The sequence below is a fragment of the Peromyscus californicus genome, unplaced genomic scaffold (assembly GCF_007827085.1).
Source record: "Peromyscus californicus insignis strain IS unplaced genomic scaffold, ASM782708v3 Scaffold_23__1_contigs__length_62951481, whole genome shotgun sequence".
NCBI classification, from domain to species: domain Eukaryota; kingdom Metazoa; phylum Chordata; class Mammalia; order Rodentia; family Cricetidae; genus Peromyscus; species Peromyscus californicus.
In genome coordinates this window covers 46,724,263-46,868,441 of record NW_026294534.1, presented here as the reverse complement: position 1 = coordinate 46,868,441, position 144,179 = coordinate 46,724,263, and the positions used below count along the sequence as shown (strand labels likewise).

At 38.5% G+C, this 144,179-nt stretch overlaps 2 protein-coding genes across 13 annotated transcripts; one reads left to right on the top strand and one right to left on the bottom strand.

Moving 5' to 3' along the window:
- Window positions 1-78,420: 78,420 nt before the first annotated feature.
- Window positions 78,421-122,814, bottom strand: Fbxo8 (F-box protein 8). Of its 5 annotated transcripts, XM_052752319.1 has the most exons (8): window positions 122,574-122,814; window positions 122,250-122,321; window positions 104,163-104,499; window positions 100,622-100,748; window positions 85,031-85,072; window positions 83,371-83,489; window positions 80,959-81,155; window positions 78,421-79,431 (listed from the first exon to the last, which is right to left on the bottom strand). In XM_052752319.1, exons 2-8 carry the CDS (start codon window positions 122,257-122,259, stop codon window positions 79,244-79,246), a joined length of 1,020 nt encoding a protein of 339 aa, XP_052608279.1. In that variant the 5' UTR covers window positions 122,260-122,321; window positions 122,574-122,814; the 3' UTR covers window positions 78,421-79,243. The 5 variants fall into 5 exon arrangements, with proteins under 5 accessions (XP_052608279.1, XP_052608280.1, XP_052608281.1 ...); XM_052752320.1 differs by lacking the exon at window positions 122,250-122,321 and having other exon boundaries at window positions 122,574-122,813; XM_052752321.1 differs by lacking the exon at window positions 85,031-85,072 and having other exon boundaries at window positions 122,574-122,812.
- A 296-nt stretch (window positions 122,815-123,110) lies between these two features.
- Cep44 (centrosomal protein 44) lies at window positions 123,111-138,649 on the top strand. Of its 8 annotated transcripts, none has more exons than XM_052752313.1 (12): window positions 123,113-123,402; window positions 124,671-124,851; window positions 126,649-126,789; window positions 128,295-128,442; window positions 130,036-130,182; window positions 131,209-131,334; window positions 133,405-133,599; window positions 134,563-134,769; window positions 135,836-135,908; window positions 137,253-137,380; window positions 137,635-137,672; window positions 138,441-138,649. In XM_052752313.1, the coding sequence occupies exons 3-12, from the start codon at window positions 126,701-126,703 to the stop codon at window positions 138,481-138,483; spliced, it is 1,194 nt and encodes a 397-aa protein (XP_052608273.1). In that variant the 5' UTR covers window positions 123,113-123,402; window positions 124,671-124,851; window positions 126,649-126,700; the 3' UTR covers window positions 138,484-138,649. The 8 variants fall into 8 exon arrangements, with proteins under 8 accessions (XP_052608278.1, XP_052608273.1, XP_052608272.1 ...); XM_052752314.1 differs by lacking the exon at window positions 123,113-123,402 and adding an exon at window positions 123,460-123,476; XM_052752312.1 differs by lacking the exon at window positions 124,671-124,851 and having other exon boundaries at window positions 123,113-123,387.
- Window positions 138,650-144,179: the final 5,530 nt, after the last annotated feature.

Genomic DNA, 144,179 nt, shown 5'->3' with positions numbered 1-144,179 from the left:
AGCATATATTGCAAACCCAAGCAAGTAAAGCTAAAAAGTATTTTATTTTACTTTTATGATTCCATCCAGAAGACACATGGCAGATAACTGACACTGAATTTCTATTAATTTGTGCAAAGGCTGATACAGACTTAGATAATTTTTGCGCTCCAACATTATGCTAAAGTAACAAGTACAATTTTCTTTCTTCAAGATATGCATATCTAAAGTATTTTTTATTGTTTGTTGCCTTCTTTTATCGAATAAGGTGTAATACTAAGGAGCAAATGGCATTTATGGCTGTTTGCTTAATACAAATTCTACGAAGCCGGCCGCTTCTGTCACTTCTGTGATCTCCTAGAAGTCTGGACAGCAATGCTCCATAGTTCTAAAATAATTTCCCTTCAAGTTGTTTATTGATGTTTAAATTGTTACAAAGATGCACTCCATGAGAAAACTCTTTAGATGATAACTCAATAAAACAACACACCACACAGGAGCCTGAAAGCGCTGTTTTGGATTAGAAAATTCAGTTTTAGACTCATAGTTTCGATTTGCAGTGAGAATGGATGACTCAGCCTGGAAGACTGTTCAGCTCAGCACAGTTGGGACTATGGCAGAAGTGACTGGCTTGCTTAGTGAAATATCAGAATCTTTCCTTGCCCAAGACTACAGTCTAGTGCAGAAACAAGGATCATTCTTATCCGTAAGACAGAAGTCATCGTTCATAAGAAACCAAGTAAATACATTAAGCAAATAATCAAATGACAGAACATCTAAGGGATAGATTCATTTCAGGCAAGTAAGAAAGAATAGCAACCATTTAGTTTCTGTAGTGTGTTTCAATAGATGAAATGATTGACTTTTTTCTCTTAGATTTTTAGTTTGAAAAATAGCAAACCTCTAGATATTGATAGAACATACAAAGAATACCAAATACTTTGGGGCACCCATTTTTAAATATTTTGCTCCATTTATCTTCCCCCTCTCTCTCCTTCTCTTTAAGAGAGAGAGAGATTGAAGGAGCGAGAGGGAAGGGAGAGAGAGTTCTTTTTCTGTTGACGTATTTGAAGCTTCCCTGAAATTGATGTAACTAACAGCACCCTGCTATAAAACCATCACATTGCCGTTTCCCCAAGAAATTTATCATCTAATTACAGCCCTTCCCTGATGCTTTGTGGATTTATTTTTAAATTTAGAATCCAATCAAGAATTACACAATGTATAGGACTATACATTTTTGTGAGCCTTTAGACTATTTTAATCTGAAATAAGTTGTCACCTTGATAAAATGAGAATATGCATTCTGAAAATTAGTCCTGAGACTCATCAGCTAATACTGGCAGCAGATAATTATGAAAGCAACTTTTAAGACATGTCCTTATCCCTAGCCCCCAAAGTATATATTTTATCGTATCACCTGGAACACTCCAACTCAACTAATCTCAAGGGATGTGAAGCAAATAAATAAACAAATAAAAATAAGAACAGCATATTTGAAACTCACTTGGAGCTTAAGGCAAAAGACCCCCTATATCAAGTTTTGCACTTAAAACTCAAGCCCCAAATAAACCGTTGATTAGGCTCCTGTGTGTAGCTCACAGCTAACAGTAAAAGTATTGAAACAGAAGAGGCAGCCAAGCATGTACTATTTGTTCTGATTGGCTCCTCATTGCTCAAACCCTCTGCCTTTCTTTCTCTCTGACGGTCATCTCTGTAACGATTTGAACACAGTCCAGCAGAGGTTTCGTAGATATCATTAATGAGTAGTTATATTAAATTTATATTCCTTCTCAGAATATTTCCCTTCCTCCCAGTTGTCAGATTTTAAGAAAAGTGCATGTTTGTCGAAAATTAGCTCACTGCTTGCAAGAAAACCTTCACATTCCTAGAAATGTGGTGCTAACGCTCTACCAACCCCTCACATTATAATCTTACAGATTTAATGTTTCACGTTCAGATGTGTCCGTAACACATACATCTCAATTTTGGGCGATAAAATGATGATTCATTTATTAACATTCATGAACAGACACGTCAATACTATTCCATAACTAAATACACATGTATATATAATGAATCTACTGAATTTATTTTCTAAATCTTGTAACACGTAGATGAAATGTTTTGTTTCACTTAAAATACAATTTTTCTTTAAAAGGGACAATTGTGTTGAAAGAGAAGTAATGAAAATATCACTATTTTCCTGCTTCTAATTTCTCCATGAAACTCATGAAGTCAATCAGAATAAACTATTTCAATGTAAGAGTAACAAAGACCAAAGCTTGTCCAGTAGGGGGATTTCTATTGCCACCTAGTGTCTAACTTTATAATGGACTGGTTTCTGAACATGACAACAGTCCTGCAAACTGGAACAGACCCTTTGAAAGAAAAAAGTAACACTTTTCAAATGAAGTCATTTCTTAGTTCTTTCATTAGAAACATCCAACAACCACTGATTTCTCTATGAATCAGTAGGAATGTGAAAATATTTTTTAAAATCACATAGCAAAGAGGAAAATTTATTTCAACAGTGCGCTCTCTCTCTCTCTCTCTCTCTCTCTCTCTCTCTCTCTCTCTCTCTCTCTCTCTCTCGTGTGTGTGTGTGTGTGTGTGTGTGTGTGTAGCTGCATGTGAAGGTATGTGTACAAGTGCATGCATGTATGTATATGTGGAAGCCAAGGAACAACCTAAACAGTCATTCTTCATATGGCTTCAACCTTTCTTCTTTTCTTTTTTGAAAAAGTACCTGTCATCAGCCTGAAACTCAACAGTAGGCCATGGATCTGCATCTCTCGGCCTCCCCACACTTGGATTATAAGCATGTGCCACCGTGCCTAGCATTTCATGTTTTAGCATGGGTTCTGAGCATCAGACTCAGGACCCTGTGTTTATACAGCATGTACTTATTGACTAAGATATATCTATAGTCATCAAAATTAACATTTTATTATTTTGAATCAGCATAAAGATCCCTAAGATATAATATTCCAATGAAATTTTAATATATACCAAGATTGTACCATGATTAACACTGACTTTACTCATTTTCTAAATTTATTTCTTATAAAAACAATTTACTTTGGATAACACACTTCATGTACCCAAGGCTTTCTTTGCTTGATGATTAGAGTCTAATTTTAGAAACTTAATTCTTTGTGTACCATCGTGCAAACAACTCAGTTTTCTGCCCAGCAGCCTGAATGTCCCACAACTCACTGATGCGAGAAACGTTATTTAAGTAGTTCTAGCAGCACCATGAAAACACCCGCAGTGAAGGTTTCTGAAAATAGACCTCAGCATGGGAACAATCTGATTCAACAAACATTTGAGTAATCACTTGTTTTCCATGTCATAAGCATAACATAGCAATGCGGATTACAACTCTCTTGAGTGGTGTCATTTAGTGATTTACTGGTCTACAATACGATGGTCAAAGGCAACTTCTTTCTTTATGAATAGTTGTCAGCAGTTGGGACAGAAATGTCATACTCTAATGTCCTCATTAAGATCAAGTTTTGTTTTAAAATCAAGTTGGGCAGTTTTGCCCTTCTAGACAAAACTCTAGTAGGAGGCATGCTGGAAGAGCATGTGGGCATGATAACCACTCTTCTCTGAAAATAAACTGCCCTTTGACTTTGGCAAATCGTCAACAAGACTTATCTGCTTGTGAAGTTCTCCATCACATTCATGGTTACCCCATTTAGGATAACAAGTTCTGTGTAATGGGAAATAGCAAGATACATATGAACATGTGGAAAATAGCAAGATATATGAACATGAATAATTTTACATCTCTGTAAATGAGGACAACCTGTCTCTCAACTCTGTTCTGTAAGTTATACCACATAAGACCACGAACCTCTAAAAACGTAAAAGTTGCTATTTATTGTTTAGACTGACTTGCAATTCTAAAAGCCATATATTTTGTCATATGATGTTTTCCCATGGAAGGCATGGCCTTAGGCTGTGACCATCTTAGTTATCAATATCCACCAAAGCTTGAGTCACTGTTGCCTTCTCCATGGGTGGCCGTACGACCAAATGCACTGATAAACTTATACGACAATAATGTCAACAGTGCATTTTATAAGAGTAAAAATGTTAATTAAAATTAGAACATGGCAATAAGATGGACTGACTGATTTTTATAAATGAAGTAATAGAAAAATAAAATAGTTACTGAATGACGAAAGAGAAAAAAAGTGAACAGTGTAATTCTTCTTACAAAAGAGGGAAAAGGAAAAGGTGCCACGTGCCTGTAATTCCCACACTCTTGAAGCAGAGGCAGGAGGACCAGGAGTTCAAAAGCCGTCCTTGGCTACATAGAAAGCTTGAGGCAAGCTTAAAACACATATATAATAAAGATAGTTTAGCAATAATTAAACAAAATACATTCCTAAAAATTGTGATTTTTAGTTTCTTTTGTGAATAAACAGCTCTTCTCCAAGTTTCTTAATCTTCTGCTAGCTACTCCACATACACATAGTCCCCTTCAATAACTAATTTAAAATGTCACCTGAAGTTTCCAGTATCCCAAACCATATAGAAAACATATATTCATTTCAGAAGTTCTCTCAAGGTCATAATTTTTAACCTTGAAGTCACATAAAGGGGACAAATTATGTCACCATCAGTTTGAACTAATGTAAAAAAAATTCTAGAATAAGGATTTAAATAATAGAGTTCTATCGTCTTACAGTTTTGCAGGCTAAAATTGGAATGCCAGCAGAGCTGGGTTCTGGTGAAGGCTGTCTTCTAGGACTTCACACGCTGGAAAGAGAGTAAGAGAGCGGGCATCTCTCCTGTAAGTCAGCAATTCCGTTCATGAGAGAGCCAGTCTCGCAATTTAATTACTCCCAAAGGTTCCCCTCTTGATGTTATCACATGGGGGCTTGGGGTTCCCCAATTTGAATTTGTAGGTTGGGAAAAATATTCAGTCCACTATGTGTCTCTAGAATGAATCTGTCCATGTCAAAAACACCGCAGGTGGGGTGAGAATGACTGGAGAAGTCTGCATTCTTCTTTATAACTTGGCCTAACCTCATCAAAGAGGCATAAAGGATATTTGGAGCCAGATAGAAAGGTGTTGTTTCATTTTTTTCATATTCATTTTTCATTATCATTTTAAGACCTCTTTTTAAATACATGTGTGTGGATGGAGGGGGCTATGCATACTTGAGTGTAGTTGCTCAGGGAGGCCAGAAGAGAGCGTTGGATCCTCTGGAACTGGAGTCCACCAGCAGTTATTGGCTATCCCGTGTGGGTGCTGGGAACTGACCTCGGGTTCTCCTAGTCATTGTCATCTCTCCAGTCCCTATTTCTCTTTATTCTTGAACATTCCATACATCATATAATGAAATATATCATACCCACACCTCAGCTCTTACATTATTTCTCTCTCCCCTTCTACAGTGTTACCTGAGACTGCTCAGCCCTAAAAGGAACATCTGTCTATTCCACATTTTATGTTGCCTAGCTATGTATGATTATAGCCTTGTGATTCCCCCATGTTTTTATAAGCAAAACTAGTCAGTCTCCTGTCTATGCTTCTAGGAAATCCCAATAAGCTACAACTATTCGAAAGCAGTGGGACTAATGTCCCAGCAATGGTGATCATACCTGTGTCTCTTATCCAGAATTGATTCATATACCACTACCCTGCAGTGGTGATATGCGGTGATACCTATAGAGGTTTAATAAATACCAACCAAGTAGGTGAGATTTAAAAAGAAACCTGGGAACTTTAATAACTATTTCAGGAGACCAAAATTCTAACAAATTATTTCAGAATAAATACCCTTGTCCAGAAGCTGCAAACATGATATTAAAATATTCTGTGTTAACTAAGATTGATACATGCTCCATGTGAAGTTGTATTGAAAAGTAAGTGTTGCACAGGAAAAGTATCAAGTTGCAAAGACTGGGCAAATGAACATTTCATGAAAGCAAAAGAAATACAGGATTAGACGTTATTATGTCAAAATCAGACACAGAGTTCAGAGGAAGGAGAGGTGGTGTGGAGCTAGTCCTGTGCATGAGATGTAATAGTATTGAAACTGACCTTGCAGAGATATTAGGTCATGGACCAGTGGGATGAAGAAGTCAGAAGAGACAGACAAACAGCTGTAACTGAGGATGAATTTGAAAATATTTTCAGTTCCAGAAATTGACTGACTATATCCACCCTCTCTAAACCAACAAAAACACCTACTGAGTTCCTTCTGTCTGAAAGATTGTGGGGAAGAAGTGGAAAGGAAGAATGTGTTTGAAGGAGGAATTCATATTTACTGTCTCCAAAGCACCAGGCTTTGAAATAATCACTTTACTCTAGAATTCATAATTAAGAAGTCTTAAAAGTAACAAGAGAAATGCAAAGTGCTCCGAAGTGAATCCGTAACCACAGTACTAGGTAAAGATGATTCTTGTCATGTGAGAGTTCTGACTTCAAATATATCCCAAGCATAGACACTATTCCAGCTAGGGCTAATTCTGGATAAAAAGGCACGACTGTCAGGTTGGAAGCTTGTGAAATTAGAAATGCAAAAAACAAACAACAAAAGGATTGCAGTGGGGATTAAATACAAAATAATACACTTAGATTGTATTCCACAAACAGTAATACCAGGGAATAAATGCAGAGGAATGGCGATATGAAACTCACATTTTCCGTATGGTAGTTATTTCTGAGATGGTGAATAAACCTGGATGAGAGCCTTTATATAAACAGGACAGGAGATTAGCTGAAGGATGGGAAACCGAGTGTGAGCTGAGGGAAGAGCCTTGATGTGGGCTGCTGAAATTGTAGAGTTCTGCTTTGAGTGCCACTAAAGTCACTGACTAGATGTTAAGTGTGGAGACTATTTTGCCTCTGACATTTATTCTTTTCATTTGTAAAGAGATAAAACTGAGTAAAGTCCTTTTTTAAAATTTATCATTCTTATTTGATTTTAGCATTCTACTTCAAAACAACTCTGTTATGTTCTTGTTGATATTTCTGGCCAGCAAATACTTACTTAAGTAAATGCTAACAACCCCTAAATGAACTTTTCATTAGATAGACTCCCAATTAGAAAATTCTTTGTGATACTTACCCATTGCCAGTAAGTAATCTCTTTGCCTCTTATTTGTCTCTAGGTTTTTGTTATCTTAAAGTATAATACTATAAACAGCCCTATTTTCCACTAGATTGAGAAAAATACTGTGTGAGATATACTCTACTAATCTTCAAATTATTTAACTTTATTAATATTTTGATAATCTGACTCTTTCATAAAAGCCTTAAGCTCAAAATACCTGAAAGATCATCGAATTCAACTCTGAGTATAAACTCAGAAATCAAAACCTTCAAATATATATATATATGTACATATATTATGTCAGTCTTATAAACACAAATAGTAACAAAATGGAACTCAACTGAAAGGTCTTTGATTGCTAGACAGGCTGGCTCAGTTGTGTGATCAAACTGTCTCTCTATAATACATGTAGCATTTTTTTAATGGCTGTGAGCATAGATGACTCAGTAGTTAAGAGCACTGGGTGCTCAGCCAGAGGACCTGGGTTCAATTCCCAGCATCCACATAGTAGTTTACAATTATGGGTAACTCCAATGCTGGGGGACCCAACACTCTACTCTTTCCTAGCCTCTGCAGGCACTGCCCACAGCATGGTGTACAACCATACATGCAGGCAAAACATTCATGGACTTAAAACAACAAAAATACTTTTTAGAAAATTAGTTCACTGCATAAAACTCTTTAAAGAGTTTAGGTTGGCTCTGTTGCTTGAATAAAGCTGATGACTGAATTTGTTCACTGGCCTTGCCACATGCAGCCATAAACAAGTAACTTACACTCCATTAAGCTCAGTTTCCTTCTTGACAAATAGTGAAAATATTTCTTCTAAAGCTGCTGGAGGATTAAAAGAGGGAGTATAAGTATGGGAATTTGAATAAGAAAGAAAGGTTCCTTTATGCACATATATTTGAATGCTTCATCACTGGGGAGTGGAACTCTTTGATAAGATTAGAAGGATTAGCAGGTTTGACCTTTTTGGAGTAGATGTGTCCTCCTGTTGTTGGAAGTGTTGGAGTCTACTGGAGGTGGACTTCGAATTTCAAAAGTCCACGCCAGCCAGCCCCAGCCCCGCCTCTCTCTCTCTGCAGATCCCAATGCCTGCTGCCATGCTCCCTGCCATGATGATAATGGACTAAACCTCTGAAACTGTAAACAAGCTCCCAGTTAAATGCTTTCTCCTGTAAGAGTCGCCTTGGTCATGGTGTCTCTTCACAGCAATAGAACAGTGATTAAGACATGTAAGTACAGGGTATGATACAGGATGCAGTCCCCTGGGTTTCCTTCCCTGATTTCCATATCATTTCCTAAGAATATTTGATATGTATTTAGTTCCTCAAAATTGTAACATTCTCTATTCTAATTTACAGTAAATGCTTCTCTCTGAATAAATGATTTTTCATGTTCTCTATGCTTTATTGCAATAATTTCCATAGTGGCATTATTAATACAACTTACAGAAAAAAATGAATAAATAAGTTAACAGAGAAATGTGTGAATGAAACAAGTAGATGACTAGGTTTTAACTAAGACAGATATTTCTTGGGATTCTGGAAGTCTCCGATGTGTTCTCAAAAATATGGAATTAGAACTTGGATGGAATAAATCCATGGGACACCTCAGTATATTCTAAGAAAATACTTGTACAAAATTTGTACGAATGTAGATCTCCATAAGATAAATTGATTCATAGTTTACATTATATAATGAAAAGGTTCTGTGGTTCCCAAAGTATTAAGAGCCACTGCCACAAACCTCGCTCAAGCCTCGTAGTGCACACTTTCTCAGAAAATATCACCAGCACAGTATTCTTCAGTGAAGGTCATGTCTTATTTGCAATGTGAATCCACAACTATTAATTGTCTATAAAAATAGCTGACAGATCAGGATCTGCTTGGGAAATGACATTTATAGATCTTAGAACTTTATTGTATTGTGGAAAGAACTCTCCGTTTTGTAAGTACGTTAATTTTTCATCTATTTGTAATCCCTCATTTTCCCGTAAGTGCGAAATACACTCTTCTTTTCTTCATTAGCAACACTTAATATGCTATTTTCCTGCTTTAATTATTTTCTAAGTCGTTTTTTCCACCATTAAATTTTTTGTAAACACAAGTTTTTATAAAAATGAAATATTATTAATGTTACAAGCAGGCTTGTCAGACTTGAATACGACACCATACCAGTACACAATAAGGCTCTGGACATGGACAAACCTGGGTTTTCATGACAATTTCACCCTCCCTGTTGAGACTGGCTGAGTCACTATGATCTGCTGGTCTTTAGAAAGTTCCTTAACATCTCTCAACATATCTGTAGAATAGGATTAATAACTGACTTTGAGCAAATGTTCACAGAGTAAGTGAGACTATCAAGTCTAAATCACGTGGTGATTAGTTCTGCTGCTGCAGAATAATACTATGGATGCTGAGAGTCCTCTGTGAAATGTAAAATTCTCAGAGGAGCTGATATTGTTGCCTTTTTCAGTAAGATCATCATGTATTTCTTCAGGAAAGCATTGCTTTCATGCTTTCTAACTAGTTGTGATAAAGCTGATTCTTCTGCCTATTCCAAGAGTGAATTTGAGCCAACTTTGGTAAACAGTGTTAGAAAGCCTCTGTGAGTTATATTTATGTTGTTTGCAACCAAAAGAACACATCCATTGCCTTGGCCCAAATTCATTTCCTTCTTTGTCTCTTTGCCTTTTCCATCTCGACATTACCATTAACCAATCCCATCATTTAACATTGGTACAATGTTTCATGATGTACATTTCAAGTTGAGGTATTCATGAACATGGAACAGAAAAATGAATCCTTATTTTTATAATATTTATGTAGTGATTTCTAATTTACAAAGCACGTTCAAATCTCTACATTGTACTTTTCCCCTCTACATACCAGATTTTTCTTATAACCAGCTAACAATTATTGGAAACAGCTCAAGAGGACATGCGTAACAGAAGGATGTGGTTATCATGGATTAAAAGCAGAAAAGTAGTCATTATGTTTAATAATTTTTGAGTGTTCACTAACCACCAAATTCTTCAGACTTATTATTCTCATTCACACTTCAAGCATTTTCTAAAAGTCGCTGTTATTAATCCCATTCTACAGATACAAGTCAAAGGCGAGAAGGGGCTCACCCCAAATCAGCAGATCACCCAGTCACTCAACCAAGATTATAGCAGGGATGGAAACCCAATTTTGCCTAAGTCCAGAACCAAATCATTTCCCCCTGTGTGAAACAGCTGGCCACTCACAGAAAGAAACACTTCTCGCTCAATGAGCTTCTGAAAGCAACCCCTCAAGGGCAGTCATTTCCAAAGTGGATGAAGGTTATGTGCTCCACCACAGCATCCTTAACCAACACTGACTTCTGTCAAGTAGGGTTTGGAGTGCTAAGAACTGAAAATAAGAAAAAGCATAGCTCTGTGACCTTGAGCTCGTGTGTGTGTGTGTGTGTGTGTGTGTGTGTGTGTGTGTGTGTGTGTGTGTGTGTGTACATCTGTGGAGCACGTACACTTTGAGAAACATAATCCCGATCAAATGGATAAAGGCATTAGAATGAAAAAGGAAATCACTAAACTGAAGTGATGGGAACTGAAAAGGGTCAGAGGCGGAGGGAAATGGGGATGAACTGGGACTAGCTGAGGCTCCTGTTTTCTTCCCCGCAGGCTGCTGGTACAGATTTGGAAGTCAAAGGTGAGTCACGGATTCCATGCAGACGACTCAGGCTCACATGTGGAAGTGGAATTCCAAGAAAGAGCATGCAAAAAAAAAAATTGCTTTGATAGATTTGCAAAGATATTAGCCAGTTACCCTCACTATAGACAAAAAAGATTTTGGGAATCGCATACCTGGCACCGTCTGCAGGTTTCTTTCTGTAGATCATGAGGTCACTCTGGTGGGAGGAAACACACAAGGAGGCATCATCTCTGTGGCAAGATCTTGTCACTCTCTCCCTACAAACACTTCATTCCTGGATCCACAAAAGACCATTATTATTATTACTAACTCCAAAAGCACAAACTTAGCATTTTTAAAAAGTGGTTGAAATGCTCCTCTGAGTGCTGCACAAAGCCCCACCAAAATTGCTCCCTGAAAAGAGAGCTCATCAATTCACTCTCTAGGAGATAGTCTGAGTCCGATCCATTAAGTTATCGTCCTGAAGCAGGGAATTTATCATAATTTATTCTAGGATATTCTAAATTTACTCTGTTGATTGCCATTGTGTAAACAATGTCAGCTGTGAGCTGAAGCTGGGTGATTGAGTACTGGAACTGGTCTGCAGTTACCATGAGGCGTTTTGTGGTTGCTATCAGTACAAACTCCAGGGATGTCTAACAAGGGGATCAGTAGTTACAGAAAAAAAAAATGAGGCTATTTTTCTACACAATGTTAATGGGCCACTTACTGAACTGTATCTCTTCAGCCAAGCAACACTAATGCATAATGTTAAAGAATATTGAAAAGTGGTTTGTGTATTCAACAATACAATCCTCATTTAGAAACATATATACACACACACACATTTGTAGAGGTAAGTATTGAAAACTTGTCTTTAAAACATATTGAGTAAACACACACACACACACACACACACACAAATCAGTAATGGTTAGCATTCTTATAACTCCAGTAGACAGTGTCAAAATTGAAAGAACTCATTTATTCTTAGTTTTCTGATTCCTACTAACAAAAAAATAATAGGGATTTATTTGGTATGCACTGAGGATGCTGATCATTTATTAAAATTAGTGACACCTGGCTATTCCTTTCCCTTAGTTACTGTTCTACACACCCACCCCCGTGCTTTCTCTTGCCTCATGTCAAGCCATACGATCATGGTAGCTATTCTGGTAATTTTTAACCTTTCACCTTTTAACATAGATATGGAACTGATTTTCTTGAGTCAATTTTAACTTTGAATTTTCCTGTATTTCAGGATAACTGCATCAAAAATCTGGTTTGAATATTTTCCTCTTGCCTTTTTGTTACCTGTTCCTCCCTCCCCCCGCCCTGCCCCCAGGGGGGAAACAGTGTTGCTTTTGTATTGTTTTTTTTTTTTTTTTTTATAGGTAGCTCTGAGCCAGTCTAGCTGGCTGACATGCTGATGTTTTTTCTAGTTGTCACTGACAAAAAGATAGAATAGTTTGTTCCCCTGTTACTCTGCCAACGGACTGACTGATCCAAACTTAACAGTCCTTCTGAAAGCATCCACAAAGAAACTCTCTAGCCTTCCTGCAGTGTTTAGAAGGTATTCCCGCCAGTAAGAGCACAAGCTAGCCCAGCAACACTGTCCTACGGTACCTAACTCTTCCTTTCCATCAGACATTCCACATAACTCTTCCATCCTCTCCCACTTTCCTTTTGAGACCTCCTGTCACAGTGTCACGGTGACCTCGTTATCTTCAATCTCTGCAAGCTTTGGTGTTGATGAGGACTTGATTTTTTTTGCCCCCACATAAATTTACCTTTTATTTTGTGCTTTCCTACCAAATTTTCTTCTCTGTTTTTGCTCTTTCATAGTGGGTATATATATATATATATATATATATAAAATGTAAAATATTTTTAATCTCATTGTCGCTGCTACAAAAGTTCTTTGTTTCCTTTTCTCTCCATTTCTTCTGATAGGAGACTATCATTAGGAGGGAACGTAGAGTGTTACAGGCCTACCGAAAAGCAGAGCAGTAGAACTCAAGAAGATAATACAGTTAAGTCACCAGAGATGCTGTTGAAAGCCAAATTATGATTGTTCTAATTTTCTACAAGTCCTGATATTTAGGATTATTCCACAATTCAGACATCTTTCTATCCTCTACCTAAATAAATTACATTTGTTGAAATTTCTAAAAAAGATCTCACAATTATCCTTAGTCTCAAATTTTTAAAAATGCCCTTGATTATTTTTATCTTTTCCACTTCTTCCAATCATAAACTGATCTATGAGTTCTCCAGAAAGACAGAAATATCTACAGCACGCCGGGCGGTGGTGGCGCACGCCTTTAATCCCAGCACTCGGGAGGCAGAGCCAGGCGGATCTCTGTGAGTTCGAGGCCAGCCTGGACTACCAAGTGAGTTCCAGGAAAGGCGCAAAGCTACACAGAGAAACCCTGTCTCGAAAAACCAAAAAAAAAAAAAAAAAAAGAAATATCTACAGCTTAAAGCGACTCGAGCAGACTCAGACGTGCACAATCAACACACATGGTAGTTTTGTTTCGTGAGTGAAGCATTCCCGACGAGTGTGGGTTCATCGGGATTCTGTCTTCTTAACCATATGTCCCGATAATTTCTTGCTGAAGATTTCACAGACAATTAATTCTGTGCTGTTCTGAGAGATGTTATTTTATTCAATTCATGAAATGAACAGATTGGGAAGGAAGCAAATCCAACACTTTCTACTCACCCTATTCTCATCTAGTGTATGAAATCTTTTAAATCATCAGTCAAACCATCTTTGAGCTAATTTACCTGTTTTAAAAAAGTCAGTAATCTGATTATTAATGCTAATAACATATTCAGATAAATAACTATTCTCCAAACAACACGAGAATGTAACATAATCATCTTAATTAGTTATAAAATTATAAAAAATAAAAAAATGAAATAGTCTTAAACTCTTAAAAATAGACTAAAAGTAGAAAAGGTTATAATAAGATCATTTAATGCTTCATGGAATTTTTGTATATATTATGGAATATATGTGACTATTTGCCACTATAATCAGCAAATAAACTTCTCAACCCCTTCCCATGATAGAACAAAAAAAGTTGTTAAACTTTGAAATCATTCCCTTTGCTCGTTATAATAGATATGTATAAATATGAAGTTAATGCAATTTAAATAAGCAAGATATTCAAATATTAGAATAATCATCTACTTGAAATAAAATTTTCCACCATAGAAGACTTAGGATGGTAATTATTTAGCTGGAGTTTTTGTTAGCACCAGGTAATATTTAAGATAGAGGGATTTTTATGAGCATTTTTTCAATGCTATAAATGTGTATTTCCTTTAATTTGTAGACCTTGATATTTAAATGAGAGATGTCATCTTAAATGTAACCTCCAAGCTGATAATTGAGAATTTAGTAATTCATCCTGACATTATAAAGGAGGAATATTCTATAGTAGATAAATACTTATCAAAGATATAAACTAGACCACAACTAAAATTAAGGGCCAGAGTTGAAATGTAGTCTGGAAACCTAATATATCAGAAACTTCTTAAAATACATACATACATAAAAGCAATCTAAGTGAAATCACCAAATAGCAGGAGAGACAGAGGCCAAACTGAACATCTCTAAATGAGGCTTCTAGTACCCATATTGGATTACATGTAATTGAGTTGTTGACCAAAGGGGGCCCTATGGATACTCCCAAACAACCCAGGTTCTTACCAAGAATATAGGTTGTTCTCCATAAACTGACAGCAAGGTCCCATTGATGAAGACAATACCTACACAGCTCATTGAACATCGAGAAGTTGAGCAAGTGCCTACCTAGAGCCTTCACCCCTCCATGCTAGAGTCTTTGGTACACACTACCAAAGGGGAAACATAAAGGTCAACCCAGTTACAAACCCTTACATCTACAGTGGTATCCTGACTGCAAAATGCACTAGGGCAATGGCGGCACAAAGCTGTGGGAGTAGCCAACCAGCATCTGATTTGACTTAAGGCCTACTCCATGAGGTGGAACCCATGGTGACCAAGACCCTGAAACTAGATAGCCAAGGGAACTAGGGAAGCAAAATACTACTCTTCTACTAAAAGAACATAGCAATAAAATTACTCCTAATGGCATTCTGTTGTACTCATAGATCAGTATATTACTCAGCCGTCATCACAGAAGCTTCCTCCTGCAGCAGATGGAAACAAATACAGAGAGCCACAGCCAGACAATATGCAGAGAGTGAGAGACCTTGGAGCACTCAGTCCTAAATGGGATGTCTCCATCAAATCTCTCCCCCTTAGGGCTCAGGGAACCCTGTAGCAGAGGAGGCAAAAATAGAAGGAGGAGGAGGAGGAGGAGAAGGAGGAGGAGGAGAAAGAAGAAGAAGAAGAAGAAGAAGAAGAAGAAGAAGAAGAAGAAGAAGAAGAAGAAGAAGAAGAAGAAGAAGAGAGCCAGAGGAGGTGGTGAACGCCAAGGAAATAAAGCCTTCTGAAGACAGCAGGACTGATGCACATACGAACTCACAGACACTGAGCAGCATGCACGGGTCTGCACCACACGGAGTCCTAGAGCTGAAAGGAAAGTGGACACATGCCCCATCCATAACCCAGAAGCTATCTTCAGTTTATAACCACTTGCAAATGAAAATTTAGTTTTCTTCAATGGAGTCGCACTCAAGTAACGATCTACTCTTATGCATAGGCTGTGTGCCCAGCAGTAGACAGCCAACAGAAAGGAGGTTCCATGTTTCATAATGTAGTGTTGTGGTTTTTTAACCATTTTTATTTTATATATATATGTGTGTGTGTGTATATATATATATATATATATATATATATATAATTACAACACACACATATATATACACAGACACATACATGTAACAGGTCCTTTTCATAGATGTTATGGCTTCCATTTTTGTGTTTTTATGGGATTCTTGAGTGCATAAACAAGTGTGTCTCTGTCTCTATATCTGTTTAATGTGCCTTTTCTTGAGCTCTTTTCCTTCTATTTGTCTTGTCTTGTTCTGATTTGTTATTTTTTGTTTATTTTAAGCTATTTTCCTTATTTTATTATTATCCCTTAGATGCAAGAAAGCAAAAATATCAAGATTTTGGAAGACATCACAAGAAAATATTTTTAAGACATAGCCAGACAGAGAAAAATTTAATATATATATACAAAATAAGAATCAATATTTTCTTTTCATTGCTATGTTCAAAAACTTGACACTGAAAATGTCCTTAACCATCATGGTATACAATGACTACACACCAATAAAAAAGGAGATAGATATGTTTAATATGATTATACAATGTATAAGGTGTCAATACATTATGCAGTATCTAATATGTACTATTTTTCTCTTCTTATACATTGCTAAAATAATTTTGGCTTAAAAAAGTAGAATCACGGCATCCCAAATATTAAATGTTAAATGGATAATCAACTGTGATTTATCCTAGAATTGAATGATATGAAGTGAATTAAAATAGACCATATAATGATATGTACAATGTAAATGGATTTCAAAAACATTGATCAAAGAAACCAGCTATAAAAAGAACTATATGCGTGCTTGTATTCATATGAAACAATAAAGACAAAAGTACCAAAATCAGTATCTGTCAGATTTAGAAAGAGCAAGGTTGCTGAGTGGTTTTAAAAGACCAAGATAAAATAAATATTGGGAATAGAGACCTTGGTATCTGGACTGTAATAGTGGTTTTATATGGATATACATGTAAATAAATATACGTCTAAACTAATTGAGTTGAATACTCAAAGTTAGCACTTTTTCAATGAAAATTTTACCACACTAAAGCTTACTCTAATTGACTATGTTCAAGACATCTTAAAACACAATCCCTCCACAAATTATTTCCCAAACCAAACTTCCCACAGTTAAGTTTTTACGGGTTTCCAGAGACGTTCTGAGCGGTATGCGTATCATCCCAAGGTCACGTCCACTAAAGTTCTACTGCTGGATCCCTACTGTTGGGTCTCCGACAGAGTCAAGGACTCGTCCCCTCGCAGTTAACTTACCCTAACGGTCTTACAGAAGGAGTGCATCCGCTATAGAACATCAAAGATCGAGACAGAGGGGTAAGAAGAGAAGCATGAAGACGGTGGAATAAAAAACATCAATACTATTCTTGGCTCTCTCTCTTTTTCCTTTTTTTTCCCCCATGTCTGTGTTGTCTCTCTGAGAATCCCAGGATGAGATCACTCTTCACATACGTTCCTACTTATTGGTTGGCCTTGGGTAGGTTTATCTGGCTCTAAGTAATTAGCTGGAATGCTGTGGTAATATTAAGGGATGTCAGAATTGTCAGTCTGAGCAGCATGTGGGAGGTCTTAAAGGGACCTCTATGATGTAGGGGCACTTTTCAATTCTTTTTATAAGGATTTTTTTTTTTTTCCTCTTCAAAACTCAGTCAACCTGCGGTCTGAAATCCACAATTTCTCTGGGCTTGTCTGGAATGTTACAAAGAGATTTTACCCCACAAAAGGTTTTGACTTTTTTTTCCCCCTAACATCTTAGAAAAAGACCAACACATGGATGAAATATTGTACTTTGAGACAGACAAGTTTGGCAACACACACAAGCATTTGTTTGAAGCAAACCTCTTTCTCTATGCTCCTTTATACCTTTGTGTTTGTGTCCTGCCTAAGCTCTACAAGTTAGAGCTACTGTTACCTGTTTGGGGAACAGCTTTGAAGAAGTGACTTTAAGCTGGTTGATACCAAGGTGGTGCTTCTGCATTACATATTTATTCCATCATCTTTATTAAGTTATATTTTCCCACACCAAGTAGCAAAACTCGGACACTCTCCATCTGAGCAGAGTCCTAAACATCAAAAGAATCCTTGGTCTTTGCAGATTAAAGCGTCTTTTGTTGTAGGTTTTTTTTTTTTCAACTCTGATCCCACCTGAGTTTATTGATTAATTTTTATATATAACTACATTTCCCCCTTCCCTTTACTTACTCCAAGCCCTCCCATATAGCCTTCCTTACTCTCTCTCAAATTCATGGCCTTCTTTTTCATTAATTGTAATTGCATGCAGTATCTGTATATTCATATATGTATATATATGAATATATTACTAAATATAACCTGCTCTGTCATAGTTTTTGACCAAATAATATATGACTTCTCTGGGTATTTTTCCTTTCTGAGTTTTGAAAACAAAAAAGAAGCTGTAAATTAACCTGGTTTGTTTGTACATTCACCCTTTTGTTCTTTTTGTTTTGTTCTGCTTTTTAAACACATTCTTCTACTTAGCCCAGGCTGGCTTTGAACTTCTTTTTCTCTGGTCTCAGCAGCCCACGTGCTGGGTTACAGACATGTGTCACCATGACTGAAATTTTTTAATTAATTAGTTCTCATATCTTTAATTTTTTGAGACAAGTTCTCTCTATGTGTTCCTATTTGTCCTGGAACTCACTATGTAGACCAGGCTGGACTCCCAAGGGCTGAGATTAAAAGCCTGTACCACCATGCCTGGCCATATTTTAACTTTCTTATTAAATGTTGTCAGTGACTGAGATTTGTGATTTGTTTAATTTTATGAGACAGGATCACAGTACGATCACTTGACTAGCCTGGAACTTCCTATGTAGACCAGGCTGGCTCTGAGTTTAGGAGATGCCTTCTGCCTCTGTCTCTCAAATGCTGCGATCAAGGACATATGCTACCACATTCAGCCTCCTAACATTTCCTCTTTATACATTGTAGTACAACTAAATAATACAGAAAAAGTGTTACTATTTTTAATGGTTTTTATTTTCAAGTTTATACGTATTTTTACCCAAGCACTTTGCTACCTTCATTTCCTAAAAATTTGTTTGATTTTTATCATCTTTATGGAAATAATAATTTAAGTAACATAAGTTGCGTTTTGGACAGTAAACAGCACATACGGGAGAAATCAATACTATGGCAACCACTTGGGTCTTTAACTTAATTATATCATAATTTTAAACAGCAAATTTATAGTTACACTGTCATGTGTAATTTTATGATGAAAATAAGCCATTCAAGTTGCTCATATAATCAACTCAATGTCATTATTAAATTCTAGCATTTGAAATTCAGTGTATCGTTAATATTCGACATGTTGTCTCCTCACCACATTTTAGTAACTGTATTAATAAGAAATTAGTCTTCAGTGCATTGTATAACAAGTGTAAATAAATCTTTCTATAGAAAGACATATGTAGAAGAGGAGATCCACACTCCTGCCCAGGTTGGTCTGCCCTGGGCCACAAGGAGAAAACATGGGGCCTATTATGGTGAGTAAATATATGCTGGGGTATGTGAGCGAGAGATAGAACAATCCATGTACTGTGGAGAGAGACAGATCTGAAGAGGTGAAGACAGTGAGGAGCGGGCTAAGGTGGGTAGTTTGCTTGCCACCTGCGGCCATGGTAATGTCTGTGCCTGAGCTGCTGTCAAGGGCCATGTCTGGGTCCATCGCCCTCCTACAGCCACTGTCTACGGTAATGCCCATGGCTCCTGTCACCACCAAAGCCCAAGAGGATAGGGTTGCACAGAGTTGTCCCTATCCCTCCCTGGCTGTAACACCAGGGAGAATTTGCCCTGCTCCTTACCATCTTCAGCACTCAGGAGAATGGCCCCTGCACCTCACCTGGGCAACACAATAGAGCGGGTCCCGGTGCTATAGGTGTGTCGAGAAGGCCCAGAGGGCTTAAAAGCAAGAGAACCGGCCTATCCCTTGCTCCTTGTGACATAGAGTGAGCTAGCCAGTGGTGGTGAGGATGGGGGAGAGTTGGCAGGCCCAGAACCAGTCCTGTGAGTCGGCCCACCCCAACACTCATCCCACCTATGATCTGCAGAGCACATGAAGGGGCAAGGTCTGCAGATCCAAAGCTGCAGGATCTCCACAACACAGGGCAACAACAGGATATCCAAGAAGAGCCCTTGTGAGGGCCCAGTATCAATAGTGTAGCAGAAACCAGAGGCCTTAAATCAGAGGCCTCGAACCAGACCAATGACTCTTTGCAATGAACACTTGCAAGTAAAGATAAATGGACTAAAGGGTGTGACTCACTGTGTCACATTATAGCTGCCACAATGATATTTTTTTATTTTTCTTTTTTATTCTTTTCTCTTAAATTTTATTTTAATCTTGGGGGAAGTTTCCAAGGGCAGAGGGTGGATATGAAAAAATGGGGAGATGAACTGGATCAAAACGTATGATGTGAAAGCCACAAAGAATAAATAAAAAGTTTAAAATAAATAAAAGTTAAAAATTTATATTATTAAAATAAAGAATTGATATCAATTGAGGAAGAAAAAATCCATAAAATGCTATAAGTTGTGCCTTTACCGTAATAGGTAAGCCATTATTTTCTCATTCGTGACAACCAAAAACATTGTTTTGATTTAAAACAAAAAAGACACATAGTTATTTAGAAGTATAACTTTGAGAAATGTCTCAAGGGTTAAGGGCACTTATTGCTCTTGTCAAGGACCTGACTTCAGTTCCCATCACCCACATCTGATGGAGTACAACCATCTATAACACCAGCTCCAGAAATTTCAACACCTCCATGGGCACCTGCATGAACACACACACACACACACACACACACACACACACACACACACACACACACACTACATATATATATAGATAGATATAGATATATAGATATATATGAGATAGAGAAATAAATTGAATTAGTCACATATAAAATTTTTTCAGCATATCTTTTGACTGCTCAATAATTGTTTTGATAACTTTAATTCTGTTTTTTTACAAAGATTTCACTTTAGATCATTAAATAAAATGCAAAACAAGTGCCAGACACACGACTTAGTAGAAAATATTCTCAGTAACTATAAAAATGTCCACCTAGAAATTCTACAGTCAAATAGTAATTTAATCGAAAACACCCAATGGAATCTTTTAATACTGATGGAAATCTAGAAATTAAGTAGCTTCCTTTTGGTTGGGGAGAAGGCCAGAGGAGATGTACACAAGTAATATGTAACGTTTTAATTTACATTTGGTGGCAAAATGTTTGGTACATTAAGAAAAACATCTTAAAGAAAGCTATCGTTTGAACTCAAAGCGTTCCTTTCTCCCTTAAATTGCTTTCACTTAATGTTAAGATTTTCTTCTTTTAAGAAGTCAAATGAGGAGCTATTGCAGCTGTGTTTTCTTTGAACATGGGAATGGCTTTTACAGTAGTTATAAGTTTGATTCTATCCAGAGACAGACTCTCCCAAGGGAAGATTTATCAACCAAGTCGATGTCAAGTACAAATATTCACAAATAGTTGCTGAAATAGTTTTCTTTTTTATCAATAGTACAAAATGACATCTGCTCTGCCTTTTAGAGTAATGGGAGAAGGATGCATGATTTTAAACCTCATTTCTTTCCTGCATGCATCCCTTATTTGCCTTCTACACTAAATCTCTCTTAATGAATTATTTTTATTATTCTTTAATTATGTGTGTATGTGGTGGGGTACATGCATGTGTGTGCAAGTGCTTATAGAGTATGGAAGAGGGTATCATGTCGGATTTCCTGGAGCTGGAGTTACAATCGGTTGTGGGCTGCCCAACATCGGTATCCACATACATGTTATTATATTTCAGTAATGTGAAGAATATATTATTCTTTGGTAATTCATAGATACAATGAGCATACTGTAGTAAAAAATTTGACTTTTCTTTTTGCCACAGATAGAAATGATTATGAGATCCACAATTCATCAAAACACAAGGGACTGTGGGGTGCTCAACCCCCAAATGATACATCTGCAATGCAACCCTACACCTAAGGCTCAGAGACAATTGTGGAAGAGGGGATCCAAAAATTTTAAGAACCATGAGCTCAGGATTTTTGTTGCTAGATAGTGTACCTTAAGTGTGACAGGGAAAATGCTTCCATGAAATCTCACCAATATGATTGCCTAAGAAGACTTTCATAATGATAAACCCAGCTGACATGCCAACATAGACAGGGAAAATCCCACATGTTCTCTCTGATGGCTATTCTTTATAGTCAACTAAACTATGTCTGGAATTAACTAAAAGCCAAAAATGAAGGGACAGATCTGTGAGGGATTTTCGTTTAGTTTGAAGTGAGAAGGTGCGCTTCTAATCTGGATCTTTGCGACGGGAAGACACAGCTTTAACCCAGATTTTATTTTTGTTTTTGAAGTGGGAAGACCCACCTCTAACCGGGGTCAGATCTTTTACTGGAAGCCTACATAAGGACATGGAGGAAGGAGCTTTTGCCCTTTGCTCGCTTGCTCTAACCTTGCTAGCAACTTGATTCCATCACATTAGAGGCTACTTCTTAGGAATTCCAGTGTATACTAAAGACCAGCTGAAACATTGGACCTCATGGACTGAATAAATGACTAGTAGATTCTTGGACCTTCCCTTCAAAGGCAACCCTTGTTGAATTAGCTGGACCACAGCCTGTTCCACTTCTTTCTATATAGAGAGATTCATTTCGTAAGTTCTGTTACTCTCGAGAACCCTGACTCATGTATTTCCCTGTCATACTTAAGTCATACACAGTCCCAACCACAGATGAGCTACAGGTGGTCAGTGGCTGTGGAAAGAAGGAGAATCAGTTTCCTCCAGGGACAAGCTCCCATATATGATCTTGTTGCCGTGATTAACCCTGAACACATATACCTACAAGCAACACTAAACGGTGTCGGCAGTTTGTGCCAACATATAAGAATAATTAAAGGAGACAATGCATTTGGAGAGTGATGTAGACAATATTCATGTGCAAGGTTCAAAAAGAAAAAGAAAAGAAAGATTAAGTTAAATGCAAATACTTTAATCTAAATACTTAAATAGCAGCCTCATAAAACCCATTGCAACATAGCACTTTCACAACCTCCAAGATATCCTGATACACCTATAAAGTATTCATGGCCATTATTCACAGGATTAGCAACAAACAATGATTTCCACAATATAAAGTAGCAACTATACCTGTATTTATTTGTATAGCAGATACATTGACTATTCAAAGACTTTTTTTAAGTATTGCTTATGATGGGGCCATGATTCAGGGAAATTCAAAGGAAAACCACTTTCCACGCAGGCAGGTAAGGAGGAAAAGAAGTTTAAACTATGTGCTGAGCATGGATCCCTGGAAGTGTCTCTAGAAGCTTTAGCTTTTCACTTTTTTGCATGCTAAACTTTCATTTCTCCTGCTGGTACAACCTTCCAAGACTGTCCTTATATTGTTTGTTTGACCCAGACTTTAACTAGAGGTTCTTGACTGGGTCCTTTCTCATTTACCATTTTGTTCCCTCAGTAGACTGAATTATGTCTTTCTCACACTCATATCTTGAAATCCTAAGACTTGATACTTCAGAATGTGACTGTACTTAGAGCAGAGTCTATAGGGTGCTAATGAAGTTAAATGAAATGAGCCCTAATTCAAGGACCAAAACAGTGAAAACACCAAAGACAGCAATCTACAACCCAAGAAGAGGGGGCCCAGTGACATCTTAAACCAGGACTTCTAGCTTCTAGAACTGTAAAAAGATACATTTCCATTGCATAAGCCACCCAGCCCAAGGTGATAGACTGAAGCATGTTTGGCAAGCTATCCCATCCCTTTAACATCTAATGTCTTCAGTTGCCCAAGGTAGCCAAATTTTGCTGTACCAGTGGGTCTCACGTAGCCCCTCCAACTCCCCATATACCTGAATGACGGCTGGTTGCTAAGTAAAGGCAGAAAGTGAATCAAGACTATGAAGCTATCATGCGGGAGATAAAGGGTGAGGTAAAAATAGGAAACAAGTGTTGGAAAAATAATTCATCCTGAGAAATCAACCCTGTGCCAGAGGGGATGGTGTTTACATAGTTCTTGAGAGATGAAAGGGTGTTCTGCTTGTTAATGAGAAGGGTAAAGAAAAGGTTTCCTTAATTCACCATTTCCCTTGTGTCAGAAACTCTACTAAGTTGAATGCACCATATGATTTATGGAATACCATCCCCTTAATAACCCTAGGGGAGATGTATTAGTGTTATCTGCAATATATTGATGAGGAACTGCAGTCCAAGGAGGTTAGATAACTTGTGCAAAGTCCCCCAAATCTGGTGTGATATCAGCCCCAATTTGCTTTCTTCAAGATTCTAAACTTGTTACCTCGAGGTTTGGTTCAAAGAGAAATCAGTCAATGAAATATAACGCCTGGGCCAATACGATGGACTACCAGCCTTATGTAGGCATGTCTACCCATCTAGAATAGAGAACAGAAACAAGAACAAAAGTCAAACTCAAACAAAAGACTAAAAGAAGTTCAGGCAAGAAAAAAACAGTCAACAACAACTTAACACTATTTTTCAGTTCTGAGTATGCATGCCCTAATTGTTCAGTAATTGCTTTTGCTATCCTGTGGTTTCTTTCAAACCAATGTTGATGAAGTACATTTTGTGTGTATGAGAATTCGATTTTGGAAGATGTTTATGAATTCAAAGACTTTATTGGGGACTAAAAGTCCCTTCCCTAGACACTGCACTTGTAGAGTTCATAAATCAAATGGCTGAATGTCTCTTACATCTTCCAGATGCAGCTAGAAATATTGTCCGTTGGCACAATAACAAAAATGAAGAAGGAACTTTAAAGATATATCCAAGTTTTAAATGGCATCTCTAAAAATACTGAGCACATGAGTTTGGAGTAGGTCTAAAAACTAGAGCTTTATTGAGGTCTGGTAGCACTGTCACGAAACAACAAAACAGAACAAACAAACAAAAACAAGAAAACAAACAAAAAAAGAAGCAAACCTAGAACTTCAGTATTGCATTCTCCTTTATTTCTCCTGAGATATAATTTTAAACTATAATGGTGTTAAGTATTTTCAATTGTCTCACTTTACTGCATGTTTCCATTTTAAAGGAATGCTCTTGGGAATAATTATTAGCCATGCGTTTAATATTGACTATAAAGTCCCACTGCTCATTAAAATATGTTGCCACAAAGAAATTTGCATGTGTTGTGCTGATTCCAATTGTGAATAAATTTTGTAACCTTGACTTTTTAAATATTTATTATCCTTATTTTATTTTTGTGTGTGTGTTTGTGTGTGTGTGAATATAAGTGCAGGTGCTTGTGGAGGCCAGAAGACAAATCCTGGAGCTAGAATAGCATGTCATTGTGAGCTGCTTAACATGGGTTCTGAGAACTCAGGTCCTCTGCTAGACTGGCAAGTGGTGATCCATCTCCCCACCCCCAACCTCGACATTTTTAACATTATTAAAATGTATCTAGCTGACTATCAATTATCATTATAATAGTCTGCTTCAGCTCTTAGCTCTTTGCTTGTTCCTATGTCATTCAAAAGAGCTATTATAATCCCAATAGGGTTATATGTTGGTGCTATCATGACCAGCCATTAAGCAGGATAACTTTAGTAACTTACATATTAATTATAGTTATTAGTAATTTGTAAAATATTTTTAATGCTCTGGATTGAACACAAGATCTTGAGAATGTCAGGCAAGGACTCTACTCCTGAGCTATAATCCAGCCAAGAAATAAGCATCTTTGTGGAAAAAAATATGAGTAATGAAATATCAGATTTTTGCTCCTGGTATCAAAACATTCTCACATCATCCTTTTAGTACACCTGATGGAAAAAGTTCATCTCATTATTATTCTGAGGGAAACTTTGCACAGTTCACTGGAAAATAATTCAAACAAGGAAGAGTATATCTACCCTTACTACCTCTACAGTCAGAAATGCCATTTGTAGCCTGCACTAAAGTGAAATGTCACCAAAAGTTTATTTTGATCAAGCCCAAAAATCTATTCTCATCTTTGAAGGGAGAGAGGAGGGAGAAGTCCCTGGATTCAAAAAGGCATAAACTGCTGATGACTCATAAACCAAGCAAACAAGTTGATATCAGTCTTCTTCATGTTAAAAAAAAACAACAACACTAAATGATTTGCCAAAAATGTAGTGTTTACTTCTAACATAATCAAATGTTTCAGTGCTAAGAAATAGTCCAGAACACATATACTTTGCTATTCCAGTGTACAATTGCCTATTAAAAGTATTGTTTAATTATCCTTTAAACTTGTAAAAAAAATAGATAAAAGTTGGTGCTATGATTCAATAATTGCAAAACTGCTTTTGACATCCCCAAACTATTGGTCTTGGTGGAGATTATTGGTTTTCTTACAACTGTTGACAGTAGTAGCAAAGACAGGGTTGCTTTTTACGTAATCTTTGAACTTCACTGACAATTATCTCTCTACTTTATCCAGGCCATAAATATGTATTGACACTTACTTCAGTGCCAATAAAATCATAGTGAGCATCACAAAAAACTAGAATAAAGAGCTCTGTTGTGTGAAGATGTTTTACACAAGCTGAGGAGAGGAACGTGTGCCGTTTGCTTTTCCTGAAGACTGTCTAGGTGATTTTCGTATTGCCGGTGCCAGCTCTGGGGGCTCCCAGGATAATTGGGTGCCACCAAGCAGAGTAGAGCAGGGCACAAGTTTTGAAAGGGATGAAAGCAAAAACTCTCTAGCTAGAAATTAAAGATTGCCATAAACAACAACCCTCGCCTGCTTACAAATCCTGCAGAACTGTTGACTAAGGTAGCTTCTGTATCAAATGTAAACAAAATAATAATCATAAAGTGCAGACAAAATACCTAAACACACAATATCAATCACTTACAAATAAAAGGCCAATAAATCTTAAACTTTCCCAAGTGCCTTGTTGACCCACCAAGCATGAGAAGTATGTATACTTATTTTAATGTGAATACTACCGATCAGAATAAGGCTGACAGAACCAATGCTAATAGCAACCCTGACATTCATGTGATTCAGGAAAGATTCTTCAGGCTCTGAGTATTATCCAGAGAATAGAGATCATGGTATTTACTCCAATGTTTTAAAGTTGTTTGAGAACAATTAAATAATACAAAGGAAATATCAATAGCAAAGAGCATTGCATGAAAACAAAGTTTACAAACATATGTACCTGTGTTATTACATGAAATTTGGAAGCAATATTTAACTAGTCCCACACATCTACATCTCCCCTTCCTCCCCTTCTCCCTCCCTCTCTTTTTCCTTCTCTCCCTCCTTCCCCTCCCTCTTTTGAAGACAGAGATCTTGTATCTGGCCTTGTTGGAGGGTACACAGTGGTAGTTTGAAGGAGAAATGTCCCCATAGTCTCTGACATTTAAATATTTGGTCCATAGTTGGTGGTCCTATTTGGGGAGGTTAGGGGGCATGGTCGTGCTGGAGGGAGTATATGACTAGGGACAGACTTTAAGAGGTTAAGGACTCACTCAACTTCTACTTTTCTGTCTCTAGTGCATGTGGTTCAAGATGTGAACTCTCAGCTTCCCGTTTCTGCCAACATGCCTCCCCCTACTATCATGGATGGTTAGCCCTCTGAACCATAAGCTAAAACGAACTCTTCCTTAAGTTTACTTTAGTCGTGGTGTTTTACCACAGCAACTGAAAAGTAACTAAACACAGTCCTTCCTTTGATCCCAAGAAGTCTCCTACAATGGATCTGCTATCAAAATGAAACTCAGTCATCCTTTCATCCAACTTCTGAACACTCAATGTGGACGTCTTCCAAGATTCTGGGTTGGCCATTTTAATCAATTCTTATTCTCTCAAGAAGCACCACCAAGTTTCTAAATCACACCAGGCTGTTCATCCTAAAGTCAATAACTTTTTAAGTCAGATGTGGCATTGCAGATATGCAATTCCAGCTACTCAGGATGGAGAGGTGAGTAGGTCATGACTTCAAGGCCAGATTGGACAACATAGTGAGACTTAATCTCAGGGAGAGAAATGTTAAAAATTCACAAAAGTTTGTGTGCTGTCTACTTCTTTGAAGCCGAAGAAAGAAGGGGTTGGCTTTAGCCACAGTTTGGTGATTTATGAACCAGAGTGTATAATAGATTATGAGAGGAACATATGACCCCCTTTACTGTTATGCAAATATTTTCAAAAAATATTATATACTCATCTTGTAACATATTAGGCAAGAAATTATTTGAACAAAGTACTATTGCTATTCTGAATTAGAGAACTCTTCAAATAATTTTAAAAATCTTATTGAAAGGGTGAAAAGTGGCATTATATCTTCTGCCAACTGTGGCTGAAAACACTAATCCAGCACTCTGAGGTTGAAGCAATAGGACTTACAATTGAAAGCCAGTATGGCTTCCATCATGAGACTGTCACAAATAAGAAAAAAGCATAACAATCAAAAACTAATTTGATAGGAGGTAAATGTGCACATTATCATTACAAAATAGTCTTTGTTAAAATGAGTCACACGCTTTTAAATGATTAAGGATATCAACAGTGGGGATTTTCTAAACACTGTTTTCTACTTTGCTTCTCTTTACATTCAAATTTCAACTAAATGCATTAAAAAATAGATATGTATCATTTGGATCCAGGTATCATAGATTTTATGGCGAGCCGTGTAATCGCAGTGATACTAATTTTCTTCCTCTAAACAACTGTTTCCCCACTTCCCTAAATGACACTGTCGCAGACAAGCTCATCAGCTGCATGGCTGTGACAGGAGACACTGTGCAGCATGATGTGTTCCGCCACATCTGCTTGGTCTCTCCCATATTTAACTAAGCTTTCATCTCCGAAGTACAAAGATAATGATTTCCAGAAGTCACTGGAAGGAGCTAGATCATTGGAAGATGCAGCATGTTAGAGATTTTCCTGACTTTCAGACGGTAAGAAAAAGTGAAAATCTCCCCCCAAAGTAAGATTTGTGAGGTTCTACAGGGAAAAAAAATGCATTTTACAGTTCAATTTTTGTCTTAGAGAATAAGAAGTCTAGTATATGTCAGAAAAGCCTACAGGGACAGGAAAATGCTGCTAGACAAGTAATCTTAGTGGTGTGGGATTGAACACACAGACGGGGGGGAGGCAAAGCTGTTCCGAAACCATGAAGAGTTTGTCGTGGGAACTGGGTTCAAGCTTTGGTAAAGAAGTGTGCGCATGCATTGGTAAAGAAGAAAGCATGAATTAGAACCGACAGTGTACACCAGCTTCAACAGTCTCCCAGCAATGCTAATCTTTCATTAAAATTTTGCAGGTGATTTGTGTTGTTACTATGATTCAGATATTCAGAATTTATCTGATTTTTTTTTCTTTTTCACTTGTTTCTGGATGATTAACTACGCAAAGATGAAAAAGGAAGCATTAGTAGGTCATTTATCTGTTTGTGATAAAGAAATACGTTCTATTTGACTAAAACAAACAAAAAATCCCATATCCAAATGAAATATAACTTCCAGAATAAGAATTTTTCTCCCTTTGTAGGACACTCCCCCAGACTGCTTATAAACCCAGCATGGAATTATTCTCATGTTCAACTTACATGAGTAATGGCAACTGCTGCATGATGCAGAATTTCTCAGTTCAAACAGAGCTGCCTAACTACAGTCACCCATATGCAAAGCATCCTAGACATCACTATTGCCTAGAGAAACCAATCAAGCCATCATAGGTGTATTTGACACAGAGGCAGAATCTTGACACACTTCAGACTTTTGGCAGAAGGAGTGATTTCCTTACATATGTGCTGAGTGTCTGGGATGAGTGTCTGGAGTCTGTGCTGAGTGTAAGAAAACTTGCAAATTCATTTCTTAGGGTTTATAATCTTATGCTTCTATCTTTGCTTATATTAAATCAATCTCCTACTCTTCCAGCATATTTGGATAATCACACAAACCAGTCAAAAACTCATGGTAATTTTTCACTTTCTATTTGGTTCACTAGCCGACATCTTCATGACACAATTTCATGTGTATTCACAAGCACTGTCCATGTACCCAGTGAATTCCAATATGAGTAAGTCAGACTTGTCCTTACAATCCGCTAGAGAGATAAGAACACTGGCTATGATACATTGTCGTATATGATGTTTCTTGATTGAGACGAAAGAAATATAAGCAATTTTATTGGGCCGACGTTGCAAATCAATGGAAAGACTAATAGTACCAAATGGGGATGGAATTTATTAAAAGCATGACATCCTGTGACCAGTGAGATGGCTCAGTGGGCAAAGATGCTTTCAGTTAAGCCTGACAATCTGAGTAAAATCCAGGATCCCCTCAGTGGAAGGAAAGAGCGAGCTCCTACAACTTGTCCTCTGACCTCCACATGTGGTCTAGCATGCACACGCCTGTGTGCATACACACAAAATGAATAGATAAGTAAGTGTAATAAAAATATTTTTTAAATAGAGTTGTGAAGTTTGGGCTAAGCTTTGAAGCAGAGCTTCTTTGCCTGCGTTATGATTGCTAAGTCGGAATGAAGTAGCCGCTTTTCCAGGAACCTTTCTGGGACTCTCTCTGTAGTCTGGGTCCTATATCCATTCTTATTAGCCCTCTATATCATCAGATTCCCTTCCTGGTGGTTCTAGATGGCAGCACCAAATCACAGTACCTCTCACTACATGAGTGCATACAGCTCAAGGCCATTGTTTGTTTTAGCATGCCTTTTGCCATCACAGGATGGATGCTCAGAATCAAGCGTATCAATGAATAACATTAAGATGTAAACAGGACTTCACCTTAGAAGACATGCTGTGTGTGGAAATCTGCTTGCAGAATTTAAAATGCACTATTTCCCCCAAAATATATAACATTAGAAAAATAGATGGGCTCCGGGTAGACCTTCTTCCCACTGGGTACTCCCAAGAGGGCTGCTCTCATTGGCACTGATACATTCCTTCACACATTCCTCCCAGTTAGGATGCCCCTCATGCTGCCAATTCTTCTCTTAGATGGACTTTTAATCTACTGTATGATTTGTGTTACATGTTCAACTCCCCTTGCTAGAATGTAAGTTCATGCAGATCAGAATGTGAGAACATTCTACTAGAAAAATGTAGCCCAAGCACAGAACACAAGAAACAATATGTAAGTATTTACTTAATTACTGAATAATTAACTAGATTTCAAGTGCTTCATAAGAGAAGAAGGGATATAGACAACGTCAGATAGGAAAATAAAACCAAAGTCATACAGTAAAGTCAATAAACTAATTTCAGTTAAGTAGAAGTTGACACAGTTAGGAGCAAGTTGAGGTGAGGGGAACCTAAGAAGAAACTTCTGGATGCAATAAACAAAGACCATTGATAACTGCAGCACAGTTTCTTCAATGGTGAGCGAGGAAGTCAGATAACAAGTGGTTGGAGGGAAGTCACTACGAAGGCGAGACTGCATCCAGAACAGGGCTGGCTCCCTTCTGAGGAATTCAGTAGCTGAATAACACAGATGGAAAAAGGGGCATTAAGCAGAAGGAAGGAGGAGAAAAAAATATATAAATTATTTTAAAAGAAGGGGAAATGGTCATTTGGCAGGATGCGGGGGGAAATACGCTAAAGGAGACATGGGGCTGGAGAGAAGATGCCTTGGGTAAAGTGCCTACCTAACCACATGAGGATCTGAAGTCAAACCTCCAACCCCTCCTCAAGTCAGGCACAGTAGTTTGCTGTGATCTCTGTATTTCTCCGGTGAGCTTGGAGGTAGAGACAAGAGAGTCCCTAACAGCTTATGGGCCAGCTGGCCTGTTGTGCACAGCTCCCAAGTCACAGAGACCCTGTGTCAAACAGGGGCGAAGGATTGGGATTAAGATTGTCCTCCGACCTACACAAGACCATCTGGTAACAACAGCACGTTTAAAACAGTTTCAACTGGTCCTCAAATTCATTTCTCTAAAACAATAAGAAATGGAAGGCAAGGGCTGGAGAGATGGCTCAGAGGTTAAGAGCACTGACTACTCTTCCAGAGGTCCTGAGTTCAATTCCCAGCAACCACATGGTGGCTCACAACCATCTGTAAAGAGATCTGGTGCCCTCTTCTGGCCTGCAGGCATACATGCTGTATACATAATAATAAATAAATCTTAAAAAAAAGAAAAGAAAGAAAAGAAATAGAAGGCAAGTGACACATGGATGAGTGATCTAGAAGGAGAGAACACAGAGGAACTCCTGTTGCACATGCCCATGTACTCTGCTCTGTCCATGTTCTAAAGTTATCAGTATTTACCTTGAGCCTGGATCCCAATCCACTTAAGTCAGCAATTCTCAGCCTGCAAACCTCTATCTCCAAAATATATACATTATAAATCATAACAGTAACTAAATTGCAGGTATGAAGTAGCAAAGAAAATAATTTTATGGTTGGGGGTCACCACAAACATGAAGAACCATATTAAAGGGTCGCAGCATTGGAAAGGTTGAGAAGCACTGATCTAACTACTACTCCTCATTTGCAGGGGTGCTGAATGAACGCCAGCACATTCACCTGCACAAAACACATATGGACCAGGTGTCAGGTGCAGTGTCTCACGTCCATAATCCCAGCACTCCATAAGCAAGAAGACTCCCAATGTGGAGGTCAGCCACTGCTACATCACGAGACTCTGTCTCAAAATAATAGACTCTTGTAAGCTTTTTACTGTGGATTCATCGCTGTCATGGTCAGTGGAACTTGTAGCTGAAGTTTTCCTGGTCCCACCCAGCTCCCAGGGTCCTGCAGTCCTGCAGTCCTGCAGCTGCTCAGACCCAAATGAACACACAGAGGCTTAATATTAATTAAAACTGCTCAGCCACTAGCTCAAGCTAACTACTGACTAGCTCTTACACTTAAACTCAGCCTGTTTCTGTCAATCTATATGTCGCCACATTTTCCGTGGCTTTACCTATGTGCCATTACATGCTGCTCCCTGGACAGCAGGCTGGCATCTCCTGACTCAGCCTTCCTTTTCCCAGAATTCTCCTTGTCTGTTTCTCCTGCCTATACTTTCTGCCTGGCTACTGGCCAATCAGAGTTTTATTTATCAACCAAACAGAGCAACACATTCACAGCACATAGAACATCCCACAGCAGGAGCTGTAACCAGAGAAAATCCCCCGCTGGAGAAGAGAAACAATAAAGAGAAAATAAAAGTCCAACATGTAAAATTTCAGCCAATGACACAAGTTTAGGGAAAGAAGAAGTTGGTAGCGAGAACTTGGAGGGGTCTGAGAACTTCCCATGTGTGCAAACTGAGAAGTTAACCTGAGAGTTTTCATGGATGCCAACTGAAGACACAGTGCTCCCTGGTCAATGCCAAAGGACTTCTGTACTTTCAGCAAGAGGCATCAAAGTACCCAGCTGCACTGTTCCCAAGGCTGCACCACTGCAAACCTTACCATGTGCAGAAGGCCATGTGGTAAGATTTGCATGATATGAACCCTAAGTTCTAGGGAACCCAAGTTCTTATTTACACATATGAACAAATTCTGGTTCCTGTAACCCCTCCCTACCCTCTCTAATCTTGTTCCAACACCTGTTACACCCACCTCCTCATTACAATTCCTTTTCCCATGTGCATGCCTTTGTGTTGTTATTTTTGTTTAGACTGTGAGCCTGTCTGATTGTCCCACAAGAGGGAGACGTTACCTTTTATATATATATATTGGAAATAATCCATTTGCTCTGAAAGGTAACACTTTTTCTCAGGCATGTAGTACCAGCTACAAAGGATCACAAGATTAAGGCCTGACTAGGCCAGTTAGAGTTTGCTTCAAAATTAAAAGTAAAAAGGGAATGGGGGAAGGAAGTGAGAAGGCTCACTGGGTAAAGATCCTTGTCATCAAGACTGGTGACCTAAGATCAATACTTGGGACCCACATGGTGTGAGGATGGAATGGTCTCCCACAAATTGTCCTCTGATCTCCACAAGTGTCCCATGGTGCATGTGTGTGTGCGCGCGCGCGCGCGTGTGCGCACACAAATAAATAGGGATATAGCTCTGTAATAGAGTTCTTGCCTTGCATGCACGAGGCCCTAGGTTCAATCTCTAATGAAATCTAGGTGATGTTTCAGTTTGCAGGCATACTTTCCATGGGATGGTTAGCAAGATGGGGAATGACTGAATGCAATGTGAGATGCTAGATGGTTTTACTCTGATCTGCAGTCCCTGAAAGTGCTGTCCTCTACTACACGCTTGGCTTACCCATCGTTCTTACTGTCTGAAAGTTTGCCTAGTCCCTTAGTATGTCAACCTAGAAGGCGGGCTCAACTAGGGACCCCTTTGTCAGGCTCCTGTTCTCAATCAGAAGTGCTGCTTGCTCATTCTCACCCTTGTTCACACAATGAAGGACCCCCTCACTTCCTGTGCACCCACACTTAGAGAGTGGGAAAAAGGAGTCACAGTACTGGGGTCGCCTTTGTGGTTCTGGCATACCCCAAGATCCAGAACCAAGTCCCATTACTACTTTCGGGCCTCTATGTCTTGAAGAGATATCTCTCAGCTTTTGTCTAGTACAGAGAAATGCTCCAAAATATCTGCTCCCCCCAACTCCCTTCAGTTCTCTGCTTCCTAAAATTGATATTTCATTTGTCCATTTTATGATCAAACTTACTTCATTGCAATAGCCACTTATACACTTTTGATTAAAGCTTGTCTAATAGGCGGAAGCAGAATTCTGTAGGAATTATCTTTTAAAAAGGGCCACCATGTTTTCAAATCCTCTTCACCTCTCTTCCAATTCATCTTAATTAAAATACATCTGAAATCTTTGTAAAATTATTTTACACTTTCTTTGAGATAAGGAAGTTATTTTTCAGTGGTGCGATACACTCAAAAGTAGCTCTGCTTAGTGTCTAGTGATCGTGGCACCTTGATAAAACATATGTCAAATGCTAACTCACACAGAAGCCACAGATCCCTCTGTCTAAATATTATTCATCATGAGTGCTGTTTTAGCAGAGCTTTGGAAAACAATAATGGATGAGGTCCTTTTGCCATAGGTTATATGCTTTGTTACTGCACTGTGATAGTGTGGTGGAGCGGAATGTTTCTGTTTGTTTACTTATTTTCCGTTTTGCTCATTTACTTGTCAGATGATAAACTGAGGTTTCAAGCCTGAAGATCGGTTTTAGCAGTAAAGTTCTTAGCATAGGATGGAGATGCTCACAGAAAATCCATTCAGAGTGCCCACAATGTTCAGCTAATTTACAAGGGAATGAAACATGGTTTGGTTAGTTTAGGAAGCCTCTTTCTCTCAACTCTTAGCTTCCTTATCACTCATAAGGGGGGCATGTGTGCCTCTGACTCTCTCTCTCTCTCTCTCTCTCTCTCTCTCTCTCTCTCTCTCTCTCTCTCTCTCTCTCTCTGTGTGTGTGTGAACTTGTCCACCTCCCTCGGTACGTGCCTCTCTGGCATGGAAATGTCCTAGCAGGAAGTGTTCCTTCTCCTGTAGTCAAGGGGGCTTCTAGGGCAGTTGCTCTGTTTCCCTTATGTTGTTCATGAGTGTGGTCCCAACGCATCAGCTCAGCCTCTTCAGTGAACACCTCTTGTTCTGGCCCTGTGGCTTCCTTGTCACTGTGAAGCAAGATCCTAAGGCATTCAATGGGTGCCCACACATGTGTACACCTTAAGCCTTAAGGTCCTTGGAACCAACTTGAAATAATTGTCTTCTAATAATCATTTTTTTTTTCGAGACAGGGTTTCTCTGTGTAGTTTTGGTGTCTTTCCTGGATCTCGCTCTGTAGACCAGGCTGGCCTTGAACTCACAGAGATCCGCCTGGCTCTGCCTCTTGAGTGCTGGAATTAAAGGCATAGGCGCAAAGCCCTGGGTTTGGTCCTCAGTTCCAGAAAAAAAAAAAAAAGAATTGTCTGCTAATAAGTTCTGCTTTCTTCTTCTAACCCTGAAAACACTAGATCAGAAGCTCAGTAGTTTCATAAATGTGCACTGGAGCTACTGTGTGACAATCAGATGAGTTCATCATGAAGCTTTCTGTCCAGTAACAGACACACATCCCCATCTTTTTTCTCCCCCAACTTTTTCCCCTGTGCCTGAATTTCTGGACTGCACCCCTTAAAATATGTTGTTAGCACATACACTGGTTCCCAGAACTCTGTTTCTAGGGAATTGGCTAAGACAGACTAAGATCAGCAATATTAATGGGTATTTATGGCTGTGATAGTGCTGTTTGTGGGCCTTAGTCAACACATCTGCAATGGTAATTAAAGACTTGTGTTTAATAAAGTATATTTTGATAAAGACAATGATCTCATTCAAGTTCAAGATAGAAACAACAGCAATGATTTAGTGAGACTTTACTGTCGGCCAGATGCTGTGATAAGTTCTTGCAAGGGTTATCTTCTATATTTTCTCCAGTAGTTCACTAATATGAATCCAGTTTTTACATAGAGATGGACTGAAATTGCTAGTAGGTGAAGTTCACAAATGATCATAGTCCGTGTCAGAACTATCAGATCAAGATCCAATTCCAGAAATTACACCTCCCTCCCTCAACCCTCTGCTTCAAGTCTCTAGCTCAGATTGGCCTCAGGCTCCCATGTAACTCCCCATGACTGTTCAATCCCATTTTCTGCACCTCCTGCTGACATTCCTTGTATGTACTACCACATCTAGTTTATACAGTGCTGTGGATTAGACCCAGGGCTGTGTGAGGGAGAGACAAAGTCTACAATTGAACTACTTCCCCAGCCAAGCACTTGTGTTCTTAGCACAAGTTGTACTACATTATACATCGTGTTTTCCCGGCACGTCTATTGTATTCAGTATTGTTCTGGATGTTATTTCCTACCACCATATTCTAAGATCACAGAAGCATATAATTTTCAGTAACTTCTCCCTAGAAAAGATTCTTCTTAGGACACTTCATTGTGTCTGTAATAGTGACTTACCTGTTTCTGTAAAAGTGACTTACCTGACAAAAATCAGCTTAGGGAAGAAAGAGTTGAATTTGGCTAATAGTTGGGAGACAGATTCCATCGCAGATGGGAAGACACTGTATTCAGGAAGTAGAGTGATTATATTTCATCTACAGGTAGGTAGGACAGAGAGTGGGTCCAGCCTATACACCCTCAAAACCCTCCCCAGATGACATGATTCCACTAGCGAGGCTCCACCTCCTAAAGGTTCCACAGGGCCACCAACTGGGGACCAAGTGTTCAAACTCTTGAGCCTATGGAGGGAGTTCTATATTCAAACCATCTCAGAGATTGTGTCCTTGCTTAGCACTGCTTTCTTTGTGGTGTGAACACTTGGTGTGAACAGTGTCATCCTCACCCATAGCACTGAAGAAAGTCTATAGCAGTGTCTGTGCAGAGCGCAGAAACAGAAGGAAGAAGCAGCAGAATTTTTAAAACAATTGTGCAGCACTGAAACTTCAGTCATAAATGCGCAAGGAGTATCTACATCCTGCCTGTGATTTTTTTTAAGTTTTAAAAATTTTATTTAAAAAGCAAATAGCAAAGAAAACACACAAAAAAAATGATATATGCTGTTACTAGACCTGAAAAGATCTTTGTTAATTCTGTTAGTTTTTTGTTGTTGTTGTTTTGTTTTGTTTTTAATCAAAATCAATGAACTGATGTTTTCCTGAAGGGTGAAAACCAGTAAATGGTTTAAAGCAATGTCTTGTTCAAATATCTTTACAATCCTACCCCTAAATAATATAGTTCATTAGTTTATCTAGGATATCTACCCTGGTTTTCTATCCCATCAACTCATTAAAATAAATCTTTTAAAGTATTATCAAATTAAACAAACAATTTGAGGACTCGAGACACAGCTTGGCAGTTGACAAGACAAGTATATACTTGTCTTGCAGAGAATATGGGCTCTTTTCCCAGCACCTATATTGGGTATCTCACAACTTCCTGTGACTCCAGCTCCAGGGGCCCTGAAAGCCTCTTTTGGCCTCTACAGGCACCAGAAACCCACACACATACACATATACATACATATACACATAGTTTTTTAAATTAATTTGTCTCAATAATGGAGTCATGTTGACTTTGCTTTATGCTTTGTTTTATTTCCAAGCATAATTTTAAAGGATATTATGTAGAGACTGGAGAAATTGCTCAGTGGTTAAGAGCACTGGCTGCTCTTCCAGAGGACACTGGCTCTATTCTCAGCACCTACATGGCAGCTCACAACCATCCGTAACTCCAGTTCAAGGGAATCCAACGTCTTCTTCTGGCCTCCACAAGCACTGTACATATGTGGTGACCAGACACACATGCAAGAAAAGCACATATACATTCATAAAATAATAAACGATAAATTTTAAAAATAAAAATAAAAGGATATAATACTGAACAAGTGCCCCTAACTCAGAAATTAATTATACTTAAATAACAGGTTAGGAAATATTCTGGGAATTCATTTGATCTAAAAATGGATTCTAAATGTAGAGTTATCCATGGAGGATGGGGTGGAAGCATAAGGCAGTAGTCACATCATGGTGACAGAAAAAAAGCAGAGCTTAGAGAGGGAGTAGGGCTGGCCTAAAATCCTTAAAGGCCCATGCCCAGTGACATACTTCTGCAAGCCATGCTTCATACCCCAAAGATTCCACTATCCCTCCAAACAATGCCATCATGTGGGGACAGAGTATTCAAACACTCACACTTGAGATTCAAACCATAATGACATATAGATGCATAAGATATAGATGACACCTCTCCTCACGAATGTCCAGTGACCAGATAAGATTGGTTCTGTCACGTAATCTTTTGATCTCCATCCCAGGCCCCATTTGTTTGCAAGTCTGTGTATGCCTGAAATAGAAGTGCTACATGAACTTTGCCAACTGATTATGGGAGCATATTAATTCTACACATTTTTCTGTTCCTATCAGATATGTGATCCAATAAGTATATTGTAGTCTAAACCTCACAGATGACAAAATGAAGTAGAGGAAATACACAGAAACAGAAAAACATTTCCAAGTGATGATAAATTAACAACACATATTCATAAATATTCGGGTCTAATATCCACGATTGTATTTTGCATATCATACTTGAAACTATGTCATGTTTCATGTATGTTATGAAATGACATACATGAAATGTTATGACATATATGTCACGATAGTTTAAATATTATCATGTCAACTTCATTTCACATTATTCTCCAAGAGCCCTTTACAGTCCACAAGGAGCAGCTTTCCCTGGTATATCATTTTATTTCGCCCTAATATTTCTTCCATGCCTTTTCTTCTGTCTGGAATGTTCTTCATTTTATCTGGTGACATGTATTTGTTCTTTACAACAATCTCAACCTTCACATATTCAGTGAAACTTCACTTCATAAAATTGATTCTGTTTAAAAATATTTTAGAAGAGTCTGTAGACAGAGACAAAATAAAGTAATTTAATCTAGAATACTCTCAAAGATCCAACTACCAATTATTCAAATGTAATAGACTTGCACAAAAGCCAACTCTACATACACTCATGTTATGTGTAGATTCTCTTAATTGCCCTCAGACAGTGATAGAAGAAATATCATATCCACACGTACACATGAATACACGCATGCACAGCATATTTGTGTTAACTAAAAGAATAAAGTTTCTGTTGCTATATTTGCTAATATTTTGTAAACAAATCACAACTGGATATATATTACCATTATTTTGTTCTTAGAATATTTCCTCACTAAAATGACTTACATGTGAGCTTGTGGCGTTAAAACAAACTAACTAAACAATATGCAATGGATACCAAATTAAAATTTCAACTTCTGTCATGACAACAACAACATGTTTCTCTTCAGATTTAATTTCCATGAGAAACTCTTCTAAATTAAAACCTTCCAGTGCAGCGTCCTTCCATTTTTTTTTTTTTTTTTTTTTTTTTTGCATTTTACTACCTAGAGATCAAACAGTTTGACACAGCAAAAATTCTGGTGAGTTAGAAAGAAATGCTGATTGGTTTGTTGGCTGGTGGCCGGGGGAATGTTATGACCAAGTAATTATGTGTTCTGGACAGATGCATTAACCAGGCTTGGGGCTGGAGCCACTGGATATTATTTTAGTCATAAGGCTAGAGGAACTGAATACTTTTCAAAGCATTGGCGGGCTGACATTGTCGAACCAATGCCTGTTCCAATGACTCCTTGGCAGTAACTTCCAACACTGCACTTACGACACGGTAAACAAAAACTACATTAAAGGTTTGCTTTTTAATCATGGAGGAGTTGAGCGTTTCCACTGAGCTCGCTTGCTATTCATCAAGTCACAGGGAAAGCTATTGCAGATTTTCACAGTCCTAGCTTCTGACGGAGCTGCAGCAATGTAACAGGCAAAATGGCTAGTGTTCAGTGATGGGAAAGAGCGCGTATCGGAATAAAGATGACAACGCATCTTTGCAGTTGCCTCCCTGTGCAACAAACTGAAAGTTGACGGTGCGTTTTAGTCATGATTTATTTCAGCGCTTAAAAATCTTACCCTTCGTAAAATAACTATGTTTAGAGATTAGAAAAAAATACACATAAAAATATAATAGCACAATAAATATGATGATTTTTTGGCATCTAGGAAAAGAAAATAAGTCCCACAATAGTGAATCAATTGGATAACTTCAGGTAACTGTTCCTTTTGTGGCATTTAAACTGGAAGTTTAATTTTAATAGCATATACTAATTAGTAACTTAATAAGTAAATTGGAACCACATTTAGTTATTATAAGTATTTTATAGCATTATTGAAAAGTCAAATAATACAATTTTCTTTTAATATTTTCTTAACTGCAGGCTAGATGGATGGATACATGGAGATACACAGGCAGTTGAAGATGAAAGCATTTTGCTGCTTTTAATTTTTTTAAATATGACAGCTGAAAATATTTATTTCTGTGTTGTGACTGAGACTCAAAAACTTTCAGAAAGTATTTTTTTTAAAGAACTGCTTGAATCATTCTCACAAACTCATTTTGTTCTAAATTATTGCTAATTCCACAAATAATGTTAATAAGATAAAAGAAGTATTTGGAAGATATTTCTCTGTAGTATGAATAGTAATGTAGTATCTTTCCCTTAGTTACTTCAATACAAACAATGCTTTCAGTAGCCTTTGAAGATTTATCATTTTGGTTAAATTTCATAACATTGTTACATTCTTTTTAAGTCTTGGTTACCCAAGAGGGCATCTGTAAGCCGAATCTGAGATACCATTTTTTTAATGTAATTTTAAGTTTTTAATTAATCTTTAGTAATAAATCTGTTGCTGCATATAATTTGATTGATATGTCTCTTAAATAAGTGCAAATGAAATTTCTAAAAAATATTTCAAAAGATTATGAACTATTCATGAGATATAAATATGCTGACTAAAGCCATTACACCTACCTCCTCAGTTTCAATTTACAATTTAAAAGGAAATGTTATCTTCTTGAATTGATTTATAGAAAGTCTAGAGAGCTTAACCAAATGAACTAACTTAATGAACTAACTAGGAAAATCTCAGCATGACTCCTTCTTCACCCATACAGCATCTCCCAATACAGACTCTAAATGAATCACTGTGTGATCTCTACGAAAAAGTACTGAGGAAACCTTTAAAAGGTATGAAAGCCAAAAGCCTGTAAACAGAGTAACAAGATATTCAAGAAGATTACTTTTTAAGAAAATGGAGAGAAATGAGATCGAAAAGAGGAACAAGGGAAGCACAGTAAAGTTGGATTGTCTCAAGTTGAAATTGTGTTGTGTTTTAGGAAATAATTATGAGTCCAAAATACAGGATCTATAAAATATTACCATGCTACGAATACATAATCTAGTCACATTAAAATATTGGCATACCTAATAAAATACAATGCTGTATTATTGTTTATACTGTGATATAGTTTATGATAGAACTTAGCATATAGACACTATAATTAACAGAAAAGCTTTTACACAGAAACATATTGCTGTTTCCCGACGCTGGAAACACAGTATAGACATCTCTGATTTTCTTATTTCTGTGTTCTTTCTTTGCAATAGAGACTCAAGCATGTTCACAAAACTGGTTTCTCTTAGAAGTCTTTGAATCATTCTAACAAATTTGTTTTGTTCTAAATTGTTACTAATTTCATAAGTAGTGTTAATCAGTTGAAACTAGTCACCTTTTAATTCAACATTGCAAAAATTAACAGAACATGAATTACAGCAGTGCTAACACATGTACTACATTCAATTTCTACAAAAAGCAGGAAATCAAAAAAACAGTTGTTAATACTGTTTTGGTTTAAAATAGAAAGTACTTAATGCACCATCTGTCGCCTAAGAGATAGTTTAAGAATATTATGAATAAGTAAATTTTCTCTTTATAAATGGACTTTGGTTTACAAAGCCTAGTATTAGTATTTGTTTTTCCACCTACACTGTCTTTATCATTGCTTTTATTATATATAATAAAATAAAATATTAATAATAAATGCATAAATGAGATATTTCTGTGAATTATAAGAATTCTATGCTCAGATATAAAAAATACCTAGACTTGATTTTTTCCCAAAAAATGTCTTTTAGTCTTTAAACCTCTGTCCAATAAGACATTCACCTCCTGAAGGGAGGAGAGGAGATTTTTTTTTTTTGAGGAAAGATTTTGAAATATCCAAAGTATAAAATATGGTAAAAATGACTAGCGTCATTTTATTACCATGGGCTGCAGTAAATGTGACTTTAGTGGGGAGTGGCTAAATTAAATACAGAAAGGGACATAATATTTTTTTTTCTGATGGACCTAATGAAAATACAATATTAAGCAAGCTTTTAAAAGGAAACAAAAAAGAAAGAATGTATGTTAATGTGAAATGGTCCTTAACTAATGATTTTCTTAAAATAAACCTTTAAAAGTTTATCTAAGGCTTCAGCAAGGCAGAGAGACACCCAGACGCACATCTGTGATATGTTTGCTAGGTTACAGTTGCTGTTTTACGAAAGGATGTGAGTTATGAAGTGAGTCCTTTTGTAATCGTTCTAATAAAGCTGGATAAGATGTACAAGGGACCGGACTCCTTCGAGCTGTTGTTCTGTAAGTAATAGCGAGACTGGATGAGGTTTGAAGTTCCTCGTATAAATTGCTACAGCAACTCAAAACCCCAGGCTGCTTTGTCGAGTATAGAAATCCTGTGAATTATCGGTGTCCTTCCTCTCTACGGAATGGTGAAAACTAGCAATGAAGAATCTGTACTTCATGAGGTCGCCATGCTTTTTGAAGAAAAGGATCTGGGTACACAATGTGTGAGCCCTGATTCTTTTTGCGCCTAAAACTTCAACTCATTCTCTGTACTCGGGATACCAAATAGAATAAGAGCAGGAAGACATCTTAGACTTTTATTCTTAAGACTGTGATTGGTTAACAGACACAGAAAATCCAATGAACTCTGATTACCTTATTACCTGTAGCTCTTAAAAACTGTAACAAAGAAACCACAAAGTATAGACTATCTCTTTTTTATCTCACCTGTCTTTTCTTGATTAAACAATTTAAATCTTTAGGGATCAACTTTCAGCCTGTCTTTGGTTTTAAGTACAGTTAGTTTTTACCCTCCTCCCTAGCAACTTTGATTGCTGTAACAGCCTGTTGCTTTATTTTTCAAAAATTCTATTCAAAAATCAACTTTTGTAAAAGAAAATACTTAAATTGTAAACCCTGCTCAAATGACTCAGAATCTCTGATTTTAATCTATTCCAATATTCTAAAACAATTTAAGAGGAGGTACTAACATGGTGAGAAAATGCGAAGCTGGAGAAAATAATTCAAACACAAATTAACAAATTGTGGTTAAAGGATAAGAAACTTTAAGCAAAGAACCCTGAGAGATGTTGCTGAATGTTCATAACCCTGTTTTGTGACTGTTTGCAGGGCACCCGACTGAACGCACCAAAAATGTAAATCTAAAGGCAGTAAATTTAAAAACAAAAATTCATAGTATAGACTGAGTATATCTGTTTATATAGAATGTTGAAACTATCATGAGCTCCCTAAGATCCTAATTAGTTCTTCCCATTATAAAGTTTATGGTACTTAGGTTTATTGCTTAATTTTGAATTGTCTACAGTGAACATGACCTATGGCAAAGAATTGCTACTGCAAAAATTAGGTGTTTAAAAAAACTGCAAAGCAAACCTTGAGATGATAGAATTTGCAAGAAAATTTGATTTCTTGCCTTTTTGTTAACAATACCCAGCTAATCTGGGACCCTCACTCGCTCCTGACTGATACTATATAATATTTATGCATGCATGACAACAAAATATGTTTCAATAAAAATATATTTGAACTAGCAAAGCAAAATTGCTTTAAGCTTTTGATCTGTCCCCTAGCTCACATCTCTCAAAGCCTTTTGCTTTCAACAGTTACATTCAAACGTCGAAGATATACAGCTGATGATTCAAGCTGAATGACACTACGATAAACTATGGTTTCTCCTGCAGATAAAATACATCATAAATCGGTGCAACACTTACCTCATTTTAAATATTACTGTCTCCTTTTATCAGGTAACACTATATGACCTTGTCTTACCTCCTTTCTTCCCGTATTTTACATGGGAGTTTAATTCTATTCAGTGATCACAACCAGAATTTTTTTTTTAATTAAAATAGGATATATGGCTTTAAAGGCTTAGGTTATCTAATAGACCAATTTAATTAAAAATAATAATAATGAAGACAGACTGATTTCTGGTGCTGTGTAAACTGTAGCAATAACAGAATTAGATAGATTTTTAAGTTGCAATCACTCTTTGTACTTAACTGCCATTTATCACATGATATAAAACGATAGGCAATAGTATTCAATAAAACAGAGATGTATCCACAACTAACTGGTAAAGAGATGTTTCTGCGAGGTATGAAACAACATAATTTCTAGCCTTTTAGGTTAAACCACCCATCACCAATTATAACAGACCAACACCATCAGCACAGGTCTCCTGCGAGCAGTTTGATTTACACTGTGAAGTATCTCGGGAGAGGTTGTGCCTTTTCTGGACCCTGGAGTCTGATTTGTACGTTTCAAAACTGCTGGATGTGTTAAATGCCCTAATATAAATCTTGATGATCATCTGAGTAACTTGGGATTTGTACCCTTCATCCCCCAAGCCTGTTGAAAGACGAACTTTCTCCTTTGGCTCCCTCTGTTCAGGAAGAGTGTGGCTTTGTGAATCAGAATCCAGATAGCCCTGCCCACTCCCCCGACCTTTCTTTTTTATGCCTTCCCTGAGCAGACATGAGCAGATGCATCACTTTTGTCTACCACCAAGTTTTTAATTTGGAAGTGGTAGTGGAAACACACCTCTGTGGATTTGATCCTTCCCTCAGTTCCCAAGTTACGCTGTCTTGAGCTCTTACCCTTCTAAAACATGCAGGGCAGCAGCCATAGGATGAATTCTCTCTAGTAGGTGTCCTTTCCTAACCATGTCCTTTTCTCAGGAAGTCTGGGACCACTGAAATTTGATGACTATTTCCCAAACCAGGTGAAAAAGTATCTTTTTGATTTTAATTGATCCCTTTTGAGGTAACAGCTATTTTTAACACAGAAAGGGAAGTAGTTATGAGGGAAGCTAACATACATTACCAAATAATGTATCCTATTTTCTTATGACACAAAAGAAATAAAATACCCTTTCTGCAACCCTAATGATTTGAAAGGTCATGTTTCTCTCTGTTCATGACATGTTGTGTGGGCATCTTCACACTGCCAGTCATCACTTTCCTTGGCATTCTGCAACTTTAGCCCACTAGGCTAGGTGCTGTTGGACCAATACTGTACTTGCCACATCACAGCCAGAGAGCATGAGAGCTGAATAACGCAGTCTGTGACCTTGAAACAGAAGAAAGTCAGTATCAGCATCCTCCTCAAAGCTCAGCATCACTCTGAGGCAGAGGATCCAGATTCAGATGTTCTCTGGTTCCTCCTACCATGCTATCAAAACTGTTACCTTGCACTGTTCTTTTGTTTTTCCATGCTAGCCTCGAAAATTCAGTGTCTCTTTCTTCATGAGTAAGTCTTCATACCTGTAATTAATACCATCCTTTCTTGCTTTCTGGGGCAGTTTGCATCATCAGTTACCAGCTCCTGTCCTTGCCATGGGCTCCTTCTAATGTCTGAGAAGACACACCAGCCTAGTTTGGCAAAAAGTCATGTGTTGTTACCACTCTTCTCCAGTTGGATGTGGGGGTTTTTCCCCTCCCACTTCTATACATTTCCCAAGTATCCATACTTCTCCTTCTATGCACATAATCCATTCATTACCACTTACCTCATTTTGTCTATCTTCATAAGAGACCAACTAAATAAAAGGGAAGAATAAAGTCTGGCTTATTCCAGGCTATACCCCAATGCTAATACACATTCTAACGTTTGTTGGGCAGTCAAAAATTATGGACCACACTGGATTATCTGATATTAATGGTGCTTTTTAAAACCAATTACATTCTCCCAGACATTCAAGTGTTTCCAGTTATAATCTAGCATGGTGGTGGAGGCATCAAGATGCTAAGTTATGGCTAACATGGGCTACACAGAAAGATCCAGTGTTACAACAAACTGAAGAACCCAGTGCTGCTGATGATCCCTCTCTTGGGGACCCTCCAGCACATTATTATTATTCTCACTCATTATTCTCACCTTTTAATCTCTCTGCCAAAGTCTTGCTCCTCCGAAGCTTACAAACTAACCCACTGCCCTCACTACAGCCTTTTTGTGCAGAATATTGTATCAGATTCTAAAACTCTAGGATCCCACTTCTGACTGGGCACTCTTAGAAGACCAGTCTCAGCCATTCAAAAAAATCTTTAGCCGGGTATACTGTTTGCACTGTCTAAAGTCTAAAGTCCTTACCTTTACATTCAAGGCATGCCATAAACTGCATCCTGGTGTCTCTAGGCATCCCTCCTAAATTCCCTGGAGCCAGGCCTTTTCCTTACTAATACCACAGCATCTCTTGTTTTCCTTCCTCAGACTTTAGCTTTAATGTGGGATGTCCTGCCTACAACGCTCCCTAACTCAGTCTAAGTAGTGTCCATAATTTAATAGTCAACCTAGATGTCCACTTCTTTATGTATTCATTAAGGCTCATAAAGAATTCTAAGGTATAATGGCATCTATTTGAACCATTATTTTGAAATATGACCATGTACTTAATTACCTTATTTCATTTTATTAGTTTTAGATAGCTTTATAAGACATTCTCATGTTAAAACTCAAGGAGTAAAAAAGTGTATGTAAAACACTGGTCTTTTTCCCAATCCTGTTAGCCAACCAGGTGGCTCCCAGAAACTACCAAATATCATAACTTTTTTTGTGTATCTTTGTGGAGACATTCCACTAGTAGGCAATAAGAGCTAGTGCTCTCTAGTTTGATCAGGATTTTGTATCAAACATTTCTCTCCTCCATAGCTATTTAATATTTTATTTACTCACTATTTCCCATTTACAAAGGCCATATGGCTTGTGTCCTTTGTAGAATGTCACACAAACATTTGTTGATGGAATGTCCGATTCTTTCAAGTTTGGAATAAACTGTTCAGTGCTGAGATAGACTCTCTGCTACCTTCATCCTCAAGTGAGAAGGATAAAAAGAATAAACAGCAGGTTTTCCAAACACTTCCTCCATGTAACCATTAAAGGGGAATTAAGGCATGACAAACCACACATGCAGATGTGCATTGTTCCTTCCTGATACTTTAATATGTTCCAGATCCAAGAGCACGTTACTGTTTCCTTTGGTTCTGATACATATGCTGATACAAAGATTAACAGAATCACTGGTTTGTAATGGATGATTCTGTTTCATTTTAGAAATCACCCCCTCCTGAAGCATTCCAAGTTCACTGAAAGTATGTTTGCATTGAAATTTTTCTCATAATTGCGTCCATCTCCATTTCATGTTGGACATATTAGAAATGACATGACAGCCCACCCACCTTGTCACTGCTTGCTAAATATCTTACAGTCCTACGATCATTTTAAATGTGTGTATGAAACTATGAAAATGATAAGACCCCAAGACAAATTTTTTATATAAAAATAATACCAAACAGTTAGCCCTTGGGAGAAAATACATTTCATTCATGAGTGAACAATTAGCTTAGTCATTCTATTTTCACATATTATATGGTATATAGTACTGTCAATGTTCAATGTCACGTTGTCTATCTGGTCAATGGGAATCCAACTAGGTAAGTCAGAGTCCCTCAGAATCTATTAAAGAGGCTTTGACTATCAAACTGACCGCTTCAAATTCAGCAAACTAACCTGAAAGGTACCAGGTTTTCCTTTTCCTTCACACTGTGCAAACAAGAACCGGAATGCATCCCGCATGCAAGTCCCTAGAGTCGGAACTTTTTTTTTTTTTTTTTAAGCTGTTAACTTTATGTTTAAACTAATGCCCAAGATTCAAATAGTAATCACAAAGGCATAGCTCTTCTTAGAACTTAAACATATTTGGAGGAAACTGCTTTTAAAAAAGTTGCTTTACAAAACAAAAATAATAAATAAATAAATAAATAAAAACATTGCTTTAGATGACTTTTAAAAATGTGAAAATTTATGTTCTCAGAATTCTGGAAAATTCTGGTCTTTTTAGGTTTAGAGTTTTAGTAGCTCATTGAACCAGTAGAATTGCAGTTCATGTTGAAGTTCCAGTTTATGTTATTTTGCTTGATGACCATTTTCTTCCGAATAAACATGCACAAAACTCATTTTCAAAAGTTTACTCTCTAGTCTGTGGGCCTATCACCCAGAGAGTCTCTTAAATATAAAATCCGGAATTATAAAATTTTCCCACGTGGGGCTGGAAAGATAGCTCAGCAGTTAGAGCACTTAGTGATCTTGCAGGGGAGCCAAGGTTCAGTTCTCAGCAGTCTCAGTAGCTCACAGTCATCTGTACCTCCAATTCTGGGGGATCTAATGCCCTCTTCTGGCCTCTAAGGGCACTAGGCACCCATGAAATATACATGTGTACATGCATGAAGGCACAACATTCACACACATAAAATAAACAAAAACTTTTCAGCCAAAATATTTATGTGTAAGTGAATAACATGTGAACTAATAACTTGGATTTGATGAATGAAACTTTCATTTTTAGTTTTTATAGGTTAGGTATATATTATCGTAATGGTTAAAATATTTACCAAGCAAACATGAAATATCATCTAACAGATAAACACGTTACTCCAGTAACATGCCCATACTTTGGTAACATGGGTTGGCAATACTTTGTCTCGACTGGCATGATACATAGCTAGGAAGTGAGTATCTCCAAGTGATGATGCTGTCTTTCTAAGAGCAGCTCCCGATGAAGTTTGTCAGCCACTGAGACCAAGACAGTAGTCGTCAAAGACACAGGAAGTAACTAAAGCAGCAGAGATTCTCTTTTTCTCCTACTATTTCTGGATTGCACGGGGATCATAAAGAGACAAGAAAACCAGTAGAGTAACTTGAGCAGATCACATTTTCAACTAGGAAAATTGTGCCTAAGGTGTTCCATCAGCAAGGAACAAAGAAGGGAATTACTCCTCTCTGCTGATGAACTTCCTCCTGAACAAACCCTTACATTGTTTTCATTCTGATTTTTACAGTTTAGCAGAAGTACAAAGATGTTTATTCTCAGGGGGTTTGCTCCCCGTGACACCAGCTTTTGCTAATCCTCTGCAGCCTCAGTTCCTTTGGTTGGTGGCCATCTGGCATGCTGCCTTTGATTTTATGAATAAGGTCTCCAATTGTTTCTGCAGCTGTTATCAGTGCAGCCTGACCCGCTCCAAATGGGGATAACGGGGGGGGGGGGGGGGGGGAATATCCCCACAACTTGCACGGCATTCCATTCCTGTGGCTCTCTTCCCAGACTGCTCCTTGTGATTTTCCTAGTGCACATTCCTCAATGCAGATGGTGACACCGCTAGACCTTAGTGTAAGGAACACATAAAAGTGAGCTTTCCTCGGGAACCACCGTTTATAACTATACTCATGAATTACGGATGAGATGTATTAAGTCTCTGCATCTTATACATATCGCTGCTTTCATTTTTGGTCCTTAAAGGTGCTTGGAACTATACAATTTCTTTATACCTCCAATGAGTTGTTTCTTGTGTCTCTAGCAAGGTTAATATTTGGCATAATGATGTCATATAAAATAATAATTTTCAAGTTGTGCTCCTAGGAGCCCAGAAGAAGAAAAGAGGAGATGAGAGCAATGGACAGCTACCTGCTGGTCTCAGTTTCAAGTGCTGAGAGAGAAGGGTCTTGAGTTTGAGGCCAGTTTGAGTTATGCAGCAAGACCACATCAGGACGTTAGGAGGGTGAAGGCATTTCAGTATTGTTTTAGAGAATAACTGAATTCGCTTACTGCAAAAGGCAGAATCGAGTCAATTCAACACATAGATGATAAGCTAGTGCCAGCATTAAAAGCATTTTTATTCTTTCCCCTCCAAATAGATCTCTTTGTAGCAAAGCTTCCTACAATTTCAGCTTCTAGTCTTCTAGTTAAAAAAACACACACAAAACATCCATTTTAGGGCAGCTGTCGAAGGTTGACCCAGGGAGCACATTAAATCACCTACGAGCTCCTCTCTGGGAATAAATACATCTGCTTGCTCTTGGGCCCTCGTAGGGTCTTGAGAAAGCCTGGGAAGATGTGACAGGGGATGACAGTAATAGAGAAGAAACATGTTTCCTAGGTTATCACTTCAGGAAACTGTAATGCATTCTGGGGCCACTGGGCTAGGTGTGGAGGGGAATTTAAAGACGAGGCAGAAAGGGCAGTAATAGGAAAATCAGGCTGAAGGAGAGAGTGAAGAAAAGATACTTAGCAAGGGGAGGGGACAGGTTAGGACACACTGAGAGGCATTCTCTTCATTTGCCCCTACTGTTCCTCAACACTATTCCTACTTCTAAAGCAGCACAAGTCTTTCTTTTTCTATATGTATCCTCTGTCCTTCTGATCATGGCAACAATGAAGGTATGTTCTCACTTTTATATCACCACCCTTACCCATAATAACATCCAAATAATTTTATTCATCTGGAGTTGTCTCTTTCATTACTCTCTAGGTTCAGCCGGGAAGCTTCTCAAGTATGCATGAAATATGTCATATATCTTGACATTCATTGTCTCTATTTTCACATGGAGAGTTACTCAAATATAATATCATACTCTCTCTATATATATATTCTCCACCACAGAGTATTTATTTCACTTCCATAATTTTTAAATGAAAAAAAAAGTCTGTGGAGTCACCTTTTGCATTATATTAAAGTGAGAATCAAGACTGAGTTATTAGTGACTCCTTATGTTCAAATTGTTTCACCCTCGATCCTGTTCTGGAGGGAATGGATGGGCTTGCAGTATGCCTCTGCTCTCACACAGTGATTTTGCGTTTCTACTTTAAGAGTTAATCCTAATGATCACTTTGCTGGCAGCTTAGTTTACACACAGGAAAAAGAAAACAGCAAGACTGTATAACTACAGCTTCATCCAATGCCAACTTGAGATAAGAATGGGAACTAACATGGTGATAAACTAGAATTCTGCCTCTCATTTTCTTAGCAACTGTCCTTGCTCTTGTACATGAAATTTTTAACGGTACATAATATTGCCATGGGATCCTTAACAGTTGGCAAAATGCTTTGATGTGCAATTTCCGGTTTCTGCAATCTGTGATCTCTGCCTGCTTTCAGACCAGGGTGACTGATATCCAAGATGCCACTGTGACTGAGAACACATCTCCAGCTCCTTTTTTTTTTTTTTTCAATAGGCAACTCTATGGGAGGTGACTACGATACACCCACAGATCTGCATGGCCCTGGATCAGGACATGTGTTCTACTCCATGAGGCCAGGTCAAGACAGGGGACACATTGCACCTTCTGCAAGGAAGAGGCTTCTTATTTGTCCATCACACTAGGAAAAAAAAAGTCTCAAGTGCAAATACCTTTCACACCGCTCTGCACTTTGAAGGAGGCTGGCAAGGATGGATGCCTTGCTGAGCTCTGGGTTCCTTTGATGATCAAATAAAAGGATCCCAGCTCCTGCTGCTTGAAGCTCTGTTCTATCCAGTTTCTCCCCGTGGGAGGCCAGAGGAAGCCCTAGGAAACTTCTGAGGACTCACTCACTCTGAGCTACCAGTTCCTGCTGGTCTACAGGTAGGGAAGGTCCAGGCAGCCTTTTGGTGTCTTTTGGGATCCATTTTCTAAAGCTTTATTTATACAAATTACTTTCTTCTTCCTTTCATTAAGCAACTAGGATTTCTTTTCTTTTCTCTCTGTATGAGCCAAGAACACATTCAATATGCGAAGAACCAATCCACTTTGGTGTGCTCATCTATTTCTATTTCTGATGAGGCAGGTTCAATACAATGAGCAAAGTTAGAAAAAATAATCAAGCAGCTAGTGGTGGGTGATTTTTTTTTTTTTGCGTTTATGTGATTATCCTTTGTGAATCATTTTTAATTCTCTTCTTTATCAAGGGATAGATGATAAGTCGGAAACGTTGTGCTCAGCAGGAGAAAGGCAGCTGGAAGAAAGTCCCAGCAAAAGTCTCACACTCTGCAGACTTCCTCACCCCTGGGCTCAAGCCACAACCTCCTCTGTGAAGAGACTTGCAGTTGAGAGAGTGAAACCCTTCCAGCAAAAATCAGCTAAGTCCTGGGGAACCCCAGACAGCCCTGGCCACCATTCAGGACATTCTGCCTCTTACCCAGGCTGGTCCAACTTCCCTAGATCAGAGAGGAAGGATCCCAGGTAGGGAGGGTCCAGATTCCAGGCTGGTAGAAGGAAAACCTGCTTGCTCCCTCCCTCGGGAAAGGACGTCTTGAGGTTTGCTTGGTAACAGTGAAAACTCAGAAGACTAAAAATCCTTTAGAGGCCACTGACATTAAAAACACTGAATGGGAGAGCCCTTGGTTGATGAGCAGCACCCTTTGAAGGAGGCATGAAGCACCCTCCTTTGGACCTCCAGATCCTGCAGATGAAAATCGGCTCTGAGAAGCAAAGGGAGTGAGGGTATTGTTGTCGTCTGTTATTAAGCACGTTAGTGGCCTTATGGAAAAGCTGGTGTGTTTGTGTGTTGGGGGTGGGGTGGAGTAATCAAAACTGCACCCATGAAGCTCATAGATGAGGAGAGAAAAGCTTCAGCGAGGTGGCCAGTGTTGTGTCCAACAAATGCTTCTCCTAAAAATCACATCCTCTCAGTGCCAGCCTCAAAAGAGTCCTAATATAAGCCTGATCCACTTACCTAAACCAGCATTTGTAGGTGCGTGCGTGCGTGCGTGCGTGCGTGTGTGTGTGTGTGTGTGTGTGTGTGTGTGTGTATGTGTGTTTCAACAATCGTGTCCCCAATGCCTCAAACCGGAAGCACTAAATAAGGATTAGTAAAGGGAATGATGGGATGTCAGAATCTCACTACATAATGGAAAAGGGCGTTTACTAGCAAAAGAAAGAAAGGAACAAATTTAAAATGCTCTTTACCCCACAGTTTGGGGGCAAACTGTCCACCGTTGATGAAAATAAACAGTGCCCCCCACGTTTTCAGCTACTCCTCATAATAAAGAGAAGCGGAGTCCTATGTGGATGGGGGTTCAAGATTGCAGAGTGCTTTTAAGGAGTCCTTTTTTAGGTTCTGGAGAAAAGAGATCCTGAGACACGGGGTTCAGTGGGGAGGTGGAACAAACATTACTTTCCCAGTATCAAATTTATAAAGGAAAATCTGCGGAACTTTCAAACTCCAGTCCAAGCAGAGGGCCCTCCTGAGACTCAAAACCCAAACTGTTAGGTGGGTTTGGGGGTGGATGCAGAAGGACCACACTAACTCCGCTCAGCACCCCGAGGGTGCTGAGGAAATGGAAGCCCCAGGGTCGAACATGAAAGTTCTCTGGAGGCCCACAGACTTGAGGCGGTGCCGCACAGTGGGAGACTCTGGTGTCGGGTCCCAAAGCCCTTTGTGGGGCCCGAGTCACTGTCATCACACCCTCTGGCTCGGCTACTGACAGAGGCCATGTGTGCAACTGCCGTACATGTATATAAAAGCAACCCTCCAAGGCGTTGGTTCCTTCTGTTCTTGGAATGCTTTTTTTTTTTTTTTTTTGGCATTTTCCTCCACGTTTTCCCAGTGTCTTCAGAATTCAAAATACGTTTTCCTCTTTATTTCAGACAAGATTCTAAGTGTGAACTAGATGGTGCAATTCCCACCACCCTACTTCTTGGCCCCAAGGCCCCTCATGGGCCGCCTAGGAAGCAATGCAAAATTCGCCCCAGCAAGGAGATGGGTTATTTTAACCGCCCAGGCAAGTGTTCTGTGGAAGGTGGTTAAACCAAACTAGAAAATGCTGCCACGCCTAGCTCCAGCAGGTCACCTGGAGAGTGCTGGGTCTTGGAGTGCCAGTATCGCTGGGCAGCGTAACCAGGTTCAAGGAACCGCCCCTACGCGTTGCCTCCTCCAGCAACATTTTGAGAATTTATCTTAAGAGGGAGGGATGAGGCAGAGCCAATGAGGATGGGAGGGGGCCGGCCAGGGGAGAAGCCCCTGGGAACGGGAAAGAGGAGTCTGCTGACTTAGGGCTCCAGGCTTTGATTTTAAGCGGCAGTGAACCGGGATAGCTTGACACTCCACCCCCCTGCCTATGGCTCAGCTTGATCCTGGAGCTAGTTAGGGCGTTAAACGGGTACGCGGGTGGGGCAATTCATTAGGCAAGAAATGGATTAGTTGTTTATTATCTATAAACATTCCAACCACAGCAACGGATCATAAAACCGCGGAAGGGCCTGTAAAGGGAAGGAGCGAGGAAGCCTCCATGTGGGCCGCGCGGATTTAGCGATTGTTCCCCTGTGATAAAGGGTCCATTAGAGAGGGAGAGGCAGGGAAGGGGAAATGATTTCCTAGGCTGGGAGTCACGATTTCTCTAAGCTGCATGGGGGTAGACACAATGTTGGGGTGAGTTGGTAGGAGATGATGAGAGAATGGACAAAAGATTGAAAGGCCGCGGTGGGGCCATTAGCAAGGCTCATGCAATAAAAGCTACGAATTAAATGAGGAGAGCAATTTAGTCTTCAGTTTCTTGGCGAAATCCTCCAAAACCATGAAAGCAGCCCAATAAGATTTTATGGAGGAAAAGAAGTTTAAAACCAACATCTCTCTGATGGCAGACGTGCTGTGGAGGCCGGCTTTTTAAAGTTTTCGTTCAGAATAGAAAGTTTTTAAGAGGAGTTAATCTCAAACAATTAAATACTTTTTAAAGTATAAAAGGAATATATATATATATACATGTACATATATAAAATATATGCATATATTAACAAATGGCTTTTTTTGTTTGCTCAGCTGTTTCTCGGAACAAGATTTAAACTCTCCTTGCCTATTTAACATTTTACTTACTATGTCAGAAACAGTGAAGACTTTATTTCTATTGGTTTCTAAGCAACTACTGAGTATACTTTCAATGAAATTCAGAACCTCTTAGAAATCATTGGTAACGTCATTCATGCAGTTTCAATAGTGTATTATTTTAAATGTTTGGGAACGACAGTTCTATAAAATGGTGATACATAACAGAGGGTTCTTAGTTCTCAAATTTTAAAAACGCATTAAACAGAATATGCCATAAGGGACATGCTTCATAGACAATAAATTATAAAACATAATAATAGACACAGAACAACTCAGAAATCAGAATCAAGGGTTGCCAGCACACCCAGAAAGTCCTCCTCATACAACAGATTTTAAAAAAAATGTTTTTAATCTGTTAATAACAATCATACTTGGGGAGATGTTGATATTGAAATAATTACTCCAGTTCCTGAATTCCTTTTGGGCACCAAAATCTTCTTGAAAATAAAAACAAAACTGCTTTGGGTATCCCGAAGAGAGAACAAAAAGTGGCCTCCACATTCGTAACACCCCCCCCCAACCCCCCCCCCCCCCCCCCCCCCCCCCCCCCCGCCTTTCCTTATTCCACACTGAGAGACATAACAAACAAACCATTACATGTTGAAAAACACATCTGAAAACAGAGAGGTCACGTGCTGCCAGTCCTGGGGAACATTAGCTGGTGTTTGGAAAATAGTTGACAGTTGAAGGTTGAGGTTTCTCTCTTTTTTCTGCTCAGAACAGGAAGGGAGGAAGGGAGAAGGGGGGGGAAGAGGAGGGGAGGGAGAAAAGGGAGGGAGAGAGAGAGAAAGAAAAAGGTTAGAATGGGATGGGGGGGGAGTTACAAGGTACAGCCTTGCAAAAATAAATTATCTGAAGGATACCAACTTTCTACTCTAGATTCAAACACGCACATATGCACATAGGCACACAGATACAAGTACAGACACTAAAATAATACGAAATGACTGGAATTTGCATTGGTTCAAAATATGGAGAGGAGTGGGCTTTTGTTGTTATCACAAAACAACTAAAAAAAATAGTCACAGAAACATCAAACTCCGGCTTCCTCAAGGGGAAGATTGTTGGACAAAGGCGGGTAGCTTCAGGGAAGGTGAAAGTCGATGGCCTGACCATTGCTTAAAAGCTCCAGGATCCCTTAGCCCAGCTAATCGGCTAAAGGCGGAAAGCTTCTCATTGACCCAGTTGGGTGCAAGTAACCCACCGCGCAGTGTCTGTTGGCCTCTGCGATCCCTCTTATCTTGAACTTGGGAGGCAGACATTCCTGGAGCCCACACTGGAAACGGTCATATTGAAATTTGGATTGGAAAAGGGCACTGACAATAAATAGTGACTCCTTCATGGCCTGTTCAGATCTTGATGTCTCCAAAACATATGCATTTCCGAGGCAGGACGGGGGTGGGGTGGGAGGTGGGTGAGAGAGATGGCCAAAAGATATTTGGGATTAGATAGAACTTTGTATAACCTTGAGCACGTCGTTTTAACCGGGAAGAGCTCAGCTTTCCCGAGGCACCTAACTATGTCTGCTAATAAGCTCCTGCATTCTTTGATTGTAGGACAATGATTAAGTCATCATTAAGAGATATTGCAGGTTACTTGAGCCTCGCCCTTGGCTTGTCTGTCAAAAGTGTGTATGTGGGTCTGTCTGACTGTGGAAGTATTCGCAGTAAAGATTCCGTGCTGGGAAGTTTCTGGCCGGGACCCCCTCTCCCCCCCCCCCCGCCCTGCACCCCCTATGGTGGTTAACCTACCTATGGTGGGGTGACTCTGACCAGCTCCCGGCGCTGAATCCACTATCAGCGCTGACAATGACTCTTGCGTGTGTGACACACGTGGGCTGCACACCTGGTTTGCCAGACTCTTGGGAACAGCGCTGGACTTCACTCTCAGACCAGTGGACCAGTCTACACTCCCACCCCACCCCACCCCTGCCGCCGCGCTCTGCAGCTCCAGGCCTCAGGGATCTCAGGTCTTTCTGGCTCTGTTGGATCCACTTTCACTGCCCCCCACACCCCCACACCCCCCAGGTCAACTGTAACCATGCCCACTTCCGCCAGGCCCGCAGGCTCCTAGAGGCGTTTGCAAGAGTCTAGTGCTCAACACTGCGTTGCAGGCGGGACAGAGCTCCAGCGCAGCTAAGGTAAAATCACAGCCGCTTGCAGTAGCAATAACCGGCTCCGAAGTGGAACGAGAATAGCCTAGGCAAAGGGAAAGGAAAAGGCTCTTTGCCTTGGGGGAGAATTATTCCTAATCATTTAAGATGCACTCTCCCGGAGAACCCAGGCAGTGGCTGTGGCCATCGCAGAACCTGTAAAAAGCCAGAAGCCAAATTACGCAGTCACCGTTCTCAAAGGTTCCCAATTCTGCAGATTTCAGCCACCCAGCCTCTAGGAGAGTGGGTGGGAACTAACTTGATGCTTTCAGGTACTTTCGGGTCTGTTTCTCAATACATCATTTTAAAAAATTAACCTTTAAAAAAAAACAAAAAAAACTATTTTCAAACAAAAACGCAAGCCAGTCCGAATTGCTGACCTGAAATTCAGGCCTTGAGACCTAATGCAGACTGCTGGTCCTGAGATGCAGGGCGGGGGGGGGGGGGGGGGGGGGGGCGGCGAGGGGGGCGGGGAGGGGGAGCAGTAGACTGAGTACCAAGGTCCTGTAGATCTGAGATAAAGATGTCTAGTAGGGGGGCATTTAGGGCAGAGATAAGGCCCTGGAATCTTGGAGGAATTTAGCCTGGCTTCAATGCTTCAGCAGGCAGCCTTGCTTTAATATCGCCTCAGATCTCACCTGGAAGATGGAATGGTCCCAAGAGGGAGGTGGAAAAGACACTTTGCGGCCCCACCCCCCCAGGCTTAGCAGCAAAGATGTTAAGGAGGAAATACATCAAAGGCTGGAGCAAAAAAAGTTAGAGGGACACCCTCCTTAACCCATAAATAATAATCCAAATGTACCTGAGTCATTCCTATTGTCCAGAATTTCTGGCACTATGCTTGAAATATTGGCGTCAGATATGGCTTACTCCATGTGCCAGAACACTGTTGATGTAAAAGGGAAAACAAGGAAAGCAAACACAAATGCCACTTTAAATAACCATATCCAGAGGCTTAAATTCAGTGTGTTGGTTACAATTAGGAAATTACATTTAATAATTAGTTCTCTTCTTCACTTTACATCTTTTTTCCTATGCCAATGACACTTGGCTATTCAAATTACTTTATTTTAAAAAAAATGACTTCAGATGAAAAAGAGTATCTGACTTTTAAACATGCTCTAATTTTGAAACAAAATGTTTTGAACCACCTGATGTCCACACAACACAGTACAAATAAAATTATACTTCAGAAATGAACAGACTTCATTTTCTAATATAAAGACTGACTCCAGTCTAACCAGGAAGGACTAGATAACTCTGTGCTAAGCAATGTTTTCGTTGTCATTCTCAAGCATGAGTGAGTTAGTTTTAAAATAATTCACATTTGCAGAAATTATTGAACATCGGAAGAAAACAAGTAGCCGTAATCTTCCTGGTAAACTACAAATGCATTTCACATTTTGCCATAGGAAACTGCCACTTACACACTATACGCTGTCCCACTCACTCATGTCACAGAGGCAATGTATGTCAAGTTAAAACTAGATGAGAATGTCAAAATTAACTTCCCTTGCTTAATATGCATGACTTATGTGGGAAAATGTTAAGAATCCTCCAAAGATTCACACAGGAAAATTATAGAAGTTAGCAAATGACAATCCAACAAGGCAAATCTCTAATGCTTCAGGGAGATTTTCAAACAGCTAATTCCTTTAGATTGTAAATTTATGCATCTTATGCAACATAATTCGTTTGCAAAATTTCCACTTTATAGCAAAATGGGAGCAAATAATATCATTGGTCTTGATTTATTTATTTTTGTTGTAAAAGCCACCAGTAAGAGGTTTTTTTTGTGTGCTTAAACAGCAAATATTGAGATTTACAGTCTAAAGGACTTAGCTATTTGAAAATTTTCCTGAAGCGTTAGAGATTTGACTTGTTGGATTGTCATTTGCTAACTTCTATAATTTTCATGTGTGAATATTTGGAGGATTCTTAACATTTTCCCTCATAAGTCCTGCATATTAAGCAAGGGAAGTTAACTTTGACATTCTTATCTAGTTTTAACTTGACATACATTGCCTCCGTGACATGAGTGAGTGAAACAGCATTTGGTCCCCATGACGAAACAAATATAAGGACTGATAAGCCGTATCGGTCGAAAGGCGAGACTTTCTGAGCAATGATGTTTCGAAAAATGTTCATGGAAAGTTTTGATCAGACTACCCATATAAAGTGTGCTCCTTTATAGGAAATATTAATGGTGGGATCATAGAGTTAGTGCAAGCATTGTTCTTATCCAAGAATTTTTGAATGACAGTGTTCAAAATCTCCCCCCCCACACACACACACACACTTCGCATCCCTGCTGCAACAGGAACAATACTCACGTTAAAATAGTCACTAATCTTATGAAAAGAAAACAATGTTTTAATCTCTTACCTGAAAGGCTCTTGTCACTGTGAGAGGAACTGAGACTGTCACTGTCCTGAGTTGTCTATCACAGTCCTGGCTTCTGTACCGCGTTGCGTTTGTGAAGGATGAAATAACCATGTACATCTATAGCCTCCAGGGATCCTTATGAAAGTGAGATATGTAGCTGGTTCAAATAAACGCTGTAGACCTTGACCTGGGAATCCAGTTGAGAAAACAAATTACCTCGCATGTGCTAAAACACAATTAAAATGTTATTCTAAACTGGTTTTTGTGTGTATACTATTTTGTAAGTGCATATTAATTCTATATTCAATTACCAAGATACATGTATGGAATCACACACAGTACTTATGGAAATATCACATGAACTTTTTTTTAAGAGTAGTAAACATTGACTTTGAATGCAATCGCCTGTAACTTCCATCTTCAAAAACCTTCCAAAATGGCATATTTTTCTTAACAACACATTTTAGGCCCAGAGTTTTGGTGAATGCTTTTAATCCTAACTCCTGGAAGGCTGAGGCAGGAGAACTGAAAACTTAAGATCAGCCTTAGATTCACACCGCAAACTCATGCTCTTGCGCAGTCTCTCCCTCCCTCCCTCCCTCTCTCCCTCTCTCCCTCAAATTGAACTCAGGTTCTTGCAGACACTAGACAAGTATACTTTCACAAGGCGGCACCCCCATGCCCCCCGCCACCCCCCAAGGCCATAATCTTTTTTTTTTCTTCCAACTTTAAACTGTTTTTAACTTCTTCACAGCTGACACTGATGGCATTTTCAATTTGGCTATACATGAATGGCTACATCTTCTACTGACGCCACCAAAATAAAGTCTGTCCCTCACTGAGGATTTTAACATTTATTTGCAATTGTATTTGCATTTGTTCAAAACAATGAGCTCTGTGGAGGGTATTAATTATTTGAAGCACAAATCAGTTTTATAGAGAGACTATAAAGCGCTGGAGAGATGGTACAGTGCTAAGGGGCTTGCGTGTCTTTTAGAGGATCCCACCCAGTTCAGTCCTCAGCACCCTTGACAGGGGCCTCACAACTGCGGGTAGCTCCAGCTCCAAAGGAATCTAATGCAGCCCTCTTCTGGCCTCTTCAGGTATTGCACCCATGCGAACATAACTTTAAAAAAAATTAAAAAGAGCACATACATTTTTTTTAGCTAATGAAAATGAGGTTTGCATCTTAACAATATATTGCTATGGCATGACATCATCAATCTAATTGTAAGTTGAGCTGGCAGCAAGATGAGTAATATCTTTGAGGGTATGATTGGCATCCTGCTGCCATATCCCATGTGGATGTATGCTTTGCTGACTCCAGAATGGAAATTTTTCCTCAATAGAACTTTGAGACAGATTACCCAGTAATTTTTTTCAGTCTAAATATATTAGGCTTTACAAATTAATCTTATGTTTTCTTTTTAAAGGATCATACTCAAAATAAAGTCTCAAAAATAAAAATATGTTAGGATAACTAAAAGTATAATGATGATTTCGATTTTTTTGATCTTTGCTTTGAGAGAGTTTCTCTATGCATCCAGGCTTTTCTGGAACTCACTATGTAGTTCAGACTGGCCTCCTCCTGCCTCAGCACCAGTTTCCTAAATCCTGGGGTTTTATGCATAGACCACCGTTTTAATTTTTCTATGTCATTCACAATTTAGGCTCATTAACTGAGCACAAACTGTTATTTTCAAAAAGATAAAAAGAATAAAAACATGTTATTTTATATGCATATATGTTCTTTTTAAAAAGGTTAAAGCAGCATGGGGTTTACGCCCATAATCCCAGAACCCTGGGAGTGGGAACTTAAGTTACCTATATTATCTGTATATATGAAGCCATAAGGACACTTCCTATTCCTAATAAGGGATATCACATAATCACTAACATGCCAATATAGACCTCACCATTTACTTTAGAAACAATTCAGGAATCCCCTCTCAGTTTATGAAACACATTTTTATCGACATAACTTTGAGACTGTAATTTCAATTACACTGCCCATCAGAACAATCTTTAAATAAAGTATATCTCCAGCCTCCATCCTGACTGCTAACAGTTTGGCACTATGCTGGGAGCAACAGTGAACAAAACAAGCAAAAGACCTGTTGGAGGTAGAGTTGGGCAACCTTTTCAACATCCAGGAAATGAATCCCTGGGGGAAGAAAATCTGTAGTTCTTGAAATAGCCACTAGGTGGCAGAGTGTGGCGATGCCGATAGCACTCCGTAGAACAAAATGTGGTGCAGTCCCTTTCCGTAAAACTGTTTAGCATGTTTCATGGCAACTCTCTCTCCTTTAGCAATATAGCTGATCAAGTTCTCTGTTTTACAAAGCATCCCCAGCTAGGCACTGGTCTGTTCAGAAGGAAGAGAGCTAGCTGCGTCCATTCAAAGGCTTGCCTGCAAGCTTAAAATAAGTAATTCATCTTTTTTTTCTTCCTCACATTTCTTTGTACTCCAGATGGACAAATTTTAGAAAGGGTCTGAACATCTGAATTTACACAGAGCCAACCAAGCTTTCGCTCAGTTTTATTCCAATTTACATAAACACATTTAGCTATCACACTTTGGTCTGTTAATTTGGGAGGTTAGTGTCCAAACGCACATTTTGGAATAGTATCCTTGGGGACAAGCACTAATCACAGGCACCAATAGAAACACACGCATATTGTACATATTCAGCTAGGTCTTCAGCCCTTACAGTGCAGAATTAAATTGCTTCTTTAATCAGATTCCTATGGAACAGAACTGTTTTTTCCCAAATGAAATAGGACCTTTATTTATTCTTACATCTATCATAGAGATTAAAAAAGGAAAGAAAGAAAGCCACTTTGTCTTCTTGGATAAATAGTTTGTACAAAATACAGAAATAATTTGCAATTATTTAAATGCAGAGTCTGATGAGGTTCCCTGTGCATTGACCATGTGAGATCCACGTTCTTGCTTTTAGGTCAAGTGTTCTTTAATTTTTAAAAGGGAGATGCTAGAGATGATTAATACTGCTGTGTTTGAAGACGTCATATCCAGGTGACTATGGTCCTTTTTTAAGGACATAAATGGGTTTTATCTTTTGGCATTAGTGTTGGAGACCAAACTCAGGGTCTCACATATCTCACACATTCTAGGCAAGCACACTGCATTGGGCTGCATTCCTCCTCCTCCTCCTCCTCCTCCTCCTCCTCCTCCTCCTCCTCCTCTTCCTCTTCCTCCTCCTCCTTTTCCTCCTCCTCCTCTTCCTTCTCCTCCTCCTTTTCTTCTTCTTCATCCTCCTCCTCTTCCTTCCTTTCTAGAATATTGCTACATAACCCAAGTCAGCTTCAGACTTGCTGTCCTCCTGCCTCGACTTACCCTTTTTAAGTGTTAGAATTACAAGTGCCCTTCATCATACTCAGCTATAGTTATCTTATTAACTATTTGAATTATCTTTTTGCAGTACCTCCATCCACACAATCATCTTATGAAATGTAGTAACCACTGAAATATAATTCAAATAAATAGTTTTCTGAACAAAAGTATTGATACTGTACCACATATTAAACATAAAATCTCATTCATTTTTGTGCATATATTTTCTTCTTACTCTCAAGATTGCCACTGTAACTGACATTACAATAAATCCCAATTTCCAATCCTAACCCTACCCCTGAGATGTACATTTACTTATGAGAAAAAAACAGTCTCCATCTTCAGAAAGGCTTTGTCCTTTACAGAAAAAAAATACAGCTCTCTTCAGAATATCTAGTAAATGCTAAGCGAGTTATGAAATAAAAGCTATTAGCCAAATAAGAACAATGAAAGAGTAAGCTGCATGTTATCTACAATTCTTATTTCAATATCATTGTCAATTAAGTACGAGATTTCTGAAACCCCTACAGTAATGACATTTTTTTTTCCTACAGGAAACTACTGACGAAACACATTTCCAAAAAGTAAGTTTCCGTCTCAAGCCAGGGCTGAGCTATGAGGCGTGATACAAATGGTCCCAGAGTCACAGGATGGTTTTGCTTTTTTAAAAAAAAAAAAATCATGGATTCCAACTGAAAAACAACTTAAGAATGTTTTTGATTGAAAACAAATTTTGAACCCTGTGTGCATTGCATCCAACATGCCTCCACCTCAAAGTGTTTAAACTTTTATTATTGCATTTATCACATTGTATTGCAGTCAAGAGTATCATGACCATACATCCTTAGTTTATGCCTGTTCTGCTGAAGTTCCATCTGGTTTAGCATTTTTACACTCTCAAAAGTGTCCTGGTTTGGACAATAAACCCCATAGTTCTCTAGTTACAAGGCAGGTGCCTGGTGGACAGGCTAAGACTCACTGTGGTGATCTGAAGCTGATTGTGGGTCTGTGCGACAAATTACTGATGGTACCTGGAGATGTCTAGCTGGTTTGTATACAGAGAAAGACTTGGGAGAAATGTAGCCAGTGGAGGTACGTCTAAGGTTGTCAAGGACTGTGGCTAAGCCCATACTGAGAAGGTTCACCAACCCATTTCTAAGAACAGAACACATTCAAGACCGTAAGTACTAGAGATAACAGCATCTGTTATTTTATTATTATTATTATTATTATTATTATTGTTATTATTTTATGACATTGGTGCCTTGTCTTCATGTATATCTGTGTGAAGGTGTTGGATCCCCTGGAACTGGAGTTACAGATAGTTATGAGTTGCCATGTGGGTAATGGGAATGGAACCCAGGTCCTCTGGAAGAACAGCCAATGCTCTTAACAGCTGAGCCATCTCTTCAGCCCCAGTACCTGTTATTTTAAAACCTGGTCTCTGTAGCCCAGGCTGGCCTCAAGCTCCCTATCTCACTTTTCCCAGTCTCCAGAGTGCTGGGGCTCCAGTGTGGCTTCTTTATGCTTGTGACTATGTTAGGCAACCGCACCTTGGTGAAGAAATCAAGAGCAACAAAACACTCTAGAAGAAGACATGCAACCCTGAAGCATTTCCACGGGCTCTGAGATGTTCGGGGCTGAGGTTGAACTTGGAGTGGAATTGCGCATGTCATAGTCATCAGAGTAAGATTTAATTTGGGCTAGTGTGATAGGTTTTGAGTATTTTGAGTATAAAATCAGTTACAGTATATTAACTAAAAACAAATATTCTTACCTATTTTTTGAGACAGGATCCCACACAGCCCAGGCTGGCCTTGAACTCAATGTATAGTTGCTGATGACCTGAAGTTTTGACTCTCTTGCCTTCCAACAAGTGATGGACTACAGGCATATGCTATCATGTCCTACTTGCCTATTTTTTTAATTAAAGTTTTCAAATTTATTTGGGGGTTGGGTGTGTAGACTTGCACATGATAAGTACATAATCTTTCATGATATTTCACCTAACTGTGTCCCATCTTGTTTTCTGAGGTGGTTGTTTGGTATTTTTGTTTGTTTGTTTGTTTGTTTGTTTGCTCAGAGCACAGCCTCTCCTGGAGTCCAGCCTGGCCTAGAACTCACTGTGCAGCTGCAGATAACCTTGAATTTCTGATGTTCCCGATCTGCCGCCAGGTAGTGAGATGCAGTTGTAAAAGCTGTACGTAATAAAATAGTCACACATGGGGTTTCTATGCATATGAATCACCCCAATCATTCATCATTTGTTTAGGTAAAAATGTTCAACATGTTTTCTTCTAGCTTTCTGAAATATGTGATGCGTTACCAATACTTGTACCGTGAACTGATTACTGGTGAGGACACAGACTGGCAAAAGGAAACATTCCTGAACACAATGACTTGGAATTGAGTTTTAAATATATTTTGTGAAAGATTTTTTTTTTTAAATTCACTTACTTGACAGTTTAGTTAGTTACATATGTGTGCATATGTACCCCCGCATGTGGGCACATCAGTGTGGAAATCAGAGGGCAAACGTCCAGAGACTTCCTTGCCTTCTACCTTGTTGAGAAGAGGTTTCTTTGTTATTCTCCCCACTCTGGGTACTCCTGGCCAGCTGGCCTGAAAGCTTCCAGCTGAGTCTCCCGTTCCTGCCTCCCACCTTGCTGCGGTAAGACTGAGGATGCAGATTTACACCACCCACCGAATCTGGCTTTTCGTGTGGGTTGTGGTACCTGAAAATGAGTCATCAGGCTTCTGCGGCTGTCTCTTCACCTGAGTCAGTTGCCCACACCCAAGATACTTTAAATTAATACAGGATGCTCGAGACGTGGAAATAAAGTACTTTGATGTTTCAGGACGCTTCTCAACATCAGTTTTGCTCTTTCAGTGAGTCCTTATTTACACCTGAACATGTGCGCTGTACTGTGCTAAATATGTGTGATGATATCGGTCTATGCTTCCAATTCCGTGGTTTCTCTACTGGCCTATGGCAAGTATTCCCTCAACTGTGTGTCTTTACCTTTATCTCCCACCTGAATACTAGATTATTGTGGAAATTCTTTTCTTTTCCTTTTATTTTATTTTATAAAAAATTTAATTTTACATATCAGCCACGGATTCCCCTGTCCTCCCTTCTCCCACACCCCCCAACCCTCCACCCCCCCATCCCCGCCTTTCCCCCAATTCACCCCCCATTCCCACCTCCTCCAAGGCAAGGTCTCCCCTGGGGAGTCAGCCCAGCCTGGTAGATTCAATTGAGGCAGGTCCAGTCCCCTCCTCCCTGCATCAAGGCTGAGCAAAGTGTCTCAGCATAGGCCCTAGGTTCCAGAAAGCCAGCTCATGCACTAAGGACAGGTCCTGGTCCCACTGCCTGGGGGCCTCCTAAATAGTTCAAGCTAATGGACTGTCTCACTTATCCGGAGGGCCTGATCCAGTTCCATGGGGGGCTCCTCAGCTATTGGTTCACAGTTCATGCCTTTCCACTAATTTAGTTACTTGTCCCTGTGCTTTTTCCAGTCATGGTCTCGATATCTCTTGCTCATATAATCCCTCCTCTCTCGCCGATTAGACTCAGGGAGCTCCACCTGGGGCTTGGCCCTGGAAATTTGAATGAGAAATGTCTCCCACAGTCCTGGTCGTTTTAACACCTGGCTCCCAGTTAGTGGCCCTACTGTGGGGAGGCTTAGCTGCTATAGTCTTGCTGGGGGAAGTCCATCACTGGAGGAAGGCTTAGAGATTTAAAGGTCTCCAGCCCTTCAGGTCCCCGTGCCGTGTCGTCCCCCCCCCCCCCCCCCCCCCCCCCCCCCCCCCCCCCCCCGCTTCCTGCTGGTGGTTGAGTATGTGAACTCTCAGCTTCCTACTCCTGCCACCCTACTTGATGCTGGCCGCAACGCTTGCTTGCTCCACTTCAGTCCTGTGGAAACGTACGCCTCCGGAAACCATAAGCCAAATAGACCTTCCCTTCTCTAAGTTGTCTTAGTTACGGTGTTTTGTCACAACCACAGAGAAGTAACTAATGCAATAGCGGTCTAACTAAGATCGCCGTTACGGAATTGTCATCTCTGTGTGTTAACCAAGCGAAAGTGACCGTGTCGTCTTTTGTGCTAATGTTCCCCCCCACCACCACCACATTACTGTCACCTTCTTCTCAGCCCAAGGAAACTTGGCTTCTCTTCACTGTTCACCTTCTGATGGCAACACTTTCAGCCCACACGGAGTGAACATTTTCACTCTCGTCTTCGTGTCCAACAGCCAGTGAGACCCCAAGATGGTGTGCTTGAAAAGTGTCTCTCCAATCCTTTTCTATCTCTTCTCCATTGACGTTGCTCAAGTTCATGCTTCAATTCTATTTCACTTGCATAATTATAAGCACATAATTATAAATCTGCATTGAGTTCCTTAAAATTTATTTTATTGCCTTTCTGCTTTACATTTTGTATCGGCATTAGGAAGGATTGAAAACAGATCAGCGAGGACACATTTTGTTTTACAAAGCTCCAAAAACAAAACGCTGAACCTCTTTTTCAGTGCTCCCCCATATTGTTCAGTCGTTTCTTAGCTAAGCTGATGCTTATACTTTACTCTCTAACTGCAAAGAATTATTCAAGATTCCAATACACTTTTGTTTCTATGACTTGTCAAAATCACATTTCTGCCAATAAGGAAATATTAAAATAACACACTTGTTCCTATTATTTTTATGGTTACTAACATACACAAAGTCCTTGAGTACCTCAACAGTACTGTGGTAGTTTAAATGTAATTGGCCGCCATAAGTTCACTGGAGTGGCACTACTGGGAATTGTGGCTTTGTTGGAGTGGGTATGGCCTTGTTGGAGGAAGTGTGTCACTGTGGGGGCAGGCTTTGAGGTTTCCTATGCTCAGGATATCACCTGGTGTCTCATTGACTTCCTGTTGCCTGCAAGATGTAGCACTCTCAGCTACTTCTCCAGAACCACATCTATCTACACACTGCGATGCTCCCCGCCATGATGATAATGGACTGAACCTCTGAAACTGTAAGTGAGCCTCCCCAATTAAATGTTTTCCTTTATAAGAGTTGCCTTGATCATGGTGTCTCTTCACAGCAATAGAAACCCCAACTAAGACAAGTTCCACCAGGAACCAGTGTAACTTGTGGGCAACAGAATGGTCATGTGACCTCCAAAAGCCACAGCACCCCTGTCGCCTACTACATTATGTGTACCTGTGTGAACTAGGATAGAAGTAAGCATGGCCGTGCTTGCTCTCCTACACCAACACGCCCGAACCTTTGACAAAAACGGGACAGTTTTCTTCCTCTACGTTTTCACCGAAGCCCACAAAGTCCTTCATGGCATAAAATAGGATTTCTTTTGGTTTGTGTTACATTACAAATTTTAAATTCCGTGTATGTATGAGTTCAGGAGGGTTATGTGCATAAAAGTACAGCTGCCAGCTGAGGCTAGAGGCACAGGATCCCCTGGAATTGGAGTTAGAAGTGGCTATGAGCCACCAGATGTGGGTACTGGGAACCACACTCAGGTCCACTGCAGGACTGTATGTGCTCTTAACCTCTGAGTTGTCTCTCTAGCTACCTTGGCTGTCTTCATCTGCTTGACAAGGTGAATTTAATGTTCTAGTGTCTTAAATGTATTGACTTGCTACAGGTACTAGCAGCTAGCTATGCTAACTTGACTCAATGTAGTAGAATATGAATATGTGAGACATGAGACTTTGCTTTAAAAAGTGAGAAAGCCATAGAATGCGTCAGAACAACTTAAGCCTTATATATAATATGGTCGGCTAGATTAATGCTAAAGTACATTGAGGTCATTAGTGGAAGTACTAGATTAATTCAGAGTCACGGTACAGTAAAATGAGTAAGGAAATGGCAAGACACTAAAAATAGGAAATATATAAGTGATACCAATAAAGTTGGAAATACAAAATTTAACAAAATTTTAACTCACTTGAATTTTTTTTCCCTTAGTCTCCAACTCCGTAGCCCTGTCTTTACTCAGCTTTCAGCTGCTTCACTTTTATTCCATCTCCGTGCTCTTCCTTGTCGGTGAACTTTTTTATTTTTTACACAAGCAGCAATACAAATTTCTTCTCTTTAACCTGCTGCTTTCAGGAAATCTACCGTCAAATATGTTCATATTAGAGTTTTTACTTACTATGAAACCAAAGGACATTTTATGGGGGAAACACGGAAGCCAATGCTGATAATAACCAGAAGAAAGTGATTTTTAGCTACCAATTATCTCAATTTAAAAACGCATTTGACTACTGTGTCCGACAGAGGATGCAAAGCACTTCATTTGGCTGGGTGCCCTTATGATGATTCCATGAAGACCAGTCTACTTCATTTGCTGATTGATGAAGAAACAGACTTTGCTGACAGTAGGTGACCACTGGAACATTTTCTTTTTTTCTGGATGTAGAGTCAGCGTCATGAAAAATACATTCGCTTGAGATGTGTTAACAAAATGAGATTTCTGAAGTGGAGAACCAGACCCAGAGTCAGCACAGCTCCATCATGGTCATAAATTCTCCCCGGGGACAGCAGTTACAAGACATTGGATTTTACGTAATCCAGTGAGAGCTCGGTTCCACTCAAAATTCTAGAAATGCCTCTAGCTTGCTACTGAATACTCTTGTTGATGGACACCCTAGAAAATGGTGTGCATTTGCCTTGTTCTAACATAATGAAGTGAAAAAGCGAAATACACAGTGTTTCAATTTTTTGGCAAAGAAGAAAATTCTCTACAGAGAAGTAAAATGAGTAATTGTGATCTCTTTGTAAGCACGATTGGATTTTGTGGTTTATTTTCATGAATAACGGATAGTTCTGAATTCTATAAACTAAATTGTGTATATGAGTTTTGAGTATCTTTGAAATACAATCAACTATTTGAGAGCCTTCCATGGCTTTGGAAGAAACTCACTGCAGGGCAATGTGATAGGTGCCTGACAAACTGTTGACACATCACACAAATACATCATTTTACTTTTTTGTTGTCTGAGGAAAAGCAGCAGTCTTGGCAAGCTGGTCTAGGCCACACCACTGGATATTCACCGCAAATCTGGCTGTGGCAGAAGTCTTCTCTACTCACCGACCAGAGAGACTAAAATTGTTCAGCATCAAGGTACTAATTCTTTTTGTTGGTTATAATAAAAGTTGGTGGATATACACCATGTTAAATTTCTGTAGAAATAATCTTTAGGCATTTATCACATCCTCAACAGCTTATGTATGATGCCTTTTTTTGTAAGAAATTTCTTACAAAATCTTGAGTGAAACCTTTTGGACAGATTTAAAAACCAAATTATAAACATCGATATTTTATTGATATTGATAATTGCTGCAAGTAACAATTTGTATGATGTTATTGTGATTTAGTATTGATATTAGGCTGAGTATTGATAAGTGATATTTATTATTATTGATACTGAAACATATGTCTAAATTAAGTAAATATAATAATTTTATAAAAGCATGTTTATAATATCAATACAAAGAAAAATTTCACTTTGCTTTTACTAAATAAGTAGTCATATTCAATACCTTTGTGTTAGCTGATCGTACAATTCATTTTTGATGTAAATTCATGAATAAAAATGGTATATTAAGTCTAATTTTAATCACACAGATTAACTTAAAATCTCAACAAGCTATCAGATCATTCTTATCTGTAAAACTGTACTTTAAAAAGTGAAAAACGACTGTTCAAGTGCTTTGACTAAAAAAAAAAAAAGAAAAGAAAAACAGAAAGAAAAGGAAACAGAAGGTAACCTGAGATCCTAAATTCTTTGTTTATTTTAATTTTTAAAATGCATTAGAGGGGCAGGAGGACATTAGTAAGGATTTTGTCTTCAAATAACTTCCCTTTGCAAACTGTCAAAACCCTTAACATTCTAATAAGTGATTTACTGCTTGCAAAGAGACTGGAAACAATATCTTAGGTTTGTGTCCCCAAACATGCACGTTTCTGATGGAGACTTTTAAAGTGTCAGTACTAAAGAGACAGTGCCGGTGACTTGTACCTGGCACTAGTCCCTCTAGTTCATTTCTTTCCTGAAGAGTGGTTTGGGGCGACAGAGTGGCGTCCCAGTTTCCCAGGTTGTTGACCCTGACACACTGCAGTGTGTGTGTGTGTGTGGGGGGAGCCAAGGAGCTTGACAAAATCTCATTAATCATTTTAAATTAAAGCCAAGCATGCTGTCCTACCCCACCGCGAAGAAAGACCCTCCCCCCAGCTTTCACAAATGAAGCGTTCCTCAGGATAGAGTTGGTGTATTTCTCTTGTTGGTCTTTAATTCAATCAGACAAAAGTAAAAGAAAATGCTCTGCTTTTCTACACTTGAAAACATTTGTCTGAAACACGATTTAGTTGACCAGCCATGCATCCTAAAAAATATCACAAACTTGGAGTTAAAATATGTGAAAACATTCTGAGGGTAAACTGTTTCAGTCAATTAGAAATAGTGTTTAACTTTATTTTCTTATGTTCTCCTTAAGCATTTTAAAAAGAAGTTAAGGGAAAAAAATCCTTATAATGTATGTTGATGTGTTCTTTTCCCATCTATTTTTCCTTTTGTAACTTTTGCTTTGTTTCAAATGATAGTTGTAATATGTGTATGTATTTATATATATTTATATGTGTATATATTTATACACATATTTGTATACTTATCTTTAAATATCTATCATAAGTAGTTTCACAGATTATTAATGAATGTCATGAGAATGTATTTGGATCCACCCAATTAGTACCTTGCAGAGTCTCAGATGCCTATGTAAATATGTGTTAGAACTGACCCAAGATTAGAAAATTCTAGATGCTTCCAGTTTTTCCTCTTTTCTTTAAAAACAATGGATGAGTTAAGGGTGTACTTGCTTCTCTGTGTTTGACATTATTTCCTGAGGATGGCTTCCTGGAAGAGAACAAATTCTTGTGTGGACGTTTGACCTGAACTCTGAGCTGTGGAATTAATGGTGATCTTTAGAAGTTGGAAAGCAGATTTCAGTTAGAACTGATCACTATTTTAAATATTGGAATTGTGAGTAAGTTTGCTCTTGTGAACATCGTAGTCAGTGGTAATCATATTACCACACACTTAAAAGAACAATTAAGAGGAGTAAAAAGTAAGATCAATGACTTCAATTTCCAAAGGATAAGTAGCAAAAGGAGGAGCCTAGGGAGAGAGATGGCTCAACCGTTAAGAGTCCTCTTACAGAAGACCTGGGTTCAATTCCTAGTGCCCACAGGGTGGTGGTATTTTACTTGTACTGAAATGTGATTTTAATTGTATGTTAATAAATAAAGTTGCCTGGGGGTCAGAGCTATTAGAGCCATAGCAAGTGCATGGCGGCGATGGCACACGCCTTTAAGGACCTAGAGGGCGGTACATACAGGCAGTGATGAGGCAGTCACATGTTTGGGTTTACAACCAATGAGAAGGCAGAACAGCTAGAGTATATAAAGACATACACACAGGAAGTAGGCCCCTTTCGGAGAGCTCTCTTGGCTGAAGAGGATTGCTAATCAGGAAGGGTGAGACTCTTAGCTCTGACCTCTTGGCTTTCTTCTCTGAATCGGCTCTGTGTTTCTTATTTAATAAGACGGTTGGGTACATCTACAGGGTGGCTCACAATCGTCTGTGGCTCCAGCCCCAGACTGGTCACCCTCTTATGCTCTCATAGGGCACTGAATGCACGTGGTTCACAGACATGCACACAATCAAAACCCCATGCCTGTAAAAAATAACATAAATACAAGCAGAAAATGTTTTTATTTTAAAAATTAAAGCAGCAGTGATTCATTCAGTCACCTGAGCTTAGGGGTCTCGGAGGTTGACCATTGGTATACTTAATCTTTATTGCCAACTCCATATGCTCTTTAATTACCAGGGAAACTGCCTCCGGGTTGGGTTAATTAGGGTGGGAAGACCCACCCATGGTGGGTGGCATCATTCCGTGGGTGGGATCCTAGAATAAATAGAAAGAAGAAAGTAGGCCAATCCCAAGCATCCATCATGTTCTTCTTCCTGGCTGCGGACACAATGTGATTTTCTTCAAGTTCCTGCTGCCATCTCTCCATCATGGGGCCTTGTACCCTTGAACTGTGAGCCAAATGAACCCTTTCTTTCTGGAGCTTTTTTTTTTTTTTTTAGAGTATTTTTATTATACCAACAAGAAGTAAAAAGTGTGTGCATGCATGTTGCGTGCTGTGTGGTGTGTCTGTGTGTGTGTGTGTGTGTGTGTGTGTGTGTGTGTGTGTGTGTGTGTGTGTGTAGGATACAAAAGTAGAAAAGGGGCTATGAGAGGGATGGAAGGGGTATAAAGGAAGTGGGAAAGGGGAGAGTAATAGAATACATGCAACGTGAAAGCAGACATTGTGAACTGTTTGAGAGCACAAAGGGGGTCAATAGGAGGTAATTTAGGGAGGTCACTACAGGCAAATAGAAACGAAGTATAATGATAGACATGTATGAAAATGTCACAATGAAACTCATTACTTGGTAGCTAACAAAAACAACTACTAGAGTGTTAATTGAATAGAATGTACTCAGGAAAGAGCTTTTGGTGACCCAGTTGGAGGAGACTGAAACTATTTTAAGCACTTTCTTCTGCCTCTTTCTCTCTCCTCCTTTCTCTTTTCCTTTGCCCCGTTCTCTTTCTTCTTACTTTTCATCTTTTCCTGCTCTATCCTGTTTTTCACTTCCCATCTTTCCTCCTTCTCTCCTTTCCTTTGTCTTTCTTTTTCTTTTCTTTCCAAATACAACTTGTACATAGAAAACATGACTTGTGATTGTATATAAGAATTTGCCCACTTGGACATTGTAGGCTTGAGATAACCCAGCCCTTACCGGGGAAGGAAATTGTAGACAGGCAGAGAAGCACTCTTGTGGGTTTCAGCAGAGGTCCGATTACATATTTGGGTCAGGGAATAATTATTTAGTGACAATATAAAAGCCATTAGCAGTACTGTGACTTTCTAGCCTCATAGAATTCAGCCCCAGGTGGAAAGAGAGTCGAGAAGCCTGAAAAGAGAATGGAATAATTTAAGTGTAGATTATGCAGTAAGTGTCAAGCTCAGCATCCTTTTGGAGAAGAGAAGGGGTGGGAATTGAACCCATGGCCTTACACATTACACAAGTCCTCCTCCAGTGAAGTATACCCCCAGCCCTCAGTACCCTTTTGGATACTCTTCTTCCCTAGCGCTTGGGATATCATTTTCCTCTAGTCTTTCTAAAGTTTTGGTTTTCTTTTTCTACCCTCCTTTTAATCCAAAATTTAAAATTGTTCCTCAATTTTAGTTTTCTATTTTATGTGTATGGGTGTTTAGCTGCATGTATGTCCATGTACCACTTGAGTGCTGGCTGTCTGCAGAGGCAAGAGGGTGTTGGAGCCCCTAGAACTTGGTTACAGACTGTGTGAACTGTCACATGGGTGCTGGGAATCGAACCTGGATCCTCAGAAAAGCAGCCAGTACTATTCACTGCTGAGCCATCACTCCAGACCCCCACCATTATTTTTGTTAAATATCTTATTTATTTGTGTGTGGGGAGGTCACAGGCCCTCTGATCTCTACACCATGACAAGGCATGCACATGAACACACACACACAGTTATTTTGTCCAGCAACAAGAAAAGTAACAAATATTTATAGATGACAAGAATGGCAGCTGATGCTGGGCAAATGTGACCACATGGATCATCAGTCTGGAATTGTGTTTTGGAAGGAATGTGGAAAAGTTAGGAACGGCAGACTAGAGAAGCCCTGAAGCGCTATAGTCTGAGCTTATTGGGCCATTCGACAGGAAATGAGGTCAGAATGACGACATAAGTATATACAGCCAATACTGGGGGTGCGGGGCTTCAGAGAGGAGCAGAGACAGAAACATAAGCCAGCCACGGGGCAGTCTGGAAAAGCAACTGGCACATTCTGTCTGTGTCTTTAAAATAAGCGAAGATGCATTTTACAATAATAAGCTAAGCCGGGTGGGTGGCGTATGTCTTTAATCCCAGCACTTGGGAGGCAGAGGCAGGTGGATCTCTGTGAGTTTGAGGCCAGCCTGGGACAGAGAGTGAGATCCAGTACAGGCTCCAAAGCTACACAGAGAAACTCTGTCTCAGAAAAAAAAAAAAATAGGCCAACTTTTTTAGGCAGAGGAAATTTGAAGATAGCACAACATTTAGGTCGTGGTATGGTTCTAGAGTCTGCTCTTAACTAGATTTACAGTGAAAGGCAGAAGAAAAATGGGGGAAATGTACATTTGGGCAAGAAAAGTGGCTGAGGAAAAGGTGCAGTAACAATTAAAGAAACTAGGGCCATTAAAGAGAAACTTTGGAAACTGTGGTGGTGATTGGTGGCCTAGAATGCGCCTACACTACACTGTGACAATCTGAATGGTGCCGTGAAAGGAAGACTCTGCACACCACCTGCCGACCCCCCAGGGTGTAAAAAACAGAAACCCATTTGAGAGCGTCTAGGTAGGCGAGAACCTCCAGGGTACAGAGCTGGCCTGCCTGGGCAAGTGATTTCCCAGGTTCCGTCAGAATGGCACACAGAAACTACATCACCTGTGGTCCAAGTGGTCCATGGTCCATCTTGAGCTGGCAGTTGAACTTGGGGTCATTATTGACATTAATGTTGGCAGGGGTTACGGGAACACTGAGGCTTACGCCAAGGTACTAGAAAGTTGCTGTTGCCAGGCAGGGTGTAGCAGGGAGTTTCCCTGACTGGACATTCTGAATGAAGCATGACGCTGAAGCTGAAATCTATCAGTAACTTACAACACAGTCCTCAGTAAACTGGAAACGTCAGAAAAATGGATGTCTTCCAGGGACAGCTGGAGGGACTGAGTGCAGCTGGTCTAAGAAGGAGGTCATGTACACTGCAGGGGGCAGAGCTGGGCTAGTAAGATTATACCAGCCTGCTGGAGCCTAAAGGATGCCATCAGGAGTTCCAGTCCAGAACCCAGACAGGTGGAGTTTGTGGCTCTTCCTGCTGGCTTCTGATCCTCTTCGTTCCAATCTTTCCTTGCTTTGTCCACACCCCTCTCTTTTGGAATGGGATTCTATATGGCACTGCATATTTGAAACACGTGACATTTGGTGGTTAGCAATTTCTTTTACAGCTCATCATTAAGTAGGTTGCTTTAAGCCCAGAAGAGCCTGAGGTTTGGATTTTTGAAGCATTTTTTTTTTTTTTTTTTTTTTTTTTTTGCATTGAGATGGCTATAATTTTATGGGGTCAAAAGGGCTGTTATAGTTTGAGTAGGAATGTCCCCAACAGGCTCATGTGCTGGAATACTTGGTCCCCAGATAATGGTGCTGTTTTGGAAGGCTGTGGAACCTTAAGGAACAAGGTTGGCTGACAGAAATTAATCCTTGGGAGCGGATTTTACATTATAGCCTGGCCTTGCTTCTGCAAAGATCTGCTTTCTAATGTGCAGATATGTAAAGGGAGTATGTCATATGCTCCCACCTCCTCTGAAAACTCTCACCACCTTGGACCAAGCTGGACCCAGTTGTCATGCCTTCCTTGCTGAACTATCATCCCTAAACCATAAGCCAAAAAATTAAATCATTCCCTAAAGGGGCTGGGTTGAGTGCATAAAGGGGAAAGATGTGAAAAGTAGAATTGAGGCCGGGCGGTGGTGGCGCACTCCTTTAATCCCAGCACTCGGGAGGCAGAGCCAGGCGGATCTCTGTGAGTTCGAGGCCAGCCTGGGCTACCAAGTGAGTTCCAGGAAAGGCGCAAAGCTACACAGAGAAACCTTGTCTCGAAAAACCAAAAAAAAAAAAAAAAAAAAAAAGTAGAATTGAATATTCAGCAAAAATTTCTTCAAAAAGAAAGATATTTTCAAATAAAAGTATGAGTCCCACAGAAACACCAAGCTAGCAGCCATAACATATATTTGGAGGACTTGGTGCAGACCCTTGCAGGTCCCCTGCCTACCACTTCAGTCTCTGTGAACCCATGTGAGGTGAGGCCTGCTTAGTTGATTTGGTGGGCCATGTTCTCCTCATGGCCTCAACCCCTCCGGCTCTAAAGGGAGGGCCGACCTGAGGGAGACCTCCAATTTAGAGTCTCTCTCTGCATAATGTCTGGTTGTGGGTGTTTGCACTCATTCCCTTCTGCTGCTGGAGGAAGACCCTCTGATGATGACTGGACAATGCACTGATCTGTATGTCATTAGAAGTCATTGATTTTTTTAACCAGTTGTATTCAGTTCTACTCTAGGTCTCTGGGCTATCCAGTCTCCAGTTCCTGGCCATCCAGGCAGTATAGGACATGTGCTGCCTCTGACTCTTTTGCCTGCTCTTGAGACTCTTTTCCTCCTCTTGGGTTCCCTTATCCAGTCATGATAGGGCTTTTGCCTTGACTTACTGTATCTTGTTTTGTCCTGTTTGGCTCTCGTCTCTTGGAGGTCTGCTCTTTTCTGAAGAGGAAGCAGAAGGGGGAGTGGATTTAGGGGAGCGAGGAGGTGGGGAAAAGCTGAAAGGATGGAGGAAGGGGAAACTATGGTCAGGATGCATTGTATGAATAGAGAAGAATCTATTTTCAATAAAATAACAACAAATAATCAAATAAAACTATGCTAATTAATTGACCCCAACTACAATAGATGCTCTCATTTTGAGAAGAAAAATACTGTAAAAAGGGTTTGGAGTTTCACAGAAGAATAAGAGTATTTAAAATTATATTATCAGTAAACATAAAAGATTATTTTTTTCTTACCTTGTTTAAAGTGAAAATGCTTGTTAAAAATAAAAGACTTTGGATTTTATTATAACATATAACTCTAAGATTGTGGGTAGAGAATATTTCACATGAAATGGTATAATATTAACTAGTTAAGAAACTTCATATAACTGACATATCAATTTAATTTGCACAGGATCAGCATTTGTAAAGAGTCACATAATACTTTTACATTTCCTTGATTGTAAATTTTACCTCAAAGTGAAAAAAGGCTAGAAATGTAGCCCTCTAGTCAATGATATATAAATTTGAGTGTTCAGCAACAAAGAATATATATATTTGAAGCTAATCCTGATATGTTTAAAATCATTAAGATCAGCTGATGGATGGAGGGACGGATAAATAAATGATAAAGTGAACAGAATGAAATTGGAATTGTAGAATAACGGGTGGGGTGTGCAGGCTTTCTCTGTAAGATGTTTCAATTTTCTGTTTCAATATTTCCATAAGAAAATTATATTGAAAAAAAAGGAGGCAGAGTGTAAAAATCAAAAAAAAAAGAAAAAGAAAACAATAGGGAAATGAAGGCTTAAAAGAAAGTCAAATTGAGAAAAGGGAGGAGATGGAGAGGCAGGGAGATATCAGAGACATCTATAAGCGGGGGGAAGATAGACAGAGGGAGAGATCAATGCATCATTCACCTAAAAATAACTAACTAGAGAAAAAAAATCTACAGTTTTCCTTGTATTGCACAAGCATGTGCCATCTTTTGATACAGACCTCATGTCTAGGCATCACTACTGTAACCTAGCACAGTACTCAGCACATGGACAGCCCGTGATACACATCTGAAGATCAAAGAGTGTATAGTGTGATTCACAACATAGTATTCTTTTATTAACTCTGAAGATAGACCGAGATTAGGAAAATAGTCAAGATCAAGTAGTTCAGAAACAAGGAAGTAAAGACTTCCCCAAGTTCTAATGAAGTGTGACTTTTAAATTCTGACACTTTTTTATATTCTAAATGTTGAAAGGATGTATTGAAACTTTATTAACCCAGAAGTTTTAAAAATGAATCAAATGATATGTGTTATACAAATAAGGCCAGTTTTGCATAGTATATTAATATAGTAACAAATCAATACTCTTTTCAAAGTTCAAAGAAATGGGAAGCTGGTATTGGTTTCCAGGGTCAGACCCAACTTTGACAAAGCCAACAATATACTTAGAGTCAAATGAATTTCCAAACTCAGTTCCAGAGAAAAGGAAACCCTTTAGTTAAAATCTTTACAATAAAATAATTACGATTATAAATCTCTTTAGTTAAATATGCATACATTACATGGTATTTTTTAAAGGATGGACATGGATAGTCTTCAGACAAATCTAGCGCACAAACACCCCATCTTATAGAGTATGTGTCGGTTTAACGTTCTCTAACAGCTCTGTGATACAATGGCTGTTTTGTGCAAACATGATGAGCGAAATTAGGAAAAGTTCATCAAAATTAGTTAGTTCTGAAACCGCTAACCTAGAAAAGAGGGAACAAAAAGAGGCTGTGCACTCAAGCTTGACTGTGCACAGCGGCTGGAGAGGCCAGCACTGACGCAACCCCACTGCTGCTAAGTCCGCTCCTGGGTCGCTTTAGTCTGCAGTAAAAGGGCCAAGTCCCAACAATTGTGCTTTTTTTATGCAGCCACATGGCCGATAAGGTAGATGTTGTCATAAAGGTGTCCTACAAAATCTTCACTAATGTTTTGAGCAGCGCGGCGGGTATTTCGAATAAATTCTCTTTTTGACATTTTGTTCTTCACGTGAGGACTAGTGAGGTCAATGGAAAGTAGAATCAAAGAGTAGCACAGTACATAGACAGCATCTGGAAGGTAAAGGAAACACACTAATTATTAGCTCGCTTGAAATAGCCACTTATGTTAAGGAGACAAAAATTCATATCACAAAAGATCCCACAGGGCTGGTGGCGAAAACACCCTGTGAGTCTAGGCTTTTCTTCCAGGTCAGTCTTCAAAGCTCTGTACTGGGAAATTACCTAGGACCAGGCAAACTGAGGTGAACTCATCCAGTCTGATTACCAACACAAGCACTCTCTCCAGTTCAAAGGAACTTCAGTATGCTTCAGGAATTTATAGTGAAAATGCATTCCAGACTTAACATTTCAGAATCTGCTTTATTTTCATTTTCAAATGGGACATTTATATCCAACTATAATTGAATTAAATTCTACCACCAGCTTATCACCTTCTTTAATAAAAAAAAATCAAGGTATTTATTTATAAAGAATGCTTTTTAAAAACCTAATTTAATGTCAAAATATTTTTAATGACATGATATGTATTATCTTGGCACTAAAAATAGAATGTAAAGAATTACTAGTCTCATTTGAGAGATGTACTTTAAAGGTGGGTGGAATCTGCACATGAGCTTCGAATATAAATCTTTAGGGAAAACACTGCCATACCTGAACACATGTAACAAAGTAATTTTCTTTTTTCATATAATCAGAGGGCAATACTTGCTGAGCGGTGGTGGCGCACGCCTTTAATCTCAGCACTCAGGAGGCAGAGCTAGGCAGATCTCTGTGAGTTTGAGGCCAGCCTGGTCTACAGAGCAAGATCTAGGACAGGCACCAAAACTACACAGAGAAACCCTGTCTCAACCCCCCGCCCCCCCCCCAAAAAAAATTACTTGATGCTTAATATCACAACAGTAGCAACTGTCATGATGTTCTCAGTACTACACTACTTATATATTAGAATCTTGAAGTCTTAAGAAAGCTATGTTAAACATTGTATCTTATTAAATAGGTTCAGCAAATTTTATATGACAGGCATGTTTTGTTTTGTAAACATTGTTTGATAAGTACAATTTTAAACACAAAGATACAAGTAAATCTATAAAATGAGAGTGCACATATGAGACTTGAGAGCTAACACATCTCTATAGGTACACACATAGTGAAAACTAGTTGTATTAAAATAATTTTTAGTGGAGAATATTGTTATCTATTGTACAGCTTATTGAAAGCTTCAAAAAATCCCTACATCAGCTGGTAAAAATAACAACTAAGAATAACTTTAGAGGGTTTATGTAGTTAGTCTAACTTTCCTCATAACGCTGTGCATTTGTTATGTGCGAAGGGGGTAAGTGTACTCCTGAGTATTCCATCCATGCCACCACTGTTGCAACAGTGAAGCAGATATTTACAATGCTTCCTCCCAGTGAAAAAATGTCTCATATTATGATTATTTTTCCTGCAGGTGCTAGGAGTTAGAAAAATAATGTAAAACTCATGCATGCACACGTGAGTACAGACAGACAGACACACACACACACACACACACACACACACACACACACACACACACACACACAGAGTTATCCTTACCAGGACTAAGGCCAAGTTCTCGCATTAGGTCAGGATTACAAGCACAGAACCTATGTGAGAACTTTGTTATAAGAGTTTCAAGGTACTCCCCACGTTCTTCAGGAGCATGAATATGACGGAAAAATTCTCTCAATGCATTTGGCAAGAATTGATTCCTAAAATTATGCAAGGTTACAAGGTCATCCAAGACATCTCTCCTATGGAAAGAGAAACAAAAGAGTGCAGCTATAGTTAATATTTCTAAAAAAATGAAAAATCATAATTTGATATTTTTGTATAAAAGTATTTCATTATTGATTACTATATCAGTTGGTCCTAATAAAATATATATTATCCTTACCCTTTTAAAACCATTAAATATAATTATTTACAAAGTTAAAATATTTGGAACTCCTTCATGAATAGGCTAAAACAAGATGAAGTGAAATACAGAATTCTACTTTCGAAATAAAGTTTTAAGTATTGAAAGCGCTGCTCAGCTGGTGTGGTGGCACTCGCGAAGCTGAGGCAGGAGGATCAGGAGTTCAAGGCCAGTCCGGGCCCTACACAGACAACCAACCTCCCCGCAGGGAGACACAGAACAGCTGCTCCTTTCTAAGTGCTTGCTGATCGAAGTCCAAACACTAGAACTCATGCCCTTTAAATGAGAAGGGATCTTCCTGTATTGTACCTAGACACAGTTTCAGAGGTAAAAGCTATGTATGTAGACTTCAAAAAAACACCCACATAGACTACACACTGTTTTATAATCTGCTCTTCCTTCCTGATATAGTTTATTGTTAACAGTTTTGTCTTTAGAAATAGATTCACTTCATTCTTTTTAGTGACTGCTCACCACCCCAACATATGGGTATAATAATTTTATGGATATATATTTAAGTGTTTATAATTATGTAAATATTGTATAATATTATAAACGTGTATGCTATCTATTTCAACCTATAGCATTAAATATATAGTGACTCTTTGTAACAACATTCTTAAACTGTTACTGAACTCAAACTTGATTATATGATCATAGCCTTCATTTTGACCAATTGCTTATGGCAGGGGTTAGGCAAATACAACCAGTAGGCAAACTCTGGCCCACTGCTTGTATTTGTAAATAGATTTAATGGAATAGGGCCATACTGCTTTGTTTATAGTTGGCCCTGTGTCTACTTATACAACACAAATGGCAGAGTTATAAGCAAATGCAACAGAGAGCATAAGGTCAGCAAAGCTAAATATTTACAGAAAGGGTCTACAGAAGAAGCACCAATCTCTAGGTCCCCAGCATTTAAAGACAAAGTAGTTTAAGAACAACACCTTTCATACGAGACTTTCTTTCAATGACGAGTATGTTGATGTAGATGCTCTCTCAATATTTTTATGCCTGCAATTAACTAGACTATAAGGGCACAAGTGAATAACTACCAGATGAGAATGCCATATGACCCATTACCTCTATCTGCATGACTGAAATACTTCATGTCATCTTTTTAGACCTGCTTTTATATGTATGGGTGTTTTGTCTGCATGCCTGTCTGTGTACCATGTGTATAATACGGTGCCCACTAAGGACAGGAGAGGACAACTGATCTGGAACTAGAGTTACAGATGGTTGTGAGCCACCATGTGGGTACTGGGACCCTTATCTGGATCCTCTGTAGGAGCAACAAGTGCTCTTAACAAACAGTGAGGCAACTCTCCAGCTTCACTATTTCAGGACTTTTCAACGTGTGTAACCATCTGTGCGATATTATGTAAGTACATGCGCACCCTTAGAGTCCCTAGGTTTTGAAGTTTACAACTGGTCTTTACAATAGAGTTTTAATATTATGTAACTACATGCATGCCCTTAGAGTCCCTAGGTTTTCAAGTTTACAGTTGATCTTTACAATAGATTTTTAATATTATGTAACTACATGCGCACCCTTAGAGTCCCTAGGTTTTGAAGTTTACAGTTGGTCTTTACAATAGATTTTTAAATGGACAGTTTTAGAATTTAGAACTTTTGTTTGCCTAAACACTTAGCTCAAGGCTAACTATTAAGAAAAGTCAGGGCTGCAACTTCGACAAAGATATTTGATTTTAGTTTGCGATCTCAGGAATACTGGGCTATCATTTTGTATCTATTCATGATTCTGAGATAGTGTCTCACTCTATGGCCAGATCCTTCTGGCTCAGCTTCTGAGTGCTGTTATTACAGCTATTTACAAGCATTATGTCAGGCCACACGTGGCCATTTGTTATCTTTATAGTGGCAAGTTTTTATTAGCATGTGAAACAAAAAGTCAAATCAATTTTAAGATATATTTTTATGTTTTTACTCAATTTTGCAACTAGATTATACTATGTACTATAGCTTTTAAAGTAAAAGTTAACAAAAACATCAACTCATTTCTGATAAAAATTTAATTTTTGCTTTACCTTTCATCAAGGTAGATTCTCAGTTTTTTCCAATTTAGTGTTCTTGTACAGAAGATAAATTTTGCTATTTCCTTTGGCGAATCATCTAGGATACCCTTGGACATAAAGTAGCTCACTCCCTAAGGCAGAAAGAAAATCTACATAAGCAAATTCAGCCTTGATTCATAAATTTTAGTAATTAGGCAATTGCAGAACCATAGCTTTAGTTCTTTTCAGCATTACTACAATGTTTAGAGCTTTAACATGCAAAATACAAACTGGAGTCTAAGCTAAAACTAGTATGTGTAGTTGATAATTTGCATGCAATGAAAAGTAGGAAATTCAAAGTTAAGATTCATGAAGAGATCCTACTTTCTTGCTCATGACAAGGAAAAGAAAGTATACAGAAATATGGACTAATTCAGGAGGGGATGTGGACAAGCCACGATATAGACTATAAAATACTATAAAATGAGCTTTGCAGCAGATACTTCCCTCTCCTAAGAAAAAGCATGATTTTTCTAAAGCTCAGATATATACTGTGGTACACATTTTAAGGAAATAGCTTTTGAGAAAAAAATAACCATTAGATTCTCCAAATGAAACACTAACCACTCCAATCTGGAAAGAAAGATGATTACATTATTAAGTTAAAGGGAAGAGAGCCCAACTCCAGGTCGACTCACGCATTTACTACTTTTGGCTTTCAGCATCACTACATTTTACAAGCATCGAGCTAAAGTACCACCGAGGGGAAAGCATATAAGACAGCAAAGTTCAGTTGTGCTTGACGGGGTTTATCTTTGAATTTCCTTTTCTCTGCATGCAGAATTGTCCAGAGAAGCCTCACATTAGTATCTACCTTTCACTTAAAAATAAACAACAACAAAAACATAACAACAAAAAAACCCCAATGCTGAAAGCAATGTTCTCTCACATATATGAAGGTCTCATTCAAATAAATGTCAGGTTCATTTGAATGTGCAGTTATTGAAATAAAAGGCAGGTGTGCTTATTTCAACTTGTAGTTCTCCAGACACATGCATTCCCATGAATCTATGTGTCTGGATACTAGTATAGTGTATGCAGCTAATTGGCAGAGAAAATGACATATAATGTACATGCAACATACTGTTTTCACACATAAATTCCTTCAGCATTTCTTTACTCAGAAGTATTGCACACATTAGAATTTTAAAAGTTGGAAGAATTTTTATGAAAGACTCTCAAAGATAAAAACTTTCTCATTAAAATTTTGTATTAAAATTTTTAAAAAGCAATTTGGTACCATGAGGTAATGCTTTTGAAAGGTTATAATTATCTACAAATTGCAATTTGAAGATAAGGCTTTTATATAAAGCTGATTTTATGAGCCATCAGAATCTTAGCAGCAACTTATCAACTTCATGTGAAATGTGTACTATAAAAGCAATGCTAAGGCAGCGACTATAAATAAATGCACACAAAGAGAGCAGACTATGACAGCATGGAGCTTTTCTACTGACTCCTTGGAAACAAAAGCTACACCATGCACTAGGATCAAGAAAGAAAGCCTTTTTTGGTGTGAGGCTGTCTTGGCAGTGCTTGAGGGGGCAGGAACTAGACCAATTTTAATGCTTGTTCCATCCTTTCCTCCACAGTCTGAATGATTGAGAGTTGACTGTATGTTTACTTGATTTACCTTAGCAAAAGGTGAGTAGTCATGTTTGTTTGCCAGATGGCTCTATGTGAAATGATAAAACTATCTTAGAATTACTCCAGTGTTAGTGTTTATTATGCATTATAATACTTTATTCATAGCAAAATCACTATTTAAAAGATAAAAAAATTAATTCTAGTCTCCCTGTTAAAAATTACACAAAAATAAATGTACACTTCTCTAGATACAGGATGGTGCCATTTCAACATCATTTGATGCTACTTAGTTACACAGTAACCTTGATATTTGGCTCATTAAGTATCATAAAATATATTTAGTAATAATAATATACTATTGGTCATTTCCTTATTATGGAACATATGTTTTGAAAACTTACAAATCTAATCTAACTTAAGTTCTCTAAAATAACTGAATGTAAAAAAGTAGGCATAGATTGCAGTTTTAAACAATCCTGAAATGACCCGATTAATAAGCCAACTTTATTGTTTTTATGAGGAAAGGGGCAGGTGCCGGTTTCGAGGCTGAGCTTTCTCTGGAACAGGCCGGTCAGCCCAGGTAAGCATAGGTGGTATAGGCAGCAAGCATGAGGATCAGTTCAAATCAGCAGCAGGTAAAAACAGGCTTGCTACTACAGCTCAGCTGCTCAGTCTGCCGTCGGCTGGATTCTTCCTTTTTCCTTTTTCAAAATGTACTAAGTTTCAAATTACTCCTTTAATTCTACATTTATTTATTTAATCCCATTGTTTATTTAAATTTTAATTCCTAATGCAAATTCTATTCTGTTTAACTTTTAGAATTATTTAAGTTGTTGTGATCAGGATGTAGTTGCTAGTTTTCACTTGTGGAGAATTCTAAAATGTATTTGTTAGATAAATGTAATAGACCACAATGGTGTTCGATCTTGTAATGAGCTGCCCCAAGGCATGAAAATAAGCTCAGAAGTGGAAATTATTAGCCAAAGCAGATGTTCCTTAAAAGTATTCTGGAAAAAAAGTTACCATGGGGGTAAATAAAATCTGTATAGGAAAACAGACATTATGCCTAATATTTCTTCAGAAAAAGACAAACTGATAATGTTCATACTAAAAACCTATTTCTTTTTCCTTTTTTTTTTTCTTTTGTTTTTTTGAGACAGGGTTTCTCTGTGTATCCCTGGCTGTCCTAGAACTCCCTCTGTAGACCAGGCTGGCTTTGATCTCAGAGATCCACCTGACTCTGCCTCCTAGGTGCTGAGATTAAAGGTGCACACCACCACCACTTGGCTTAAACACCATTAATATTTGGTCCATAAAAAAATTCTCAAAAGGATTCACCCCTAAAGGAGGCCCTAGGAGCCACTAATGGGCATAGGCACCTTGATTCACTAAATGAGCCACCTAATCAGCCCCAAAGAATTAGAGACCCTTAAGAAAATACTCATTTAAACTTTATGGTTAGATACAATGAATACCCAGAGACTAGTTTTATAAACAGATCCATGTGCATATTTTGTATCTCTCTGTATGCACCGATCTTAAAAGCTTTACATAAGTATGGTATGTAAAGTAATAGACGCCAAGCAGTGTAGGACAAGTATTTTACCCAAGGAGGAGACAGGTAGATAAATAACTACAATACATCTATAAGACAAATGAATGACAGGATGGTTGGCTAAAACTTAAATGAGCATGGGGAATAAACAGTTCAATGCCAGAAATAATTCTTAGGAGCTAGGACACTTGGATGAGATTTGAGGAAGTGAAAAGGTCTCAATAGCTTTGAACGAGGACAACAATGAAGAAGACCATCTTAGTTTATATTGTATCACGAGAGCAAAAGCAACATCATATACAAAGTTGGGCTGTTTACAGGAAAGAGGGAAGTCTTCGGTATCTGAGAGTAAGCCACGAACTAATTATAACATTATAACATTAATTTTATGTCAAGATTTGTATGTTCTATCTACATCTAAGTGAAAACCTCTGAGGGCTATATAAGAAAGTGAAGCAATGGTCTACAATGTGAATTTTGCAATGTAATAATCCTTTCTTATTGTGGTTCTGCTTTATGACCTGTTATTTAGTCAACCTTGGTTAAAAAAAATATCAAGTGAAATTCCAGAGATATTTCCTAAAACTTCCTAAGTTTTAAACTAATCATCATATTGAATAGTGTGAGGTCACAAGCTTCCCAGCCCCACCTCCTCTGCTATGTGTCCCTGTTGTATATGATACAAGTGCCATGCTGGCTCTGAAATCTATTATTCTGGTGTTACAGTACTGGTGTTCAACTGACCTGGATTTTACTTAAAAAATGCCCCCTTTGCTAGCAAAGGGAACCCATAAGGTGATTTCCTTTACAAGAAAAGGTAGAAGTCCCATAAGTCATATTGGAGAACACACTCACATGCTTTTTATTACAATATATTATGTTGTTGTGAGTTTTTTATCAATATTGCATTTTACTATTCCTCATTGATGAGTTAAGGTTTATCACAATTATATATGAATAGAAAATACAAGCTATACACAGAGTTTCATGACATCTATACACAGGAAGTTTCAGGGAATCTTGGAATGTATAACCTGTTGAGATGACTATATCATACAAAAACTAATAGAATATAAATTAAATAGCTGGCTACCACAGATATCCAAGATTGAGCATGTAGAGAAAGAGTAGAAGTAGGAAGGAACAGATTCTAAAACTGTATTTTAAAACGCTACATGTCACATGAATGAAGTTAAGAGATGAATGTACTTGATAAATATGCTGGACATGGGTCCACAAGGTAAAGAAAGTGAAAGGTAACCAGTTTTTCTGGCTGGATAAAGAGAGAGAAATGGCTACAGCAGAACAAAAGACGGATTGGAGCTGCAACTCAGTTGGTCTCAAGAGCGCTTGTCTAGCATACATGAGGTTTTATCTCCAGTACCACATAAAAACAAACAGATAAGCAAAAATTAGGAGTGCAGTACATGTTTGGAATCTCAGAATTCACGAGGTGGAGACAGAAGGATTAGGAGCTCAAGCAGTTTGAGACTAATATGGGGTATGAGAGACCCTGCCTCCAAACACACAATGAGGGTGGTAAGGCCTGGGAAGAGCTCAGAGCTATAGTACTTGTTCACTGTATGCAGGACCCTGGGCTTGATTCCAAGATGAGCAAGGGAACCAGGGAGAGAATGAGGGTAGGCGAGGGACACAGGGGTGGTGGTGGTGGTGGTTGAAGTAATGATGAATTAACTAGAAAGATTTCAGAGGCAATTAACTACTAACAAGATAGAGTGGAAAAATGAGGCAATCACTATACGTGTAACAATAATAATGAAAGAAAAAGCACCTAGAATTTGAGAGGGAGGGGGAGGAATGGGAGGGGTATGGGGGGTGATGATGAAATTATATTTTAATTAAATAGAAAACATAAAAATCAAAGGACAGAGCTGGAGAGACAGCACAGCCTTTAAGAAGTCTAGCTGCTCTTCCAGAGGACTAGGGTTGGACTCCCAACATCCACATGGTGGATTACAACTCTCTACTTTAGGAACAGGGGATTTGGTGGCTTCTTCTGGCCTCTTGGCATATGTGGCACACAAACATAAATACAGGCAAAACACCAATACATATAAACAAACAAACAAAATAAATAAAAATAAAGAAGGACACAAAGTTGGAAGGGAATGCAGGTGGATGTGGGGAAGTTAGAGGAGTCGGGGAATGTGATAAAACTGAATGGTATGCATACATACAATCCTCAAAGAATTACAAAATATTATATTAAAAATAAAACCTATATGCATGGTTGTCCCCAGTAGGAGTTAAAAACAAAATAAATGGATAAAGATTAAAGACACTGAACAAGAAATATCAGAGGTAAGGAAGATGACAGAAGAATGTCTCAGAATCTAATAGACTGTGATTTAATAAAGGATGCACACAGAGCAGTGTCAGTCCAGTGTAGTGGTTTATCTTATAATCCCAATACCAAGGAAGCTGAGGCAGGAGAGTCAGGGATAACCTAGGCTACGCAGTGAGTTCTAGGCTGGCTAAGACTACAATGTAAGACCCAGTTTTAAAAAACTTAAAAACTGCATACGTACATTTACACGCAATATATCAAACAAAAATACAAGACAAAACAAAAACAAATTCAAAACAAATCCCTGAATGACCAAAAGAAGCAAGTACTCAGTGGAGTTACAAGAGCATAGTTTTCAGAAGTGGCACCAAACCATGGCTCTGACCACAGTGCTGCCACCCGATGATGTGAAAATTAGCAAAGACTTCAACCTCCTGAGCTATTTCCTAAACAGTAAAATCATGAGAGATTTTGGGGCAATGTGACAGTGAGGGACAGAAAGAGCAAGTTTCCTTTTAGACAGTCCCAGGAGATTAATGGGGAAAGAGGGGACCATAATTACAGACTGGGAAAAAAGGAAGTGGTGACCTTCAAGAAGTCTCTCCACAGACTGAGTCAAGTTCAAAACTACTACATAAACAGTGAGCCCCAGTGGGGAGACTGAGTACGGCACACTTACCTGAAAACGTCACCTCATAGTGGAGAAGATGGAAAATGAATTATTGAGAGATAAGAGTATCTTTAAAGACAATTTTGACCTATGCATGTCAGAAGGTGAAAGAAAATTGACAGAGAGAGGAAGGCTGGAGCAAAGAACGTGAGGAGAGCAGCAAAGACTGAATGCACAGCCAGAACGCTCAGTGCTTTGCAAGCCTGGTGGACAGGGCAGGGTGTTAAAATGCAAAAAACAAAGTCCATACTGGTTCATTTTTGCTTTTATGGATATTTTGAAGGCTTTAACAAGTATATTACTTTAGCAAAAAAGTTTACAACACAAAATAGTTCAATCTAGATTTCTAATTTTTCTTTCAGAGAACTGACACATTGGTTTTCACTTATTTTAATCACAGTGAAACAGAAAATTTGAATGAGCTACAACATTTATAGTAAGAGTAATGTAAAGCTTAAGAGGTACAATTCACTTTAAAAGTTCCACTTTCCAGACAGTAACAGACAAGGGCACCTGCAGACAGCCCTGCACAGGCCACACTCAAGTGTTCACTGTCTGAGAACAAGCAGATGCTTAGGCGATGCTCTGCTATCTGGTGGCTTCTTTCCTAGACCATTGCAGAATGCGAAGGTAAGCATGAAATCCAGTGACCTTTTTAGTCTAGCACTTCTTATCCTCCTTACCTAATCACAATAAAAAGGAAAAGAAAACAACAAAGCTCAGATAAGTAAGAATGATTTATCTGAGGGTATTTTGTTTGCTAATGAAAGTCACTCATTTTTACTTGCAGTGAAATAAATGTTTAAGATGTGTTAATGAGAAATTTGGGCTGTTTTTATTTTGTTAATTCATCTTGTTATATATATACATTAAGTTTTGCATTATTTTCTCTCTTGCCTAAGTGTGTATAGCCCTCTCACACACTTAGAGACCTTCAGTAATTCAGAAGTGATATATGTTTTTAAGAGCAACCAACATGGGCCATCTCAAAGTGTATTGCTTTAGCATATTTCCCAAAGCCTTTTCAGAGGTGTTACAGACACAGGGAATGATTCTAAAAACTTGACTTTTTGTCCAAACTTATACCTGTCTGTTACCGAAAATCTTTTCCTCACAAAGAGTGACTAGGGACAAGAACCCTTTGAAGAAAGACTTTTTTCCCTTAAGAGTAGTAAGCTTTCCTATTACTGATATACCCACAATGAAGTTATTTACTGGAAGGTTCTATACTGCATAGAACTAAGAAGAAAGGGTGCCCTAAGAACTGTACATGTCATCTCTTCCTAAGAGCAGAGGCCACATATTGTCCGCACTGTGGAGAACTGACAGTTGTGGACAGTGTCAATGCCCTATGATTAACTCCCTCTAATATGGTAACCGAAGCAAATCTCATCATCCTAGCATCACATTTTATCCAGACGGTGTGAAAAATCAGATTATTGTGGCTTGAGTGTGGGATTCAGGAAGAAGCCACTTTATTTATGGATACTGCTTAAACTGGCAGGATCTTGGCTTCCAAGGACTTTGCAGTACATAATAGTGCAGGATGCTGAAAAGGCTGATATTGACCATATGTATCTGAAATTCCTTGTGGCTAGAATGTGTCAATAGAAAGTCTCATATAAAAGACAGATAGGTAAATGAAAATTCAAATAGAAATGCAGGAAAATGGAGGGGTAGATACGGGACAGATTTTCCTGCCTGTTTTTCAAGATAAAACAAGGGCATTAGACAAGTAGCATGAACCTCATTATTTAAGTTTTAAAAGTCCTATTAACTAATTTAAATAGTTTGAAAAAGGAAATGAGCCACATCTGTGAGTTACTACAAGAGCCACACCTGTGACTAAGGTGATTAAAATAACTGACTGATAGGAAGGTTCTTCTCAAATCACAAATCACTGCCAACAATTAACTGTACAGTCATCACTGTAGTTGTTTCTGAGACAGCTGCTCTTAGCTGAGGGAAACTCTAGGAAAAGCCCATTCTATCTTCCCCAGACTCCAGGCTGGGGAAAGAAAGCATGAAGAGGAAGCGGTATTAGCTAAGGTGTCATTAGGGTAATCCAAACTAAGGAGAATGTGATGCTTACGCACTACTATTAGCTCATTGAGAATTCTCGCTTTATAAAAGTCATATCCAAATATTGCATTTGCAATGTGTACACCTACATCTAACTCTGAAAACAAAATTTTATAGTTTTATCATGATCTCTACATTTTAACGTTCCCTAGACATATGGACATCTGAAGTATATTAGCAGCTCTGAAGCATTTTTTTAAATAATCAACATTTTTTAAAGCCTTAAGAGTAGAGAAGTAGAGGAACACATTCATCAAAACAATATGTTACTGTGTATACACGTCAGCTAATACACTACTAAAGGCAAAAAAAAAAAAAAAACCAAAAAAACAAAAAATCTCACCAATGTTTGAGGATCTTGACCTGACTAATGCACACTTTCTGAAGTATCACTTCACAGGCTACAAAGAGTTATTGAGTAGTATCTAAGGTTCAAGAGGAACTTCAAGGCCTCGGGCAGCATCTGGTTCTTCAAGCTGTAAGTTACTGAAGCTGCACCTGAGGAACATATATCTAGACATAGCTGGTGAGCAGTTGGAAGCACTGATCATTTAACTTGCTTTATTTCATGTAATCACAATGCCACTAGTGTTCTAACTACCTAGTCTATGGAGGAGAAAACAACGCAGAGGCTATTTACTCTAAATCAAAGCGACATGACTTAGGAAGATGTTTTGTAAGACCCTTCCCCAGGATGCAGGGAATGCCTCACATTTACTTCTTAGAGGACAGAGTACTGCTCCAAATCAGCAGCAGCAGCAGATCACTGTACACAAATGACCATGGTTCATTAGGATCCTGATTCTAAAGAAGGCATCCCTAAAAGGTTTATGATGAAAGAACACATTAAATAATCTAATGGGTAATACACAATAACAATAATAATAATCACAATGTGGTCCATTTGTTAAAATAAAGTTAATGTTATACTTATGCTAGTCCCATACCTTGGAAGCTATGATTAAGCTTCTGAAAGCTTATAGTTGAAGACAACCAAAAGCTGAGAGAAAAATGTCATTTATATTTCTGATACAACAGCCATGTTGGTAAGCATCAATTGCTAAAGACAGTCAAGAGAGGCAACTATCTTACATATTAAATCTGGAAAGTGAAATCAAGTATCTGAAGCCATGGCTATATCAAGTGAGAAAACCTAATCAGAGAAAGTATGCTAGAAGAAATTATGGAAAAGATGTTTTTATTTGAAATGTACTTAGAATATCTACTATAATATTATAAGATTTCTAAGTACATTTATCTAAATTGATAAAAAACATAATTCAAATGAAGAAGTCTTGCTCATATACACTGTCTACTAACACACTGTCTACTAATTTCACTCACGTTTCAAATCCTTCAGTATACTTCTGCTTATGTTGTAGTTAACAGGATTAAACCGCATAAACACTTCTGGGTCAACAGAGAAAGAAATAGAAAGGATTGCATGGGTGGTTTAGGCCTGTAATTCAGAGACTCGGTTAGGATGCAGAAGCAAGAAAAAAGAGGACTCAGACTTTGGGTAAACACCCCTAACAGCCCTGTAATGAGCAACCATTTGCAAAGGTTTGACTCTCTCTCTTTTAATTCTGGTGCCTGCTGGGTCAGAGGCCTTGTTCCCAAAGGAGGAATATTAGCACCAGAAGCACAATCTGAACAGGTAGAACGCTACCTTGTCATTTTTAATCCTCCTACCACTGAGTGAATAGAGGGCTATTGTTGCACAGCAAAGACAAAGAGGGTAGAGGTAGAACTGAGGTGGACTGTAGCTCCTAACATGACAGTAAAAAAAGGTAAAAAAGGTAAAAAAAAACCAACTATATATATATATAGTTGGTCTATTATATAATCTTATGGCTTTGACTCCTCACTAGAGAAACCACTGTCTGGATAGGCCAGAGACCTAGGGTAGAACCAAACATGGCTGGTCTCAAAAAAGAAAAGAAAAGAAATCCATGAAATGATTCCTAATGATACTCTGCTATACTCATAGACTAGTGTCTTGTCCAGTTGTTACCAGAGAGGCTTTCTCCAGAAGCAGATGGAAGCAGGTACAGAGACCCACAGCCAGACATTATGCAGAGAGAGAGAGAGAGAGAGAGAGAGAGAGAGAGAGAGAGAGAGAGAGAGAGAGAGAGAGAATCTAAATTGGACGTCTCCATTGGGTCCCTCCTCTCAGAGTTTGGGGAACCCAGAAGTGGCGGAGGAAAGATTGTAGGAATCAGAGGGGATGGAGAACATGGCCCGAATCAACTAAGCAAAGCTCACACAGGCTCAGAGACTGAAGGGACAAGCACAGAGCCTGCATTGGTCTGCACCAGGTTCTCTGTGTATATGTTATGGCTGTTTGCTTGGTGTTTTTGTGGGACTCCTAACAGCGGGTGTGTCTCTGAGTCTTTTGCCTGCTCTTGGGACTCTTTTCCTCCTATTGGGTGGCCGTGTCCAGCCTTGATATGAGGGCTTTTGTCTTGTCTTATTGTATCTTGTTTTGTCCTGTTTGGCTTTTGCCTCTTGGAGGTCTGCTCTTTTCTAAACAGAAAACAGAGAGGAAATAGGTCTGATGGAGAGGGGAAGTGGGATGGAGATAGATGAGGGGAGGGGGGAAAATGTGGTTGGGATGTATTGTATGAAAAAAGAATATATTTTAAATAAATGAATCATTATGAGATGTCCCCCTCAAGATGCTTTGTATATATATATATATATATATATATATATATATATATATAAATAAATAAAATCAGCTTAGATTCTCTGTTCCTTGAAGCCAAACCATTCTATTGGATACACACTGCAGGTAGCGGTTCATAAAATGAGGCACTGACTGAGAAGCACACTGCCTGGCAGCAACAACTCAATCATTCCAAGATAAACTTCAGTTTATATCCTAGCCAAGACCAGCCTTGATGCAGGGGAAGGAGCTTGGTACTGCCTCAACGTGATATGACATGCTTTGTTGACTCCCATGGGAGGCCTACCCCCTTCTGAACGGAGAAGTGGATGTCAGAGACAGATGGGAGATGGGGGAGGGAACAGGAAGAGAGAAGGGAGGGGAAACTGTGGTTGGTATGTAAAATAAATAAAAAAATTTAATGAAAAAAAAGAAATTCAATTTTCTTTATCTCTAGCTGTAAAAGATCATTTAAGGTAATATATGTCTTTCTTCCTTATGTTAAACTTTCTACAATATATAGTTATTACTGACACTATTTTCTGTAGAAAGATGAGTAAAATTTTCTAGCTTTGTGGATCTGCAGTTAAAAATCTCAAAAGGGCCGGGCGGTGGTGGCGCACGCCTTTAATCCCAGCACTCGGGAGGCAGAGCCAGGCGGATCTCTGTGAGTTCGAGGCCAGCCTGGACTACCAAGTGAGTTCCAGGAAAGGCGCAAAGCTACACAGAGAAACCCTGTCTCGAAAAACCAAAAAAAAAAAAAAAAAAAACTCAAAAGGTAGTGGATTTTTCCAGAATGGAAAAATGCCTATATTGCCTGTGGCCATGTCAGAGGAGCAGCAGATGGCAATTGACTTCTGGGGAAGGCCACCAGGAAACAAAATGCTAATGGATAAATCTCAGATAGGCAAGGCCCCAGACACCAGAATGTCTTTTGCTTCTGCTGTGCCTTCACATGTTTGCTGCTGCCATCTTCCTCTGGCATCTGGCATGGTGTGAATGGGCTTGGGGAATAAAGAAATAAAGAGTAAAGAAAAAGTCAGGAGGAGACCACCAAGAGAGTGTGTGTGTCTTTTCCCATACCCCCTCAGATAAAAAGTCTCAGTACGTTGACTCTGTGGATTCTCTTCGAGCCCTGAGCTGCTGAGGGCTGGCCCCCCAGGCAGTGATACTCTATGACGTGTAAATCTTCACTGGAAATGCAGGGGATACTTAGATTTTATATAGCTCATACAGAGGAGAGAGCAAAGACTTAATTACAAATACTTGATTAATATCAAATTACTTTACAGGGACACATTGCTGTATCTGTCTACAGCAATATTGAATACTACTTTAGAGGTTTATTTTCCAAAGTAACATTTTCCTTAACAAATTAGATAATAACCAAAATACAAAACATGAAAATTACCTCAGTCTGTCAAAACACAACAAAACTGTTGTTTTTAAATAGGAAGTAATATCAGACAATGGAAAAGAAAACAAATAATTACAGGTATACAGATTCCATTATATAGGCTGCAGGTTAAATTTAAAAACGAGCAATTATAAATCAACAGTTTTTCAGAGAGGTCACATTAGATAACTGTACATGAATAGTATGACATCTCTACCATGCTTGCATTTATAAATCTATTTCTAAGTGTTCCTTGGAATGCTCCTTTCATAAAACCAAATATTACTGTATCAAATAAACTTGGATAATGCTATGCACTCTACATTTACCTGTTGAATATTTACAATGTGCATCATACTTTAGAAAGCCATATCATAAAGAAGCCAACTAACCAGAAATCTATCCTATTCAAATTTGTCAGACTTGAGAACATCTTCCTTCCTATGCAATTTAGAATATTCATCTGTATGTCCTGATGTCCAGTTGGGATTATCTATCCTTAGGAGTGAAAGTCTAAGTTATTTTCACCACTGTTCCTATGCTATGAAGTAGATAATAACCATTTATATACTACATATAAAAAGCTCAGTCAAATCTCTAACAGTAAAGTGAGCTCCCTCTTAAAAACTTTCCTATAATGGAATAACTTACACATTTCCTGGTTCAACAGCAAAAAAGAATATATTGTTTTAATAATAAAGTACACACACACACGCACACATATATATATATTCATTTCCATTTAAAGCACATCAAACAAAATATTTTTATAATACATCTTATTCAAGATCCATTTAGTAAAACACATAAAAATGTATGTAATTAGGTATTTCTGTATAAATATAGGAGAAATATGCTTACATAGCTGAAGCATACTTTTAAAAATCTGACTGCATGATGTTACCAAGACTATTTAAAACATACAGAGATGAAGACAAGTCTATATTACTATGTTGACTACCAGTTTTAAGACTCTAATTTTAAAGATAACTATGTCCAGAAAATGTTCTAAAGCAAAATGAATTCTAAGAATACCGGATGGGAGCTAGAATTACTCATCACAACACTCCTAGAAGAACAGAACTGACACACTGAACTTGTCCATGCAGGGGAAGTACAACTTAATGTAACAGATAGTACTCAGCACATTCCTTCACTAGAATGTGGTCATCACCACCAAGTACACAAGCTCATGCACAAGGTCAAGACATTACACACAGCTGAGATCACAACGTCATGCAGATCACAACAGCGTGCTAGATAATCGTACCAAAATTGTGCAGGTGTTCTCCCCCACCCCATGAGCCACTGCCAGCAGTTGCTATGGAGTTTGGTTACCCATATCCGTGACATGAACGGTGTCCTTTGGAGAATCTTGTTCCCTGTGGCTGTAAGTATTCTTATTTTTATATTTTAATGATGCTTGCTATGAAAAATCTTAAGTACAAAACTAAAAATCATGGAAAAGTACACTTTTTTTAAAAATAATACTCAACAATTATATGCACCTTATCTCAAGCAGCTATGATAAATACCACTGATATTTGAACATATCATCAACAATAATTTATTGTTCACTTAGATGAACCCAGAAAAGTATGTCTGATGACAGTGCTCCAGTGAGTGGGGGAAAAAATAAATCTCCAAAACTACTCTGATTCTAGCATTCAGAAATTTGTACAAGAACCATCCCATGATCTGGCTAATTACACTCATATTGCCAAGTTCTACATGAGAAGATCTTCCTGATAACTTTCTTTTATGTGACTTTGATTCTACAGATTTTACTTTGTAAACAATAAACAAATTGATTTTGTATTTATATATAATAAATTAAATATAGGCATTAAAATGTTTTCCCTTGTTTTTCTGAACACAGTAAATGGATTTCAGTATTTAAATGCCTTTTTGTGAGTGGCCTATTTGTACTGTAAGTATATTCTGGTAAGACAAAATTTTACTTTTCTGTAGGCAATACCTACTAAAGTACTGATCTTCCCAAAAGCATAAAGTCAGAGTCTGGAACCACAGACACTTGGGAGTGGCTCAGCTCTGTGCCTTTTGGCAGCACTATGCGGTCCTTTCAGATAATGAATTAATTTATTCAAGAACACTCTAGGCTATTCTAAACCCGGCCTGTGAGTGAGAAAAAGAAATACAGCCAACTCTCAATAACAATTGAAGGTAGGATGGAAAAGTAAACTGACAATCTAAAACTAAAAATTTTGATAATTTCAATTCCCTTGCTTAGCAAATATTGAATTAAAAATTTGAAATCCTCATCACATTAAAAAAGGACTTGAATATTACCTTTTTTCTTCCTTCTCTCAAAACATTCTAGGAGTTAATAACAAGAACTCTATGGAATAATGTACACAACTACAAACAGAAACACACTTTTGTGTCTAATTTTTTCCAATTTAGACATTTAAAACTATCTAGTCCAAATCTTGACATGTGAGGTCACAATATTTTTTTCTTTCTTCTCATAGAAAGCATGACTTTATAATCTGTTTTTAAAATTGTAAGACATTTAGCAAGAAACAACTACTTACCATAGTCAGTATCAGCAATGATATCTCACTTTTCTGACTTTGTACAACTTGGAACTTTCCAAGTTATGCTTTGCTTACAATGGAGCATTTGCAAGTCATGTGAACTAAAGATGATACTGTGATTCAACATCAGAATAGTTTATGACAGAAGCCAGGGAGACTTCCAAAACTGAGTGTAATAAGATGGGGCTTACAAAAGCTGTCCTTCCTGATTCTTACAAACTCGGGAGCGAAACACACAACTACCCTAGTTGCCCTCAACTCTTCCCCAGCGTTCACCACTCAACTGCCCCGCAGACCAAAGCCAAACATCAGAAAGCTCACCAGATGAGCTGTTTAGTCAGCAACCAGTAAAAGTCTAGTTGTAATGAGAACATGCAAGGCCCTGACACTACTCCTGTCTCTTCATGACTATAGTGAGATCTCTGTACAATGCACATTTGCCATAGTACAAGACCGGAAGGTGACACGCCCATATCGTTATCTGTTTACACAGACGACGTTGTGAAAAGCAACTATATTCTATAATAAAAGACATTGGAAAATTACAATAAAGGGATGAGTGATAAACTCTAATTTATGACAACTCCTTCATGTTCATTAGAGTTTAAATAATGGCTTTTTACATTATAATGGCTTTAAATATACAGTTTGAATGCTAGCTTTTAATAAATTATTCCATTTTCATTAAGAATATCATGGTTTTGGGAGCATGGTGGCACACTGTTTATAGTCCCAGCACTCAGGAAGCTGAAGCAGGAGGATCAGAAGTTCAAGGCAAGGCTGAGCTACACAGTAAATTCGAGACAAGCCTGGGCTATAGAAGATACTGTCTCAAAAAGCCCAAACCAATAGCAGCAACAACAAAAAGCATTAGAATTTCACCTACTTCTTTAAAACATTGGTAAGAAAAAAGAAAGAGAATGGGTATTTGAATGCCAATATTATAGCGGTTTTATAACACATAATTTGTTATATTTGTAAGAATAAGACTAAATGACAGTGTATGTTTAACAACATTTGGTTTTATAAATGTATAAGAAAAATTTAACAAAGAAACTAATAGTAAGTGAAAATAAATTTATTTAAAAATGTACTATAACTGGGTTATTTCATAGTTATAAGAGCAGTATTTAGATTTAAGCTTAAAGTTAAAAACTGGAAAAATATTTTCCTACTTAACAAAATTAAGATAATTTTAGGAACTACTTGGCTGCATGACTTAAACAATTCTCCCTTGCCTCCCACTTTAAAAAAGATTTATTTATTTATGTATTTTATGTATATGAGTGCTCTACTAGCATGTATGTCTGCATGGCAGAAGAGGGCATCAGATTCCACTATAGACGGTTGTGAGCCACCATGTGGTTGCTGGGACTTGAACTCAGAACCTCTGAAAGAGCAGCCAGTGCTCTTCTTAACTGCTGAGCTATCTCCCCAGCCTCCAACTTAAACAATTCTTAGTAACTTTATAACACGTGAAAATCATCTTAAAATAACTATTAAATTAAAATGATTCTAGTAATATATCCATAGAAAACAATGCACCCAGAAGCAGTAACTTCCAAGGTCATTTCATTTCTATTTGGATCTGGAGGCATGGGTCTAGTAGATGTGTAAACATTTCTGAAACTCTTCATTTTTCCAACATACATTAAAATATGAATAGGAAAAGGTAAAGAAAAAATTTCTTTTCACATTTTGATCATTGTTACATATTATGAAAGAGGTAAACATCAATTTTGAAACAATCAAGAGGTTTTTAGATAACATGAAATTATGTTTTTTAATAAAAAAACTGTTATTATATTTGTGCACATGTGTTTGTTCCACAATACAGGTGTGTAAGTCTGAAGGCAACTGCATGGACCGTTTTCTCCTTTCACCTTTCTATGGGTTCTAGGGACTGAATTCAGCTGCCAGACTTGCATGGCAAGCTCCTTCACCTACTGAGCCATCTTGACAGCTGAAGTCATCAACATTCAACATCTTGATACAGTACACTAGAATAATGTTTTCTGTGATTATCTCTAATAAAAGTACATCACTACTAAATAGAGTACATGGAAAGATAAAGCTGCAGATATAATTTGATGAACATATTACATGTATGTTCTCATTAACAAAGTCTTATACTTCCTGGTAATATGTCTCTCAGACCAGTAGATTACTGTACACATATCAAGAATGCTGCCATACAACATTAGCAGGTAGACAGATTAGAATTTGATCAGGAAGGCAAATAAAACTGATTATGCCATATAGCAGTAACCAAAAACTTGGCTTTTCAGAGATTGGAAAGCATGTTCAATTACTTTTAATTTAAGCTGCAAGTTTATATTAGATGGTTGCAGCAAAATCATAAAAGAACACCTGAAGCAAATAATCCTGCTCTCAGCTTACCTCCTCTGGGTTGGCATTAAAGGTGAGGCTTCCTTCATCTAGCTGCATATACAATTTTCTAAAAGAAAATCCTAAAGGTGGGTTCTTATTATATATAGAACAGTGACCCCAAGTGGATTTACACAACCTATAAAAATAGAAAGAACAGAGTTATTATATTTCCTAAGATAAACACACATTCACATGATAAAATTCTCAAATTAGATGACACAATTAGATTCTGCAGCTGTCAGAACAATCTAAGAATGGAGTCATGCAAAGGGAATTCTAAGTGCTTGTGAGAAAACATATGTCTTGCGACCTCAATTTCTTCAAAAACGTGGAATTGTTCTTGAAATGAGTTTCATTCCCTTCCCAAAGGCAGTGGATAGGAGAGAGTTCACTTTCAGATATTCACTACAACTGGTTATTGTTATTTGTTACATGCCTCTATGGAAAAACATGTTTTTGCCACATAAGCCCTGTCCTTGTGATTGTACACCTTATCCATGTGATTCTTCTTAACCCTTAGAGTATAAATTGTTTGATGCTCTGAATAAAGTTGGCTGTGCAAGAGAGCTAGTCTGCATCAGTTTTAGGTTCCTTCCTCCCAGGTCCCACTGCCTTTAGAGCAGTAAATATGTGGCTGTGGTGATATATTGTGTAACCTAATAAAATTTGTCTGAAGATCAGAGAACAGAACAAGCCACTTGATTAAACATAGAGGCCAGGCAGTGGTGGCACACTACTGGGAAGCACACAGGCCTTGAATCCAGGAAGTGATGGCTGGGTGGAGAAAGGTATACAAGGTGTGAGGAGACAGGAACTAAAGGCTTTTCAGCAGAAGCATCCCTTTCATTTAGAGGCTTCTTCGGTTGGAGCCTTTTCAGCTGAGGAGTTGGCAAGGTGAGATGTGGCAGTGGCTTTTTCCTTTGTCTCTCTGACTTTCAGGCAAATTTTATTAGAGTATACAATATATCACTGCATGTGGCTATAAACTTTTATTTAAATTTCATATTTCTAGTTTACTAGAATATGACAGTGCCATATAATTAGCAATTTTGGTTGCACCTAAGACTTTCAGTTACAATGATTAAGCATGTTCATGAATACTATCTGAAGTTACACAAGCAATCAAAAATAAGATCAATGATAGATGACAATCACTCAGATTACTGAAATGACAGTCAGTATTTTCAGAGTTTTAATTGTATTGGCTTGCTCAATCCTGTCAACAATTCTCTGATGTTGGTTGTAATTGGAATTTCCTTTGTAGGACCACCAGCCCACAAATAACGACACTAAGACTTTTTATTAATTATGAAAGCTTGGCCTTTAGTTTAGGCTTGTTCCCAACTAGCTCTTATAACTCCAATTAACCTGTTTCTGTTAATCTACACTCTGTCATGTGGCTTTTACCTCTCTCCCATTCTGTACATCTGATTTGTTCCATGCCTCACTGGCATCTCTCTGCCTCTCTCCTTTCCAGAGTTCCTCTCTCCCCAGAAATCCTGCCTATTCTCTCCTGCCTAGCTATTGGCCATTCTGCTCTTTATTAAACCAATCAGAAGGTGCCTCAGGCAGAAACACATCTTCACACAGTGTAAACAAATATTCTGTAACAGTTGGTGCACCATACAAGAAACAGAAACACGACGGTCCCAAAAAGACATCCAGCTAACACGCATGTGGCAACATTTAGATAAAAGTCTTCCTCAGAGCTCACAATGCTAAGAAGCTGGTTGGGATCTATTAAATAACCCATGCTAACTGTGATATAACACTAAAGGTTGGGAAAGGAAACTTCACTGGCTTTTTCAAAAAAGTATATATTAACAACAAATTAAACACAGAATAATTCCACAACTATACACATCAAGTACTGTGATGCTGAGCATGCTTAAGATATTATTTCAGATCCATGATTCTTCACTATTATAAAGACATGCAGCTGTTAAAATATCTTTTCAACTTTGAATAAGAACTGAATTTCATAATGCACCATTTTTTGTAGATTAGGATCATGCTTTCCAATCTATAGAGAGGCACTAGTTAGTACTTGAAAGCTAAAATGTTTAGTGTAATGACTCAGAGTTCTGGAAATATATCAGAGCACTAAGTCTATGTGTATTACTATCAAGATAAAGAAAATACTGAAACTATATTTCATTATACTTTAAATGCCTTTAAAACTGTGATAAAAAACATATTCAGACCTAATTCCACTAAGTTTAGAAATGAATATTGTTTTAAGTTCAAATATAGAATCAGCTGGGTGTGGTAGTGTATACCTTCAATCCTAGCAATGGGAGGCTGAGGCAGGAGCATCAGGAGTTGAGGCCAGTTTGGGCCACAAACAAATGAACAATAGAGCAAAATAAATTTCAAATAAAGAAACACAAATTAAGTTTGTGGAAAATGCTAAGATGTAGGAAAAAAAGATGACAAAGAACAAACCAGGTTTAAAGTATCATTGTAATCTCCCTCTATGATTAAAACATTAAAAACTCATTTGTTTTAAATAATGCTATAAGAATTGGTGCTCATACAGTATGACAAAGCACCGAGTGATAAAAATAAATTGTTTTTATGTATTTATTGACTGATAAAGAAATACTTTTGTACTACAATTCTGAGACCTTAGGAAGCTTAAGTCAGAAATGTTGCTACTGGAAACACACTACTACTGGAATTTGATAATTTCAATTAATTTATCAAGTCTCTCAATTAACTTTCCAGTCTAGGTATGGTATCATTACTGATAAGTTCTTTACCATTATAAAAGCTACTTTAAAATACTGAGACTTAACTTTGCAGAAGAATGCTAGGAAATCTGAAATTCAGTGATTCTTCTGATCGGTAGCATTTTCAAGACTCAAAAGAAGAAACCCCATTCCTATGATCTTTCATTAGATTAGGAGGCTACTTAGGAATAAATGCGATTTTTAAAAAATATATTCTATTCTACAAAAGCTTGTGGATTTGCAGTTTAAATTGAAATGGGTGCAACAGCTATTAAAATGTAACAAACTGTCTGTTGTACTTTCGAATGTTCACCCGCTTCAGTGATAAAAGTGGGTTTAGAAAAACATATAGGTGACGTCATCAATTTAAAAGTTGATGACAGCAGAAACAGAAATATGAAAACACACATGTTCACTTTGAAATCAAAGAAAACACTGTTCTTACTTATCTTTAAGTATGCCTATACTTCAGATGGTATTCCTCCGGAAACTACGAGCTTCACCAAGAGACAAAGACTACACACTTTGGATTATAGGTTCTTACTCAGAATGGGTATGCTGCTCAAATGACTGCAATTTCTGGTGTGTAATAAATGGACACGTTTTGACTGTAACTCCCTTTCTTCTGTACAGTTATCATCCCACTGTCTTCTCGACAATGTCAAAACTGACTGGGAAGATAACTATTAGTTATTTTTCTAGGGTTTAGTAAAATATATAAGCTCATATAAAAGAAATGATTTCACAAAACATGCATGCTATGTGAAGAACATTCAACAAGACAGGGATCGGAGTTAATGTTGGTGGGTTGAACTTACCCTTGCCAGAGAAGTTCATCATTAGCAAGGTCTTGCCAAACACATGAAGCTAAGCAGAGGTCAGTTGCATTTAGGTAGGACAAGATGGTGAAGCTTAGTTCAGGAGGCAGCATTTCCAAGTTAATGAACCCTTCCTGCTCTTTAGACTTCCTTGCCTTCAGAAGGTGATATATATCGATGCCTCCTTGGGCTTGTTTCCGGTGGCTGGAGTGAGAAATGTTGCTTGAAGTCACTCTCCTGCTCTGCTCTCTGCTGAGGTAGCCTGGCTCACTGTAGGCTTCCTGTTGGAGATGCTGGTTTCTGGCCACTCTCCAGAGTCCTTGACCCATCTGCAAGCCTGAGAGAAAGCCAGAAGGTAATAAGGGTGACACGAAAACGTAAACCGTCTTTCCCACTAGTATAACAAGATCTGACAGGCATTTGTTTATCAGAATTCTAATTTCTCATTAAAGCCTGGGGAAAGCTGTAGTATATTATAAAGAAGAGTTGGGGTGTTTGGGGTGCAGCACTTGGGAGAGAAGTTTAACTACCTGGTCTGCTCATTGCCTCCATCCCAGCTTGCTTGCTATATATTTTTAAGATCCACAGGCAACAGAATCATTTTTCATGTGGTGGGAGTTAAGTTGCTGATGTCCTGAAGACACTTACAAATTATAATTATGTGAACTTATGGGCCAGTATTAAATCCAGATCTGATCAGAGCACAGGACTTCAGTTAAACGGCCTCCAGACACCGCTTTTTATCACAACTCAGGCTCAGCTAAGCTAGTCCCTTTTAACCACACTGCCAGATGCATAACAGCTGTGATGCAGGCTTTCTGTTAATTCCTGCCAGTCTACACTTAGGTTGTAGACTGTAATAAAATGTAACATAGGCCCTGAAGTCTAATTCAAAAACCTTATAAATTAGACACCTAGAACTCCAGGATAAATTGCTCAGCAATAACCAACTATTTGGTTTCACTGGTGCTTACAAATAAAATTGCAATTTAGAGTAACTTTCAATTGTTTTCCAAATAGCCCTGTGGATTTGTTCAAGGCACTTGGGAAAAGATGTAAGAAGGTGTGTTCCAGTCTCCCCCACCTACATGTCACCTGCCAGAGCTGCTGTTAAATATCCTGGACTCCCCATACACAAATATTTAGAAAATGACTGGCCTAAATTTATTTGATATGGCTTTCAAAACAAGCAGTTTTTCCTGAGCAAATAAACTTGCTGAGAAAAACTAAATCAGGAAGAGTATTTAATACAAATAAATAGTTTCATGAACCCCTTTTCAAACAAAATATTCTTGCTTTATTACTCATTCAAAAATTTTTGAAAAAATATTGATCTTCACATAAAGTCAATAAAATAATTTTCATGGTATAATCTGAACCTTAGATGGAACACAAAAAGACAAAAACAACTCGTTAGACACACAAATCAAATCACTGCTTACCAAAATGGAAATGTCCTAGAAATAACTTTAGCATCCAGAAGAACTTCAAAAATGTTGAGAGTATTATTTTCTTAATTAAAAGAACTCACATGTTTATTTACTAAATATTTAGTTATTATTGGGACAAAACTATTTGAGGTTATTTATGGATCAAAACAGAAGAAAAGGTTCAGGGCAAGTTAATTCTGATGCCTTGCCTTGATCTCCTTGGGAGTCCACCTATAAAGGTGTATGCATGTGTATGTGTGTGTATGACGGAGGTTACGAAGAGAAGGAATATACTAATGATTTTCAAATGTGGGAAATTTTGGTTTTTGCACAAGAGGCACAAAGGATAACCTTTCCTGTCCTAAAACCCAAAACTAAATAATATTATCAGTTTAGCTAGCCTCAAGCTTTACAAATGAAATTCATGGGGCTGGAGAGATGGCTCAGCGGTTAAGAGCACTGACTGCTCTCCTAGGATCTGGGTTCAATTCCCAGCACCCACATGTCAGTTCACAACAATCTGTAACTCCAGTCCCAAGGACTCTCCAACGCTCTCTTCTAGTCTCTGCAGGTACCACACACAGTGTGCACACACACACATTCAAAGAAATCCTCAGACACATAAATTCAAAATATTAAGACAAACCACAATCTAGGAAATCTTTGTAAAATGCATTTATAACAAGGGTCTGATATCTAAAACAAAAGAAAACAAAGGACTTTAAAAGAGACTGGCAATGGTTCAGCTGCTAAGAGCACTTCCAGCTTGCATAGGCCCTGCATGTGGTTTCCAGCACCCATGTCATGCAATTTACAACTGCCTGTAGTCCAGCTCCAGGAGATCTGACATCTCTGGCCTCCATGAGCATCCACATAGTCCTACAGAGGGACCAATGCTTGCAAGGAAGTGAGGAAGAGGGCACATTTGAAAGGTACTTTGGTAGTTTCTTGCAAAATTAAATATACTTTGTATCATATAACCCAGCATTCACATTTCTCTTTATTTACTTACATAAGTTGGAAACATCTGTCCACACAAAAGCTGTTCATGAGTGTTTGCAACAGTTTTATTCATAATTGCTCAAATTTAAAAGAAACTAAGATATGCTTCAGCAGGGGAGTGCATAAACAATGACACATCCATGTGCTGGAACATCACTTGGCATACATAGTCTCAACACTGAAACCCAATGCTATAACAGGAAGGAAACTGTTGTCACTTGGGAAAGTGATCTGGTCAGAACAATTCAGATGAACAGTGAGATCACCTAATATGCCAAGAATTTCAAATTCAAAAACACATTTTTCATATTTGCAAAAATTAATTTTGGTATAAAATATGAATTTTGTGATGAAATTACTGCTGGTTATTTATTTTTAAAATAGGTAGTGATAGCTTTATAATAGTCTTGCAAGAGTATACTCTAGTTCACGTGTAAATAGAAGTTCTTTCTCATTATGCATAGCAGTGACTTCTATAAAGTTGTTATAAACACTGAATAGTGAATACAGAACGACTGCTCTGTGAAAAAGTAGGTTAGGTTTCTGCAAAGCCAAATGAGTAAATGAATATGATAAAAGAATTTTTTTCCTAAAATTATGCAAACATGCCGGGCAGTGGTGGCACACGCCTTTAATCCCAGCAGTTGGGATGCAGAGGCAGGCGGATCTCAGTGAGTTTGAGGCCAGCCTGGTCTACAAAGCGAGTTCCAGGACTGTTATACAGAGAAACCCTGTCTAACCCCCCCCAAAAAAATTATGCAAACACAACTCCTGACGTATCAAGTACTTACACTATCAGTAATGGTACATGTGTCTCAGAGATATTGTATACATTTTTTGGTTTAAGAGCAAAATCATATTCAATTAAGAACACATGTATGTATTACAGTAGTGAGTAGGAAATTCTGAAGTTTTATATTCATGGCTGCTAAGTTACCTTGAACATTCACTGGGAACATGTCACAGGGACTGAACAAGAGTTGTTTTTATTAACTTAATCCTAAGATTTTTATATTTTGGTTTCTTTATTAATATTTCTTACATTTCAAGTTTAATTTTCTGCTTCTAAATTTCTATGCTGTTATAGTAGAGTAGCTCAGCTGATATAAATAGACTTAAGATGGAATTGAAAACAAAGAAAACTTTTGAAAACTATTTATTTATAATCCATAAACTTCATTAGCTAAAGCTCCCATTAAAAAGGAGCAGCACATGAAATGGCTTAGCCAGTAAAGGCATTCGCTGTAAAGACTAATGACCTGTGTTGGATTCCCTAGGACCCACAAGGTAGAAAAGAAACGACTCCCATAAGTAGTCCTCTCATCTCCAGATATGTGTAGTGGCAAAGGCACACACGCACGCACACACACACAAAGTAAAAAAGAATACACAGAGTATTTCAACACATTTTTGTAATAGAGAAAGAGTCACACTCCTTTGGAGACGGGGCCACTGACAGGTCACTCAAGCCCCAGAGGGTAGCCCACACTCATGTGCATATGGGCACCACTAACTGGACTCAAGAGGTTTTTTTTTTTTTCCTTTTTTTAATATCAAGGAGGACATGAAGTTGTATGTATTGGGGTGACAGGAACTAGGGGGAGCTGAAGTGAGGTCAGGGTGGATGGCTTTGACGAAAATACATTGTATAGATGTGTGAAAACACAAAGAATTATTTAAGATATGATTTAAAAAGTGAAGATTAGCTTAGAATATTGCAGAGAGGGAATCAGAAACTGTATGTTCTAAAGAAGCAGCCAACAGTGGGGGACTCAATATAGGAGAAAGAAGGGGACAATTCGGGGGGAATGTGTATGAAAATAAGGGCTTAACTTCTCTAAGTCACTGTTTCTTGACTTGTACAATAGAGATAAGAAGATCCTTCTCTGGGGCCTGGAGAGATGATCCAGCAGTTAAGAGCACATACTAGTCTTGTAGGAGACCTAAGTGAAGTTGGCGGCCACAGTGAGCAGCCCACAACTACCACTAACTCCAGACTGGTGGGATCTGATATTCTGGCCTTTGCAAGCACTTGAACACACGCAAAAAAATCCCACACAGACCTCACATCTGACAGAGGACTGATATCCAGAATATATAAGGAACTCAAGAAATTAGACATCAAAATGCCCTACAGTCCAATTAAGAAATGGGCTATAGAACTAAACAGAGAATTCTCAACAGAGGAAACTCAAATGGCTGAAAAACATTTAAGGAATTGCTCAACATCCCTAATTATCAGGGAAATGCAAATCAAAACGACTCTGAGATACCACCTTACACCTGTCAGAATGGCTAAGATCAAAAACACTGAAGACACCTTATGCTGGAGAGGATGTGGAGCTAGGGGAACTCTCCTCCACTGCTGGTGGGAATGCAAGCTTGTACAACCACTTTGGAAATCAATATGGCGCTTTCTTAGAAAACTGGGAATCAATCCCCTGCAAGATGCAGCTATACCACTCTTGGGCATATACCCAAGGAATGAGCAATCATACCACAAAAGCACTTGCTCAGCTATGTTCATATCAGCATTGTTTGTAATAACCAGAACCTGGAAACAACGTAGATGCCCTTCAATTGAAGAATGGATAAATAAAATGTGATACATATACACAATGGAATACTACTCAGCAGAGAAAAACAATGACATCATGAGGTTTGCAGGCAAATGGATGGATCTAGAAATAATCATCCTGAGTGAGGTAACCCAGACTCAGAAAGACAAACATGGTATGTGCTCACTCATAGGAGGATACTAGATGTGGAACAAGGATGACTGGACTGCTACTCACATCACCAGGGAGGCTACCTGGAAAACAGGACCCCAAGAAAAACATGGGGATCGCCCAATGACAGAGAAATGGATGAGATTTACATGAACAATCTGGACATGAGTGGGGGTAATGAAGGGCGAGGGTCAAGGGAAAGAGAGCTTGGGGGAGCAGGAGATCTCAGCTGGATCAAGAACAGAGAGGGAGAACAAGGAATAGGAGACCATGGTAAATGAAGACCACATGAGAATAGGAAGAAGCAAAGTGCTAGAGAGGCCCACAGAAATCCACAAAGATACCCCCACAACAGACTGCTGGCAATGGTCGAGAGACAGCCCGAACTGACCTACTCTGGTGATGGGATGGCCAAACACCCTAACTGTCTCGCTAGAAACCCCATCCAATGACTGAGGGAACTGGATGCAGAGATCCACGGCTAGGCCCCGGGTGGAGCTCTGGGAGTCCAATTAGCGAGAAAGAGGAGGGTTTATATGAGCAAGAATTGTTGAGATCAAGGTTGGATAAAGCACAGGGATAAATAGCCAAACAAATGTTAACACATGAACTATGAACCAATGGCTGAGGGGCCCCCAACTGGATCAAGCCCTCTGAATGGGTGAGATAGTCGATTGGCTTGATCTGTTTGGGAGGCATCCAGGTGGTGGGACCAGGTCCTGTGCTCATTACATGAGTTGGCTGTTTGAAACCTGGGGCTTATACAGGGTCGCTTGGCTCGGCCTGGGAGGAGGGGGACTGGACCTACCTGGACTGAGTCTACCAGGTTGATCTCAGTTGGCGGGGGAGGCTTTGCCCTGGATGAGGTGGGAAGAGGGGGTAGGCTGGGGGGAAGGGGAGGGTGGCGGGAGGGGGGGAGAACAAAGGAATCTGTGGCTGATATGTAGAACTGAATTGTATTGTAAAATAAAATAAAATTAAATTAAAAAAAATCCCACACAGACATACAACACATACACAGAATTAAAAACTATGTCCTTTTATGTATAATGCCTGTCAAATAAACCACCCTAAAGTAAGGACCACCAGTCCTACTAGGGTCCATACATCTTAAGTCAATGTTTTACTTCCTCCACAATCTAATGTGCAGTCGTTAAAGTATTACTAAAACACATACACAACATTCTAAAAAAGATTTTTTATTCAGTGACTCTTCAGCCAAAGTTAGCAATTTTCTATGTGTGTATTTGTGTGTTTGGTTTTATGGTGTGTGCGCATATGCACACAAAGGCCTGAAGTCCTCGACTGCTCTCCACCTTTAGTTGATACAGAAACAGAAGCTCATGGATTTGGGGCAATGCCGACTGGTCAAATAGCTTCAGGGACCCCTGGCTAGGTTGCACCTGAGTGTTAAGGATCCAAACGCGGCTTCCATGCTTGTACAGCTGAGCCACTTCCCCAGGCCCAAGTTAACAATTACACTCTAATTTTAATGGACATTATACATTTCTACTCTACATATTGTTCTGGGGAGCTGCCTACAGCACTTTCAATATGGAGTTACAGTGAAAAAGGTTCATCTTTCTTTCAACTTTCACCTTTCCAGGCCACTGGATATTCCCCTAAATGCTGGCAATAAACTTTGTTTTGTTTTGTTTTCAAGACTTGGTTTCTCTATGTAGCCCTGGCTGTGCTGGAACTCATTGAATAGACCAGACTGTCCTCAAACTCAGAGATCTATCTGCCTCTGCCTCCTGGGTCCTGGGATTAAAATTAAAAGCATGTGCTAACATGCTTGGCCTAGCAAGAATCCTTAAGGCAGCATTTCTAAACATGGACTGAGTTAGCTAAAGGCAAATTAAAAAAAAGCAGTTATGATAGTGTTTGAAAAAGGAACCTTAGAATTAATTTGATGGTGTGCCTAATGGACAAAATTTGGACAATTTGGATATTAAGTAAGAACAATAATGGATATTCTACTAAACTTTAAAAATCCTATAAATCTACATAAGTGACCAATGAAAACATAAATAAAAGAGAATGCTACTTTTCAACAATATCATCACTAATAAAGACAAAAATAATGGAGATAAATGTCATCTCATAATCTTCAGAGAAAAATAATTCAAGGAACAATTATCAATGATTCTTGAATGGAATTTGATAAAGAAGTAGCAGAGGGACTCTGATAAGGAAAATTGACATTAAATCAGAATTATTTTTGATATGTTGAGAAGAATTAATGTGTATGTAAATGCAATGTATGTAAATGCAATGTGTGTGCAGGTGTCTAAGAGGCCAGATGAGAACATCAGATCCCCTGTCCAGACACAGGTGCTGGAACCTGAACTGTGGCCCTTTAGAAGAGGAGAAAGTGCTCTTTAATTGCTGTCTTTGACCACAAGAATAGTTTTTTTAAGAGCAGAAAAAAAAAAAACTTTTAAATAAAATAGGGAAAAATACCCCTTAAACCTTTTTTTTGATGTGGAGATTAGTCCCTACACTTTTTGGTCTTGTTCCCTTCCTTTTGTTTATAGTATTATACCTGGAACACTTCTGTAATGCTTAATATAAACATTAACTAATAACATTGTTTCAGTGCTATATACCGTTTATTCACTACTCTGTGACAACCACTCGAAACTTCTATAAATCATTGCACCTTAACTCTCCCAAACATCTTCAAAGGTCAGAAGAAATGTTAAATAGGGTATGATCACAGAGCTGGCAAAGGGAAGACTTGAGGACTCAAACTTGGAGAAGAGATAGGAGTCCAAAGCTTTTATCTGGACTCAGCAAACAGCATGTGCATAGCTGTTGAAGCTGAGACGCTGACTCATTGCCAGGTCTCATCTCTGACCTGTGTCTGCTCATTACCTAAGCTGCTGCTGCCAGCTGCAGCTTTTTAGGCTGTCCTGTGGAAAGCACACAGGCTTTGAAGTGAAAAAACAAAACACCTTGATCAATCTTCCACAAAGATTTTGTGTAGCTGAAAATGGGATAATGCTTTTGTACACTGGTTTAATAAAACGCTGATTGGCCAGTAGCCAGGCAGGAAGTATAGGCGGGATAAGCAGACAAGGAGAATTCTGGGAAGAGGAAGGCTGAGTGAGAAGACGCCATCCATCCATCCATCCAGGGAGCAGCATGTAATGGCACACAGGTAAAGCCACGGAACATGTGGCGACATACATATTAACAAAAATGGGCTGAGTTTAAGTGTAGTTAGCCTGAGCTAATGGCCAAGCAGTTTTAATTAATATAAGCCTCTGTGTGTTACTTGGGTCTGAGTGGCTGCGGACCAGGCAGGACACAGGAAATTTTCCAATTACAACTTTGATTAATTTATAATCTTTGATTCTCATTTTTCTCCCTGGTAAAATAATGGTTGATAATTCTTATCCATGGGACTGACAGGACATAAGATTTGGTGACTATGCCAAAGTAGCAAGTTGTTATCCCTTCTATCCTTTTTAAAGCATAATTTCTATTTGTTCTTCTACCCTAGAGTACATCTATCCGATTATTTTGGGTTTAATTACCTAAGTAATCATAATACTACTTCTAAATTATATTAATTTAGGGTCTATGAGATTTAGAGCAATGCCATTAACTTTTGCTAAGAAAAGGCAATTAGAAGACATAAGATGAAGCTAAATGCCTAGGCTGATACACCATACCTAGAAACTAAGTGGCAAGTAGAGAAAATTATTTTGTAATAATTCAGTGCAACAAAGATCTTTTGATACTCTACAAACATCTTTTAAAATAATTTTACTGCTTTTAGTTCTCGCGTGTGTGTGCATGCACATGTACACACGCACATCTGCCACATGTTCATGGGTGACTAGAGAGGACTGAAGTGGGTCTTAGATCTCTGGCACTGGAGTTGCAGAAAATTTTCTATTACTACTGGTGTGTTTTCTAGAAAGAACTCCAAGAATAGATATGAAGACTTTGTTAGTCAAAAGTGTCCTTTTGGAAGTACCATGAAGATATATTTGTCATTTAATAGAAAATTTCTATGTCGTACTAACACACTCACATCACAAATACAGATTATTTATTAATTCAGATTAATTATAAAGTTTTACTAATGTATCAATTGTTAAAAACATTATTTTTTACATCAGTATCTCACTGCACAGCCCAAGCTGACTTCAAACTTGCCATGACCTTTGAGTCTGAGCCTCCTATATGACAGGTATGTGTGACCACACTAAGATCAGTATTTTCAGGCTCTTTTCAAGACAGGGTCTTGCTGTTTAGTCCAGGTTGGCCTCAGACTTCAGATCCTCCTGCCACTGCTTCCCACAGGTGCTGGGATTATATGTGTGCAATACCACCTCTGAATTCTATTTCTATATTAAGATATGTTTTTTAGATATAAGTCTATTAAAATAGTAAGTTCAGAGTGCATGGACCATATAATTTTTTATCCATTTTAATTCATTTTTATCATAAAGCTTATTAAAAGAAATAGAAACTTCAATACATAAAATACATAAACATATGTATTTAAATATATGTATATATATACATATGTGTATATATATATGCTTATAGTTCTGTGGTAACTGCCTACTAAAAACGACGTGGGAACGCACAAAATGAGGTCACATTTCCAACATGTAAAAAGAGGATGGCCTCTCTTCTATGTACTAAGATAAGTTGATGCCACACAAAGGACTAAATGGATAAATCTAGCATCAACCCTATATAAACTTGATTGAAAAACTTCAAAGTGAGTATGTAGCTCACTTGCAGAGTGCTTACCTAGTGTATACAAGGCCCCAGGGGTTCAATCCCCGGCAACACAGACAGACAGAGACATAGAGAGAGACTTAGAGAAAAACTTTAATGAAAGCTTTCAAAAGAGTGACCAAGTGTGCAAGAAGGCTGGTGTGATTTGTCGAATAGTAGTTATCTTAGATTTTAGCACATTCAACTCATTGTTAAAAACCTTATGAACCGACTCTGACATCAGTTAACTCACTATATCTAGATTGAAATAAGACACAAAGATAATAATCCTTAAAGATACAAATCCTAAAATGATGCCTTAACTGTTTATACAGAATGCATCAATAATTGGATTAAGAGATAAATGGAAAAAGTACCGTTTGTATGCCTCTTAATGTAGGACGGGGGAATGTAGCTCATAGAGTACTTGCCTAGCATGCCTAAGGCATTCAGTCAACAGTAGAAAAAAAAAAAACACAAAAAGACAATGAATACTTAAAAGACAAAATGGTGAAATTAGTATTGCTATACATAAACTAATATAATCAGGACTATTTCAAATACTTCTAAAACATGTAGAAATGGTCTTACTCAATAATATCTTAAGTTTAATGTAAATCACCTAATTTTTATATATACTTGTTTCTACTAAAATAGTAAGATAAATATTAGTCATAACAGTTTGATTACACAGTCACCAAATATCTAGACATTAAGTACTAAAGTCTTGGGTTTTATTGTGTTAAAACTAAAAACTGTGGAGTATATAATGCCTGCTTTAGAAAAATGGAGTGTTTTTGGCACTGATGAAGAGGTAGTTCATAGCTCCGACTACTTCAGAGTTTGCTATCTTCTAAGCCAAGTGGAAGAAACTACATATCTGCCATGATCTCAACCAAGACAATGTATACAGAAATATCTTTTAAATGGAAAAGCACTGTATAACCACTGTCTCCATTTTTCAAAAAAGTTGAATGTGAAAACCTGAAAGACAACCCCATGGTCAGACAGGACTTTTGGATGTATTTTTCTTATAGAAGAAAAGCTGCCCGGGGCTGGAAAATGGCTTGGCAGTTAAGAACACAGACTGCCCTTCCAGGGGACCCAGGTCATATTCCCAGGACCCATATGGCAACTAACAACTGTGTGAAACTCCATTTCTAGGGGAACTGATGCCCTCTTCTGGACTCCATGGGCACTGCATACACACAGTGCATAGACATACATGCAGGCAAGATGCCATACACATAAAATAAATCTCAGAAAATAAAAAATAAAGAAAAAGCACAGTTTTCATAAAGAAATCTCTTTTATAAACGAATTTTCAGATCTAAACATTACAGAGCAGTTAGCAACAATGATATTAATTTACAATAATAGTTTTCTATACAGTTTACTTCAAGTGGATGGCTGCATTTCTTTAAAAGATGGTATTTTTGACTCTCACTCACTCACTATATATGTACATATGTGTGCGTATGTAGAGAAATGTATATTTCTGTTGTTTTCAAAATAATAGACTACTTCTATGAAGAACAAACTAAAAATTATTTTATTAGTAGTTCTTATACACCCAATATAAAGCTTGCCTGTTAAACACTGAACAGTTTTAATCAAAACATTCCTATATAAGCTGGGCGGTGGTGGCACATGCCTGTAATTCCAGCACTCAGGAAGCAGAGGCAGGTGGACCTGTGAGTTTGAGGCCAGCCTGGTTACACAGTGAGTTCCAGCACAGCCAGGGCTACACAGAGAAACCCTGTCTCAGAAAAAGAAAAAGAAAAAAAGAAAAGAAAAGAAAAGAAAAGAAAAGAAAAAAACAAACCAACCAACCAAACCAAACTGAAACAACAAAATTCCTATATGACTGAATAACAAAGTATAAGCATAAGGAAAGGTAGCTAGCTGCACTAACCCTTTTATGCAATTTCACTGAGCTGAGCATTCAGGTGGTACATGCTGTGGAGGAAACCCTAAAGTCCTAGTTAGGGTTACTATTGATGTGATGAAACACCATGACCAAAAGCAACTTGGGAAGGAAAAGATTTATTTAGCTTTTACTTCCACATCACTGTCCAACACTGAAGGAAATCAGGACAGGAACTCACACAGGGCAGGAAGCTGGAGGCAGAAGCTGATACAGAAGCCATGGAGTGGTGGTGCTTATTGGCTTGCTTATCATGGCTTGCTTATCATAGCTTGCTCAGCCTAGTTTCTCCTAGAACCCAGGACCACCAGCTCAGGGACAGCACCATCCACAGTGGCTGGGCCACCCCCCATTGATCACTAATTAAGAAAATGCCCTACAGGTGGATCTTATGGAGGCATTTTCTCAGTTGAGGTCCCTTCCTTTCAGATGACTCTAGCTTGATATAAAACTAGTCCATACACCTAGCAGTGAAGAATGATACAACTTTCAGTTAAAATCTACACAGTGGCCCAAAGGAATAGAAGAGTCTCTCAAACTCACTTTCTAATTATTTATTTTTTCCACAGCCAATCTGATTCCATAAAGTTCTTTCTGAGCTGTGTTAAATCATATCCATGTGAGGACTGACAAAACATGAATAGTTTCATTTAAATACTGTAAGCTGCTAGATTTTTTTCACTACTTTTATATCTAAGTAGTGCTAATGAAATTTATAAATAAACATCTTATCTTAGATAAAGTGCTAACATATTTACAGACCGTTATGTTTAAAATACAAATTTGATTAAATTTTAAAGAAAGGAAGTTCACATACCTTAAAAAAAAAAAAAGCTTTTCTCAAACAGACTGTAACAACTTGACGTTTGGTTATTTTAGGTTTTAAAATCTTCAGGTGCCATGAAGTGGTATTAACGGTGTAACAATGTGGGTGAGTCTATGAGAAAATGCTTTCTGCAAGGCATTTGGAATCAGATTGGCAGGCTATAATTTATGTCTGGACAGCCAAAGGAACAGACCACCAAAGTTGTTTAGAATAGACTGGTGAAAAAAAAATTTAAAACACCTGATAACCAATTGCACTCCTAAAATTTTGAATCCACAATTTTAGAGAAATGAAAGCAGGTAAGTCCACAAGGTGGGCTTTCTAAAGAGAAAAGGGAAACCGTTAAGCACTAAGAGGTCACAAGGCACATTAAACACATAAAAGCCCCACTCATTAAATGTAGAGATCTGGCCCTGCAAGAGCAGTTTTCCTTACTAAAAGGCATACCATTTGTGGGTTGTTTTAATTCAAAAAGATTTACAATATTGTCCTGTTTTCTAAGGTTCGCCCCACCCCCACCTCCTTAATTCCTTCCTCTAAGTGCTAGCAAAATAACATTTAACCAAATGTAAGAAAATGAAGACACGCAATGCAAACATAACCACAAATCTGAGTAGTTTAGACTTATTTAATTTCTTCAGTTTGCTTTGACCTAAACATGCTGTTACGTTTTAACTTGTAAATACAATTAATATATCATATTGCTCACATATACCAATTTTGATTACATTAGTTCTCCAATTACAGAATTACTATTTAGTCAGCATGACTGCATCAGAACCCACAATGGCACATTCCAGCCTAACTCCTCAATGCACATCATCGTAAGTATTAAAGCAAAATACTGAGAGTAGCCTGAACGAGGGAGGAGAGTCCGAAATAAGTTGATTTGCGCTAGGCTCCTTCCTTAGCAAGTTGTGAGAACTGGGCAAGTCTCTTAACTTTTAAAGCCTCAGTTTCCTCATGTGGAAAAGAAGAGTTCTGGGCTTGATACCCCAAATCTCTTTAAGCTATATATTTCTTTGCTTCCAGGGATTCCTGCAATTAGTAAAGAAATATATGACATCCAAGTAGGAAACCAGAAGTAAAATTATGTTTGCAGATATGACCTTACAGCAGAAAACACTAAAGATTCTGCAAAACCAATAGTAAAACTATGAACTGAAATTCACAAAAGAGTCACACCCATGTTAAGGATTCTTTTACAATACTGATTGACTGGAATTTTGTGATTATGGAGAGCTGGAACGTAGCATATCCAGAATCAAATTATCGTGGACTACTTTTAACCCACAATGGCCATCCATTGCCCACTTGTGTCCGACCTAACATCCTTGGGCAGTCACATGAAACCTTTTGATACGGATTAACTTAACAAAGCAACAGCTTCACCAACCAAAAAACTAAGCATGTATTAGACAACATCTGAAACCTGTGGCAGAGATTTCCTTGATTAATTATAACCCATCTTCCTCACATTTTACCCTGTATTTGAAAGTGCCCTAATCTAGACTTTCTCTTGTTCTGTAGCTATAAAAATGTCACAGAACCGATACATGCTGAAACATGGTATTTGGGATAACCTGAATCCATGTTCTCAGACTATGAAGCCATGTTTGTCTCCAAAATAAACTATCTTTTATTCTCCTTGAAGTGAGAGCTGTGTTTTTGTGTCAAAAACAAAACAAAACAAAACCCTTAGAATTGACAAATGAATTCAGCAAAGAGGCAAGATGCTAGGTCAACAGAAAAAAAATTAATTGTATTTCTATATACTAATGAACAATCTGGAAAAAATTAAGAAAACAATTTCATTTACAAGAATACGATATTTAGGAATTAATTTAACCTGACATCTACAATGAAAGGTACAAACATTGCTGACAGAAGTTAAAGGCAAATAAATAGAAATACACTCATACTCATGAATTTGAAAACATAATGCTGTTAAGATTTCAATATTACAAAAAAACAATTTACATGGTTCTGCTTACATGAAGTACTCAGAGTAGCCAAAATCATAGAATGTAGAACAGGATTACCAGGAACTAGTGAAAGGCAAAGAGATAATGTCGTTGGTGGCATAGACTTTTAGCTTTATAAAACATAAAGAATTATGGAGCTAGTGGAAGTGGTCACATGCCACTATGAATATCTTTAATACCACTGGTCTGTATATTTTAAACTGGATGAGATGATGAATTTTACTTTGTGTACATTGTTTTACTGCAACTGAAAACTAGAAAAACAATTCTACGATTGCATAAAAACAAAGGAAAGAGGAAAAATACCTAAAACTGAGTAACATGACAAGATGGAGTTGGTGGTGCATATTTATCATCCATGCTTCCCACCTCTTGTTTCTCCACCCCCATCACATCTATAAAGAGCAAGTAGTAGAGGCAGATAAAGGCTAAGTTTGGTTTACTTGTTAAATCTGGTTCCTTCATTCAAATGTTTAAACAATCCTATGCACTTTATTCTTGAAGAATATGTAAATGGCTAATTCTAGAATTAAGCTTCTTAAATTTGTTGCCCAAACTTGAACTGCATATATTTGTTTTATGTCTATGAATTTGGATAATAGTTTACACATAAATTAAAGGATTTATAGTATCTTTCAAACTTGGGAAGAAGCATAGGCGATTTTATATTGGGTCATAGCCCAAACAGTGCCATAAACCCTGAAGCCAGAACCTTTTGCTCCCCATAAGCTTTTATGGTTTATCAGTAAAAGCTGTAGTGGTGAAGTGCAGAGAAGTGTGTAGATAGAAGGTAGGGCCTGCTATGCAGGACAATTAAGTGAGCATGGGAAGGGAAGAGAGCCGCCAAATTGTACTTGCTGAGAACCTGACATGATTAGGAATTATGTTTACAATCAAACCGTGTTTTGACTTTCTTGTGACCCATGGATTAGTGGAGTTACTTTGACTTTTTTTTAAGCTATGTTTTTATCTGGTCACATTCAAAGCTATACAAGAACACCATAAACCAACAAATCTTATGTATTAAAGGAATGTTACCTAGATAAAAATAAGTATACCCAAAACAGTTTTATTTACTTTTGTAAAACCCTCATATAATATCACTTTAAAGGCCATCAAAATTTTATGTATTGCTATTGTTAAGACACTTGAATACAATTCTATCTTCAAAAGCCCAAGGCCATACTTGGCTGTGTACCCTCTTTTTCTTAAGTCCCTCTCCCTCTTTCAATGCTGCTACTAAATCTATATTAATTTTTTTCTTAATAAACCTTGCTTCATACGGTCTCATCCTGAGGTTGTTTTTGTTGTTGTTTTGGGCTTTTTTTTTTTTTTCAGTATAGTTAAAAATATTTTGGCGTCACTTGAGTAGAGTTCTCTAAAAAGCACTCCTTGGGCTGATAGAAGTAGCAACATGGGGTATAGCTTATTCTGCTACCCACTGCCACTCACAAATTATATTTAATGCTTTTTAAAAAAGTCAACGTACATTTCCAAAACAATCTTCTCCCATCCCTATTTGATCACATAGGGCTAACACAAATTTGCCACTGACCTGTATTTTCTCTCTCCCACCCCTAGCCTTTTCCTACCTGCTTGCCTTTTCAAAAAGCTATCTTTCACATTTATTTTGACCCAATTTCAACTATATAAAACAGCAACAGGTAAGAAATACACAATCTCCAGTTGTGATACACAAACATTCCTTTCAGACACTCTATTCTTCAGGCAATATTAAATAATATTATTTAATATAATTAATGTAAAATAGATTTAAAAACTAGTTTTCAGGAAGGGCTGATTCTAGTACAGGTTTACATATTACTTCAAAAATCAGGCTTTCCCCCCTTGTTGGACTTAGTTCCTTTTGGACATATTTTTACTCAATTATTCTTATTTATTAATTACTTTAACTGCTAAAAGTTATCAGCCACAAACAGTATCTGTATCAGGTGCCTCTAAAATGGCTTCCAGAGGCCTTGCCTTCCACACTTGGAGGACTGTGTTATACTCTGCCTCTCTAATGTGGGTTGGATTTAAGCCTCCTAACAAATACAATATGGCAGTGGTTGATGGGGTATCACTTCTAATGTTAGGCTATAAAATACAAGTACCTTCCTTCAGTTTGGATGCTCTTTCCTGGATTGCCTGTGGTAGGGGAAATCAACTGCCATTCTGTATGGTAGTTTTATGAAGAAACCCAATTGGCAGAGAATCTAGGTCAACCAGCAACCAGGTGCATGCACTTAGAAGTAGATCCTTACTCCATCTCAGTGGAGCCTTTCAATAATACCACAATTCCCAACTACAGCTTAACTGATACCTCAAGAAACAATCTGAGCTGGGCAGTGGTGGCGCATGCCTTTAATCCCAACACTCGGGAGGCAGAGCCAGGCGGATCTCTGTGAGTTCGAGGCCAGCCTGGTCTACACAGTGAGATTCAGGACAGGCACCCAAACTACACAGAGAAACCCTGTCTCAAAAAACCAACCAAACAACAACAACAAAACAAAAGAAACAACCCGACTACTTACTCTGTTGAATGTTGCCCTAATTCTTGACTCAAAGAAACCAAGATAATATATGTTTGTTGTTTTAAACTGTATTAAATGTGGTGATACCTGTTAACCAACAGAACATAACTAATGAAGTAACTCAGGTAACTGTCCATTTAGACAAATTTTACAAACATGGACGTTTCTGAATGAACCTGAAAACAACAAATTTATTTATTCTTCATTCTGAGACTATTTTGTAGGCCACTTTCACAAAGGTAATGTGAAGTTTCTCTTTCAGGAGTGTGAGTACCAAACTCCAGACATTCAACGAAAGGGAAGAGGGCTTAGTGGGCTTTGAAAATCCATATTCTCAACCGCGGGAGGTCACGTCCAAAGGATTGCTAGCTAGGGACGGTCAGGGCTACACAGTGAATTCTAGGCCAACCTGGAGTATACCGGAGACCCTGTCTCAAAATAAAAGGAAAAAGGGTGAGGAAACGCTGATATGAAAAACAAACTGTATTCAATTGCAGTAATAAAGACAATGCTTTGAAGAGAACACAGGGGGTCCTTAAAAAAAACAAATGTCTGATCTGTACAAAACCAAGTAGCCACAATTATTAATTAGTTAATATAGAATGCAAACTTAAAATATATCGAACAGGAATTGCAAATTGATTCGGTTTTTGTCTGGTAAGCAATATGTATTAAGTATATACCATGTGGGGAGTGTAGACTAGTCACAGAAAAACAAGAATTTAACCAATTTTATAGTCACACTGGCGGCTGTAGTAACTAGCAATTAGCAGCGACCCTAAACTATATATTTGGATTCGTATTAATGGGATGTCGTAAAAAAAAAAAAAAAATCAAAGCGTGCCTGGGCACCTGATAACACAATAACCACCATAAAAGCAACACATAAACCTGAAGAAAGTAACCTTCACCGTTTGTCATCTTTCCTTGAGGACGACACCGAGGCGCTAGGCAAGTCCCAAGTCGACCTTTCCACCAATGGCCTAGAAACAGAAGGAAGAGCTCTATGCCCGCCTCTTGACACCGATACAGCGTTTTAATAAGCCACCGCCGCTGTCACTCAAAATGTCTTACCGTGCCATTGGTCCTAAACTATTGCTTACTGGGCCGGTGCTGCCAAGTGGCAAGCCCCCCCCCCCCCGCCCGCCCCCGCAGTCTTTATTTCCGAGCCGAAACGTGAAAGTGTACAGGCGGAAGAGGCAAGGCACTGGAAGTATCGGGGCCGACGCTAGTACCTGAGCGACCTGCGATCTCCACCGCCGCCGCGACGACTCAGCCTCTGGGCGGGGGCTGTCAGCCGAAAAGAAACTGGCTCAGCCGGGCACTGATGCCCAAGCCATGGAGAGGCCTTTCCAGACCGCACGTGTTCACGCTGGAGAACACGATGGCTCCGAGAGGACCAGAGACCGCCCCACACTCCTGGGAACTCTCACAGCACCTCAGCCTGCAGGAGCCCGAGGGGCAGACCGGGCAAGTTTTTTGACGTTTCCTATTGTTGCCGGAAGTGACGTCGGGGAGCGGGCCCTTGAAGAATAAGGATTATTACTCTCGCGGTTGCAGATTCGCCAGGACGTCTTTATGTCTCGCTTCTCGTTCTGAACCATGCTGGTCGTCAAAATTATGCTCATTGGAAATATGACATCTGCTGTAAGGCGTATCGTTGATAAGGTTTTTGGGAGAATTAAGTCTTCCGAGGAGGCCGCGCGAACGGAGTATGGAATCTGCACCTGGGAACCCCAGAGTGTGGGGCAGCCCCTGGCTCGGAACGTTTGGCCACTGTTGGCGGCGCGCTGGAACCCACGGTTCCGAATACAAACGGTCGGCGCGAGAGGCGCCCCGGGGCGCGGGCGCTGGGGCTGAACACCTGGTTCCCGCCACTTTCTCGGGTTACATATGCTCCCGTCTCCTTTCTGTGTTGGCCCGGTCGCCTCGGGAACCCTTCACTTTGCTTGGCGGCGGCTGGCTGAGCCGGAGCCTGCGGACAGGCTGTGCTCTGGCTCGGGCAGAGGTCGCCTGAATGCGGTACTCACCGAGGTCCCCGAGTTGTAGGCGAGTGCTCATCAGGTCTACTGTTTCATCCTTTTAAATCTTGGGCCAGGAGGGGAATCCTAGATGGGACTTGTTTATGTACCCAGCTGGTATGTGCTTTGGAAGGCAACCAAGTGGGAAGCATCGTAGCCCGCCTCTTAGAATTGGTTTGTGACTTAGTCCTGCGAAGTTAAAGACACGTAGATGTCTTCTTGGGTCTTTTCAGTGAATGATACAGCTAGACTGGCTAGAAGGGTAAAAGTACTTCTTCGGGTTCTCTTTGCTGACATTTTCATGGTGCTTTTAAAAAACTACTCCATCTACTTTGAGGACTACAGATTTTTCTCTCTATATAAAGGAAACTAATCTTAACATATTTGTTCTAGATGTACGGCTGCATCAGACTATTTTACAGAATTACTTGCAAGCATTTTTAAACAGTTTTGTATGTAAACGCAGCGGTACCACTGAGCTGTTGCTCCCATTCGCCCTAGCTAACTCCCTTTTTTTTTTTTTAAATCCTTCATCAAAACTTTTCTCCTACAACAGCATTTTCCTAGAATCCATTAACGGAGAGATGTTGTACATTTAATTTCTACAGATCTGTATTCCTCTATCTGAAAGTTTGGTTTTTAGGTATATCGATTTGGATCTCAAAATCTTGGCTATCCACCGTGATTATTAAAGTCTAGTTACGTCATCCTGAACAAAATGATTTTTGAGTCTAGTGACAGCTTATGTTTTTAAAGACCTGTAACAACCATGAGATTGAGCTAAAATTTTTAAAACAAAAAAATTATAAACTACTAGGCTGGGGATCTAGCTCAGTGGTAGGGCCATTGGGTGGTATGCCAAGGCTCTGGGTTCAATTCTCATCCCCCCCCCCAACCCATATTGTGCCATTCTTACAACCTTTTCCAGAAATTCAGTTGGCAAATTTGATTTGTTCCTAACTCTTCAGAAAGCTAGGTAGAGTATTGAGACCTTAATGATTGAATCTGTATACTTTATCTAACGTCCTTTGATAAACAATATAAAGTGAAAATGCAAATCAATTTTATTTTTAAGTAACAAGTTTTTTTCATCTCAGAAACATGTAGAAGAAAGATTGCTTCTTGGCCTTTTGACTAAGATCAAGTGTAAAGTATGTATCAGTACTTGACTGGCATTAGTTAATAATCTTAATTTTAGTGTCTACCAATTAAAAAACTAGGAGATCCTTTCTTGAAAACACTTTTCTATGATCTTTTTTAAATGTCTTTGTTTTTCTTTCCTGTCATATCATTTTTTTCCTTCACCTACAGATCTGAGCTGTTCTTGAATCTTACTCTTCTTCAAAATATTTATTCTGCTGCTAATGAAGAGGGAGGATGTGTTCCTGGGGCATTCTTTATTGTCAGAAATTTCATTACCAGAGGTAGAAATAATGCAAAGATAAATGTGTTCTAGGATATGAGAAAAAGAAAAGATACCACAGAGGATTAGGTAAAATCACATGTCCTGGGAAGATGGGGTATGAATGAAAGGAAAGAATTGTGTCAAGTCAGACGGGACTGGAACCTAAAACAAGCTCAGACTTGAAATCTTAAGTCCCAGGAACAAGGATTTTAGTTACAGTGAGAGTAGTTCCCACTTCACCTTTTCTAGGCAATAAAGGTTGGTCCAGGAAGTCTGTCTTACCATTTCCGTATGTCTTTCTAGTCCTGGCCTCTGGAAAGATGTGAAGTAAGGCTTACAGTTTTGACCAATTTTTTGTATAATTTGATTTTAAGATCGATTCCTTTTTTTCTCCCTAAAATCCTCATTGCCTAAATATGTTAATGTTTAAATCAATGTAATTTAATGTTTCAAAAATGGTGAGCAAAATGCCAATGCAAGAGTACTTAAGAGTCTCTCCAGTAGTTTGCTCTTCACATGTATACAGAGCAGACTGGAATGGGAATAGCATTCCTACAGACAGAGAACAGGGACCCAACTCGAGGGAAATGGCTATGGAAATGGGTTGTGGCCCAGACTTAGAATTTGGCAAATTGCCAGGTTTATTTACCCCTGTTTATATATGTGCATACAGAGGAGGTATCGAAGGGGCCGTTTATATGTTGGATAGTGGCTGAAATATAGACTATGGGAAAAATCACATCAAATATATTTCATCTAATACTTGAATTCTTTTTTTATTTTTATTGCCAGATTTCATTTTAAAGGTGCTTCATTCTCAGAGAATTTATTTCTCAAAGTACTTTTATAATTTTCTTGAGCAAGATGTTGGTAAACTATGAGTTTGCTTTGTTTTTTTTTTTGTTTTGTTTTTTGTTTTTTGTTTTTTTGTTTTTTTTCTGTTTTTCTGAGACAGGGTTTCTCTGTGTAGCTTTGCGCCTTTCCTGGAACTCGCTTTGGAGACCAGGCTGGCCTCGAACTCATAGAGATCCGCCTGCCTCTGCCTCCCAAGTGCTGGGATTAAAGGCGTGCGCCACCACCGCCCGGCGAGTTTGCTTTGTTTTTAAGCATCTGATTGGCAACTACATGAAATCCAAGTCCTGGTGATAATAACCAAGTCTGTGCTAAGTTTGTCTCCAGTTTTTATTGGTTACATAGCCTTCATAAACATTCAGGATAACCACTGATGGAGACTGTTTCATATGTTTTTCCAAGTGGGACCAGCTATGACTTTCATGTAAAGTGGCCTCCATAGGTTCCTGTGATTAATCACTTGCTCTTCAGCTTGGGGTGCTAATTTGACAGGTTGTAGAATCTTTGATAGGTGGAACCTAGCTAGAGGAAGTGAGTGGCCTGGGGTCTGAAGATGCCTTGAGATGGTAGCCTGACCTCACTTCTGTGCTGTGCTGTCCTCTAGTCTGGTATAATGGCAGCCAACAGCCACCACACACTCCTGACACCATGGAGCTGCCCGTTACCATGGTTTCCATACTATGAGGGTCCACACCCCCTCGAGCACTGAACCAAGGGACAACTTTACTACTGAGTGTCCTTTGTTAGGTATTTGATCACAGCATGAAAGTAACTATTATAGTCCATTTTTATTCAAGGTAAAATATTTGGGAGAGGGCTAGATGAAATACTATTGAATGAATGTAAATATAAGGCAAACTTATTTTTTGTGAGGGAAAATTAGAAGTTTACACTTAGGGTTAAAGTCGGTGCAGCGCAGTCAGCAAGTAGAGATTGTGTGATGTCAATGTGCTGGGGCTGGGGGAGGTACAAACAGAGTAGAGCGGAACCTACAGCATGTATTTGAACAGCACTTTATAATTTTATTTTTAGATGAAAAGTTGTAAGATTATTTGAGAGTTGGAGCTGAATCTAATATTCAATAATGGCAACAGGTGACTTAAAAAGAAGCTTGCGGAAGCTAGAACAAGTGCTTCGTTTGCTAAATTACCCTAATGAGGTGGATTATGTCGGGTAAGCTATAATACATTTGATATTTGAAACTTATTTGTGTGCTTTTTATTTTGCTAAAAGTTTAACATGTATGACATGCTGGGGGTCCTGAATGAAAGTAAAGATTTTGTATGGACCCTGTTACTGGCTGCCAAGCCTGATGACCATGACTTGAATTCCCAGGACTCATGTTGGAACTAGAGATCCAGCTCCTTCAAATTGTCCTTTGTCCTCCACGTGTACCAAGGAGTAGGTGCCAATGTGCTAAGAATTAAACTCTGTTCCTCTGGAGGAGCTGCAGGTGCTCTTAACTGCTGAGCCATCAGTCAAATTTGAATAAAAATTTTAAAGCATGGGGGCTGCCATAAGAAATCTCACTAATTGGAATCTTCCATACTAAAAGAACTCATGGTGTAAATGTATAAAATTTATCTTCTACACATTGAATACACAAATAAATTTTCAAGAAATGGTAACATCTGTGATCAGATTGGCTATACTAAACATAATACTATTCTGTGGAATGAGAGAATGGCAGATAATATAATTAATGAAATCCATTATACTCCAGTGAGTTTAAAATTATATGGAGACAGAATCTAGACTGATGTATATACAGTTTAACTCTCAGCACTCATATCAGGTGCCTTAACATCTGTCTGTGCTATGGGCATGTGGCATACATACACAAATATAAAAAATTTTTTTTAAAACTTTGGGGTGGTGATGGGGAGGTTTATACACATATTTTGAATTATGTAGGAAAGCATTCTGTTTATATGTAAGTACAGTATAATTTTAGTTAACCAATAGTGCTAGCTAACTGAAGAAATAATTCATTTGCTGTTTTGTGCAAGAATCACTAAGGCATTTTTACATCAGTAAATAAGTAGACAATTAGAAACAGACAGCATGAGGCAGCAGATACTGAAAGATCAGTGTGGATCTTCAGGATGGCTTCATGAAATCAGCATTTAACTGAGTTGTAATGAATAAAGACAGGCAAAGTGTAGGATGCCCGCCTAGACATGAGCCCAAGCCAAGAAGGTCCAGTTCTCGTGAAAGCAGAAGGTGGCTGTCGGGTCACAGCATACGCTCCTTCCAGTGTGTACCTCATATGTAGCCTAGAGTTCAAACAGTTCATCTTTGCAGGCTCGTCTAGGGACAGATGAGCTGTTGTACCAAATGTTACAAAACATCAAATATTCTTGAGAACTGTAGGGCAGTACTTTTTATTAATAGGAGAAATAAATGGATTAAGTAAGAATAAGCTTCAGAAAACCAACAAAAACTGTAGGAGATAGACTGTACAGCTGTAGTGAGGTTTTGAGCACATGAAAATGAACAGTACTGTTTCATAGTTGGATCAGGGTGCTGTAGAGTGGGATATAGAATCTGAAGAGTCATAAATTGCTCCATTATTGTGTCTGTAATAATAACTAAGCTATTGACAACTTTGCTAATTACCCTTGATCACCCAGCTTCTGGAATTGTGCTAATAAAGTCTTTTCCCTTTTTCCTGGCAGTTTGATGAAGGGGGACACAGCAGCATCTTTGCCTATCATCAGCTATTCTCTTACCTCATACTCCCCTTATATATCAGAACTTCTGATGGAGTCCAATATAGACCTCATATCAAAGAATGATGTGCGCTTCACAGATACCGTCTATAAGGTATTTTGAGTTTATGAAACAAGAATTATTTGAGGAACTATTGATTTTTAAAATTGATACTTTAGTAATAATTATCAAAACACAGTTGCATGTTCACTTAACAATGGTATACATCCTGAGAAATGTATTGATAGGCACTTTTGCCATTGGGCAAACATCAGAGTGTGCTTGCACAGACCTACATGTCTATATGCATAGCCTATTGCTCCTGGCTACAAACTTGTAGCATGTTTAACATTTGGGTGTCTAAACATGCAGGTAATATAGTTAAAATACTAGTCAATAAGAAAAAAAGTCAGCTTTATCATAATCTAGGGCCACTGTCATATCTTGTCATACGTCACATGTATGTTTAGTTGACAGAGTATTTTTCATAGGTGTTTATCTCATTAAAATGGAGTCTCTACAGCTGACCTGAGCTCGTGGGAGCTCATGGACTCTGGACCAACAGCTAGGGAGCCTGCACAGTACCGACCTAGGCCTCTGCATGTGTGTGACAGTTGTGCAGCTTGGTCTGTTAGTAGGGTTCCTAGCAGTGGGATCAGGACTTGTCCCTGGCACTTGAGCTGCCTTCTGGGAACCTATTCCCCATGCTGGGTTGCCTCGTCCAACCTTGATTTGGGGAGTGTGTATGGGAGGGGCAGTTTTCTTGGTCCTGCCTCACCTTGATGTGCCATGCTTTGTTGATGGCCATGAGAGGCCTGCCCCTTTCCTGAACTGGAGACAGAGGAGGAGTGGATGGGGAGGTGGATAGATGGAAGCTGGGGGGAGGGGATGGGAAAAGAAGAGGGAGGGAAAACTGTGGTTGGCATGTAAAGTAAATGAAAAAATTTAATTAATAAAAACATGGGGTCTCTATTGAAATTAAGTTGTAATTCATGTTTGCTTTATCAATGTTTCCTATTAATTATGGCAACTGGTAAACGTTTGTCACTGGCTTTAATTTGCCGGCTTCCTATGAAATTTTAGTAAGTTTGTGTACTGGAGGAAGCAAGAGAGAGAGAACGGAATCCCCAGGCTTCTGTGTTACTTGACTTGTGAGATACAAACTGAAACTTCCATAGTTTGTTCCTTGAGGTCTGATACCAGGTTTCATCTCTGCAGTAGCATTTAGACACCTGGATGGAGTCTGACTTTGATCTCAGTTGATTTTGATTTTTAAACCGTAACAACATTTACCATTAATTTTTGGTCAAGTACTGTGAATTTGTGTGTGTGTGTGTGTGTGTGTGTGTGTGTGTGTGTGTGTGTGTGTGTGTGTGTTTGTGTGTGTGTGTGTTTGTTTTGTTTTCTTTTTTTGAGACAGGGTCTCACTAATTAGCTCTGGCTTTCCTGAAGTGCTCTCTCTTCCTCTCCTCCCCACTCCCTCTCCCCTCTCTCCGTTTTTCTCCCTCCCTCTCTTCCCTCCTGCCCCCGCCTCTGGCATATCCCTAGCAACCTGTTTCTCATACCTGGGCATAACTCAACACCAGCTCTGTAATTTTAGCACCTTTACTTAACGGCTTGATCTTCCTCTCAAAGGTAATTATTACCTTCTGACCAGCTGGTCATATAATTTTGAATTAAACAAATATTACCTTTGTTTCTTCACAGCTTCTTCGTGATCAATTTGATTATAAACCAATTTTGACAAAAAAGCAATTTATACAGTCTGGATTTGCTGAATGGAAAATCCAAATTGTCTGTGATATATTGAATTGTGTAATGAAAAAGCACAAGGAATTGACTGGCTCTGACAAGGTGAATTTATGAATGAATTTCAGTGCTAACTTATGCTAACTACCCCAATATTTGAATAAACATCAAGTTGTCACCCGACTTGCTGGACCCAGAAGTTCTTTGTCTCATTCTTAGACTGATGATTAGAGAAAGAATTCCAGGACAGACATAGAGAAGACTTAAGCAGAGTAACAGATTGATCAAGCAAAAGCAATAAATAGTGTCTTCAGGGAAAGGAGTGGGCAGCTGAGCGTGGTAGGTGAATGCACCAGACTCAGGCATCAGAGCATTTTAGGAACTGAAGGGAATTCTTGTGTTAATGCTATTTGCATAATTGTGGAATTTTCTAGGAATTCCAAGGGCATTTCTGGGAACTAGGGTTAGTTTGGACCAAACATGTGTTGTTTAGAACCGAAATGGAATTTGAAGGGATGTGAATGTGTAAAATTACAGAGATGCTGAGGAGTCTGCCCACCAAACTTCTAGGTCTCGGAATTTCCTCTACAGGACATACATATTTCACAGTTAGCTTCCTGGAGAGTGCAGGTTGCTGCAATACCAGGATGTCTTACCGTCTGTACCTAGATAAGGCCATAAGCACCTAGTTAGTTCTAAATCCCACTGTTCATACAGCCCACATATTCAATTGTTGCTGCATTATCCACATACAGGGCATAACCCTCTCAAGGATCATCATTTCTCTGATATGAGTCACATGTCTTATGCATCTGTGACTTGGAACTAAATTAGCAGTTCAAAGATAGTGTATTTATGTCACTTTTTAAAGTTTTTGTTTTTTTATTTGTTTGTTTGTTTTTAACTATGCAGGCCAGGCTGGCCTCAGTCCTCCTTCCTCATACTTTAAGTGTGGGATTCTAGCACCACCATATCAGTTTCACTTAAATTTACGGTAAACAAATAAATGCATGGTTCATTACTTTCACTATTGGCTGTCATCAAAAATAAGTATTGAAATAAATGGAATTGAAGTGTATATCATACTTTTTATAAAATGCATTGTTTTGTCTAATACTTTTCCTTTCTTAGACTTCGTCATGCCCAAGAAAGAAAAGCATCCCGGAAAGGCCCGAACCTTGTTCGAGTAGTGAGAACGCCACCCCTGGAGAGGCTGTGGGCATTGACATCACTGGCAGGTTTATGACTTCAGGAAAGGTGTGAGACTAGAAGATACCAGAAGCGTATCTGAATGCAGTAAAGACTGTTTCTCTGACGGGCATTTGGTGAAATGTTGTAGTCAGATACCACAGTGTACAAGGCATTTTTATTAGAACGTGTTGGTTTATTTCATTTCTTTCTAGAAGTACTTTGATCATATGCACCCCCCACTGCCCTCTCTTATCACTTCCTTCCCTTCCCTACCCTCAAATAGTCTCAGCAGAAGAGTGCAAAGTCACCCAGACTCTATATTTCTAATTTTGAATTCTTTTTCATTCCCAGATAAAATTTAGTAAGGTTATAGTGCAAGGCATTGACCTCTACTCTTTAAAATATGTGAATGTGTGTGTGTGTGTGTGTATTTGTTTGTTTGTTTTAATCTTATGTGTGTATGTGTACCAGAAAGGAACAGAAGAAAGTGTTATATCTCTTGGAACTGGAGTTATGGGTGGTTGTGAGCCTCCATATGGGTACTGGAAATCAAACCTGTGTCTTAAGGGTTTTTTGTTTGTTTGTTTGTTTGTTTGTTTTTGAGACAGGGTTTCTCTGTGTAGCTTTGGAGCCTGTCCTGGAACTTGCTTTGTAGACCAGGCCAGCCTTGAACTCACAGAGATCTGCCTGCCCCTGCCTCCCAAATGCTGGGATATCTTAAGGGTTCTTAACCTGAGCCATCTTTCCAGCCCCTCAACATATACCTTTAATTATGCACCTGATCATCCCTAAAGAGTGGTGTGTATATAATAATAATCCATTATTATTATATCCAACAAGAGTGGTTATGATGATTCATTTATATGCATTAATAACCAAGAATATAGATTATCTAATAATCTGGTTTCGAGGATTCTTTATTACTAGGTATAGATTGTCTCTGCCTTTGTCTGCTTTGAGCACCTGTGGCCGAATGAATCCAGTACATGTAGAGATAGCATTTTCCATATCCAAGGGGAGCTCTAAGCCAAAATGCCATTTTAATAATAAATGTGCTTCCAGCTGTTTCCTTCTGGGTGAGAGGACAGAATACAGACAAGTAATCAATGTGTAATTAGATAAGATGTAAATTTTTTTCTGGATAAAGTAAAATATGTAGAATTATTTATTATCTGATCCAAAATACATGACTAGAAGAGCTATAATACCAAGAATTGAATAACTGCTACAAAGCTGATAGAATTTATAAATATATTTATTTGCTGAAAGAGAAGTTGAGTCAGTGCTGAAGCAAATTGTCTTCTTCCTGATGCCTCATCTCATATAGATGTAATTTATGATTTCTTCATCACATCTTAGGGTTTTTCAGTGTTTATACAGGTTCACTGTGAGGTCCTTGTTAGTATTCCCACTTTTTGGTATTTTGAACTTTTAGCTGAAGATGAAATATATATTGTGATTTGTTCAGTAAAAAAAAATTATAATGTGTCCTCACATAGCTAGTTGTTGATTATTTAATTTGTAGATTATATCACAACCTTCATTTGTTTATTTGTTTATTCATTGGCAGACTCACTAAATAGCTCAGGCTGGTCTGGACCTTATAATCCTGCCTGGGCTTCCTGAATGCTGGGATTATGGTTGTGTGCTACCACACCTAATATGTTTTTATTTAATTAATTCCTCCCTCCCTTCTTCCCTCCCTCCCTCCCTCCCTTCCTCTCTCTCTCTCTCTCTCTCTCTCTCTCTCTCTCTCTCTCTCTCTCTCTCTTTCTTGTTTTTAACTTTCTAGCATGTAACTTTTCAAACATTTACCAAAGCACAGGTCATCCTGTTTCAACAATTAATCAAATCTCTGCTAATCCTCTTTTATCTCTACTGTGGCCACTTTTTCCAGCATATCGAGACAAACCTAGATACCTTTAAAATACATTTCAGTGTTTAACCTAAGACATAAGAATGCTTTTAAAAAACTGAATCACAATTTCACCAACACATATCAAATATATTAATATTAGCATGTTATGTTGTGATACATTGTATGTGGTAATTTAAATGTTTTTTAAATATTTATACAGTCTGTCTAGAGAATTACTGTGAGCATACGTAAAGTAACTAGCAGGAAAACCTTTGAAGTATTTCTTCATGCTTGTCTCCGTGCAGAAGAAAGCTGTGGTGATCCGTCATCTGTACACAGAAGATAACATTGACCTTCCTGAACGGACAGTGAGTTCAACAGAAGTGAGTGAAGGGTGTGATGAGTCAGAAGAGATGACTTCTCAAATCATGATTCATGACGAGCAGGCCTCTGAAGTCAAGGCTCAGCTGAAAGTAAGGGTTGAGGACCTCTTGGACAGATTTCTTTGGTATCTGTGATTATTTCAGTGTTTGAAAGTTGTAATATTTCTGAACTCTTAAATTATGATATCTATACTATTACTTAAAAGTCAATCAGTCTTACTAAATGTAATTCAGTGGATTCCAGTTGTCGGATTTGTTTGGAGTTTTCCCCCTGAGTTAGAAGTAAAGCAAAGAGAAACAAGAGGTGGTATGTCCCAGGGAAATTATAATCTAGCAAAAGAGATGTGCAACTTTACACAGTGGGGTTTTCTACCACTGTTTCCTCTGTTGGAAAATTGAAAAGCTTGGCATTTTATTCCTGTTTTTTCTTTAGTTAGTCTTTGCTATGTTTTCCCCAAGGGGTATGGTCTCACTATGTAGCCTCGGCTGACTTTATGTAGTCCAAGGTGGCTTTGAATTTGCAGTAAACCTGCCTAGCCTTTTGCGTGGTAGCATTATAGATGTGTGCTACCCACCTGACTCCTTGCGGTCCTGTGGTTTCTATTACTCCTCGTTGACACAAATACCATTTTGTATATAATCTCTACTGTGTCTGCTAACACGCTCTTATCTTGTGATTTTTATACATTTGGATTATAGTTGGATTTCTGAAGTTTTATTTGTGGGCCTGCTTTTTTCTATATGACACTCTAGATAGTCAGCACATTGTCATTTGCTTATTTCTCTTGGATTTGTACTAGGCACTGTCTAAAGAAACTAGCTAATGATAGTTGTGTTGTACTGCCTAGTCTAAGCATCATGCAGGTTACTCCACAGGCAGCTGCTGTGAAGATGACAGCCTCGTGGTAAGGCCCGCTGCTGTCTACAGGGAGCCCCTGGTTCCACACTGTGCCCTTTCTTAGCTATCAAAACAGCACAAGGAAGTGGGAGCCCCCTGATTCCTTTTCAGAGGAATGCCACTCCTATCACCTGTGATCTTGGTTATCATTTTAGGATCTTTGTGACAACCCTGAGCTCACTGCACTTCACATAGCTCTTGCTGAATGCCAGGACAAGCTTAAGAGGCTGACTTGTGTAGAGAAAAGGCTCCAGTATTTGGAAGCTGCAACAAAAGGGAAGGTGATGGTCGATGAGAAGGCCTGGAATAATCTCCTCAGTCGAGTCACTCTTCTTGAAACAGAGATGCTTTTGTCTAAAAAGGTATTAATTACTATGTAGCACCGCTTGCCTCAAGTACAGTGACTGTTGTCTATTCTTTTGGAAACACTACATGTGAGGAGGCTCCTTAGAAACTAGAAAATGTTTGGTTAGAATAAAGTCTGCTTAAGTTAACAAGTTCTTTAAACTTCTTGTGGCTGTTTATTTCTATCAAATAAGATAATTTGTAAAACCCGTAAGTTGAGCTTTTCTGATTAATAGTACTTCAGATGCTTAGAATGAGGTAAGAATTTTTTGAAAAACCTTAAATTATTTTATGTATTTTAGTAGGACAAAGGCTTCTTTGGTTTACTGGAAAAGTTGTAGAAGAGTTAAAATTGAAACTTTTTCTTTTTTATGCATTAACTTCAATCATAAAGTGAATTTCATAGAAACAGTTATTAAATTTTCTGTCTTAGTCACTGTTCTATTGCTGTGAAGAGGCACTAAGACCAAGGCATTGCTTATAAAGGAAAGCATTTAATTGGGGATTTGCTTACAGTTTCAGAGGCTTAAGTTCATTATCATTGCTGCAGGAAACATGGCAGGCTTTGGAGCAGTAGCTGAGAGCTACATCCTGATCCACAGGCCTAGAGAGGGGGGAAAGAGAGAGAGACTAGTCCTGACATGGGCTTTGGAAACCTCAGAGCCATCCCCAGTGACATGCTTCCTCCAGCATGGCCACACCTACTTCAACGGGACCATACCTCCTAAATAGTGCTGCTTCTTGGTGACTAAGCATTTAAATACATGAGTTTATGGGGGCCGTTCTTCTTCAGACCACCACATTTACCACTGCCTTATGTAGTCTGAGAAATCTGTTTTGTTTCTTAGGGTTTCAGTTTCTAGTCTGTCTTTCATTTTTAGAGACTGGGGTTGTAGATTCAAGAAGCTTACTCTCTGCTTCCACACTTAATGGTTGTTTCTTATGCATAAGAGTAATTATATATTATCAGTAAATAAATTTATTAAAACTAAACATGCCCTGTGCTTTGCTTATATTTTATGTTAAGCAGCGTAAAATGAATTACCTATCGTTTTCTTCTAAATATTTACCTGTACATTCCAGAATGAATGCGTAGAGCTTAATGCAGCAAGTGAAGATAATGACTCTGATAGTGTCGTGGATGCCATGCCCGTTGGTAAGCTCTTCAGTTGTATTAGTACATTTTCAGAACAGTAGGTTTTATGGGCATTTGACCTCTTTAGCATTCTCGTGTGTGTGTGTGTGTGTGTGTGTGTGTGTGTGTGTGTGTGTGTGTGTGTGTGTGCGCATGTGTGTGTGTGTGTGTGTGCGTGTGTGCGTGTGTGTGTGTGTGTGTGTGTGTGTGTGTGTAAGCCAAAGGTCCATATATATATTCATATGTGTGTGTGTGTGTGTGTGTGTGTGTGTGTGTGTGTGTGTGTGTGTGTGTAAGCCAAAGGTCCATATTAGGCTTCTTTCTCAGTCGCTGTCCACATTATTCTTTGAGATAAAGTCTCTCACTGAACCTGGAGCTCACCAACTTGGCTATTCTTGCTAGCCAGCAAACTCCCAGGATCTACCTGTCTCTAGCACAGTATTGGTGGCATTGTAGGTACAAACCACTACATCTGATTTTTTTTTTTTTTAACATGGTTCTGGAAATGAAATTTAGTGAGCACTTGACTGGAGCCATGTCCCCGTTTCCTATTAAACATTTTTCTTAAAATAAAATAAAATTACAGAACTCTTAGGACAAAGAAAATAGTGACCCACAGACTGCCAAGAATTGCTTATAAAACCAGAGTATATATTGTTCAGGACACAGCTTACATTCTTTATGGGATTTTTCACTCTTTAATCATTCTAGAATAATAGAATACAGTTAAAGAAGAAAAGTGGAGCTCTAAACTTTCTAATTGTAAGCCTAAGTAACATTCTTGTGCAGAAATAAGATACATGACAGAAAAAGTACATTTCTCAGAAATCTATAAAGTGCTTTATCTGAACTGCTTTTTGACAGTAATAAAATGAGAATGTTGTAGAACAGGAGTGGCCTTTGCCATGTCACAGCCACTTAGGGATATTTCCCATGTTACTGAGCATGCGAGATCTCTGGTTTCAACAAAAGCTTTTATTCTTTTGAGTCTTATAATTTAGAAAAAAGCAAAGGCCTACATCTTATCTCATATTATGATTAAATTAAGTTTGTAAAAAAGATGACTTTTTTACAATTGACAATTTATTGTTAGATTAAATTTCAGTAATATAGATATTTAACATCATTAGATCTTTTCCGCTATTATATACATGTGATTACAAGCATATACCACAAATACCAAATGTATTTTGAAATTTTTATTAGAGAATTTTTAGCATTTGTCTCCATATGTATAAAAAGTATTAAAAACTCATTTTATCTATGCCAATAACCATTTTAGATTAATTCATTTGTAAATAAAATTTTAAATATTTCACTCTACTGTGTAATGGAAAGATCTCCTAAAATGTGATTTCTTCACAGATAAAAAATACAGTGTGGGGGCACCAGCCAGAACATATCGGTCATCTGGCTACAGTAGTACACTGTCACCAGAGTCGACGCCCAGAGGCTCCACTGTTAATTATTGTGGTTTGAAAGATTTTTCAGAGGTAAGAAAAACTGTCAGCTGCTTAATGATTTCTAAGGTAGAGAAGAAACAAGTATCATTTTTAGTATATGCCATGTAATATATACTATTGGTAAGAACAATGTTAAATGATAAGTTTAATCTGTCCAGGGTTCTTTTTGTTGGCTAGAGTCTCCTTATGCAGTGTTTCAGAGTGTGGTTTATATATTCATGGTCCATCTTTGCGGATTATTTACTTTGAGAAATTGCCTAAATTTGTTGCTTTTTAAATTAAAGGAAACAACACTTCAGAAAATGGAAAGGATGAAAAAAATGTAAGTAACAGAAAGGGGCAACAGAAATCATTTCTCTGTAGGGAATTGTACTGAAGTGTAGTATACATAGAATGGACATATGTGTTTCAGACCTTGAAAGTCTCAATCAGGTGTGGAGTTTCCTTCAAGACTCCAGTGGATAATAATTCTACTTCCAGTTGTGTGTGTGTGTGTGTGAGATGAGACACTGTTCTGGTTTCCAGCAAATGGTGTGAAACCAGAATTAATGATGGGTTACAAAGGGCAGAGATGCTTTGGTTGATAATTAATTCTGATTTCTCTACTTCTGATAATTGATTTACCAAAACATTATGTGCATGTAGATGGATAGTTGGGAGATGTTTTCAGTATTATGTTAGGCTTGCTTGTGTTTCCAGTGAGCGATTGATGCAGTACCACCAACGATGATGGTCTTACTGGAGACTATGAACGTTACATGTAGTTTTAGCAAAGAGTGGTTTAAAGGAAATATATGATGGTATTTTAGCAAAGAGTGGTATTTAAAGGAAATGGTATCAGAATAATCTACACCTTATTACCTTAAGAAAGTATAAAGCTCTTTGACATTTGAAAAATTCTAAAATAACTTATGCTACAAGAATTGGCTTACTTACGTTGCTCTCTTCTCTCTGTATGTATAAATAGTAGTTCCTCCTAAATAAGAAAACCACTCAGCTTTGTCTTGGGCCAGAAGCATGTGTGCAACGCTTCAGTCCTGAGCTTCACCGTGAGCGTGCACTAGCTGACATGTGGTTTGTTCTGTTTCAGGTTTGAAGAGACTGCAGAGCTACTGAAATGCTCGAGTCACTAACTGTACAGTTTTTCTGCGTGAGCATCTCTAGGACTTTGCTACTTATAATGCTATGTTTAAGAATTCCTTGTACACTTTTAATATACTGTAATATATTATTAAGAATTTGAATTCTATTTGGTGTGTGAGTGTTTTTCATTCCTAAATAAATACTTTTAATATTGTAGGTTGTAATTGTACTGATTTGCTGTTTCCGTTTTCTTGGTAAAAGTTTCAGTTTCAGTATATGCTGTTACAGAGTAAAGTGGTTGCAGCAAGCTCGGTATTTTGGGTGGACATTTACTGCATTGTGCTGAGTAATATGCTTTTGAAAGTATGGGCTGGAGGACCAACGTCTGTATCCTACTGGAGACATTCCTATTAGGACTTGCATATGGTACCCAGGAGGCTCTCGTATGTACAGTCTCGCAGTCTGTGCTGGCGAATAAACTGTAATGTAAAGTTAAAATGCTCACTGAGAACTAAACAAATAGCAGCATCTTCTTTATTAACACGCAATGCTGAGAGCATTGGTTCTTTAGTGCGTTCCCTGTGGGAAGTGTGCTGATGACCTAAGACCGTCAGCACAGACATAAATGGCGGCCATCCATGTGATATACAGTGAAGGAGGTTTTCATTATCTCATAATGGAAGTTAGCAACTTTTAAGGAGAGAAAAAGTCTTAAAGTTAAATTGAAAGAAAGTTAAAATCGCTCAGAAAGTTACTATGTAAATATCTTTCTAACTTTGTAAGTGAAAATGTAGTGATAATAATTCTGGGTGATAGTCAAAATCATGGAAAGATGTCTTTCTATTTTATATTTTTTTTTAATTTATTTTAATTTATTTTGCAATACAATTCAGTTCTACATATCAGCCACGGATTCCCTTGTTCTCCCCCCTCCCGTCCCCCTCACCTTCCCCCCAACCCCCCCCCCCCCCCCCCCCCCCCCCCCCCATTCCCATCTCCTCCAGGGCAAAGCCTTCCCCACAGACTGAGGTCAACCTGGTAGACTCAGTCCAGGTAGGTCTAGTCCCCTCCTCCCAGGCCGAGCCAAACAATCCTGCATAGGCCCCAGGTTTCAAACAGCCAACTCATGCAATGAGCACAAGATCTGGTCCCACTGCCTGGATGCCTCCCAAACAGATCAAGCCAATCAACTGTCTCACCCATTCGGAGGGCCTGATCCAGTGGGGACCCCTCAGCCATTGGTTCATAGTTCATGTGTTTCCATTTGTTTGGCTATTTGTCCCTGTGCTTTATCCAACCTTGGTCTCTATTTTTATTTTATGTTAGTCAGTCACCTCATTATACTATACAATTCGACTTTAATGTTAAGTAAAATATTAATTTAACTTAAAAATAGAAATAACTTGAGGAAGCAGTTTTTAGTATTCTTGTAAATGTTTAGTGTTTTCACTTTAAAACTATAATCTTTTATGTTAATATGTAGAAGTATATAACCTTTAGTTTGGTAGTATTTCAGAAGAATTTCTAGAATTAATGAATCCTGTTAACTTTATTTCTTTCGGTTGCAAGTACACTTAGAAAAATCAAGAGAACACAGTTTGTAAATGCTGTGACACCCCAATAGAGCACCAGCATGGACTCACAGCTCCACTTCCTGGTTGTCACACCACTCTACCTTTGTAAAATGCAATCCTAATTCTTTTTTTTTTTTTTGAGATAGAGTTTCTCTGTGTAACACTGGCTGTTCTGGAACTCACTCTGTAGAACAGACTGGCCTTGAACTCACAGAGATATGCCTGCCTCTGCTCTTGAATGTTGGGATTAAAGGCATGTGCCACCAAGCCTGGCTATGGGCTATATTTCTAATCTAATTTATGTATAATGTATCAAATAACAGGTATTTAAAATTAAAATTTTCTATTAGAAACTAGAAATCTAGATTCATAAATTTTTTGGGCTTTTTTTTCTAACAACTTTAATAAAAATGAACTTACAGTAGTGATGTCTATTTGTATTTACCAAGAGACTTATTTTGAAAACAACTTCTAGAAAAATAAAGTATGGCTCATTGAGATTATTAAAGATATTGTCAAATTATTCTCATTTAGAAAATGCTTTCTCAGGCTAGAGAGATGGCTCAGAAGTTAAGAGCACTGGCTGCTTGCTCTTCCAGAGGACCTGGGTTCAATTCCCAGCACCCACATGGCAGCTCACAGCTGTCTGTAACTCCAGTTCCAGGGGATCCGACATTCTCTTACAGACATACATGCAGGCAAAACACTAATGCACATAAATTAAAAAAATAAATAAATCATTAGGAAAATGCTTTCTCTCAGGGCATTTGATCGTGGTTTTCAATAACTAAACATCCCCTTTGGTTACACTGAAGGTCTTGAGGAAAGTGTAGCTTCGTCATGTGCCCTCAGCTAACTGATTCTCATAGAATCTATCCCTTCAAATTATTGTGTTGCCAGTGAAGGTTTCGGTAGCTTGTTCTGCCGTGTGAGCAGCTGTGCGTTTACCCTTAAACTGAGAAGCCAGGAAACAGCAGTGTATGGGTCTATGTGCGAGCGGGCAGGAGTACTGTAAGGAGTGTGGAAGGTTAGTACTAGTCAGGGTTGACCAGTAACCGCGATTACAGAACATTCTAGGCGAAGGCAAGGACTGCTGCCCTGGAGAAGGCAGCTCTGTCCTGGTGTTTTAATGGGAACTTAGAACAGGGAATGCATTCCGTATAAAACTTAAAGACTCTTTTATGCCGTTCTATCCACAGCTTTCTGTAATTGACCAGCACCTGGGGAGGCATTAAAGACTAAAAGGACATAGTCAGTTTTACACACGGCAACACTTCTTTTAGCTCAACCAGTACAGCTTTGATTTCTACCTTTTAATAATCCCCGGTCATCTTTCGTTTTCCCTGAGACTTAATAATGCAGACTGAGGACGATGGAGGAGGTAGTGTGAAACTTTAAACTGCAAAACTAGAGCTTAATCATCGTGTCACTTGAGAGTTTCTGCTGAAAATTACAGGTTCTCATTAGCGACAAATGCGACAAATGGCTAGAAACAGCACAGGGCGACAGCAGCAGCCGTGTTGAGAGCATCTGAACTGATTTTTGTAGGGAACGTTGGAAAATCTATACCTCTTGTCATGATTTTCAGGAATGCTTGTAGGAATAAGGGCTACACATGTCATTTTTTCTTCCCTAAACCACTAAAGTGAAATTTCTCTTTCCTCTTGTTGGCAGTACTTGGGTTTGAAGCCAGCTCCTCACATATTAGATAAGTGTCCATTGATAATCTAATATCCAAGTTCTCTTATTTACATGTTGAAATAAGGTCCTGGTAAGATAGTGAGGCTGGCCTTGAACTTGTGATTTTCCGGCTTTAAGATCCTTAGTAGCTAGGATCGTAGAAGAGGACCCCCAAGCTCCACACATGTGTTTGCTTATTTATATCTGATGAGATTTCTCAATATGCAGATTTTACTCTGCAACTGTGCAGTACTGATCTGTCTGCTTCAGACTCCCAATTTTATGAGTCTACAAGCATGTGCTACCAAACTCAGCTCAATAATAAAATTAATTTGATTTTGACTTTTAGGATGAAGATTTATACAACAAACAACCCAAATGCACAAACTACTTGAATTTTATGTTATAGAAGAGTACTAAAAAAAGATGGGCTGGAGAGATGGTTCAGCAGTTAAGAATGCTTTCTACTTTTGTAGAGGACTGGGGTTCAATTCCCAGCCCCACATGGTTGCTCACAAATGTCCATAACTCCAGTTCCATGAGATCTCACACTTTCCTTTGAATTTCAAGGATACCAGCCAGACATAGACGTAGCACACATACTTTTTTGTATGCAGCTGCTGTCCAGCAGACTTACAAAATCATTAGATTGTAGTTCTTTGGTTAATTTAGTGTTGAAACCTGGAGAGATCCTCAGAGGCCCCTGAATTATCCCACTTTTTCTCATAAGCTCCTTCCCTCCCAACTCTGAACTCTAGTTTACCAGGATAATTTATCAGAGCCTCGCGCTGCTTTCTGCATCCCTAGGCAACGGTTTCTGCTATTACCTTGCTGGCTTTGAAACTTTTTCTCTGCTGTAAATCGAGCCTATGGCCTGACACGTACTGAGAGTTCACTGTGCCACGGACCTATCAATCTATTGAAGTTTTGAGTGACCACTGCTAGCATATTTATGAAAAAACTGTTTTAAAGTAAACTGGAATAATTATTGATAGTTATTAAAACTATCAGTTTGAATTACAGTGGAGTCAGTAAAGCTGGTATCTAGTCAGCTCTGCTACCTTCTAGAAATGCCATTCAAAGGTAAGCCCCTCATCCACACATTATTATTATATACATTATTAATTTCTTATATATTATTAATTATAATTAATTATTATATCATGATTAATAATATAATAGTTATTATATATTAATGAATTCACAATGAAAGTTGTCTGAATGTTCAAAAGATGCTAGATATAGGCTGTCTCCTCACTTGAATGGTATTGTCCTTTACCTTATGGAAACTTTAGTTTCATGAGGGCTCATTGACCAATTTTTGTTCTTAATGTGCATGCTATTGATGTCCTGTGAGAAAATGCCTTTCTTGTGGCTGTAGGTTGAAGCGTATTCTCAATTTTCTCCATGATTACATTCAGGGTATCAGGTCTTGTGCTGAAGTCCTTGATCTATTTGGAGTTAAATTTTGTGCAGGATGACAGATGAGGGTCAAGTTTCATTCTTTCCACCTGTAGCTATCTGGGTTAGCCAGCACTATTTGTTGAAGATGTTATCTTTTTTCAATGTTTATTTGTTTCTTGCTTCTTTCACAAAATCAAGTGGCAGGAGGAAGGTGGGCGTATATCAGGGCCTTCAATTCTATTCCACTGATCAGTGGTCTTTTTGATGCCAGTACATACTGTTTTGATTATTATAGCTTGAAATTACTGTATGCTATAACTTGAAATTAGGAAGGGTAATGTCTCCAACAGTGTGTTTATTACTCAGGGTTATTCTGGCTATCCTTGATCTTCTGTGTTTCCATATGAATGAGATTTCAAAAAAACTTCTGTGAAGAGGCATGTTGAAATTTCTGAAAAAAGTTTTAAGATTTATGCATTCCATTTTATATGTCTGAGTGTTTTGCTTGTATGTATATATTATGCACATGCATATGTACATGTGTGCCTGGTGCCTATAGGGAGCAGAAGAGGGCACTGGATCTCCTAGAAGTGGAGTTGCAGATCACCAGGTGGTTGCTTGAGATCAAATTTGGGTCCTCTACAAGAGCGTCAACTGCCCTTAACTTCTGAGCTATCTCTGGCCCTGTGCATTGAAGTTTGATGGGGATTGTGGGGAATCTATTAATTGCTTTAGGTAGGATGGTCATCTTCACAATATTTAATCTGACCAGTGTATGAGCATGGGATGTATTTCCACATTCTACTATCTTCTTCAACTTCTTTCTTCAGTGCCGTAAAGTTTTATTTTAAGTCTTTCGCTTCTTTAGTTAGATCTATTCCAAGATACTTTTTATTTTTTTTATTTTATTTTATTTTATATTTTGGTTTTCAAGACAGGGTTTCTCTGTGTAGTTTTGCGCCTTTCCTGGAACTCACTTTGTAGACCAGGCTGGCCTCGAACTCACAGAGATTCGCCTGCCTCTGCCTCCCGAGTGCTGGGATTAAAGGCGTGCGCCACCACCGCCCGGCCCAAGATACTTTTTAAAG

Bases quoted from the DNA above. Each gene is read 5' to 3' on its own strand.
- Fbxo8 (XM_052752319.1), bottom strand. The intron at 81,156-83,370 runs GTAAAGCAAAAA...CTCTTTCCATAG, and splicing joins AGAATCTACCTTGATGAAAG to GAGAGATGTCTTGGATGACC. The intron at 79,432-80,958 runs GTAAGGATAACT...TTTACCTTCCAG, and splicing joins AGAACTTGGCCTTAGTCCTG to ATGCTGTCTATGTACTGTGC.
- Cep44 (XM_052752312.1), top strand. From the start codon at position 126,701: ATGGCAACAGGTGACTTAAAAAGAAGCTTGCGGAAGCTAGAACAAGTG. The intron at 134,770-135,835 runs GTATTAATTACT...TGTACATTCCAG, and splicing joins AGATGCTTTTGTCTAAAAAG to AATGAATGCGTAGAGCTTAA. The intron at 135,909-137,252 runs GTAAGCTCTTCA...ATTTCTTCACAG, and splicing joins CGTGGATGCCATGCCCGTTG to ATAAAAAATACAGTGTGGGG.